Genomic DNA, 144179 nt, shown 5'->3' on the forward strand with positions numbered 1-144179 from the left:
TATGTTGGCATATGATAGGCTATATTTTAGATTTTCAAAGATTCTTCAATATTATCCAATGTTATTCATAAATTTATTTTGATTTAGAGATTATTTTGATCATGTGATTCCCCGCAGTGACAATAATCCCTAGTCCAAGTACCGGTAAACCTTATACGGCCGCAATTTGGCACTGAAAGACTGAAATTCAAGTCTGGTGGAAATACCAATCTTACATGATAAATTCTATTAAAAACATTCCTGTACTTTCCCGTTGTAATATCTCTACTAATTCTAACTTAGTAATGATTAATGAATATATGTAATTACACTTTAGAAACTGCAGTATAAGATGATTGTTGCTAAATCAGATAAAGAAAAGATGAATATATAAGTGAATAAATGTACCCTTTAAACCGTCATTCACCTTCGTTACATAAATGTGTCTCTGTTCTATAAACTAGTTTCAAAACATTTAAGAATAAAGCGTTTCGAACTCATGTTCGCACTACAGGTAGACACTACTATTGGTGCCTCATTATGAATTTTCAAGTAGTTGAAAATTACATTCATTAATTTTAAAGGTACATATCCATAACAAAATTAATCATTTTGGTATTTATCATTTTAATATAGTGACACTTAGCATTTGTCATTTAGCATTAAGTATGTTATACATGCATGCCATTTGATTTACAAAACATAAAGCATAAGGTTTTGGGCTTCTGATATTAACATTTTGTATTTAGCATTTTGGAAATTGGTATCAATTGCACCAGACTTTCATAGACACTTGAACCTTAGAACTATCATCCATACAGTTGAGCTATCTAATCCCATTATGGTACCGTTGAACTATGGAGAGAAGTCCAGCTATATACAAGTAAATAATTATTTTGTTTAATGACAGAACTGATTTCGTGAACGAAAAACGATTATTATACGTGCAATATGCGTTGATCGTATCTATACTATACTGACAGCTAAGTGCTACCAAAAAAGTTAGTATATCTGTATTTTGTCCAACAATTAATTGAATTCACATTTTTTTATATATATATTTATATTCCAAGTCGAGAGTAAGCGAGTTATTCCTTGACTTCGTTGACCATATGTATTGAAAAATGAAACGAATTAAGAATCTATACCGCATGTAGTCCGATACATTAATGTATCAATTAATGTTTAACTAATGTATCCAAAATTTATTTTAGTATTTTAATTGAATGCGTACTATAAATCATTTTTCAGCCAAAATCAGCTATAATTGTAATTAAGTCAAAAATATTTTCTGAATAAAACTATGCCCCTTTTTGTTACCAATTGAATACACGTGCTAATTAGTAAAACTTTTACTATGGTCATAGTTGAATGTAGGATATGTTTACCTGTAGCCTGCTGGCAGCAAGTGATTCTGCCTTTGTGAGCGCTGCAGACCAAGATCAGCCTGCAAGGTCTGCACTGTTCGCTATTCAGTCAGTAAATTTTTAACGAACACCCCTTTGAGTAAGAAGTGGTATTACCCAGACTGAATGATGGACCAATCATTTTATAAATTTAGCAGAGTAAAGGTTAAATGTTTGCTTATCACTAGTACGTCTAAACTATGACCATTCCAAGGCGGTATCCCTGTCTCAGGGTGGGACTGCATAATATCCAGATCCAGTTCCATGACTTGTAAAAACGCGGATGCAATACTTTTCACTACTGTACCGAATTCTTTGCAAGATGTTATATAAGAAACAGCCTTTTCCGTGTGTTCTGGATCAAATAAACCGCAAGTAGATAGCTGCTTTTTAATGGTCAAACGTATGCTTGCAGAACCAAAGTGAGAAAGCAAGTCGAATGATTAATAAAACAATATTTATTTATACATAATACAGCATAAAACAACAATATCTTAAACAACTTTATCTATATACATGTCTATAAAACAATATATCTTAATTAACAGTACTACGGAATGACCAAAAATGTAAATATAATTTAACAATTAAGTATTATTAACTTTAATAAAACTAACATAGTAAGAGCTTACTTTTATCCATCAGACATATAAAGTAATCAGATTTCATATAGAATTTATACTAAATCATGGAATCATTTTCTACTTTTTGCATCAGAGCCGCCTTGCGTTATCGACAAACATTATGCATGATAATTTTCAAAAACATTATATTAATGTTCAATTCTAACACGAATTGACTGTCAATTAAACAAAGTCGAAGGTCAAGCTCTGTATATTCTACGATAACCGACGGTTGACGCGCGGACCGGTAAGTGAGCATGTTGACGCCTTACTGCTCTGATAAATGAAGCAAATAACATAAGATTTGTCAAACTATATAAATGAGCATTAAGAATGACAGCAATCAGGACCTTCCTGTTGTTTGTCGTCTACTTTACCATGGTTCATCCTTTAAATGCTAACCTGTAAACAGTGATGAATAAGGCGAAAAAACACTCGAATGCCTTGATAATTTAGAGCATCGATACGGAACAATAAAGTTGAAGGATTTTTTTACCGATAAAGCGAGTATTTGTTTATAACAAATTTTATAAACTTTTTTTGTGTGTTTCACGCAGGTGTATCGATTGGTTTTTACTGACACAGGACAATGCAAAAAGGCTGAGGAGCACATGCTCATGATACAACAAGGCTTACATTCGGAAAATTGTGAGAACATTCAACATGCAATAATAAGGTTTCCTTCAAATCAATCAAAAATGCATAAAAGTATACGACAAAACATGGTGTGAATGATTTCAATATCTTTCCTCTTATTCACACCCAAAATTCAGAGCAGTAGTTAAGAACAGTTGCAACTAATAAATCTAAATAATGAATCAAACAATATACTTTTTTCGTTCATTGAAATTTCGTAACTATTAAAAATTGTAAACAGTTTGTGCGTAGCCTTAGACGCATGCTCTGCTATGCATTTTTGTGTGTTATGCCAACTTCCATATTTGAAAAAGGTATACCCCAAATATCTAAATGACGATACAATCTCTAATTGTGTATTATATAAAGAAAAGTGAGTGTGTCTAGTACTTTTTTTTACAAATCACAACCTTAGTCTTAAAGTATTGATCTTTAATCCCCATGTATTACAATATATTTCAACGTCACACAACATCGATTGTAAAGTTTCTTGTGAAGTTGCAAAGATCACTTGGTCGTCTGCATACAAGATGAAAAATAATGTTAAGTCTGTCCGCTTAGCTGAGTAGGTAGAGCGTCGGTCTACGGATCGTGGGGTCGCGAGTTCGATCCTCGAGTGGGGCGTATGTTCTCCGTGACCATTTGATAAACGACATTGTGTCTGAAATCATTAGTCCTCCACCTCTGATTCATATGGGGAAGTTGGCAGTTACTTGCGGAGAACAGGTTTGTACTGGTATAGAATCCAGGAACACTGGTTTGGTTAACTGCCCGCCGTTACATGACTGAAATATTGTTGAAAAACGGCGTTAAACCAAAAACAAACAAACAAATCGTATGAAAATATTCCATCTAAATCAGAGTTTATGTTATGAACGATATCAATCACGAACATCAAAGAGGAGATAGGGTCCCCCCGATTTACGCCAAAATTTTAAATAATGGGTTCCGATATTTGATCTTTGTATTTGATTCATGAACTCAGAGTATTACACATTTATTTTATGCTAACTAATGAAATACTGTTTCAAGTTTCAAGTTTATTCATTTAGTCATGGCATATTACATGAATGAGACTATAACAGTATAACATAACAAATAAAACATCAGTGTGGAATGCATAAAGTTGGTTGTTATAAAGTTCATAATTGGAATAAGTAAGTTTTACAATAGATACAAATACTTTATTTACCTTAATGACTAGAAAGGTAACATTTGACAGTAAGTAGAATATACATATGGATACTACTTACAATACTCTGAATGACTAGAGAAAAAGACTATATATAGTTGTACAAACAATTGACAGGGATTTAGTCATAATAAGCGTTAACAAGTCTAAAATTATGAGGATATGCCACAATATGTTTTACACGGAGAATGAGTTGTATAAAATAAGGTTTAACAAAGTGTAACATCTAGCTAGCTAAAACACGACATAATGGATTTACAAAACAGAGCAAGTTTAATAAGTGAAGGTTTGTCATTGCTATTCATAAGCTTCTCGAATTTGTAGGTATTTGGATTTTTAAATAATGCTGTTCCAAATATTTAGTTCTGACATTTACAAATAACTGACATTCCATAACGTAATGATATTCGTCACCGAGACAGTTATTCGAACAAAAACCACACAGTCGCTGTTCTCTTTCAATACCCAAGAACCTGCCTTTTTCAATAGGTAATCTATGATTTGTAGTACGAAACTAACAAAGTGATAAGGCTAAATTTGTAGGTAATATATCAAGATACTCTTCAAAGCAATGTTTCTGCTTAAAAATACGGTACACCAAGCATTTTGAAGAGTCATTAACAGTGCTATTCCAGGACTGCAAGAACTGATCATATAACCTTGTTTTTACTAGAGCCTTGAAATGAAATACATTGTGAACTTTTTGATTTATGAAATATTCAGACAATCCTAGTTCGTTCAAACAATTTCTAACATATACAATGCATAGAGAGCTAAAAGTACCTGTATTATGTAAAGTTAGCATTTTTCTATATAGGATTCCACAAATCTTGTCATTCTTTGCGTTCAATATCTTACTCCAGTAACATAATAATCTTGCTTTAATAAGCAAAGTTATGGGTTTAATACCCAGTTCACCATATAACATAACATTTGGTGTAGAAGATTTAAGTCTAAACAAAAATTTACAATACTTAAGTTGAAACTGTTCAATTATCTTAATATTTTCAAAACCCCATACTTCCGATGCATATAGTAATATTGGCGTTACTGTTGCATCAAACAAATGCAGTTGTAAAGAGAACGGCAAGTTCAGTTTACGAACCTTGGCAATCAGAGCAAACATTGCTTTTCTGGCCTGATCAACTAAAAGTTTTTTAGTTTTCAAAAAGTTACCATTATAACTGAATTTCACACCAAGATAAGAAAATTCATCTACAATATCAAGTTCACTATTATCGTAATAGAATTTATACTGATTCCTCTTGCTTTTTGACCTGCTGAACACAACAACTTTTGTCTTACCAGCATTAACTTGTAGACCCCACAATTTACAATATTGGTGCATAGCATACAAAGCATTCTGTAGTTCTAAGTGATTTTCAGCAAGTATAACAGTGTCATCTGCATATAACAGTAAGAACAATCTGAGGTAAACTTCCACTTCATCATCACTTAAACAATCAAAAGTAGTTTTGCACAGGGAGGACAGACCTTCAAAATTTACAGACATATATTGAGTAAGATCATTTAAAAATAGAGAAAAAAGGACAGGAGACAAATTTTCACCCTGTCGTACACCAGTGTGACTAGAGAAAAAATTTGACAGAGTGCTGTTAACTTTAACACAAGATTTAGCAAGCGAATATATATTATGTATGATTTTCAAACATTTACCATCTATATTACAGGACAACAACTTATGCCAGAGTGCTGTACGATTCACTGTATTCTATCAGCTAAATATTATTATATCTCATCACTCACACTGTGAAAATATGAAATCTATATTTTCACACTGTGAGAGATATAGCTCCGCCCCCTCATACATTGTGTAAGAATTTTATTTATATTTGCTTAAAACAGGATGAAAATTGTAGTCGCACTTTGTTCTTTATAGTATATTTCTCGATTCAAATTAATTTACTTATTGAGAATTTCATAAAGTTATGCAGCAAAAAATAAAATGAAATGGAACTTAATGTTATGTGCGTCTTTCTAACGTCACAATACGTCTGACGTCATGTCTGTTTACGCGCGTCTGTTTCCCGCGCTGAGATTTAAAAATGTTGCAAAATGCGCATCTCAACGTAATTAAGCATAAAATAAAAAGAAAATTTGTTTGTTTTTCGGGAATATGGAATATATCTCACCTCGAAGTGAGAAAATGTTCACGCGCTCGTGAAAATATTTGAAATTTTCTCACTTCTCAGTGAGATATATTCCGTATTCACTCAAAACGAACAAATATCCTCTATAGATTTTACTGCTTTGGCCATTTTAGAGCTTACTCTTTTTGTTTTTCATTTTTCATAATCGATGAAATCGGTATAGACTTTTTTCAATAATTTTAAGATTAGTGAATGAAGTACAAAAAACGCAATCAACAGAACTCTTTTCCTTTTTGAAAACCAGACTGATTATTTGATATTTTCTCATATTTTTTCTGTCCATTTTGCTAACCAATTTAAGGATCTGAGAGTATATTTTTGCAAATATAAGGTATTATACACCCATCTCCCAAACATTTGGGATACTCGGAGTTGTGAATAATCTGTCAAATAGAAATAGTAAATATGGTGATATCTAGTGATAGGGTGAGCTTTTGTGATCGCACTTCGTCCGTTGTCCGTCGTCCGTCCGTCCGTCCGTCGTCCGTCCGCAAATTCTTGTGAACACGATAGAGACAACATTTAGCAAACAATTTTAATCAAACTTGCACAAAACTTGTACTAATATAATATCTTGGTTCCTTTGGAAAACTGGCCAAATCCCATAATGAGTTCTAGAGTTATTGCCCTTAAAAGGCCAAAATTTGCTATTTTTGGCTTGTGAACATGATAGAGACCACATTTTGCTATCAACTTTAATCAAACTTGCACACAGCTTTTATTGGCATAATATCTCGGTTCCTTTCAAAAACTGACCCGATTCCGTCTTGGATTCCGGATTTATGGCTCCTTAAAGGGCCAAAATTTGCTATATTTGGCTTGTGAACACGATAGAGACAACATTTTGCAATCAACTTTAATCAAACTTGCACACAACTAGTATTGGCATAATATCTCAGTTCCTTTCGACAACTGGCCAGATCCTATCATGGGTTCCAGAGTTATGGCCCCTTAAAGAAGTGACATTTTATATTTGATTTTAACCACACTTACACACAACTTCAAGTCACAATAAGATCTCGGTTTCTTTTGAAAACCTGCGATCCGTCTTAGGTTCTTGAGTTACGGCCCCTGATTTACCCTGAAAGAGCCAATTTCGTAATTTTTACCTTGTGAACACGATAGAAGTGACATTTTATATTTGATTTTAACCACACTTACACACAACTTAAGTCACAATAAGATCTCGGTTTCTTTTGAAAACCGGCTAGATTCCATAATGGGTTTTAGAGTTACTGCCCCTCAGCCATATGGAGGATTCAGGTATGCTTTCATTAGATCCAAACTTGCACAGAACGATTATCTTGATGATCTCTAGGTCTGGATTGAAACAGGATCATGTCGGGTCAGAAACAAGGTCATCAGGTCAAATCAAAGGAAAAGCTTGTTAACAACCTAGAGGCCTCATTTATGACCCTATCTTCATGAAACTCGGCCAGAATGTTTATCTTGATGATATCTAGACCAGTTTTGAAACTGGGTCATATAAGGGCATCAGGTCAAATCAAAGGAAAAGCTTGTTAACACTCTGTAGTCCACATTTATGATCCTATCTTCATGAAACTCGGTCAGAATGTTTATTTTGATGAATACTGGGCCAATAGGTTTGAAACTGGGTCATATGGGTCTAAAACTAGGTCACCTAGTCAAAATCAAAGAAAACGCTTGTTAACACTCTTGTTCATTTGATGTGCATGAAACTTGGTCAGAATGTTTCTCTGCATGAAATATCGTATGAATTTTTATCTGGGTCATGTGGGGTCAAAACTATGTCAGCATGTCAAATCAAAGAATAAGATTGTTGATATCCTAAGGGGCACATTTTTGATTGTATCTTCATAAATTTTGGTCAATGTTTGTTATCATGAAGTCTTGGACGATTTCAATTATGGGTCAGGTGGAGTCAAAAACTAGGTCATTAGGTCAAATTATAGAAAAAGCTTGTATACACTTTTGGATGCCACTTTTTGACTTCTAATCTTCCCGAAACTTTGTCAGAATGTTTGTTTTCATGAAATTTTGGACAAGTTCGAATCTGGGTCATATGGGGTAAAAAACTAGGTAACTAGGTCAAATCAAAGCAAATGCTTGTTTACACTCCAGAGGCCACGTTGTTTTGGTCCAATCTTAATGAAAATTGGTCAGAATATTTGTCTCCATGAAATCACAAGGTAAAACATGTTTATACTGTTATGGTGTGTTACACAGGTGACCGACCTTGGACTATCTTGGCCCTCTTGCTATCGTTATTTTTTATTTTTATGGCATTTCTTTACTGTTTTCCAAAATTTACGAGGTTGACTTTTCGCAAAATTTTCTAATCATTTTCCTTCATTTTGGTTGAATCTAGCTTTTGCCTTTTTTCTTATTATATTATACTTAGTACGCATGCTTGTAAAATTAATTCAATGCCCTCATTATTGTTTTTCACGAATGTATTTCTTGTTTTCTTGAAATTATTTTTTGCTATGTAACAAAGATTCATCAAACCATTTCGACTTATCAGATAACTGAAAATTTGTACTCAAGACTTTTATTGACTTCCAAACATTTTTAATAAATTAAAATTTCATTATTCGTGAAATAAAAACTGGCCACTTTCTTTTGCTCTTGTAGTAAAAGATACTAGCATGAAATAAAAATGAAAAAAAAATAAACAAACAACAAAAAACAACAACAACACCAACAACAATAAAAGAGAACAAAAGAAACAATAAAAAACAATAAGGATCTGACTCTTCGTAGTCGTTACGAAGCAGACTATGAACGATCTAATAAGTACACAAAGTGGCAATTAAACGGCATTGTTTCTGGTTGCCAATTGCATTGTTATTATAACGACCGTAGAATTTGGAACTTTAATTCAATATTCGCCTTCTGATATTGATATTAAGTAATATAAGTTTCATGCTGATTGTTCCATATAAAATAGTAAGATACGCCTTGTTCACCATATTCACCATACTAGTATCCCTGATATAACAATACAGACAATTTCAACGTTTCAACGTAACCGTTATGAAAATGATCCAGGAAGGATGAAATGTATTAGTAATGTCAAAGCACGTAAATAATGGTTGCATGTCATGCATTTAACATAATATTACCATATAAACTATCGTGTAAAACATTCATAAGAATCTACAACCATTTACAGTACGTATTGTCATTTCGTTATTTGCTCTTCTTATGTTATTCCATTTTAAGCAATTATGACGAAAATTTTAAACAATCACATTTTTTTCAGTCTCATCATTGTAGATGTGTTCGCATACATAAAATTGCTCCATTTAAGAAGTAGGAAAATTATACCAAAGACGTTTTTCGTAATATATATATAAATCAAACTTGCGTGATAAATAATTATACAATTATTGACTCAAGTGACCCTTACACAATTCAGTGAAGAAATGCAAACAAAACGAGAGATGTCTAGAAAGAAAACTCTTGCGTTTTGAAGAATATGGTTTAAAAAGAGAAGAAAGTAGCACATTTGAATGGAAAAAGGTAGAACACTGGTTAACACAAGCTTTCAATTACAAAAGGAATGTTCATAGAACTTACGTAAATCCTCTTTGAAATGCTTTTGAGGTCAGAAAAATATATTCGGGTGATTTTTGAAACAGTTCAAGTTCAGTCAAATTAAATCAAAACATTCTCCATGTGCATATGCACATACAAAAAGGATGAGACAAATACAGAATATAAAGAAAACATATAACATATAGTCATGCAAATATGAATCACATTAGACATCTAGATTACTTAATTAATTTGAGAAATGTTAACACATAAACTGAAACTGTTATATTTATAGATTTTATCCGAGCATAACGTATATTAGCTAATTCTAAATAAGACCTTTTCAATCAGGACCGGATCGTTCTGTGTTAGCGGAATGTTTTAAGGATGTAGGAGCGTTTTTTCATACTTTGTGAGCTTGAAGTGCATTAGTTACCCACTGTTTAAGCATTTCTGAAATATGGTAAAGTTGAAAAAGAAAGATGGTTGTACTTTATAAAACATATAATATCCCACTTAATGTTATTAGGATTTCAGGTCTTTCAGGTTACTATGAATACAAGGTGATATCATTATTATATATGCATAAAAGTCACTAACAAATCTGTTTCATTTTTACATACTGACATAATAACCCCATCCACCTTATTTTCAATGGAAATAAAATGTATTTAAATCTACAAGAAAAATTCAGACGTTAAAATAATTTGCAGCTTTAAAGACACACAAATATATTTCAAAATGGAAGGTTTATTTAGAAAAAAATACTTTAAAAAATCTAATGAAGTTTGAGATTTATCGTTCTTTTTGTTTTAATTTATATTTTCTAGGTAATATAAAGTGCTATGTTGAAAATTTGTATTTCAATTGTAGCTTATCATTACATATATCAGTCAGAAAAATATCAGAACCAAACCTTATCTATTTTTAGTTGATACCGGTATTTGAAATTACCGACTCCTACCCCATTGTAAATCTTGCATCAATTTTATGCAATGCCAGTCAATAATAAGTGTGAAAATATTTTATATTGAATGGTACATAATAAGCCATATTTTAATAATTTGGCTTAAACATATTTATTCTCAACAATATACATGATTATATTTATATACAAACGTTACAAGTACAGTTGATGGAAATGATTAGAACTAAAGACAAGTCTTATAGAGTTCCTCTTATATTTTAACCATTGTAAATCTTGCATCAATTTTATGCAATGCCAGTCAATAATAAGTGTGAAAATATTTTATATTGAATGGTACATAATAAGCCATATTTTAATAATTTGGCTTAAACATATTTATTCTCAACAATATACATGATTATATTTATATACAAACGTTACAAGTACAGTTGATGGAAATGATTAGAACTAAAGACAAGTCTTATAGAGTTCCTCTTATATTTTAATCAGTTAACATTAATCTTTTGTAAAAAAAATTCTTAGAAAGAAATATTCGGATTTTTTTTTCAAAATAGCGGATATCCTGAAAAAATGCCCGTACATCCTCATATAACTTTTCAATCAGTACCCGATCTTTCTGTATTAGCGGAATGTTTTAAGTAACGTTTCTGTCAGTACCCGATCGTTCTGTTTAAAGGAATGTTTCAAGTAACTTTTCAATCAGTACCCGATCGTTCTGTGTTAGCGGAATGTTTTAAGTAACGTTTCTGTCAGTACCCGATCGTTCTGTTTAAAGGAATGTTTCAAGTAACTTTTCAATCAGTACCCGATCGTTCTGTGTTAGCGGAATGTTTTAAGTAACGTTTCAGTCAGTACCCGATCGTTCTGTTTAAAGGAATGTTTCAAGTAACTTTTCAATCAGTACCCGATCGTTCTGTGTTAGCGGAATGATTCATGTACATGTTTCTTACGCTTGAAAAGAACAAAGAATATACACGTTTGTTTACTATAAAAGAGAAGAATATAAAGCATCCTTGTAAAGCATTCAACGCATACACAAAAAATGAAAACCAGTAGAGATTTACAACATTATCAACAATAATAAGCGGCCATGTCATACCGACAATAGTGCAAAGCCTTAAACATACAAAAAAGTTGTTGCGATTTTGTGTACTTTGCACGGTGGGACTTGACCTAATTTTGTGAAAAGCAATCGAAAAGAAAATGATATTTGACACAAATATTAGGCAAGCAGGTGTCAAGAATGTACCAATGAAGATGTAGAAGCCAGAAATAAAGCAATAATGTCGACCGTATCCAATGTTCTCATACCGTGCAAGGTTGACAGAGACCGTAACCAACACCAAAATGAGAGGGAGACACACGATATACGATAAATATTTCAAGAACAAACTTCTTTGCTGCTGAATACTAGCTACACTTCTGGTAAAATTGTTTACGCAAAACAACTTAAACATGTGAAAAGAACAGACGTTCATAACACAAAATGAGGCAAGCCAGCAGAAATGGTTACACATTCCAACGGCAATGCAGAGTTTTGTTTCATTTGGAAGATTTATGCCAAACTGAAGAAAACACTGAGAACAAAAGAGGAAAATGCATAATGTCATAATATTTTTCCCTGGAATGGTGCGTAAAGATGGGAAAATACAATAAGTTATAAATGTCATGAAAAGACACGCAAGGGAAATAACTGAGCATGCAAAAGCAAAACTTCCTAGGGCTGAAAGTAGGTACGGTCCGTTGGGAATTATCTTATCTAAGGAAGAGTTTTTTATGAAGTCTTTTAAGCAAATAATCGCAAAGTTACCCTTTATCTTGTAATCGTTTACATTAAATGTAATATTATCCTCCTTAATATATAAATCTTCAGTTGTATCATTGATGATAGTTTGATTTAGATGAAACTTTATATGTGGACAAGTGAGATATTTGTCAACATTATACTGTGAGTAAATGGGATCCTGCTCGAACTGTATAAGAGATGGATAAATAAATTTGCAGAAATTGTCTGAAAGGACAACAGAAACGTTTACCGCATTGTGTGAGTACAAACGGAACGTTCGAGATTCTTCATTGATATCAGGAATGTCTGTTATAACAAAACTTTGATTTAGCGCTTTTAAAAGTGATGTATGTACTGCAGAAATAGACTTTGTGTAACTTATACCAATGGAGAAAAACACACTGATTATTGTTGTCCGGGTTATATTAACAAACATATCGTTTATTATGGAATGTGTCGTTTGTTTTCGTGGCAGACACGAGGAAGTCATGCATGTCCCGCTTTGTATAAAATGTACGGTTGTTTTTTCAAATGTATTTGTAATCATTTCGCCCATTCTCGTACAAATGTCCTTTAACTTAACAATAAGAGGTGTTTTGTAAATACACTTGTCCTGTTCAGTTTGGTACTTGAGAGAAAAAGATATGTTATAAAGTTGCCTTGGTGGGCTTTCTATAATCGGCTTACACGATTTGTTAACAAGCTGAAAACCTCCACTGCAGTACAATAACTGACATCTTGCCTGAAAAAAATAAAACTATTCTGAAACAGTTCAGAAACAAAAGCCAGCAGCTATTTTTTTTTTAACAATATTGTATTGAAATTAATTAAATTTCGGGAGCTTTAAAGACAGAAAGGTTAGTAAATAAAGATTATACTGTATTTTATCACGGCTCATTTTTTGTGAGTATAACAAAGAAGACAAGCATTGTATATTCTGTGATAAACAACGGTTGATGCACGGACTGGTAAGAGAACAGTATGACGGCAATTTTGATGTATAATGGCCGCATGACGTTCGCTTCGTAACTTACTGGCCGATCAGCTTAAGTGTTATCACAAGCTTAGCTTTGTAGAAAAAGTTTGTATGCGGCCTGATGTCGATTTAATCACAGGAGTCTGAAATTCTATCAATAAGACCATAGAAGTCTATCTTTACAAAAAATACCCCCTATATATATAAAATGTTTATTTTATATATATAGGGGGTATTTTTTGTAAAGATAGACTTCTATAGTCTTATTGATAGAATTTCAGACTCCTGTGATTTAATTTCGTGAAAATAGTTTAAACTTTTAGAAATTTTTCGTTCAAATGAAATTTTATAATATGGTGATTTGCTTGATTTTACCAGAAATATTTATCGACGCTCATCGGTTACAACATGTCACACGGTTGCTTAGGATCCCTTTACATGTATAATCAGCACGAAAATAGTATATCGGATCCTATTTCTGACACAAAATTATTGTCATTTAAACTAATTAATTAAACGTGAATCCTGAAACAAATTCTACCAGTTTAGACATCAGTATCCACAGCTCACTCATGCAAGGTTACGAATTTAGAGAAGAGCCTGTTTTACGCGCATAATGCTGAGTATATATATTAAGGGAGCAACTGGTACCATTTTTCACATCCTTGGTACGCGACCCGGTATCGAATCCGTGACCTTTCGCGCCGGATGCTGACACTCTACTATTTGACAAAATTAATTCACTGAAGCGGATTGAAATAATACAAAATGAATGTCAATGATCAAATTAAAATGAAAATAAACAATGCTTACTTGTAGTTTATCTTTAGGTTAGCAACGGTTCATTGTTCAGAAGCGGATCTTAACTCTGAGACGTATAACTAGTATCTCTTAATACACCACGTGATTGCCTTACTATTTGATAAATAAATTAAACGTGTTGCTCCATTAACAGTTAGTTTATAAGACTATCCTATGGAAGCGGAGGATACAACCGAGCAAAATAACGGCAAAATCGGTTTGACTGAGTCTGTTCATCATGTTCATAAGAAGTAATGAAATGCGTAACGTCCCTCACGCCCCATGACCCCGGTTTAAGGTAGAACGCGACACTTTGCGAACTTTCAAGTAGCGCCTTGAAATTTTGCATGTGTAAAATTGACCATATTTCAAACAAGATGCAGTTTATTTTATACCAATAGAGCCAACCAGTACACGAGACGTCAAAGTTGACCACCAAAACCCGTTTTTGAAACTGACGTTGCCGCGTATCCTTGGCAACTGTTACGGGTACTGCAACGACACCAGCCAACAAATTTTCTATAATTATACATCATTCGACGAGAATTAATTTTTCCTTTATGGTTATGTAAAAATCATTGTTTTACACCGACAAATATTTGAGAAAATGGAAAGAAAAACTAAAAATTGACGTTCAGTTTCGCAGCATTTTTCGGCTTTAAATCAGCATATTACAAAATCCCTGAATTAAATTTTTGATTTTTTCAATAACGGTGTTTAAAATGTATACCGAGTCCAACAGACAAATAAAACAGGGGTCACCGACTTATGTTTTTTTGGTACAGTGATTTTATTTCCCCACCCCATGCGTAAAATGACGTCGCCGCGAAATCCTGTCAACACTGTTACGGTACTGTGACGACACCTGCAAACAAAGTTTCATAAACTATCGAACTATGGTACAAAATTTACGCACGGGGGTGGGGGAAATAAAATCACATGCACCGAAAAAACTAAGTTGGTGATCCCCCAGTTTTATTTGTCATTTGGATTCGGTATACATTTTAAACACCGTTTATTGAAAACATTCAAAAATTTAATTCAGGGATTTTGTAATATGCTGATTTAAAGCCGAAAAATGTTGCGAAACTGAACGTCAATTTTTAGACAAAAACGGCGATTTTCTTTCCATTTTTCAAATATTTGTCGGTGTAAAACAATGATTTTTATATCACCATACAGGAAATACTAATTCTCGTCGAATAATGTATAGTTTAAGAAAATTTGTTTGCTGGTGTCGTTACAGTATCCGTAACAGTGTTGACAAGTATACGCTGCGACGTCATTTTACGCATGGGGGTGGGGGAAATAAAATCACATGTACCAAAAAAACTAAGTCGGTGATCCCCCTGTTTTATTTGTCTGTTGGACTCGGTATACATTTTAAACGCCGTTTATTGAAAAACATCAAAAATTTAATTCAGGGATTTTGTAATATGCTGATTTAAAGCCGAAAAATGCTGCGAAACTGAACGTCAATTTTTAGTCAAAAACGGCGATTTTCTTTCCATTTTCTCAAATATTTGTCGGTGTAAAAATTAATTCTCGTCGAATAATGTATAATTTAAGAAAATTTGTTGGCTGGTGCCGTTGCAGTACCCGTAACAGTTGCCAAGGATACGCGGCAACGTCAGTTTCAAAAACGGGTTTTGGTGGTCAACTTTGACGTCTCGTGTACAAAAACTGGTTGGCTCTATTGGTATAAAATAAACTGCATCTTGTTTGAAATATGGTCAACTTTACACATGCAAAATTTCAAGGCGCTACTTGAAAGTTCGCAAAGTGTCGCGTTACTGATTTCATGATCCCGAACAACCAACCAGAGCACGTTATATCACCGAGTTCACGCTAATAGTAACAAAACGGAAACAGAATCTTACAAGTCGTTTAATTGAAAAGGCTTTAAAACAATGAGTGATAATTTACTTATTACCCGGCTGCGGTCGTAGATTCCTCCGGGGCAATCGGTGATGATATTTTTATCAGACGCTCTCTCCAGATTTTCAAAGTCAGTCCGTGAAATGGAGAAAATATACTTGTATGGCTGTAGATCAACCTCTATATCATTGGGATTAACATGTACCTCAACCTGAAATTAAGATAGTAAACGATAAAATACCATTCCGGAAAAAAGAATGATTTTACCTTCCCTTTGATCAATATCATAAACACATATTATTAGGTACACATGTTACAAAGCGAGGAAAGACAAGTGAGAAGCTAACTAAATTTACTTCAGTTTACAAAATCAGATAAAAAAAATATTTACGTTAGTTTACAAAGTAAGGCATTTACTTTAGTTTACAAAGTAACATGTTTTGAAGACTCACCAATTCCCACGGCGGCAAATTGCACTCCGAACAGTACATATTTTTGTAGGGATACCATCTAGGACTAGGTTTGGTAGTGTTGCAAAGAATCTCTAGTCTCCAGTTATACACGTACCATTCTACTGAATTGTTTAACAAACATTCCGACGTCATGTTGTACTGACCAATTTCTATGGCGTCGGTCTCTGGATTACAAATAAAACAAGCGAAGTTTTTGTACACTTTTTTCTCGAGTCTGTATTCTGGAAGTGCTAAAATATTTACATTGTTGCTTTCGCAAACTTGTTCAATCAAGTTATGGGACGCATGTAATTTATCCGTCCTGTTACATGCAGCATAAACCTTTTTGACAGGCTTATACAAATCCTCAGCATCAATGGTTTTTTGTTCTACTTGCTTGAATTTAGACGGTGAAGTTTTTTTACGTACGTACTTTTCACCCCCACTGTAGCCTGCAATAGTTAGATTGTAGGTTTCACGGCACGATTTACCTTGGACAGGCACGAATGATATTTTACTACAATGTGATTTAATCATGTCAAGTAAATTGTTTATATTTGTGAAAAGTCCATATTCAATGCATGTATCGCAAAACACTTGAAATTGTAAAATAGCGTCATTTTTGTTGCTATTGCAAATGAAGCAATAAATATTTCTGTATGTATTTCCCGTGTCTGTAGTAACAGGAATGTTTGTAAAGAAGTCCGATGCTTTCTGGTACGAGGAACAGTTATGAGACAGCTCTTCCTCTGTATCGTTCCTTAAACAGACATCTGTTATTCTATATGTTTCGTTTGAACTTTCGTAAAACTCTACCATTCGATTTGTAACAACTTTGTATAGTACAGGAAACATTTTTGCCCCCAAACACGAATATGGTTGCTGATTGAGAAGGATATCCGGACAACAGTTTTCGGATTCAGCGCATTCAGCATTGCACGTGCATTCACCGCATACCGGATTGCCATAAATTGGTGTATCTTCATTTTTGCTCGAGTTGCAGACCGTTTCCATCCCGCATACACTACTGTATTCATTGACTAAATAAGAAATATATGATGAGTAAGCATCAACTTTCCCTGTTTGTAACGACGGAATATATAGCTTCAAATCTGCTGATAAACCTGGTAACAGTTCATTCACGAATCTTTTCATTTCTATAAATTTATTTTCTCCAGAATACATTATTGATATGTTTAATTCTGATCTTAAGGTGTCATCATTACTTTCTGAAATGTTCAGGAGCCTCCTGTTCTCTGTTGTATCTGTTTCTATACTTTGTTCTTTATTGCAGGCAGAATAACAGTAAATATTTTTAAAAGGTGCGAGACGATTAGATGTTGGAAATGTTTTACATGCATTATGTAAAATAGACAATTCATTGTTGTCTTCAGGTAACAAGCAATCCTCAGTCAATGCTACATTTTGCTCATTTGCGCGACTAGGGTTACATATATAACAGAACACATTTCTAAAACCCTTATAAGGATTACCAAAGTTCTCACAAGCCCAACTGATGTCCTCGTTATATGACACCCATAATCCTGTAATGTTGCATATGCTCACGAGATCATCGTGCAGATAGTCTTTTCTTGTGCACACGAGCGCTTCAACAGATTGTTCAACTCGAGTTAACTGAATCTTACAGTCGAAGATGTCCAGAGCCTTCTGCATCTGTGCAATAGATGTAAATGAAGACATGCTGCGTTCAAAGTCCTTGAAATTCAAGCATACAAGTTTAATTTCCCAAGGAATACAATTGATTTCTTCATTGCACAGCGCACAATGTTGATTCTTGTAGATTAATTTAGATTCTACGGAAGTACATGGGTCGGTCTCTGTCTTACACAGTTCACTTATTGTTTGGTTCCCATTATACATATCGCTGCATTTAGCAACCATGTAGTATAAAAGTTTTTCGTCCTTGGGATAAAGCATAGTGTTCACGCATGCGTTATACATGTAGCCGTGATATGACCCGGGACAGCATGTACCGTTTTTGACACACCTGTAATCGCATGTACAGCGACTGCAATCTAAAATACATAAAAATATCCAGTGTCCAATTCCCAAACCAATGTTTCACTAAAGTATTTCATCTTTAGGAATTTACTTCAAGGTAGAACATGTTCATCAGTTGTATTTAACTTTACTAAATACATACATTAACTGTGTATGTAGAACAACATTCAAAATTAAATATCATTTATCAAAATTAAAAAAGTGTATCTATGTATAAAAAGCTTACCATTTATTACTCTACAGACGCTCTCATATAATTACATATAAAAGAGAGAGAGAAAAACAAACAAAAGAAAAAGTAAACAGCATCATTTTATGTAAAATGGAAAGGGGAAAAAAGCTTATATGATAAGCACTGGACTCTAGCATAAACAAAGTATTTTTGAATTTTTGATTAAAACTTGTACCGGTATCGTAAAATCATCAAAAATGAAAACAATAAACTCAGTCGTCATGTCATGTTCTTTATACAAACCTAGCGACAACACACGTTTGTTCCAGTGTATTGACGTCCGCAGAAGCTCTTGGGATATGTTTGTGACATCGACCTATATTCCCGCGGGCTTCTGCAGACATTAACGCACAAAAAAAAACGTGCATTATCCCTAAGATATTTTTTGCACAGTCACATTTCCTGTCACATTTTCTCAGTCTTACATTTCTTTACCTCACCGAAGAAGCGATTATCATACATTTCGTTTTCTTTAGGTGCCTGAATATTTCTGCATATGATAACAAGATAACTATTGTGAAAAATATAGTATATTCCAATACACACTTGCGTTCAGTAAGTGATTGTTCACTGAAGGTAATCTAAAGTTTGATTTTAATATATAGGATAAGGGTTATTTTAGCGTATATATAAAGTTAATAAACATATTTTGCCTAAGAAATGACACGAATATTAGAACTATCGTATTTTATCAGTTAAATATTTTTGTATCTCATCACTCACACTGTGAAAATATGAGAGATATAGCTCCGCTCCCTCATACATTGTGTATGAATTTTAAATTATTTGCTTAAAATAGGATGAAAATTGTAGTCGCACTTTGTTCTTTATAGTATATTTCTTGATTCAAATTATTTTACTTAATGATAATTTCATAACGTTATGCAGCAAAAAATAAAATAAAATGGAACTTTATGTTGTGTGCGTCTTTCCAACGTCACAACACGTCTGACGTCATGTCTGTTTACGCGCGTATGTTTCCCGTGCTGAGATTAAAAATTGTTGAAAAAAGCACATCTCAACGTAATTGAGCATAAAATAAAAAGAATATTTGTTTGTTTTCCGTGAATATTGAACATATCTCACCTCGAAGTGAGAAAATTTCAAATATATTCCATATTCACTCAAAACAAATAATTATTCTCTATATATTTGTCAAAGATTTATATTGACAAATATATATTTAGCCGTACTTCATTAGAAATGCATGTTTTTAAAATACATATTTCTTCCTTTAACGTATCTTCAATTCTTGGTTGCACAAAATAATTATATTAGGAAGCTACACACTGATTCTGTTTTTTTTTTTTTGGTTAGATTTAACGTCGCACCGACACATGATAGGTCATATAGCGACTTTCCAGCTTTAATGGTGGAGGAAGACCCCACGTGCATTATTTCACCACGAGCGGGCACCTGGGTAGAACCACCGACCTTCAAGTGATTTGAAGTCAGCGGCCTTAACCACTCGGCCACGGAGGCCCCTATACACTGTTTCGAACTTGCCCACTATTTATAAAATGCAAATATAAAACTAGAAATTATATTGAAATCGAAAGAAATAGCCCGCTAACCAACAGGGATGTACTTTATGTAATTTGTATTTTTGTTTTCATTATTCGTTTTTGTGTAAAAACAAGCACATTTTTGTGATTTTTTGACAATGTTTTCCGAAAGTTTAATTACATAGTGTACTTGACAGCAAATGTAACTTGCTGATAGCTGAAGGTATCACGTAAACAAAAATATTTTGTAGAACAGAGGAAAAATAATATTTTTTTTTATTATACTACTTATGTGAACGAAAAGTATTCTCGAAAAATGTTTGACTTCTTATGAAAAAGTATTTAACTCTAAAATTATCTAAAACTGTCATGAAATTTAGCTGGTTATCGTATGCAAAAATGTGCAACCATATGAAAGGGAAATCTTGATATTCTGTCGAAATCAACTTCGAGTTTTCCCGAAAATGAAATGAATCTTTCGTAAAAGACTCTTGAAAACATTCACATGATTCATGTTTCCCAAAAGAAGATGTTTCATGAAAACAATTTGATATCTTATACGGTTCTGGGCAAGAACGTGAACTTGATAGCAATACTATTATATAAGTGCATGTAAAAATATGTCTCGAATTTTTTTTTTTTACTTTTTCGAAAAAGCACTTAATTTCTTTTAACGAAAATATTTCTAATTTTCATGAATAAATATCTAACGCATATAGATACAGTAGGCCTGCTGTTAGTATAGACAGTAATTGTTCATATTTTCAAATATAAAATTTGGGCTTTGTATACCTTTAAAATACCCCTTTACGTAACAGAATAGTATAGTTTGGTAGTACAAATTACTATAACATATATATTTATGTAATTATTATGTAGTTCTATGTGGTCCAGACTTTTCCTATAGAAATACAGACAGAGCGACGTATGTTGAATACACCATGTTGACACTTGTTTACATACCATCATTTAAATCTTTTTCCAAATTCAGTAAATATCTGTTGTCAAAATCGACGCCACATGAGTCACCAACAGGACAAATCAAAGAATACTCCATTATCAATTTCGTCATATTTATTTTTCTTCCAGCGCGACGCGTGATGAAGAAATCAGTAACAGACAGTTCCGGAAGCGTTCTGTGTGTAAAGTTACTATTTTCTTGCGTACTCTTGACTCGAGGAAGAGTTATATATACAAACAACACTGATGATAAAACTAAGACCACAACTGTTAGCTTCATTTTTAAATAGTGTATGTGCCACTGAGCTAAAACATTAGTCGTGTTGTTTACCAAGCCGATATAAAAATGTGTACACGATCATAATGAAGACTAATGTATGCTACAGCTTTTGGCAGAGATTTACAATACAAAAATGCATATGATTAATTTTGATTAAACATCCAGTTCACGTGTAAGTTGTTGTTGTTGTTTTTTTATACACACTCACGTTAGAAGTTCCATTTTTCCAAACTCTTTCACTTAACATTTTCTCTTAACTCTTAAAATTCTCCTCAATACTAAGTGTTCCATTAAAATAAAGACACGTTCTATAAACTTTGTTTGACCTTTGTTCGACCTTTGTTTAACTACTGTTACCCAGATTAGGCGCCTCAGTTGCTTTATTCCTGTGCATATCACGTCTTCGGAGATCTAAATGAAAGAAATTTCTTCAACTGCCAATTAATTATCCTTTATGTTAATGAACACTTCATGTAAAATTATTCTATTTCTAACGATATATTTGTCATCAAATTTCTTCTCTATCATGATGTGTTAGATGATTACAATTTTCTATTATAATGTTGATAACAATTCGGCCATTATATTAATTATTTTTCGTCATAGAAATTATAAAACAAATAGCATTAGCGGCTTTGTTCAGCGAAACGTTTTACGTTTTAGGCTATCCGAGATTATCATTTGATGAAATATTCAAAATCTGAGACAGCATTTGCATACTTTCCATAACTGCAATTGATCTTGTATACATAATTATTTCAGGTTGATGTATTTCTATTAGTTTTGTTCATTAGTATTATGTAAATATGTGCTGATCAGCACTGCTTTGATATCTCTTTGTCACAACTAGATGTCATCGATTATCTCTCCAGGCGGTAATACCAATGCTCAGAATGAGGACACCTCATTTTGACTGCCTTAAAGCGCAAGCTGCTCAGGGTGAAAGATGTTTAGTTTTTGCAGGGTTGGTATAGGGGAGTGGGGACAGACAGATGAACGAACACGCAGCTGTATGAACAGCATTTCTATATTCCTTTCTTCAAAGCGGCAAATAACAAATAACAAAATATATTCAAGAAAGACAAGTGTTACAGAAGATTACATCTAATCTGTATCAAACATTTATAAAACGGGGATTTTTTTTATATAAAAATACGTCAAGAATTATGAAATTCAGTTCATACTATTAAAATTAAAATGACACAGACAATTGTAAAGTATTCATTGACTTACGATCTGTAATAACTGAGAAACTAATTCGATGACAATCCCAAACAAAATTGTGTTGGAAAAATGACTAAGTAGGAAAAAGGTTATAATTTCATTTGATGATCATTTGATGATTAATTCCAGGCCAAACGTTATAGGAGAATTATATCGGACGACGATTCGTTTAATTCATCACTTCATGAATTACGTGACTTCTTTTTAGACAGAAAATATCCTAAATCTGTGATAGATGCAGCTTTTGAAAAAGCATCACATATGACACATAGTGACCTACTAATTAATTCCTCAACCAGAGACAAGAAAAATGTACTCCCATTCACAGTGGTATATAATCCGTCGTTACCAAATATTGGCCGTTCAATTAATAAATACTGGGATCTTTTAAAGTTATCAAATAACAAAGGTGTTAATTTTGTGCATAATACGTACAAACCTACTGTAGCGTAATATCGGCCTAAGAATTTGCAAGACTTTTTGATAAGCTCAGAGTTTACGACTAACAGTACGAGCATTTGCGCATCTGAAAGCTGTAAAAGAAACCGTTGTTCACATTGCCCGCGTATTAATACTATCATTTACGAGTCACGTTACAAAGGAGACATTCAGTTTACGTCACAACATGAACTGTCAAACTAAAAACGTGGTATACTGCAAAAAGTGCAACATGCAGTATGTTGGACAAACTATGCAACCTGTTTCCAAACGTATGAACAGCCACAAATTTGATATATGTAATTTCATTGACTCTGCATTCTCTTCCAATGTTGCTACACACTTTAATGCAAATAATCATTGTATGAATGACTTCTAATTTATGCCGATTGATATTGTGAAAAATAATATTGACCGCCTCTGTAAAAAAACTTTCTGGATCCATAAACTAAAAACAAAAAGTCCGAAAGGATTAAATTCAAAACTGCTATTTATAGTAGATTAAATTCATGAATAGTATGCATGTGCAGTTGTGCATTTACACATATACTCTGGGTACTATTCCGTTTTTCCCATCGCCGCTTTTTTTTATATATAATCTTACTATAGGAAATTTTTGGTATTTTCATATCCGGGATAGTACCTTGTAGATATAATTATATGTATTTGCATTTTGATATTTTGATTAACGTTTTCCCTCCATTTGACGTTACGTTATCAGTTTTACGTCACGTCCGTTGTTTATATTTGTATGTGTATTATCCTGATGAAGGCGTTAGCCGAAACGTTGATGGGATAAAAAAAACTGTACATAATACGTGTTGTTGTTGAAATACCTATCGCATTAAAATCACAACAAAAGTTATGGAACCTTTGTCGTTTGTATTATCGGGAAGAAGTGTGTAAAGTCTCATTCAATTGTGATATGTAGTATTCGCTGACAATCAGAAGCAGAATTAAAAAAAAAAAAGCGCAAAGTTCACAACGGGGCATATTTTTATCAAGATAATAGCAATTGCCATGAAATAACTAAGGAAGGCACATGACACTGTGCTGTTACTCAGTTCTGACGGGTATAACTGAGAATGAACTTGGTGAGAACAGTTAGAAAGGTGCCTATACACACGACACTCGGGCTATAACAGCAACTTTTGTGACATTCGCCCGGGCAAGCTAAAACGACTCAGAGCCATCCTATGTAAACGTTTAGTATGTAGAAGGAGTTGTTTAACCCTTACCCTATATGTCTATGATGAATTTGTCCATCTTTCAATTTGGACAGTACTATTGACTGTTAAAAGGAATGCACCAAACTGACTGAATGGCGAACAGCGCAGATCATGATCTACAATAGTCGCAAAGGCAGAATCAATGGTGTCCAGCATGATAAGGGTTAAATGTCAAGTAATTATTCAGTCAATTCTTTATGAGTGCATCAATAAGGTGAAAATTGTCCTTCATATGTGTTTGCTCATTTTCAATGTATATCAAGGTTTTGTACCTTCTGTGTTTGAATTTCTCACTTTTTGTGTTCTTTGCATGGGGTAAGCTAGTCGAAGGTCTTGGACGATGACATGAGCATAACATTTCATTAAAATGGTCACCGTTAGTATATAAAAAAGACCATATTTAGCTATGGTATCCAGAACTAGGGATAAGCTTGAAACCAATTTATTAACTAGAAATAAAACAGATCTTGCTAACAGATTTTATGTGAACTTGTTGCTGTTTCAACTCCCTTTTATAAAGGTTAAACATTTTCTGAAGATATGAAACAACTTTACCCCCATTTGTCAAACGTATGGGCAATCATAGCCCTAAGTCGCTAATCTGACCTTGAACAATTTGACCTTGAATACTTGTACAGAATAAACAATAGTATTTAGAGTAAACACATTAAACAAGTCAAGTGCGAACGCTTTAACAAATTTGAAAGAGGATCTTAAAAAGATGCTACGGACAAAGTTTAATGAAGATCCACGAAGCGGTTCAATTCTAGCTCTAGCGGTCCCAAAAAGGGGCAAAACAAATTATACATAAATCATTTAGAGGACTTTATAAGTTTAATGAGGACCTATCAAGTGAATCCAGAGAAGACGTTCTATCTATCTGTCTCTGTATACTGCCAACCCCTCTAGCGAGTGTTACAGGCATGACTAAATGCATGTTGGAAATATAAGTATAAAGAGTAAGAGAAATAAATGAACTTGGCAATCAATATTGCCTGATACAATAAGACTTGAATGAAAGTATTCCAATCAGTTATTATGAAAGAGATAAAACCATTGAACACCTACCTAAAACTGAATGATTTATCACAGTCTGCTTAAAAAAAAGGTAAAGTGTTTTTGTTTATCGTGGGTAGTCGACGAAAGACACACCAGGAATGGATGGAACAATTTATTTCCAGCTGAGCCCACGGCAGGCGTCATATTAACCTCCCCAACATCCAGTCTAAACCGATACTGCTGGAAACAGTACCAATTTAAGTAAATCACCCAGCGCTGAACACTAGTTGGGATATCAGAACTGGTCAAGGTCAGGCAGAGTTGCAATGTCACTAAGAAGCTGATTCCAAAGGTTGATATTATTAGGGAAAATGTTGTTTAACTCTTTTTTCTACTTTTAGCTCTAGCAGCCCTAAAAAGGTGGAAAGTGCGCCCATTTGAAAGAAGATGAAAGAAGACCTTATGATGATGCTACAGACCACATTTTATGAAGATCCATCAATCAGTTCATAAGAAGTTGTGTAAATGTATAAGTATTTTAACACTAGTGGCACTTACAAGGGGCCAAATGCCCCTTTTTGAAGAAATATTGTGAGAGGACATTATAACGATGCTTCAGACCATGTTTCCATCAATTTGTTCATGATAAGAAGTTGTGTGAAGCTATTTTTTTCTATTTTTTGTTCTAGTGGCCCCTAAAAGAAGAGACAAGTGCCCCTATTTAAACGAACTTTGGGAGAAAACCTTACAAGGGTGCTACATATCATTTTTACCAAAGATAACCCAGTTTCAAATCTGCTCCATATTTCATAAAGACAAGCATTCAGGTTTCAAGTCTAGCAGGTAGAAAATGTTAACCGTGTTTTTCACAAATCTGACATAGTGACCTTGTTTTTTATTCAAATGTACATAGTATCAGTATTATCTAAGATTTTACTGAAGCAAATATTTTTACCAAATTCAATAAGATTGGATCAAAATTATAACCTCTAAAGCATTAACAGTAAAATTATGGAAAAAGGATGATGACGAGTGGTTGCCAGACCATCTCCTTACACTACTGTAAAAGCACATACTTTTGCTAGGCCAAAATTTCGCGAATTTGAAATTCTGTGTATGTTCCCGAGGTTTAATATTCGCGAAATTGTAAAAATGGTATTCTACTTGAATTTTAATTATACTAATGGTGAATATTTACGCGAGATTAATTTTCGAGAGATGTAGGTCCATGCGAATATAGCGAAAATTAAACCCTCGCGAAAATTTCTGCTTTTACACTATAACCTTGCCCTGAACCTTCGGCCTAGATAAGCTAACAAGCATAACAAAATACTTTCGGCATAATATATGTTTCCAACGAAATCGGGATTAACTCCACAGAGTAGTTCTGGATACGATGCTGCTTAAAGAATGATCCTTGTAACTTTAAACGAGTCCTAATCCTTGACTACATGATGCTTCTAGCTCAGTTTGGATGAATTCCCCAAAATACGTCTGTAATACAAATCATCAACTGAGACATAAAGTAGAGATGTTCTGCCAAATATATCTTCTTATAGCTTAAACGATAAAACAGATATTTATTTATTAAATTATTTATCGGCAAATTGATCATAGATGTACTTTTTTTACTTATTATACTTTTTTGCATAAAATTTTAGATGGATGTAGAAACTTATAAAAGAAATTTAGGTGACGGTTCAGCAGTTTGTTTCAGAATAGTTTCGAACAGCTGGACAATACAACCTAAACTGAATTAAACACAATATAAATTTTGGCAATTTCTAGTGTCATGTGTGCTTTTAGATGCCTAGATCTATTACAATGTAAGTTCAACATTTCATTTGAGTCATCTTTGTGCACAATTACATACATTTGTTTAAAAAAATCAAACACATTTTATAATTGTCTTAAACACATACTATCTTACATTTTACAATTAACCTAAAATATCTATTTGCTTTTAAAAATTATTGTATTACAATAAAACTTCACTGTTTCACAATATTCGTAGTAAGACTATAAAACATTTGTGAAGAGGTGTCCACCACGATAATCTACTGTCAAACTTTATTTTCCAACTTAGGTTTATATCAAGTAAACAACATAAGCATCATTTTCATAGTTATACAGTGGGTAATGGCGGCATATCATATTAACAAATTGGAGTTCAATGGAGAACGACAAACATAATATATATATAGCAGTCTGATAAATGTATGTGATACTACAAAGCATATCAAATGATGATAATATATGTGTTCTAGCAATGTTCCAATAAATATATTAGCGTAAAAAGTTCTTAATAATTACATCGACAAATATACTTAATTTGTTCAGTACAGTTATATTTGTGCTAGAAAACAATTCTTCCAATTTGAAAAAGTTTGGATTAACATAAAAATAGCGTTTCAAATACTTTTTTCTTTCATTAACAAATTTTTGGCAAATAAAAAGATAGTGAAATTCATCTCCTACATCATTATTACAAAAAGTACATTTTCTTTCAGAAGATGGTATTCCCTGCCATCTTCCCGTTTCCACAGGTAATCTACGGTTTCTAGTAAAAAACGCATAATCGATAGACTACGTCTAGATGACAAAAGATTGATGTAAGCGCTTCTATGAAAATTAGTTTTAATAGCTTTGTAAATATTAGTGCTTGATGTAATTTGTATATCAGAATTCCATTTCTGTATAAAGTTGTCTCTAAATTTTTGACAAATTGACTCAATCAACCATTTGTCATTTAAAAAACTCTGACTATACCATACACCCGAAAATCCGGATGAACATAATAAATATTTAATATTGTCGATCCACTGGGACATTACAGTACCTGAAATATTCATTTCATATATCATTCTGTAAACGTTACAAGATAATTTTTCAGTATTTTCATTAGAACATTTAATAAGTTTTGTCCAAAACGACTTAACTCTTCTATAGATATCAATACGTACTGGAAAGATACCAAGTTCACCATATATCATATATGACGGTGTTGACTTCTTAAGTTTAAAAATATATTTGTAAAATTTCAACTGAACTTTTTCAATACAATCAACATTTCCAAAACCCCAAATTTCACAACCATACAGTAATACTGGTTTTACCATCTTATTAAAGAGATCTATTTGCAGTTCATATGACAATTTAAGGAGTTTAATTTTTTTCAAAAAAGAAAACAACGCTTTATTTCCCTGGTCCGCTATATATTTCTTTGTTGTAAGAAAGGATCCACCCTTGGTAAAATAAATGCCAAGGTACTTGTAATCCTTGACGATTTCTACCTGACTGTTTCCAATATAAAAATTCAAATTTCGTCTGGTTCTACCTTTACCAAAAATAAGTATTTTTGTTTTATCAACATTAATTTTCAATTTCCACTTGTCACAATATGATTTAAAAACATTTAAGGCATTTTGTAAATCGTTTTCAGATTCCGCAAATATCACAGTATCATCTGCATATAAAAGAATCAATAATTTCAAGTATATATGTAAATTTTCGCCATTTAAAGTTTTGCTAAATCCCTCAACATTTCTTTCACATAGAAAACTTTCTAAGTCATTTAAGAATATACTAAATAAAAATGGTGACAAATTTTCGCCTTGTCTCACACCGACATTACAATTGAAAAAGTTTGTACAGCCTTCACTGGTTACCACCTTCGACTTAATATTACTACATAAGTTATGTATGACATTAAAACATTTTCCATTTATCTTTTCCCGTTGCAGTTTATACCACAAGCCATTTCTCCAAACAGAGTCATATGCCTGTTTGAAATCTACAAAACAACAATACAATTTCTTTTTACTAGACTGTACAATATCTATCAAGCTCTTAAGTATAAATAAATTATCACAAGTTGAGTGAGATTTTCTAAAACCTGCCTGTGAAGATTTTATTAGTCGTACATTTTCAGCATATGAATTTAATCTATTATTCAAGGTACATGTGAATAGTTTTCCAAAACAACTCAAAAGTGATATAGGCCTATAATTTTCAGGTAAGCAAGGGTCACCTTTATTTTTATATATTGGCTTAACTATACCAATAGTCCAAGATTCTGGAATTACTCCAGTATCAAATACAAGATTAAACAATTTACAATATAATGGAAGCATAATATTAGAAGATGCTTTGATCAGTTCATTAACAATATTGTCAATACCTGGAGCTTTGCTATTTTTAAGAGATTTAATAGCTTTTAATATTTCAGCTTCAGTAATTGCCGAATTAATCTCTTCTGTTAAAATATCATTTTGTCCAGTAATAAACGGACCATCAGTTTCGTTTTCAGAGTCCTCTGTATTCAGATTACTATAAAACTCAAAAAAGTCATTTAGACAAGTTTGCACTTGTTTCTGCTACCTGACCTTTAGGATTTATAATTTTCCAATAAAGTTTCGGATTGCTAGATCTTAATGCCTTTAGATTTTCCATTCTTTCATGGGTATAACGATGTTTTGCGTAATGCATCGATTTTTTATATTTTTTATATTTTTTACTGACTGTTTTAAGAAGCTTTCTATAATATTCCGTTTTATACATATTATACGCTTTTCTAGTTTTGTGATAAATATTTCTAGCATTTCTACATGAAGCATCAAACCAAGGGTTAGTATTAATTACATTTTTCATTTTATTTGGCTTATTTTTCCTGACATTCAATGTTCCAAATGACTGTCTAGAACTGTTATCAAAGACTTTCCCTATTTCTGTAACAATATCATTTAAGTCATCTGTAGAAATAATGCTATTATATGACAAATTTTCTATTCGAATTTCTATTTCAGCAATTTTTAAGAAATCTAAATTTTCAATAAATAACTCAGATTTATCAAAGTCCCATAGTTTTGTAATAGGTTCCATACTTATATCATCAGCATTGTTATTTACATTTGTAACATGACTATCTACGTCATCTTTATATTTTAGTGATACTGCTACTGCGCAATGGACATCAGAAAATAAATCACAGAAATCAAAAACCTCCAATTCCTGAATATGCTTAAAGACATGAGAAGTTGATAAAAAATAATCAACAACGCTTGCATTTCTACATGTAGTTTTAGGATTGGTGTAGTCTGGCTCTACTCTGCCGTTTAAAATAAACAGATTACCTTTACAAAAATCTAACATTTGACACCCATAGCCATTTAATGAGGTATCAGCTGATTTTCTATTTAAAGGGATATGAAATAATTCAAAATTTTTAAAAATAACTGTCTCTTCAAAGTACAAGTCATCAAATTCCGCAAGATTAGATAAAAAACTGTCAACTGTTACGAAATCTTGTCTATCGCTACATCTAGAGTTGTAATCTCCAAACAACAATATATTTTCACCATTTAAACAATATCTAAACAGTTCATTTTGTAACTCAGTGTATGGATCTTCATTAGCATATCTTGATCCGTATGGCGGAATATATATAACTCCGCATTTGATGTCTGATTCACCAAAACATAGATGGGAAATTTTAAAGAACAATACCAGATTGCTAGATCTTACATGATCTACAACTACAAAAGGTGCATACTCATTTTTCACAAATAAGGCGATTCCGCCAGATTTATACCTTGACAGTTTCTTCCTATTGTGTAAAAACACAGAAAATCCGGGTACAGAAATATTGTCAGTATCGCCAATTTTTGTTTCTTGAAATCCAATAATGTCATACTTATTAATGAAATCTAAAAAATCTGGACAACATAATTTTGCATTTAAACCACAAACATTCAGGGATAATACCTTTAAACTATTTAGTAAAGTAGGTTTATTTTGATAACGTCTATTGTTTGGATAACAAAAGCCGTTCCCCGCTCCGTCCTAACTATTGACATCGCTGGCATAAGAATCCCGTGCGCTGTCTGACCTCTGATCAATTTCATTGTTAGTGGATAGCTGATTTATTGAATGAGCTGACTCATCGTCTGACGGAATAGAAACAGAGTCATTTTCTGGGCCGTTTTCTCGCTGCTTTTTAAATGTCAGTTCAGCATCAAGCGGCGACCGTGCGTTTCTTTTACCTGAATTTAAGTTATTTTTTCCATCTGGTGTTTCTTGTGCTAAAGTATTATCACTCAAGGGGCCAAAACTGTTTCTAATGGCCAGTTTTTCAACTCTAGCACTAAGAAAGGCTCAAATCAGTATTAGTTAAGCTATCGCTCAACCTTGTTTTCTAACGGATTTTTACTAATACTCGGCGGGTATTTTTGCAATGTATTAGCTAAGTCTTGGTCACACACTATGAAGCTGTAAATACAGTCATCGGACCGTTTCGCTGTACGTTTTCACAGATAAAACGTGTTACTTTGGTGATTTACTACTTCTCATAGAAAATACAAAGACACATTAAAACACAAAAGCACTAGCGCCCGTCTAATGAATGGGAAAAAAAATGCTGGGAAAAAAAGGTGAATTTATTTCAAGGTAAGACTACAAGCACTCCTATGTTTGCTCATTGTCTTATTGTTTTCATTATTCCTATATGTTCCACCTTTTATGTACTTGTAATTAGGAATGCATTTGTAAATTTAAATTAATAGTATAGGTACTCAAACTGCACTTGCAAATGCATGAATTTCAAAATCCACACGTCATAGAAAGGAGACTTATATATGTAGACGTGCTTATCCATATATATATATATATATGTTCAAATACATATTTTTGCGTTACATTATAATTAATTACATGCACTTATATATTTATGCTTGCTCGTATATTTTGAAACGTGTACAAACGTAGCGAATTTAGTAAAGTTAAAATTGAAGAGTGGAATCTGTTACATTTTTAGCTCGACTTTCCGAATAAAAAATAGAGCTTTTGCATTCGCCCCAACGTCAGCTCGGCGTCGCCGTTGGTTTAAGTTTTTTTATAAAGTAGAACATCTCTAATACTAGCTTTACTGAGACGAAATCTACCCAAAAGTCCAAATCGTCATACATAACGAAAGGGTTTGCTCAGTCCCGTATCATTCCCTCCCTCCTCAACATTTCTGCTTTAACTTTATGCTGGAAATTTAAATCCATGTCTAAATATTCCGCCTCCATCTTTTCTTAAACCACCTATGCCCCAGGTTTAAAATAACAATAGAAAGATAAGTCATTGCTGACACCGCTCAAAGTAGAAAAATCCAATCGATGGTTTAACTTTTGTCGAGCCCCGTTATTCACGTGCTGACTTAAGCGTTGTAAATATATCCGACACGGCTTAAGTCGGAGCTTAAGTCTTTACTTAATAGTTGAAAAACTGGCCATAAGTGCTAGACCCTCCTGGCGTCTATCACAACTGTCCATATTGTCATGTGTATACCTGTCCCTATCCACTGTTTTCCATTGTGACTGTCTGTCGTGTGCATTTGTTTGTTGTGTCTGTTGGTATTTATAACAATCTAAAAACCCCGTCTTATCTGCTGCTTATCAGCGATTATGTAATAGTCGCTAATTGATGGGCAATTTTGCACAACAGGGGTCCCCATTGGACCATGAAGATTTGTGGAGTAGGACTTAATTTTCCTTTATGGAATGTAGAATTATAATATAGTTATAAAAATGTCTTTTTCATAAAAAATATATCATGAAAAAGGTCATATACCGGTGAAAGTGATTATTGTATTTGATAAATATATACTTGTTTCTTTTTTTTTTAATTTGAATAATAAGTTTCGTAAAGTGTACCTTTTTCATCTTCTACTGAAATGCATGCACGGGTAAATAAATCAAATTATCACCACAGTTCATATGACCATCATACATTAATTTGTAATTTATACTTTTACGTTCACGCAGTGATCATTGAACGTAAAGAAGCCATGGTTGTATGTAATATTTTAGGCTCATATATATAACAAAATTTTCGCGAAATGTTTCAGTTATTGAACAGTTTATTGTAATATCGTCAAAAATTATATCGGCACACAGTTTGTAAAGCAATTACATAGAATTAATTCTAATTGCCTTTTTAATTTAATGCGGACTTTTTAAGACCAATTTTCCAATTAAAGATGTGACTTAAAGATTGCCAATTCAAAAAAGTTTTACCTTTAATCATAATATATAAATAAATAAATAAAACGCTCGAACAGATACGCAACACAACCGTTGTACCGTCAAGTAAATATTTGTGAAAAGTGTGCTCAAGATTGCGATTACTTCATTTTCAAATTAAAATGGAAGCAATTTGTTATTATTCAATTTTAAAATAAAAAATACCCAGACAATGTTCAGACAATGGAGAATACTTCATGAGGTTATAAAATAATGTCATTTTGATAGAAAATATTTTTATAGCTCTTTAAAACCTGACATAACCGATCTTTTCAAAATGTCTTTCAAAATTTCTACATAGAAATACATAGAAACCATAGGCATCAACTTCAAATAAAAATGGAAGCAATAAGTTTTTGTATCACATTGATAAAAAATATATTGAAATAAAGGGCAAAAAATGGAGATTACTTCACGAGGATATAAAATTTTGTTAAATAACGATAAAAATACGTTTTTAATGTTTGAAATATATTTTCCTATACAAATCTATAGTAAAACTGTTTATCGATAAACGTTATCGGGTCCGCGATCGGTGTATATTCAAGGGAGACTACTTTTGCCGAAACTACTGGTCAATGTATTGGAATGTTGGCCATGCCAAGTTCTAGAAAAATTATTCAAAAAAATGTTGACAGCCAGACATATTGGATGTCAAATAATCTAAATAGCTCACCCTGGTCCTTAAGATCCATGTGAGCTTATAGTTAAGAAAGTACTGTGACACTGTGGCAACATCAATTTTAAATAAGCAATTTATTTAGCATTCAAAATATTTAATACTAGAAGATGCTTTTGTAGAAAAGCGCATGTCTCTCGCTAAGAAGTCAATAGGGGACAGGAGTGAAAGTCCAAGAGACACCGATGGTTGGCTGCAATAGGGTTTATCTACTCAGCATGTCCAATCATCCTATGAAGTTTCAAAATTCTGGGCCTAGTGGTTCTCAGGTTATGGATTGAAAATGGTTTTCCATGTTCTGGCCTCTGTGACCTTGACCTTTGATCAAGTGATCCCAAAATCAATAGGGGTCATTCACTCTGTAAGTCCTATCGCCCTATGAAGTTTGAACGTTCTGGGACAAATGGTTCTCAAGTTATTGATCAGAAACTGTTTTCCAATTTCTGGCCCCTGTGACCTTGAACTTTAATCAAGTGACCAAAAAATCTGTAGGGGTCATCTACTCTACATTTCCGATCATCTTATGAAGTTTTAACATTCTGGGTCAAATGTCTCTCAAGTTATCGATCAGAAACTGTTTTCCATGTTCAGGCCCCCGTGACCTTGACCTTTAACAGAGTGACCCCAAAATCAATAGAGGTCATCTACTCTGCATGTCCAATCAAGCATTCTAGGTCAAGTGGTTCTCAAGTTGTTGATCGGAAATGGTTTTCAATGTTTTGGCCAAAAACAATAGGGGTCGTCTACTCCATAAGTCCTAGCTACCATCCCATGAAGTTTGAAGGTTCTAGGTCAAATGGTTCTCCAGTTATTGATCGGAAATGAAGTGTGACGGACGGGGACGGACAGGGCAAAAACAATATGTCTCCCCCAAAGGGGGGTGGGGGTGGGGAAGAGAGACATAAATATATGGCTTCGATCTTAAACATTATTGGTTAGTATAAGGTAGGAAAATAATCCATTTCATTTGATGACATATGGCGTATATTTTTATAGTCACCTTTGGAAAAAAAGACCTAAAAAAATCTTTGTTTCCGGTTACATGCTAAAAAACGTTAGGGTAGGTAGGAAATTATTTTTGTGTCAAAAAATAATTATACAAATAATGGGGTTATGCCTTTAGAGCATTAGTAAATTGATTTCTAACATCAATGACCATGTTTAAAGCATAAAAAGTGCAGTTTTGCAATTTTTTGTTAAAAAGTTGACAAAAATATTCTCCAAGGCCATAAAACATTTAGGGTTGGGCCAAAAATTTAGGGTAGGTCGGGATACCGGAAACAAACATTTTTTACGCCTAATGGGTAAAAACTTTAGAAAATAATCCTGAATATGAAAATAAGCCTCTTTGGCTATATCAACTGCCAAATCTCCTTTCCTCCAGAACCACATTATTGCCTCATTAATTCCAAAAATAGGAGTGATTTTCATCCAGCCAAATTCCAGATACAGCTCATCTACTATTGATACCCTTGAGGCAAAACACAATATATCTCAATGACTGTCTTTTTAACATTACTCGATCCTACCAGTATAAACATGTTAATGACTTTGTCAAACTTTTATCCTATATGTACATAGACAATGTTTATTGGTACCTTATAATTAGATCTAATATAAACCAATAAAGTCACAAACATCCTTTCATTGTTGGTACTGAACTGATAAATTTACCAAAGTTTTTTTCTTCTAACAAAAACTATCATCAAACAATTTCATAGAAGTATCTAACCAAGAGGGCCAAGATGACCCTATATAGCTTGCCTGTCTCAAATGGGTACATGATTTCTTGGCTGAGGACCTCTACACAATGTTATTTGCCAAATACTTAGCTCTAGACCGGGAGGATTTTGACAGGAACATTTATGTAGTTTTTTTATAGTATATATTAAGTCTATGTTTTAATATAGTTTTTATAATATATACATGTATATTATTCAGTCATTCAATGTTATATGTGATCGTTACTTTGTTTAAATTTCGATCATGGTTTTTTTCCGAGAAAATACTCTTGTAATGATAAAATTGCCGAGGTATTGTTTTCTTGGCACCGTGTATACCTAACTAGCCTAAAAGCCAACGCACGTGACTTCGGTACCGTATATACGGCAGTTATTTTGTGATGTTTCCTCATTATTTGACGTTTTTTTTTTTAAATACAATGCGTCAAAGTGATTTACTCGACTCATAGTCTCTGCCAAACATCCTCAATATTTTAGAGTACTTTGACAAGGACCCAATGTGTACGTTATGTGAACGCTGAGATCGAATTTCCCGTGTGTATGGTACCAAAAGGTCACGTGTGTTTGCCGTCCTAATCATGGTACCGATCAGTCTACGCGGATATTTCATTTCACTAGCGTTGTACTTCAGTAAGCAACTATGTTTTATAAAGTTATATGTTCTCTTCTGATGTAAATAAAATTTCATTTTGAAACGTTTTTTAAAGACCGATTAAAGACGAGAAGAACTCTTAGGCTATAAGACTTCTCTTTCGTTCTAATCCTTTCCATCAACTGTACATGTAATGTTTGTATTTAAATATAATTATGTATATTGTTGGGAATAAAATATGTTTAAACCATAGACCGATTTGATAAACTGGCCGGTCCGCCACTCCGGTTTTCTTTATCATTCGGGTTTGCCAGTCCATTTTTTTGTACAGTCGTGTTGCAAAGACGATTTTCTGTACTTGTTTCAACTGGACTGCCAAATGAATCATGTAATTTTTACAAATCAAGTAGTTATACAAATTATTTATATCGGTTTCCCGTGTGATGTCTCATTAAATGCAATGACCATTTGTTTCTTTTTACCCGTCTTCAAACATAGCCTTTTGAAATAAATTTTAACAATCCGTCGGCTAATAGTCTAAATTAAAGTGGGTCCCCGTCAGAAGCATTTGGATCCAGTCAGAAGCATTTGGAAATCAGACAAAAATGTTTAATACATTTGCAGTCGGCTGCCTGCAAACATTAAAGGATGTGCCGCGCGAGCACTGTTGTGTCAAGGCGACAATCAGACCGTTTGAAACAATTTCCTGCTTGGCAGTATATTGAGATTTCAGACCGAAATTTATACTTTTTCTCCATTTTTACCGGACCGATTTTTTTCGTCTTTTCACTTCACGAATCGGTCTGAAAAATCAACAAGAGGGCCAAGATGGCCCTAGGTCGCTCACCTAAGAAACACTCCATAACAGTGTAAAACATGTTTGACCTAGTGATTTCATGGAAACAAATATTCTGACCAATTTTCATTAAGATTGGACCAAAAAATTGGTCTCTTGTGATAAAACAAGCATTTTCTTAGACATGACCTAGGTTTTGACCCTAGATGACCCATGTTCAAACTCGACCTAGATTTTATCAAGGCAATCATTCTGACCAAAATTCATGAAGATCAACTGAAAAATACAGCCTCTATCACATACAGAAGTTTTTTCTTTGATTTGACCAAGTGACCTAGTTTTTGACCTCAGATGACCCATATTCAAATTCGACTAGATTTCATTAAGGCAATCAACCTGACCAAATTTCATAAAAATCAATTAAAAAAACAGTCTCTATCGCATACACAAGATTTTTCTTTAATTTGACCTAGTGACCTAGTTTTTGACCTTAGATAACCCATATTCAAATTGACCTAGATTTCATCAAGGCAATCATTCTGACCAAATTTCATGAAGATCATTGAAAATACATCCTCTATTGCATACACAATGTTTTTCTTCGATTTGACCTAGTGACCTAGTTTTTTACCCCAGATGACCCATTTTCGAACTCGGCCTAGATTTCATCAAGGTAATCATTCTGGCTAAATTTCATGAAGATCAGTTGAAAAATACAGCCTCTATTGCATACACAAGGTTTTTCTTTGATTTGACCTAGTGACTAGTTTTTGACCCAGATGACCCATTTTCGAACTTGGTCTAAATTTCATCAAGGTAATCATTCTGACCAAAATTCATGAAGATCAATTGAAAAATACCGCCTCTATCGCATACACAAGGTTTTTCTTTGATTTGACCTAGTGACCTAGTTTTTGACCCGAGATGATCCATTTTCGAACTCGGCCTAAATTTTATCAAGGCAATCATTCTGACCAAAATTCATGAAGATCAATTGAAAAATACAGCCTCTATCGCATACACAAAGTTTTTCTTTGATTTGACCTAGTGACCTAGTTTTTGACCCAAGATGACCCATTTTCGAATTCGGCCTAGATTTCATAAAGGTTATCATTCTGACCAATATTAATGAAGAAGAATTGAAAAATACAGCCTCTATCGCATACACAAGGTTTTTCTTTGATTTGACCTAGTGACCTAGTTTTTGACCCGAGATGACCCATTTTCGAACTCCGCTTAGATTTCATCAAGGTTATCATTCTGACCAATATTCATGAAGATTAATTGAAAAATACCGCCTCTATCGCATACACAAGGTTTTTCTTTGATTTGACCTAGTGACCTAGTTTTTGACCCGAGATGACCCATTTTCGAACTCGGCCTAGATTTCATCAAAGTTATCATTCTGACCAATATTCATGAAGATTAAATGAAAAATACAGCCTCTATCGCATACACAAGGTTTTTCTTTGATTTGACCTAGTGACCTAGTTTTTGACCCGAGATGACCCATTTTCGAACTCGGCCTAGATTTCATCAAGGTTATCATTCTGACCAATATTCATGAAGATTAATTGAAAAATACAGCCTCTATCGCATACACAAGCTAAATGTTGACAGACGACGGACGACAGACGACAGACGACAGACGACGGACGACAGACGCCGGACATCGAGCGATCAGAAAAACTCACCTGAGCATTGCTCAGGTGAGCTAAAAATCGGTCCAAAAACGAGAAACCAGCAAATTTCCGGAGCATGTGTAAGTCTATGACTCAAATGGGCAAGGCTAGTTTTGACCCCTGGGGCATAATTTGAGCAAACTTAGTCGAGAACCACTACACAATGCTACATGCCAAATATCTAAGTTTTAGGCCTTCAGATTTTAGACAAAAAGACTTTTTAAGCTTATCTTATAGACAGACTATGCAAAGCAAGTGATGCCCAGGATGAGGGCAGTCTTGACCTAAGGTGTTCCCATAATGCGTCCTCTTTCACGGGTATATAAAAATATCTTCAGTTCAGAGCTTGAACATGTAGAAGAAAAGGACTTTTGATTAGATATATTTATTTCTGGCAGCTTCTTGTAACATTTTATGTAAAGAAAAAACATTAAAAATGTCCGCTACAGTTGTAATGATCCAATCATTAAAAAAAACTTCGTTTATTCATGAATGCGAGTTTATACTGTAACAAATAATCTAAAAAATAAACAAGCAATAGAGCTTCGATATCAATGTTACTGAGTAAAAGTTTTCCCAGAATTATCTAACCTTTCTTTATTGATCTGGACTTTCTGACTGTTTGCTGTTTATTTAGACCAGGCTTTGACAACTCTTTGAGATCTACTCTCCTTATCAATCTCTTTACCCTCTTGATGTTCTAAGGCTGTTAGTTGTGATATTGTTCATATTTCGGCGAAATGAACCACTTTTTGTGCCTTTATACAGGTATAAACCACATTGGGCCTTCTTGCAAATCCATGAATTGCTTTAATGATGCCAGATTGCACATGCAATATCGCGGCAAGGGCCGTCCTTGATATTATTACACCCAATCTTGTTTACACTACAATAAACACTTTTTTCTTTCCATACAAAATGCATAGTGAATGCAAATATTTAAGAATAAAATGAATCATTCTGTTACTCCATATTTATGACAACCTTTTTAATAAGCAGCCAAACAACAAACCTCATAAATATCTGAGCATGATCCAAAAGAACTCAGAATTTTACATAAAATCAGAGGTTGCATAATTATGTCAGATTTCTTTACTTTTACTTGTGTTAAAAATCCATGAGATGGTTCCAATCAATAAGAAATGGAAATACATATTGTTACAATAAATCATAATTGTCAGAATAAAAATATCACACCAAATATGGTCAAGTATTGTTTTGACTGTTCTTTTTTCTCAATGACATCATTCTTATCACATTGACTTTTACAGCAGGCCACAGCAACATTACATTCTTCTTATACCATTCTCTGAAAATATATACAGTAGTCTTTACTTTATACATGTATAGATGTTTATATGTAATTTTCTCAATTCTCATTTGAAAGTGCAACATAAAAATGACCTAAGTCTTTTTTGAATGGGAGTGGCAATTGGTCTGAGCATTTTTAATAATAAGTACTGCTAAAGCTTTCACATCCTATCCTAGTTTTACAGAAGTCCATCTTCAGACAAATACTCGTAACATAGAACATACAGGTATATTGTAGTTATGTGTTATATAATTTATATATATATGTGTGACAGGATTGTGTTTACACATTCAATTCTTTGAGAAATAATCAAATTTCTGATATATTTTAACAAAGTTTTCAATCAATAATTTACTCTGTTATTTAAATTACTACAGAGAGTGCTGTTCATCTTTTAGTGATAAAGCAGTTTTCAGAAATCAAAAAAGATAGAATATGCAGACAAGGTGTTTTACATGAGGAACATGTTTTAACAGGCACCTACACTCATTCTGGGTTAGGTTACAGATGCAACAAGAGCTGCTGGAGGACAACATGCTCTACTGTTTGACTAACCTTGCCATATCAAACACTTACAATATCTGACCCCAGTTACCTTGACCTTTCCTGCACCTGACCCTATAGTAAAAGATGTATGCTGGGACCTCATGCACGGTTTGATAATAACAAGAGCAGAGGTAAAGAAGATATTTATAGTAAAATTAAGAACTGTGTTATCAAACTACATACTTTTTTCTAATATCCATTATTTAAAGACAAAATAATCATTTCAAACACGTAATTTGATTCTTACTTATTATATTTGATGTGTGTTTTATAGTTATCATCTAAAAATTTCTTGTAGAATTCAGACAGCTCCTCAGCAGACACAGACTTGCTGTCTTCATTAACTCCTAATTTCTGCTTTTCTGCTAACCTCTGCTGTGTAAACTCTTCCTTTTGCTGAAAACAGAAAAAACATTTAAAATGCTGATCTGGAAAAATAAAGACTTTTATCAATTATCACTTTCAACTGTACATAAGTTATGTAACAGCTGGCAGTTAACTTTTATCGTGCTGGACACGATTGATTCTGCCTTTGCGATCAGTGTAGATCATGATTAGCCTGCACATCCGTGCAGTCTGATCATGATCTGCACTGTTTGCCATTCAGTCAGTATCTTTTTTGTAAGCACCCCTTTTAACAGTTAATGGTACTGTCCAAATTGAAAGATGGTCAAGTTAATTATAGAAATTTAGTGGGGTAAGGGCTAACTTAACCAACCATCTTTGATTCTATCTTGGATTCTGTATTAACCTGTTTAATGTTAGTTACTGCCAACTTCTCAACATGAATCCGATTTAGAGTTCAAATCATTTCAGACATAATATCTTTAACCCTTAATTAGCCTGCTAAATTTCTAACATGGACTGGTTCATCATTCAATTTGGGCAATACCATTTATCAATCAAAGGGGTGTTCACTGAAAATTTACTGACTGAATAGCGAACAGTGCAGACCATGATCAGACTGCACGGATGTGCAGGCTGATCTTGGTCTGCACTGGTTGCAAAGGCAGAATCACTTGCCACCAGCAGGCTAAAGGTTAATCAAATTGCACTGAGAACATACTGCTCACCTGACTGCAATCCACAGATATGCTCTTTCCCAACTGAGCTAAGTTGGTGAGATGTGTAATACAAATAAACCTTGTAAGATAAATAAACCACCAAATATTTTTAAAGTATCATTAGAACATTAACTGTCAGTTCTGTCTTTAGCACCATTTTTTCAACAGTATTTCAGTTATGTAATGGTGGCCAGTGTTCCTGGATTCTGTACAAAGAATAACATGTTCTCCTTGAGCGCTTGCCACCTTCTCCGTATGAAGCAGCCGAAGAGGATAAACCAATACATTGTCCTCTATCAAATAGTCATGAAGCAAAGTAGAAAATCTGGACAACTAAACCAGATGCTCCCTTTGAAATGACTACATACAGCATAAAGAACTCACTGTGAAGAAATTTTTATTGTGTTCTGTCCAGAATTCATGATGCCATTCAAGGACAGACTGTCTCTTCTCTCGGTACTTCTTTTCAATATCTGTCTCTCCCTCTGGAATATAAAACTCCATCTGGCGTATGTTGGACACTTTATCAGGTGGACCTATCCAGTCATTCTCTCTAACCTCCGGAGGTGGTGCTGTTAATTCTGGAGATTTCTTTAAATAAAAAAAAGAACTTTGTATATACATTTGCAACAAATTCAAAACAAGCTGAAACTGCACCAACTTGTTAAGTTTTAGGTCACATGTTTTCCCAAATCAAAAGGACATTGATGGCAATTTATCAGTTATCTGCTGACTCAGTTTCAAAGCTGACCAAGTTTCCAAAATAACCAGTATTTCTACTAGCTAACATGTTGATCAAGTAGAAACAAAGTTCCTGAAGAATTGACTACATTAAAGTTTTCTAAGATTTTACCTAATCACCTATTGTTTGATCCAAAAATAACGCAATATCTGTTTTGATCTAGATATACACTCTGATATGTTTTTCACATAGATTAGGCAGAAAATGTGGCCTTAAATGGGAAAGTTAACAAGGTTTTTCTAAGATATGGCCCTGTGGCCTAGTTTTCAACCCCTTATTACTCAGTTTCAAACTTGATTCAGCATGAATAAATAGTAGATCTATTTCTTGAAAAATATCTGAATATCTGTGACTGCAGTGGCCTGGACATCTCGCTCTGTTGGGGAACTTTGGGTTTGAGGCTATATCTTGCCCTAGTGATAGTGTCTGTATATATAAACTGAGGGCTAATGGTAGAAGCTAAACTTAGGGTTGATGGTAGAGGCTCAAAAACCAAATTTTGAAAATACGATATCCAAGTTACTTTCCCCAGTTTTCTGTTTGCTAAAATATATATTCTTAAAATATTTTGCGTAATTGCATATGATGATGTGAATATAATAAAAAAATTCAGTCCATTTGTCAAGAATTTGCTATGTTAATTATATATTTAGCAGCAATTTATTTCAAATGCTGAGTTTGTAAAATAAATGCTACCTACTTCATGTCTATCATTCAAGACATACTGAAAATGAATTTAAAAAGGTGGTCAATCACATTTAAGCAACATTTTATGACATTTTTCATTTTTAGTATATTCTGTTAGATATTTATTTAATAAAACAACAAGATCCTAAATTACTTTAAGAGTTAGATCCCGGTTTAAAACATGTGTTTTGTATTTCAAATGTAAATTAACTCTTTGATTAAAGTATTTAAAAAATGGACAACTTTCTTATTTGTTTCAATATAGTTTTAGATTACAAATGTATTTGGTATTATTTGTTTTCAACTTTAGTCTTGACCACAAAGCAATTCAAACAGGTTGCGCAGCTTCCGAACTGACTTTTTCTAATCTATCGGTTGTCAAACAAATAGTAAAGAAGTTTAATAATAGGTAATAACTTGCATTTTCTAATGAATTTCGCTAAAATGTATGTTAATTTAAAATCTGCGATAATAGAACAATTTTTTAAATCTAATCTAAGCAAAGTATTTTGACCAATTTCGTTTTATTAAATCTAAATGATTCACAGAAAATATAAAAAATGTATTTACATATTTGAACCCGATGTATTCCGCTGAAAGTAAATGTGGTTGCAAAAATGTCGTGCATGAAAAAAAGTACAATTGACAGTTGGCGGAAAATGAGGATTGTTGACACGTACATGACGACATTCCGCTTATATTATCGATTTGCCTCCAGCATGATCAAAACAGTAAATATCGTTATTGTTTTTTAAAACAGAGATGTGTACATACAAGACATTTATTTATGAAATTTTATATCAATTATAGCCGGCACTAAGTATTCAGTCCAGTAAAGCCGTGGACCGTTTCGTCAGCCCAGTCGAAAGATTACCTGCATATCCATTTTTCAGGACAAAAAAACGAAATTTGACAGACAGGTTCTGCAAATAGAAGTACAATTTAAAGCGTCAAAAAGACCTATATGCAAAAACTATCTTAAAAACTACACCATAGTGCTGTATGAATATGAATTTAAAAGAATTCCAAAAAGCTTTATTTAATGCATTTTAAACTTACGTGACAATTTTTGACCTTTGCGATTGGCTATTGTAATCTGATATCTTCGCAACATACGTGGAAATGTTACGCGCATATAGCCAATCTGCGCATTTGGTAAATCGCGCAGCGCAAATAACCAATTTGTTATCTGCGCAACGATTTGTAAATCGGGCAACCTTATATATTTCTTATATGCGCAGGGTAACTGTCTTGCGCGTTTGGTAAATGAGTCTGCGCTTTTAACATATGGATGATATCTCCCAGTAAAATTGAATATCATTAGAGGGTTAGACTTGTAGGCCTACATAAAACAGTTTAATTTTAAAACTGACGGTGATCAGGCACGCGTAAAGGTGTGAATTGACTGTGCTTAATTTGTAAAGAACAAGAAAAACATTTTTTTAAAGTAAATGAGCGTATTTATGCGGTGCTCACGTCCCCGGTAGTTTATGGACTAAAAATTTCTGTTGACGACGGTATTAAGAGTCATTTGTCATAGGTGTTAAAAAACTTTAAAATGATACAAAATATCCAAAGTATATTTAATAACACAAAGTTTTTTCATTTTTTTTTTTTACTTTCAAACGCCGTAGCCTGTGCGGGATGTCGATCCCGAGCTAATATCAAATCCTGAAATGACACCGATATTTCAAATATATATTGATCATTTCTTACAGATCGTATTGATATTTTTTAATGTTTTGTAGTACAAAAGAGTAATTTTCGCCAGAACGTGAACGAAATTTTGTTGCTGCGCAAGATGTGTCCTGCGCTAATAGAAAATCTGGAAATTACTCTGATAATATGAATAACTGCCATAAACCATGCTAACTTTTACATTGTTTAACAATTACAGACTGATACTGCAAATCTAGGTTTTAAAAATGTGTCATAAATTTATTTCAATTCAGTAAATTCATGGGAGTCGGTCACCAGGTTTCAATATCTGCAGTATGATACACATCTTGCGCAGATAAAAAATGTAATATTTCGTTCTCGTTATGACAGAAATCACTCTTTGTCTAATCATTCTTTACAGTATTCATTTGAAAGTTACATAAATAGTATGTTTTATGAATGAAATATATTTGAAATACAGTGTAATTTCAAACTTTGCTATTAGCGCAGGACCGACCTCCCACGCAAGTTACAGGTGTAACATTATAGATCCATTTAGAAAATTTAGTTTAAGTTTGAGTAATCGTTAATCAAAGTAATAAGTATATTGATTTATAAAGATATTCAAGTTATCAGATGATAATTTCCAGATTTATGTATTAGCGCAGACACCACAGCTTCGCGATAAAAATGTAATATTTGTTCTCGTAATAAATCACTCTTTTTCTAATCAGTTTTTGTAAAGTATATGATTTGAAAAGTTACATAAATGTATGTTTTATGAATGAAATATATTTGAAATACAGTGTAATTTCAAACTTTGCTATTAGCGCAGGACCGACCTCCCACGCAAGTTACAGGTGTAATATTATAGATCCATTTAGATTGTAAAAAACTTTTAGTTATAGTCTGTAATCGTAAATCAAAGTAAAAGTTAATATGATTTATAAAAGATATTCAAGTTATCAGAGTAATTGCCAGATTTATTCATTAGCGCAGACACCATCTTGCGCGGATAAAAAATGTAATATTTCGTTCTCCTGATGACAAAAATCACTCTTTTTCTAATAATTTTTTACAGTATTCATTTAAAAGTTACATAAATAGTATGTTTTATGAATGAAATATATTTGAAATACAGTGTAATTTCAAACTTTGCTATTAGCGCAGGACCGACCTCCCACGCAAGTTACAGGTGTAACTTTATAGATCCATTTAGATTTGTAAACTAGAGAGGTCACAAGGTTTTTCTAATTTAATAACTAATGGCTATTTTTGACCGCAACATTGACCAGTTTCGAAACTGCCAGATTCATCAAGGGACACATTCAGATAAAATTTTCATAAGAGCTATGAAAAATATGCCTCTAAGAGGTCAAAAATTTTAATAATTTTAGACTACTGACATAGTTTTTTGACGCAGTTGACCAGTTCAAATTTCAACCTATGATATCATCAAGATGAACATTCAGACCAACTTTCATACAGATCCATGAAAAGGTATGGACCTAGAGAGGTCACAAGGTTTTTTATTTTTGACCTACTGACCTAGTTTTTGACGCACATGACCCAGTTTCAAACTGACCTAGATATCATCAAGATGAACATTCAGACAATTTTTCATGGAGATCCATTCACAAGTATGGCCTCTAGAGAGGTCAGAAGTTTTTCTATTTTAGACCTACTGACCTAGTTTTTGACCGCACTGACCCTGTTTCGAATTGAGCCTAGATATCATCAAGATGAACATTCAGACCAACTTTATAAAGATCCCATGAAAATGTATGGTCCTTAGAGAGGTCACAAGGTTTTTTATTATTTGACCTACTGACCTAGTTTTTGATGGCACGTCACCCACTTTTGAACTTGACCTAGATATCATCAAGATGAACATTCAGACCAATTTTATACAGATCCATAAAATATGGCCTCTAGAGAGGTCACAAGGTTTTTCTATTATTTGACCTACTGACCTAGTTTTTGCGCACGTGACCACTTTCAAACTTGCCTAGATATCATCAAGTGAACGTTCAGACCAACTTTCATGAAAAATCCCTTGAAAATATGGCCTTTTAGAGAGGTCACAAGGTTTTTCTATCTTTAGACCTACTGACCTAGTTTTTGATGGCACGTGACCCTGTTTCGAACTTGACCTAGATATCATCAAGGTGAACATTCTGACCAATTTTCATGAAGATCTTGTGAAATATATGGCCTCTAGAGAGGTCACATTTTTTTCTATTTTTAGACCTACTGACCTAGTTTTTGATGGCACGTGACCCAGTTTCGAACTTGACCTAGATATCATCAATATGAACATTCTTACCAACTTTCATAAAGATCCCATGAAAAATGTGACCTCTAGAGTGGTCACAAGCAAAAGTTTACGGACGGACGGACGCACGCACGGACGGACGACGGACACTGCGCGATCACAAAAGCTCACCTTGTCACTTTGTGACAGGTGAGCTAAAAAAACTACAGTTTTAGTCTGTAATCGTAAATCTAAGTAAAAGTTAATACGATTTATAAAAGATCTTCAAGTTATCAGAGTAATTTATGTTTTATGAATGAAATATATTTGAAATACAGTGTAATTTCAAACTTTGCTATTAGCGCAGGACCGACCTCCCACGCAAGTTACAGGTGTAATATTATAGATCCATTTAGAAAAATTATAGTTTAAGTTTGTAATCGTAAATCAAAGTAAAAGTTAATATGATTTATAAAAGATATTCAAGTTATCAGAGTAATTTCCAGATTTATTATTAGCGCAGACACACATCTTGCGCAGATAAAAAATGTAATATTTCGTTCTCGTTATGACAGAAATCACTCTTTTTCTAATCATTTTTTTACAGTATTCATTTGAAAGTTACATAAATAGTATGTTTTATGAATGAAATATATTTGAAATACAGTGTAATTTCAAACTTTGCTATTAGCGCAGGACCGACCTCCCACGCAAGTTACAGGTGTAACATTATAGATCCATTTAGATTTGTAAAAAAACTATAGTTATAGTCTGTAATCGTAAATCTAAGTAAAAGTTAATATGATTTATAAAAGATATTCAAGTTATCAGAGTAATTGCCAGATTTATCATTAGCGCAGACACGCATCTTGCGCGGATAAAAAATGTAATATTTCGTTCTCCTGATGACAAAAATCACTCTTTTTCTAATCATTCTTTTACAGTATTCATTTAAAAGTTACATAAATAGTATGTTTTATGAATGAAATATATTTGAAATACAGTGTAATTTCAAACTTTGCTATTAGCGCAGGACCGACCTCCCACGCAAGTTACAGGTGTAACATTATAGATCCATTAAGAATTGTAAAAAAAAACTATAGGTTTTAGTCTATAATTGAAATCAAAGTAAAACTTAATATGATTTATAAAAGATCTTCAAGTTATCAGAGTAATTGCCAGATTTATTATTAGCGCAGACACACATCTTGCGCGGATAAAAAATATAATATTTCGTTCTCGTTATGACAGAAATCACTCTTTTTCTAATCATTCTTTTACAGTATTCATTTAAAAGTTACATAAATAGTATGTTTTATGAATGAAATATATTTGAAATACAGTGTAATTTCAAACTTTGCTATTAGCGCAGGACCGGCCTCCCACGCAAGTTACAGGTGTAACATTATAGATCCATTTAGATTTGTAAAAAAACTATAGTTTTAGTCTGTAATCGTAAATCTAAGTAAAAGTTAATATGATTGATAAAAGATATTCAAATTATCAGAGTAATTTCCAGATTTTCATTTAGCGCAGGGCACCGAACACATATATTGTTCTTTTAATTCTGTGACTTTTTTATTTCATCTTTTATCTTAGACATGTTGAGAGATATGCTCCCGTTGGTAAAAAGAATATTATTGTGAAATTTCAAGATATTTCAATATAATAAAAACGATATTTTGCTAAGTGTGTGCTCGGGTGAAGTAGAAAATTATAAAAATAGCCTTAAACATACCAGAGGACGACGTGTGCAAGCTGGAGGAAATCACACCTTCACGCATGTTTGGGTTTTATTGCATCTAGTATAAGATCGAGGTATTGAAACCTGGTGACCGACTGCAGTGAATTAACTGATGTAGAAACAAATTTATGACATATAATTCAAGTACCAAGATATTCAGCATTTGACATCTATATTTATTAATAAATTGACCAACTGCATGATTTATCAAACACGAAATGCAAATTTCTGATATATAAAGTTACATTTGTTATTTGCGCTGCGCATTTGGTAAATCGCGCAGATTAAATTTATCCTGCGCAACGATTGGTAAATCGTTGCGCATATAACCAACGTACAAAAATTTGTTATATGCGCTGCGTGTTTGGTAAATAGAGCAGATTGGTTATTTGCGCTCAACAGAAACACTTTATCTTTTTGAAAATGAATCAAAAAAAAAAAAATTTGCAAAAATGCAGGTCCGTCCTTTTCGAAAGAGGCCGACGATATACAACACTCAACAGTTCAAATCTTGACCTTCAGTTTTTTCTCAATTTCTGAAAAATTTTGCCATGTGTAATCAGAATGCAGCTTCCAAATGATTTAATTTGACATACAATGTTCTTTTACCTGACTATGCGTTTGTTTTGAGTGTGGAACTGATACATATCTGACAAAAAGACATTTTTGCATAGCGAAACATTTTTCACTGCAAAATCTTTTCATGGGGGCTGCCATTTTTTAATCTGAATCTTGTTACACTCTGCGTAAATTCAAAGGTCATATTTAAAATGCAGGGAACCAGTTTATGAATCATTTGACTTTCCTCGGATTTCTTCATTGACTTCTCTTCGCAGTCATGGCTACTGGGACGCCAAATGCTGTCATATCATGTGTGAGTTTTACTTAGAGTTTTAGTACAGGTAGAAAAGTTACAGCTGTCTGACTCACACAGAAAATCGAGTAATTATATCAGTTTTAAGCGGACATATTATTTGAAAGTAATTTTGTACCTGTAGCTCAAAAAGAACATGCAACTCCAGGAGTATTTTACCAGGTCTAGGAAAGTGGTATATTTACAGATTATCTGTAAATTTACAGATAATCTATAATTTTACAGATTTTTCGATCTATAAATTTACAGATCAAATGTTTGAAAACTGCTAAAATCATACTTTGACTCAAAATCGCAGCTTGAAATTAATTGATTTACTTATCGTATGCATAAATAAAGGTCAATTGTAACATTAGGTCATTTCCTTTGACTTTGATTTTTTTGAAAATGCCAAAAATTCAAAGTCTGTAAAAGTGGCTGAAACTCACAAATGATGTTAATTTGTGCATACTGTAAATAAACCAATTAGTATCAAGCTGCGGTTTTGGGAATAAATGTAATTTCATGAATTTTCATACACACAATATGTAAATTTACAGATCGAAAAATCTGTAAATTTATAGATTATCTGTAAATTTACAGATAATCTGTAAATATACCACTTTCCTAGACCTGTTTACTGGATCACATTACCGTCAGATAGAATAATGATACAAAATTAAATCCATATTACTCCAAATGGCTAAATATGAAGGAGAATCCTTACATGAAATAGGGAATAGGTTTTTCGGCTGGAAAACTTGAAGTCTAAAATAATATTTTTTGTCCTTTCCACCGAAATGCTTATTTCTGTAGTGATTTTAGGCAGTGGCTACGATTACGGTACGGTAATCCTAGCCTTCGATTCTATGATTACGGAAGTTCCATATTCCTAGACATCCGGCAACCCTATGAGGATAGGCTGAGTTACAGAAGTATTTAAGAGGCATCAAATATATGTGAGGACATGCATAAATGATGTTGTAAACTTACTCATTTCACTTAAAATAGGATTGGTATTAGTGGTTATTTAACATATATCATATAAATATAATGGCATAATCTATAATTTAGGACCCTAATATTTTAGTGGTCAGAGGAATCTAAGTACCAAGCCCTTTAATTTAGTTTCTTACTTGACATTTGTCACACATCAACTAAATACAAATGTATGTTTGCATCAATTCAGGTCTGACATTTTATTTCTAACGTGATGACCATGCAAATGTTGACCAAATGTGATTATTTAGTCAGTATGGTTATGAAATCAAAAACGTATACGGGTGTTGATTGCGCCTGGTTCTATATGCGCGGAAATCTCAAGTGACAGGCAAAATCAAAAGGCTTATTATAAAATTTAAAGTATAGAATATTTTTTTAAACCCAATTTTGTCCCTCATATTTCTGTAATATTTCTGCTCACCGCCATTAATATAGCATGAAAAATCGCTGTTTTAAGTGAAATAAGTAGGTTTACAACATTATTTATGCATGTCCTAACATATATTTTGATGCCTTTTAAATACTTCCGTAATCCTAGCCTATCTTCATAGGGTTGCCTAGGAATATGGAACGTTCGTAATCCTAGACTCAGAGGCTAGGATTACAGTACCTTCAATTTAAGGCTTCTGGTGAATGAGGAGCCTTAAATTTGTTAGCTCAGTTGGTAGAGGACCTGATTCATATACAGTGGGTTGTAGGTCCGAGTCTTTCATTGGGTAGATGTTTTTCTCTGTAAATTTCTGTGACAAATACAACACTGGCTACAAGATAAATTGGAAAATGTGGGCTACAGTGGCCAGGTTATATGCTTATCCAAGTTTTTTTTTCTGCTGATTCACATTTATCTGTTGTGTAATTGTAAAAACGAAGGTCCTTCACTTCTTAAGTTTACATCTATGTATTTTTGCATGTAAATGAAATTCAGTCAAGTTTTCTTTGCAAAAGGTCTTCTTATAGATTTTATTAGCTATCACAACTGCAGTCTTTAAGTGCAGTGTGGCAGCTGTAAAAGTTTCTCCATACTTGGACTCATTGTTGTTATATAATTTTTCTGTTTCTTTGGGATCATGGAGTCCATTCAATGATTTTGGATAATACTAGAATTTAGGGGGACGCCCAGTGTGAGGGTTGTTGTACATTTCATTAACTCTCATAAACAAACTGAGTCTGCTATTATGTTTGCTTGCCAAGTTGGTTGCATTCTATGCTTCCAAAGGATCTTCATATCTATAGATTTTATTCTAGATAATATACATTCTGTTTTCATCGAACACTAAATATTATAGCAAAGTCTATATCTCATTGACTGCAGTTTCATTCTGTGTGTGACTGAAGTCATGTGTTTAAGAGAGAAATTAAAAAGAAATCTACCAAAATTTAGTAGAATTTAATTAAATTTCTTTCATAAAAGGCAAAGAGAAGACCAGAAGGGTTTGAGTAATTTAATATCGGCCAATATTATATCTTTAATGGTTTTTTTAATGCCATTTGACCCAGTATTTGAATTTATAAATGTTATGCTATTTTCTCTGTTATTTCAGCTGTAATGGATCTCCAGCATATACACAGCCAGAGGGTTGCGTTTACACCAGCTCATGTACAACTTGCATGTGATGGTGTATACCTGGCTTTACCTCTCACCAGGTCATCAATTGGAATCTGGAGTTTGCAGGATATAAGTTGCAAGGTATCTTTTGGAAAGTTGCTGTTTTATGCACATTTATGGTAATCATACAATGTTAAGCTAAATTCTTTCTATTTTATATCAGATATTTACTGCACATTTTTCGGGAATTAATACTTCTTAGAGTCCAGTTAAGGTTTAGGAGTATATCACCAAAACACAGAAATATTTTATAAACGAACAACATCGTTACCAATATTTTACCTGACCATTACATGTTCTGCCGTACTGTCCCGTACTGAAAATATTCTGAAAAAGTTATCCCCCTTTGAAAATGAATGCCATTTTCAAAGAAATAAAAATAAACAATCGCTGAAAACTGTGTTCCACCCCCTTACAGAAGAAAAAGGCCTGCTGCGTACTCTTGCTGTGTACATACAGCGTATATGATGCGTACATGATGTGTACTGAAATCAAGGGCTTTAAATAGTACGCAGGATATACACCGCACATACACCGATAGTACGTTTGTAGTACACTTTTGACATGCAAATGAGCTCTGCCGCGTACTACTTGCTGCGTACATGCTGTGGACTACATAGTACACAGGATGTACGCTGGAGGAATTTAGTATGCGGGAAATAGTATGCAGCATGTACGCGGCACATACACTTTTCACATGCAAATGAGCCTGCGGTGTACTACCCCTGCGGCGTACATGCTGTGTACTCCTGCGGCGTACATGCTGTGTACTCCTGCGGCGTACATTCTGTGTACTCCTGGCCCGAGTCCTGCGGCGTACATGCTGTGTACTCCTGCTGCATACATGCTGTGTACTCTTGTGGCGAAACTGCTGTGATAATGTAAATTCCTTACCCCACCAACTTTCTTATGCAAATGCTGATCATTTGGACAGAAAAAAAAACAGAAAAAAGATAAGTGACATGCATCAATAAGTATTTACCCTTACCAAAATAATGTAGACTGATGTTATCAAATAAATTAGTATGCTTTTCTTCATCCACTTTTCAATGAAATAAATCAATTTATGTAGCATGTAATTTGGTAAACATCTGAAGAAAATGGCGTAACTGCATCAAGGGGAAACAACTTTAATGCAACTAAATATAAGTGTTATAAATTTCGAAGTATCTGCGGTGTACATGCAGTGTACTATTTTCTTGTACAAGTCTCCTCCTGCGTACATGCAGTGTACTCCTTAAATTTTCAGAGTCTGTGCTGCGTACTTGAAGTGTACTAGTGACCTCCTGCGTACATGCTGTGTACTCGTCGAAATAGTACGCGGCATGTACGCGGCATGCGGTGTATGTAAAATGTACTCCTCTGGCGTACTACTGTGTTCGCGGCATATACACAGCAAATACGCAGCATGTACGCCACAGAGGCTTGCTTCTGTAAGGGGGCCTAGTTATGTGAAATTTCAACACTCGCACGCTATTACAAATGCATCAAAACAAACATGTGTAACAGTTCCTTGAAAATGGTGAGTTTTTAAAAGCGCTTGACTGTCTGGAAGTGGGGCCTGTTTAAACAGTTCTTTTTTCGGAATTCAATGCTTATATCAGTATACTTGTTTTGTAGAGTAATATAAGTAATATACACGCTATCATTACAAAAACAACACAACAAGTGTCAGTATACTGAAATAAACATTGAATTCCGAAAAAAAGACTTAATCCTAAATGGGACCCACTTCCGGGCAGTCAAACGCCTTCAAAAACTCACCATTTTCAAAGAACTGTTACACATGTTAGTTTTGATTCATTTGCAATCGCATGCGAGTGTTGAAATTTTACATAATTAAGTGGAACACAGTTTTCAGCAATTGTTTATTTTTATTTCTTTACAAATGGCATTCATTTTTAAAGGGGGACAACTTTTTCAGAATATTTTCAGTACGGGACAGTATGGCAGAACATGTAATGGTTAAGTAAAATATTGGTAACGATGTTATTCATTTATAAAATATTTCTGTGTTTTGGTGATATACTCCTAAACCTTAATAACATAATAAAACTTTTTATGCCTCAATATATAATTGCTTCATGGGTGCTTTCGTACTAAAATTGATTTAGTAAAGGTAGAAAATGTTGATAGTTGACACTAGTGCATTTAAGACTTAGTTCCATTGTTACACAGGTTGTCTCATGTAGGTCCATAAGATTCAATAACTTTATTTTGTTGACAGCCTCTTGATTTGGTTGGACACAGTAAAATACTGACAGCTCTTGCACTTGGTAATTTATCGGTACCCAAACAGCTGGTATCCGCTGCTGAAGATTATGTTATCATATGGAACATACAGCAAGCCAGGAAACAGTTTGAGAAAGGTATCACTTACATTGATATGAATAACCTTTCTGAAAATTATAGCTATTTTCCTGAACTCATCTTTTCATTTATTCTGTGTTCAGGATTAAATACATTTCACATCTCATTGTAATTTCAGCCTTTTGTAAAATGTGCTGCAGTGAAAGTAATCTATGCACACATCTGCGAACTCTGACCCAAATCTTTCTGTATACCTCCAACAGAACATACCTCCAACAGAACATAGCATTTTACTTCATCAGTCTCTTCTCAAAACTCTAACAAAACATAGCATGATTTTTCCCAATTTTTTTCACAGACCTGACAGAATGTAGCATGTTACTTCCCCAATCTCTCCACAGACCTGACAAAACGTAACATCTCTACACAGACCTCTGTCAAAACATAGCCTGTTACTTCCCTAGTCACTCCAGAGACATCCGAAAAATTGGAGGTTGTTACCTTACCACTCCCTCCATAGTCCTTCAACAGAATGTATCATGTTACTTTCCCAGTCCCTTCACAGTCCCTGCATAACACATGTTATTTGCATATTTTATGACCAGGTTGTTAATTACCTTAGTATATACATACTCAATATGAAGAATAATCATGCCTTCACATTACCTTTCAGGTGAGAAGATAAAGGGCAGAGTGATTGGTACCACACTAGGATATGTTCAGTATTGTGCGTTTAGTCCCAATGACACTCTGGTGGCTGTCTGTACTGGTTTTGATATTGTCATTCTGCAATCCACAGTAAGCACGGTCTTTGTACAGTCAGTGTTATACAAAATTGTCAGATAAAATTAATAGATTGTTATGCTTCTTTTTGAGATATCTGCCCATAGATAAAGAGAATCTGAATTTTGAAGCTGATTTTGTGACATTATTTGGAATTATCATATAACTCCTTACATAAATCGCTTGTCCGCGGAATAATTTCACTCCGGCATAGCCTGAGTGAATTATTCTTCCAACGTATAACCGATTTTGAGTGCATTAATTTAAGTAAAATACGATTTTTCTATAATATACATTATTTCAATTCTTACATGCCCTTTATCTAAAACAGTAGAAAAAATATAGCAGCGCTTTTTCTTGGTCACAACAAAAACATTGACTTCATCACACATTAAGTGACGTCATTTAAGCGTAAGCATGTTTTAACAGAAACAAGAATACATGTATTAGTATTAACTATAAAGAGTTTCTAATTATTTGTTGCATGTTACACATTTCTGTATCCAAGACCTATGATTTATTATAGATTATACAGATAAATACTGTTAAGCCATGACTTTGGTGTACATGTAACAAACATGTAAAACTACTTTAACATTATATAATATTTCTCATTTATAGAGAGAGAATAAAGTAGCTGTGTTGGAAGGTCACAATGGTACAGTTACAGCAGCAGAGTTTTGTCCACACTATTCCTCTACATTGGTCTCCATATCTGACGACAGGACTTTCAAAGTAAACATATCAAAATCAGTGTCTTGTAAATAATGAATGGAAGCTGCTAATTGCATTGATAATTAACAAGCAAGACTTGTGGTAAGGAATATATTATTAAACCTTATGGAGGTATTTCTGATATTACGTTCAGTTTTATATAGTTTGACTGTGATAAAATAATAAATAAGCACTGAGTAAGAATAAAGTAAATTATATTATTTTAGGTCTGGAACTTGGAGGATCTAACACTTGTATACCAGTCCCCAATTTTGACAGCATCTCCATTTCTGAGTGTGGCAATGAATATACATGAACCAAGGGTTGCTATAGGAGCAGCTGATGGAGTGGTGAGGTTTTTTGTTAATTTATTGTATGAGAAACAGGTTTTACTACAGCTGTAGAATGAAAATGAAGTACCTGTGTATGTGTGTGTGCGTGCGTGCGTGTACCATCGTGTCTAACTCTGTGGCCACACCCCTTCCACATACAATATTCCTACTATAGAGTAATATTTCCTAGGAAAAACTTTACTCCTAGAAAATCTTCTTGCCCACTGTCTAGAAATTCCTGCTTTAGTATTATCTTTTTGTCTGTAGAAACAGGCAATTGTGATTTTGAAGTAATATAATTATAGCACCCTTTAAAACTCTTTAAATAGATCTTGTTTTTAGATATTTTAAAAAGTACTGATAATTCTTGTAATTGATTTTTTATTGGAAAATAAATGAGGACTTATGTGCAAAAAAACTGTTACTGAGACATGCTAATACAAGGACAGACAGATTCACATATGGATGAATATAATGTTGCCTTTCACTTCTTTATATATAAAAAGATAAAATGGTGGCTTTTATCATATTTTACAGATTCGTGTATTTGACCTGACAGATGGTAATGGATTTAGATGCTTACATCAACTTGATGTTGGTAAGATAATTACCAAGGAAAAAGATGCTAAATTCATGGCACAGAATGAAGTTAAGAAAGGTAAAAGTCTTGTGGAATTATACAAAAGACAGCAGTAATCTAGCGATTCCTTGTAATATAACATTCAGGCAAATTTTGGGTGTATGTAGAATTTTGTTCTTGAATTGCTTCATGGCTAAATAACATGCTAGCAAGACAGTATAGAAAATGTGCTGTATATCATTTACATTTGTATCTGTAAATAACATTTCTGGCTTCTACAATGCTGTGAAGTAATCAGTATTTGTGGGGGCTACTTTTTGTGGACTTTGCGGTTGAGTCAATCCACAATTGAATTCCGATGAACCAGTAAAATTATTACACGATGAAATTTGACTTGACTTGGAACATATTGTGTTGGTTATTGGTAATATGACTCAATGTATTGGTTATTTGGTGTCAAAAACTAGGTCACAGGAACAAATCATGGAAAATGTTGTCTTTGTATATGCCACTATTTGGTCAGTATAGTTGTTTTCATGAAAACTTGGTCAGGTTTGATACTGCAGTCAAAAACTAGGTCACTAAGGCAAATCATAGAGAAGCCTTGTAGACACTTAACAGGCCACATTTTCTACCTGATTAACAACATTTCCATCTGGGGTGAAAACCAAGATACTAGGTCAAATAAAAGAAGCCACTATTACTCTGGAGTTCACATTTTGTACCTTATCAGCATGAAAATTGATCAAATTGTTTGTCTTATTCAAAATGTAAAATTTGAAACAGGGAAATCAAGGCTAAGTTTAAAACTGAATGTTTTTGAATTTTCTCTTGTCCATCTAGAACTTCTTTTTGCACAGATTGATATTTGAATGTTCTTCAATGTCATGTCACAGTATCCACTATGTCAAAGGTCAGAAGTAGTACATTTTTTTCAGATAAATTATAGCCATGTTTTGGTTTGAAGTATAAACTACAACAAACTATGGTAAAGAATAATGTTATAAGGGCTGAGTTGATTGACATTGATCACTTTGAAGAGTTTTTTTTGGCTAAGTTACTTCTTAGCATGTTGTACTTAAGTTTGGTCTTTTGATGTTCATATTGTTGCAAAAGACCATTGGTCATACATGCCATAATTTTTCAGAACGTTTCCGGGATTCTGGGTTAAAATTTCCAGGATTTTTACCTTTTGTCCGGGACATACATCGTGACATTGGTATTCGTCTGTTTCATGCAAAAATATCGTATTATTACATGTAGTTTTGCGAGATAAACATTGTTCACTCGCTTACAATGTTTTAATTTGCTGCAAATGTTGTCTAGCTTTCCAAGGGAGGTAAATACATGTACGGGTAATACACATCTATAGTTCGGCACGTGAATTTATTGCGTTCCCGAGGTGAACAGAATTAGGAGACTTACTATATATGAAGAATCAACCTGGTCATAGTGATTTAGATTCTAGCTAATTTGGTATCATTCTAAAGCTTAAACATTTATCTAATAATTAAATTGAATCTTAAAGGAATAAAATATATCTTGTAAATAAAATCGCCAATATAAAATATTTAAAGTCGGGTCAATTTCCATGGGTTGGTTGGCAAAGGCATTCAATATTTTAATTTAGAATATGTGTGACAATCGATCTTGATCTTAAATTATTACAACCTTTTAAAATAATTATCGTTTAATTGACCGTTTTCAATAATCTCTTCCATAAAGGCTACATGTAGCTTTACCGCCAACGTGCTAAAAACAAAGAGATTTACGACTGTTGTTCCTAATTTAAGTACCATAAAACAGTTATTGATTGCATAATCCTGTCAGTTCTTAATCAGGGTCATCATGATAACTGACTGTAACTTAATCAGTGTCATCAAAAGATCGTCGCGTGATCAAAGCAGACTTAATCAACACGTGTCCCGCTCGAGGGCATGAAACTGATTAGGAATAAACAATGTGACACCGGGGACTGTTTATTGTGTAAAATTCAACAACTTATAGACAAAAAAAACAAGTTTTTTGGGGGATTATTTTTATTTGTTCCTGTATTTTTATTTTTCCAGGACATTTCAAGACTGTCTGGGACACCGGGACGAGTATGTAATTTCCGGGACAATCCCGGACAGTCCGGGACGTATCACATGTATGCCATTGGTACTCAGATGAGTGGCTTGTTTCTTTCCTGTAACGTTAACTGGTTTTTGTTTTTTGTTTAGGACCAGTTACTATCAGCAGCAGGCCAACATGGAAGCAGGCAGACAGGAATAGCTCAGCAACAGAATTACCTGACAACACTGAGGACAGTGTTGAGACGGGATCCTCTGTCCTCTGTTTGTACTATACCTATGTACAACAAGATATCCTTGGAAGACAGGCATCAACAATATCACGGGATCTACCCTTCCTGTCAAACAAAACCAGCAGTATAAGGTAAAATGATATAGACTGTGAGGTTTAACCCTTACCCTGCTAAATTTCTATAATGAACTTGTCAATCTTTCAGTCTGGACAGAACCCTTAACTGTTAAAGGGGGTGCATACCAAAAAGATACTGACTGAATGGCAAACAGTGTAGATCATGATCAGACTGCATGGATGTGCTGGCTGATCATGATGTACACTGGTCGCTAAGGCAGGATCAATCGTGTCCAGCATGATAAGGATTAAAGAACTGACTTTGATTTATGTTATTTCATTTAAATATTTTTTAAAGCTGCTTGTTGTTGAAGTAGAGATTGAAAATTACAGAAAACCATTGGTTCTTTTAAATATGTTTTAACTGAAAAACGAAGTTCAAGACTTTAAAACAGTTTTTATTGTTGATTCCGCTTGCGATGGGCTCGACTTAGATGTCACTTTTGGCGGGTCGGTGTAATATGTGCATCCGTCCGCCTGTGCGTCTGTCTGATATTGTCCAGACCATAAACAAATCTTGTTTTTGTTTGGCATGAATGTTTACCTGAATGAGAAGGAGTGTCATGCGCAAACCCCATGTTTCTATCTCAAAGGTCAAGGTCACAGTTGGAGGTCAAAGGTCAAATTGAAGTTTGTCCGGAGCATTTCTTCTTCATGCATGGTGGGATTTTGATGTAACTTTGCATGAATGTTCACCATTATGAGACGGAGTGTCATGGGCAAGAACCAGGTCCCTAGGTCTAAGGTCAAGGTCACACTTGACAGCTGGCGGGCTCGACATCCTGCCCCTGGGCATAATTGTTTGTTCATTTGTTACAATACATGCCGCGAGGTGTGATGTTATTTTTGCAGTATGTTTTGCATTGTTTCAGTGATTTATTAACAACATCTCCCATGTTGATGGTGGGAACCACGGCAGGATTACTGAAGGTCAATGCTCGAACTTTAGATTTGTGCAGTTACATAGATTTCCAAGGTATAGTAATGTAAACCTATAGATGCAAAAATAATTTTGATTATTTATAAATTTGAATTTAAATTCACCATTAAATTTTGTTTGACTTTGAAATGTTAACGCATGTGTGGCAAAAATCTTGCTTACTTTGTATATTTCAATTAAGAATGAGTGCAGTTAGTAGCGAGGTACATGTATAAGTTGTCATTCCAATTGATTTCCTATGGAAAGAAATCTCACAATAGAGCTGTTTATTGAAGTTTTGAATACTGTTGTGATAACAGTTCACATGCTCATCCTGTACAGATCCCATGGATTGTGAGGACAGCCTGAACAAGGATACAAAGGTATTAAATGCTGCTGGGACAGTTATATTTGGTCAGGGAGCTGATGATAAGGTAATTTGTAAAACCTTTTGTTTAACATTTAGCCTGCTGGCTTAATTATGATGGATTTTGTTATCTTTTTTCCAGTATTTATATTGGCCAGGAACTGAACTGTAATCAGTCATGTGTCAATGTTTGAGATTGTGATGTTATGATGTAGTAATTAGTAACTTTTGTTGTTCTTTGACAAGAAAAGTAAATGTCAATTGATTTGAACAGCAAAATAAGTAAAAATAATGTAACAAAATCCACCATTCTTTATAAAGTATCATTATAAGAATTGTCTGATTGACTAATCTTGGTCCTATTCTTAACATCAGATCTATAGTTGTCTGTCATACTAGCCTTAACATAGAGGCATTTTGCCACAACATGTGTTAAAACTGACATAATTCATGTTTAAAGGAATGCTTTGAGTCATTTCTAAAGTTTATAGATTGTTTTCTTTTTATGCAGATGTGGTGTATAGTTGGAAGCCCATTTCAAAACATAGTTCATGTATTAAAATGGAGCCAGCCAATTAATAAATTAGTGAACCAGGCACCAGCGTCACAGAGTGCTGGGAACCAAACATCAGGGTTACAGAGTACAAATGATTTAACAGATATAGAAGGGAGAATGTCAGCCTTGGAACCTCCTTCAAGGGCTGGAAGTACACAGAAACACCTAGAAATAACAGTTCTATCAAAGTAAGTTTTGACAAACACACAATCAAGATGTGATGTACATGCAGAAAAAAACCTTTCCTCTCCTAAAGAATTATATGAAGTTAGACAATACCTAATTTATTAGAAAAAAAAAGGTTTTCAATACAGGCTGCAGTCAAGTCTTATTGTTTGCCAACATTATTTTTGGTGTCATTCAAGGGAGTTTACGCTTCCCTTGAGAGTGCTTGCCTGTATTGTTTGGATTGTAAGTAACGATAAACAATATCATGACTTCACTGTGTTCCACTATACACAGTTAGAAAGCAGTTTTTACATTGTTTGCTTATTTTTAGGCTGCAAAGTTATACCTATTGGATGATGCTTGTTCAAGACCATTTCAGCCGCACAATGAGAAAACCAACATAGTGCATTTGCGACCAGCATGGATCATGACCAGATTGCGCAGATGCATCCGCACAATCTGGTCATGATCCATGCTGTTCATTTTCAAGTCTATTGCAATTAGAGAAACCGTTAGCGAACAGCATGGATCCTGACCAGACTGTATGGATGCGCAGGATGGTCTGGTTCCATGCTGGTCGCAAATGCACTATGTTGGTTTTCTCATGGTGCGGCTAATATTATGGCTGTGAATGATCTAAAAATTGAACAAGATAATACTATATCTCTTGTCTGTCAAAGTTTCATTTATTATTTTATATTATGCTGAAACCAAATGCGTGAAATGATTTTGTTATAGATCAGCTTTATTGGATGATTCACCACTGAGGGCTGATATGACACCCAAACCTAAAGATACAAAAGACAAAACTCCTAGAGGTAGATAATATTTTTTTGGTTGAAATAAATTTTTGAAGAAGAAAAATATCTAAAATTTGTCTTCAGATCTTGACACATTTTAGAATAGAGACTAAACATTAAAGCCTGCCAGTGGCAAGTGTTTCCGCCTTTGTGACCAGTGCAGAGCAAGATCAGCCTGCACATTTGTGCAGACTGATCATAGTCTGCACTCTTTGCTGTTCAGTCAGTAAATTTTCAGTGAGCACCCCTTCGAATAATAAATGGTACTGCCCAAATTGGAAGATGGACAAGTCCATTTTAAAGATTTAGCAGGGTGATGATTAAATATTTTTAAAAATAGTACTACAAAGAAGAACAGTCTGAAGATTACTAAGTGATAGTAAAAATAGAATACATTTTATGACATATGTAAGGATAATACTTGCCATTCAGTTGTAAACATTTATAATTTCATAATCTTTTTTTTATACATACAAAATGTACCCTATTTAATTATCAGTAACTTGTAGAATACATCAGTAAGAGGAGCCTACTATTGTTAGATGTTTGTAGACTGCTGTAAACTGATATTACAAATAAGGCAATGGTATCAAAATTTAACCACTGTTCTATTTCAGATTTTGTGACCCCATCAAAGAAAGGTTCAATTCTGGACAAGCAGCCTCTTACATTTAAGACAAAAATCAAATCCTCAGGATATTCTACAGCTCCTAGGTACAGGTTTTTTGTATATAGTCCATACATAATGCTTTGATTAACCAAATTACAGAGGGATTCTCTATGTGATTACCTTTGCTAATTTATTAACCAGGTTTTCAACGAAAACCTGAGTTATTAGATTGGGGTAGATGTCGGTCGGGCGGGTGGGCTGCGGCAGCGTCAAACTGGTGTTTCCAGTCAATAACTTTTGTTTCAGTAAAGATATTTGAATAAAACTTGGTATGTATGTAGCTTATATCAAGACAAAGGCTGGGATTGATTTTGGGGTTTCTGGGGTCAAGGTCAAGGTCACTGTTACTTAAAATAGAAAAAGGGTTTCCGGTCAATAACTTAACTTAGGAATGAGCTATCATGATGAAACTTGTTGTATAGAAAACTTATATAAAGTTGTAGCTTGGGATTGATTTTGGGGTTTCTGGGATCAAGATCAAGGTCATTGTTACTAAAAATAGGGTTAGGTTAGGTTAGGGTTAGGGTTAGCATATCTTCTACATGCATGGAGGGATTTTGATGAAAGTTGGCACAATTGTTCACCATCATGAGACGGAGTGTCATGCGCAAGAACCAGGTCCCTAGGTCTAAGGTCAAGGTCACACTTAGAGGTCAAAGGATACAAGAATGAAAACTTTGTCAGGAGCATATCTTCTTCATGCATAGAGGGATTTTGATGTAACTTGGCACAATTATACACCATCATGAGACGAAGTGTCTTGCGCAGTTCCCTTCTTTAGAATTACTTCCCTTTGTTGTTACTATAAATAGCTTATATTGTAACTTTTTCATTACTAGACGTAGGGAAAAATCGAGACCACTTTACTGTAGTACAACATGTATGTTACATCCAATTTTGAGGTGTATTTTGACCAATCTCTACCTGGTAAGGATTTCTGTGTGGACTTACAATTTTTTTTTTTTTTTTTTTTTTTTTTTTAAGATTAACTTCCCTTAGTTGTTACTATAAATAACTTATATTGTAACTTTTTTATAATTGACCGTAGGGAAAAACCAAGACCACTTTTCTGTGGTACAACATAGTTGCTACTTTCTAATTTTAGGTGTATTTTAAGGTATCTCTACCTGGTAAGGAGTTTTTTTGCGGACTTAGAAAAACAAAAGAATTACAATGATTACTAAACAACCACAAAATTAAAATTACATCTGCAAATACAGGTGCTAGAGTAAAGAAATTTGCTGTGACGGGCGTATATTGTGACATTCTGGCACTCTTGTTTATTCTTATGAAAAGTGTTGAAAACTTGGTTTCGTGGCATTGCCGCGTTTCTTGTGATTTGATACTAGCTGATGAAAAAGGCTTCTGGTGGTTAAGGCTGATGACTTTGAATCACCCTTCACCGCTTTGAAACCTTGCTTTCCGTGTAGAATTCTTCATATGAGGAAGCCATTCATTTAGCTTACAGAAGGTCCCTGGTTCTATATAGGTGCTTCCCCATTCCAGAAACAATGCTGACAAGTCAATGATTCCTGTCTGTCTTACATATTTTTTAACAGTTTTCTGGTTATTTTATACTGACACATAACTGCATCAGCCATTTTTATTTGCTATTCGGATGAAGCAAGTTTCTTAAATATTAAGCTCTAGGTTTGTAGTTTATTATATATAATATTATTTTCCAAATCCTATAAGCTAGAATAAAGGTGTATTTACTTATTTTCATGTTATTGTCTTACAGGACAACTATGTTCAAGCCACAAACAAATATTTCTGCAAAACCTAAAACATTTGCTAAATCAAGTGCAAGACAAACAAGGTAAGAAATTTTATTCTATGAATCTTACTTTAAAATTGTACTTCAACTGTCTTTTAAACATGTTTGTTTTCAGTCAAGGTTATTAAATTGTCCTATCTTATATGCTGCAGAAGCATTTGGAATAAGGTAAAAAAATTACCAATACATTTCAAAGATACAAAGAATGGTCATTCTTTGCTGCTATAAGATTCTTTTGCTATATTGAAATGATAAGTGATTTAAGTTTCCAAGTTTGACAAGTTATGATTACACACAGGTCGGCACGAGAATACCCTGTACAAGGTAGTCCACCAATCAACCTCAGTACAAAGTTAGAAGTTGCTGAGAGACCCACAGCTGTCAATGCAATTACAGTGTCAGGTATGGCATACTCAGTTTTGTTGCTATTGATTCCTGTTTTGTAATTTTTTATAACATTACACATGTCAGCTTCTTATAATGAAATGGTGAAACAAATTAGTGTAAATTGTTATGCAATTTGTTCATATAATTCTATGTAGTGGATATGTTTGCAGGTTCAGTCTATGATATTTGTTCAAGTTTGTACCTTGATTTAAACTGCTCAAACATCAGTGGTTAAAGATAGTGACATCATAATACATCAGTGTTAAGCAGAAAAGCACAATGTAACAAATTAACCCTTACCCTGCTAAATTTCTATAACGAACTTGTCCATCTTTCAGTTTGGACAGTACCATTATCTGTTAAAAGGGGTGCAAACCAAAAAGTTACTGACTGAATGTCAAACAGTGCAGATCATGATCAGACTGCATAGATGTGCAGGCTGATCATGATCTGCACTGGTCGCAAAGGCAAAATCAATCGTGTTCAGCATAATAAGGGTTAATGTGTCAGAATCTCCACAATCTTAAGCTCACATGTAAAACAGGAATTAATAAAAGCTAAATTTATGTGGAATATTTTTCACTTCAACAGATGGAGGACAGAATTTAGCCTGTGCCCTTGCCAACAAGTCAGCCCTTGTGTTCAATGTACCCTTATCACAGAAAGGTTCATCTGCTTATACAGGTAAGGTTGGTTCATCAGGCTAGTGGAAAAATAATTTTTCATCATTTGTATACCATTGCAGTCTGTCTGCTGTGTTGATAAATTTCTTTCATCTGATAAAATATCAAAAATACATTCTGGAGGCTACTTAAATGGCTGTTGAAATTGCATTTAAATCAGGAAACTAAAGTATCTTGCTTGGTTAAACAGTGTCTGGAAAAAAAGTTGTGACATTTTTATAATTTTCAACTGTATATTTTTAATGGGTATCTGTCTGTAAAAGTTGCTTTAGCATTGTGTCATTTATGAGCCATGCCATGAGAAAACCAACATAGTGGGTTTGCGACCAGCATGGATCCAGACCAGCCTGCGCATCCGCGCAGTCTGGTCAGGATCAGTGCTGTTCGCTGACAGTTTGTCTAATTGCAATAAGCTTTGAAGGTGAACAGCATGGATCCTGACCATACTGCGTGGATGCGCAGGCTGGTCTGGATCCATGCTGGTCGCAAACCCACTATGTTGATTTTCTCATGGCACGGCTCATTTTATGAATCAAAGAGAAGTTTGGTTTTTACTGATTGTGTGTTCACAAAATAGTTCAAAGCTTGGTGTTTATACTATTTGACACCAGTATGAAAATCTTACTGTTAGACTTTACCTTGCTTGACACCTGTATGGTTTTATTATTATTAATTTAGGACATAACCACATAGTTACATGTGTAGACTGGAGTCATACTGGTTCTCGGCTTCTAACATCTTCTGATGACAAGACAGCACGTGTATGGGTCAAAGGTCAAGCAGATCCTGTCATGACTTTTGACAGGATGGTGAAAAATACAGCCATTATGGAAAGTCAAATAAACAATAAAGTAAGATTGAGTTTATATCGCCAAATGTGTTTTTTAGCATAAATCATAAAACTAAATATAGTTGTGGTATTCTGGTTCCTGTATGTTATGTTCACCCAAAGGGCATGGCATTCTAGAGTGCTTGATTACCTGTGTTTATTTACATACATCACATCATCATATAAGATACATACTTTTTACTAGATGTTTCCCATGGAAAGCATAGGTCTCTGTGCCAGTCAGTTTTGCTGTTTTAGAGATTTATAATCCTAACACTATTGAAACATTGAATCAATTCATTGAAAAAGTGTTATTGTGAGGGAAACCAAAACTTTGAATTTCATTGATATGAAATACTTGGTTTGTATTTGGAAAAAATTATGTCACACAGCTTAACATATGAACCTTCAGAAAGTAACAGTTGAATTTCAGACTTTCTAAAGGGATATTTTGTTTTAAACAGGGATTTTACCTATTGCCATGAATTTTCACTTTGCTGCTATTACTTTGAAGTAAACAAATGCCTAAAAAATTTTATCAGTTTTTGACAGTGACTTTTTGTGTATTTTTATACGCCCAAAGGGACGTATTATGTTATACCCCGGTGTCCGTCCGTTAGCAATTTCGTGTCCGCTCTGTAACTCTTGAACCCCTTGAAGGATTTTGAAGAAACTTGACACAAATGTTTACCGCATCAAGACGACGTGCAGAGCGCATGTTTCGGATGGCTTGCTTTAAGGTCAAGGTCACACTCGGGGGTCAAAGGCCATATGAGTTTGTTTCTTGTCTGCTCTGTAGCTCTTGAAGTGCTTGAAGGATTTCAAAGAAACTTGGCACAAATGTACACCACATTGAGACAATATGCAGAGCGTGTGTTTTGGATGGCTTGCTTCAAGGTCAAGGTCACTCTTAGGGGTCAAAGGTCATATGACTTTGTTTCGTGTGTATATTGCTCTGCATTGCAGTGTTCTTGTTTTTATTTTGCAGATCCCTTTTTTGTTCACTTACAATAATTTTTTTTAATTACTTCCCTTTTATGTAACTATAAATAGCTTATTTTGTAACTTTTTTATTATTGGCTATAGGGAAAAACCGAAACCACTTTTCTGTGGTACAACATGGATGGAACTTCCAATTTTTAGGTGTATTTTTACATATCTGTACCTGGTAAGGATTTTTTTGTGGACTTAAATATTTATTTTTTTTGAAATTCTTCCCTTTCTTGTTCCTGCCCTTTGGGCTTCAACAGTAAAGTTCTTTAAATTTTTCTCCCATCCTCTGATATAACCCTTCGGGCGTATATTGCCCCGCTTGGTGGAGCTCTTGTTCATTTAATGTAACTGATAAAAGAAGTTGTGTCATTGATAAGAAATAAAATGATTTCATTTTAGCTTGTTTTCATGGTAAAAAATTAATGCTTGTGTCTATTTATAAACAATTACAATCAGAGAGAGAAAAAGAAAAAAAAATCCTCTGCCAGAGTTCCAGCAGCTATGTAACAGAACAGCTCATCTTTAGTATAATGCCAAGCACTCTAGACTTTTTGATCAACATGAAAAATAAAGTCACTGGAAGCAACAATTGCTACTTTGTTGTTTTTTTAGCTTTTTTACTTTCGAGAGTTTTCAAAGTTTGGCAAAACATTTTACCATCAGGATTTCAGACCAAGTTTTTATTGTACCTACTTAATATACATGTGTGCTTATTATAAAAGTAGTTCTGTTGTACAGTTTGCATGTTTTTGCAGCATTTGCAGTTAAACTTTTGATGGCATTCACAAGACTATAATAGACAACACTATCACTATTATGTTAGTCATTTTATGGCTTTACTTGAGCAAAAGTTATAGGTTTACCTAAAATGTAAATAAAAATGTCTAAATCTTGAAATTTACAATTAAGTTGTATATGTTCAATGTTTGCTGATAATCTATAAACAAGCCCTTGTATTTAATTCCCTATTAAAAACCAGAAACCCATTATGCATAGATGGTTAGATGCTTTTAACTTAATATAAGTATTTTGATTTCCTATCATTGTGTCTTAATGCTTAAAAGACAAATATAAAATTCTGTCAAGGTCAGATGCAGTGAAGGAAGTATAATCTTAACAATAGTAGTAGCATGAATCAAATTGTTGGTTATCATTTAAATTTTATATGTCTATTGAAATGCCTTTTATTCATGACACAAAAGCTTTTTTGTACTGTTTTACAAACAGTGCAATGTGTAAAAGAGTTTTGCAATGCAATTATGTAAATGAACTATATAAGGACTAGTGCACAAGAGATATACATTAATATATGAAAATATATTTTTTATTTTCAGGATAACAAAGCATATAGTAAAGAAGTACATTTTGGACAGTTCTATTTCATGGACAAGTTTATTCTGTTGTGTGTGGGGAACCAGCTGCTCATGTATAAATATCATATAGATACCACCAAAAATGATATACAGAGGCAAGTATAATTAAATGGCACTGCTGAGAAAATGTTATTCCAAAAATAAAGCAAAATCTGTCAATTGAAATAATTCTTTACATACCGGTATTTATACACCTGTTTTGAAAGAAAGAAACATTTTATGGAATATTGTTCGTTGTCCATCAGTCTGACCATCAAAATTTCCCATTTTCTGAGTCAGAAAGTACAATTGCTATTTCTTGCATGCTGGACATGATTTTCCAATGATTTTTCCAAGGTTGCAAAAACCCGTCTTACACCCAAGATGACTCACATGCTGTAATTTATGAATGAATGTGTAAATTCCTATGCTACTATAATGAAATAGTTTTTAAAAGGAAAGAATTCATTTTTCTTTGTTTTCTTCTATTACTTGAAAAATACAGCATGCAAGAAAAGAATCTATCACTAGTTGAAGGTGTGGAGGGAATATCTGGCTCTTGGAGAACTGTTTTGTGGTAACTCAACAGAGCCTCTTTACTGCCTAAACAGTTACGTTTCAGCCAGATATTTCCATCTGCATCTCCAGTCAGTGAAAGATTCTTATAAGCTTTTAAACTTCACAGGATGTCTAAGCAACTCTTGAGAAGGATCCATATTGTTTCTGGGATTAATAGGTAAAAGGTCAAAGTCACAGGGAACTTGAGACTGATTTTTTCCCCGTACTCTCAGTGAAAAAATGTGTAAAGAAATATGATAGCCAGGGCTTTCAGACTTTACTCAGTGACTAAGTACCACTTGAAAAATATCCTTGTTAATTATGGAGACTGTGGCTCACAGGTCAAGGCCACAGGAATACCCTTCCACCCTCATCCAAGTTTTTTTTTAATTGGTTTTTACTTTCAGTTCAGTTTCTTGATATCTTTCTTTCCCTCATACACATCCTGTACCCACTCCCCACAGCCCCTCCCCCCACCCCTACACACACATAACATTCTACCCCAGCTCTCACTGTCCCAGTATTTTTTTTGACGTTCTGTTCAGTTTCCTGATATTGAATCTTAGTATCCTTCATCCACGGTACACTTCCACTCCCACATTTCATTCTTCAAGTCTAGATCTAGATAAAAGTTACACATCACTATACATGTCTACTGGGAAGAGTTTTGAGTTTTGGAACTCTTTATCTATTGAATTATTTCAATTTATGGGCAGATATGCACTTTTCATAGTTAAATCCCTGATAAGAATGTGCATATTGATACAATAGCGTATACAATAGCATAGACAAGGGGTGTTCGAAAAGTAGCCGGAAAAGTTTCATAGCTTATTTATTTATATGGTTGTTAGAATGAATATTCTAAAAGTGATATCACTATGGTAACGTTGGGCTGGGCAAACTACTCTTGACTGGAATATGGCATCTGAAAAGCCTGTCTGACACCTCTAAAATTTCGAAATATTTGCCTTTGCATGGTATACATTTCTCCCATCTATAAATCCACTTGTCAAAGGATGACCTGAAATGCACCTTTGGAATTTTACGGATTGTTTCCTGAACAATGGTGGGTAAGTCATCAACATCATCAAACCTACTGCTGCCCAGCTCTGATTTCAAGGTCTGAAAGAGCCAGAAATCGCACAGTGCTAGATCCGGGGAATATGCAGGATGCTTCACTGTGTCAGTTCCCAATTCTCTCAGTGTTGCTTTGGTGACCACAGAGGAATGGGACGGTGCATTGTCGTGATGTAATAGGAATTTGCCATCAAGTTCCTGTCTTTTTTTCTTCACCGCTTGTACCAGATCACGCTTGATAACCTCAATGCATAGAAACAGTACAGGTATATGCTTGCAAACGATTTTTGAATGTATATAACTCTGCATGTAATGATGCTGTACTTGGGGATACAGGAAGATATCCTATGCACATATATGCTTCAAAACGATGTATTAAATATTGGTTAAGATTACTTAATCTTCCTAAAGATAGATATACAAGATTGTGTTATGAAATGCTTATGTATTATGACAATATAGGGTATGAAAATTGGGTTACAGATGTTAAGCGTAATTTATACAGCAATGGGTTTGGATATGTATGGGAAACACAAAATGTTGCAAACCCAAGGTTATTTCTAATTCAGTACGTTCAAACTTTAAAAGACCAGTTCATACAAAACTGGCAGTCGAGGTGTAGAGACAATATTAAACTGCAATACTATTGTAACTATAAATACTGTTTTGGAGTTGAAAAATATATTATTGCAATAGATGTTGAGAAATTTAGAAATTGTATGGCACGATTCCGTAGCTCTTCGCATTGTTTAATGATAGAAAAAGGTAGACATTATAACATATCTAGAGAATACCGAGTATGTCTGTACTGTGAAACTGTACTGGAAGATGAATATCATTTCATGTTATCATGCCCTTTATATGCTGATATTCGTAAAAAATATCTACCTATGTATTATTGTCAATATCCAACCCTAGAAAAGTTTTATTCTTTGATGTCAGACGAAAATGTGAATTTAATTAGAAAAGTTGCCATGTATCTTTACTACTCTTTTAAAGAGAGGGACAAATATTTAGAAATGTTCAGTTAAATATGAATTCTGATATGTATTGTTAACAAAAATACGTCATCATGGTTTAACATTGACTATGCCGTCCAGCTGTTTATGTCATAACCTCATGCATTATGTTTATCTCATGTTGTATATATTGTATTTGGGCCGGAGGCCATATAATGCAAATAAATTGAATTGAATTGAATTGAATTACATGATAATGAAGAATATCTTAGTCTATCTTTAACCTCAAATTGTGATAAAATTATCCTACCAAATGCTTTTATCATGGCATCAAATATTTAGTACAGCAATAAAATACATTTTCATATATACATGTATCAACATTCAAGTTCTACAATTACCTTTGAATAATAATTTGCTGTGACCATCTGCCCTGATTATACCGCATGACACAGAAGTTGCCTCTTGAATCAAAGAAGATGATGAACATTAGTTTCCTTGTTGAGCGGTTCACTAAGGCCTTTACTAGTGATGGTGAATCTGGATGTTTCCACATGCATGAGTCTTTTTTATTTTCTGGGTCATATACCCTAATCCATGTTTCATCTGCATTGATTATTGAGTTTGTGAAATGGTAGCCATGGTTACGATCCCTTACAGAAGAAAAAGGCCTGCTGCGTACTCTTGCTGTGTACATACAGCGTATATGATGCGTACATGATGTGTACTGAAATCAAGGGCTTTAAATAGTACGCAGGATATACACCGCACATACACCGATAGTACGTTTGTAGTACACTTTTGACATGCAAATGAGCTCTGCCGCGTACTACTTGCTGCGTACATGCTGTGGACTACATAGTACACAGGATGTACGCTGGAGGAATTTAGTATGCGGGAAATAGTATGCAGCATGTACGCGGCACATACACTTTTCACATGCAAATGAGCCTGCGGTGTACTACCCCTGCGGCGTACATGCTGTGTACTCCTGCGGCGTACATGCTGTGTACTCCTGCGGCGTACATTCTGTGTACTCCTGGCCCGAGTCCTGCGGCGTACATGCTGTGTACTCCTGCTGCATACATGCTGTGTACTCTTGTGGCGAAACTGCTGTGATAATGTAAATTCCTTACCCCACCAACTTTCTTATGCAAATGCTGATCATTTGGACAGAAAAAAAACAGAAAAAAGATAAGTGACATGCATCAATAAGTATTTACCCCTACCAAAATAATGTAGACTGATGTTATCAAATAAATTAGTATGCTTTTCTTCATCCACTTTTCAATGAAATAAATCAATTTATGTAGCATGTAATTTGGTAAACATCTGAAGAAAATGGCGTAACTGCATCAAGGGGAAACAACTTTAATGCAACTAAATATAAGTGTTATAAATTTCGAAGTATCTGCGGTGTACATGCAGTGTACTATTTTCTTGTACAAGTCCCTCCTGCGTACATGCAGTGTACTCCTTAAATTTTCAGAGTCTGTGCTGCGTACTTGAAGTGTACTAGTGACCTCCTGCGTACATGCTGTGTACTCGTCGAAATAGTACGCGGCATGTACGCGGCATGCGGTGTATGTAAAATGTACTCCTCTGGCGTACTACTGTGTTCGCGGCATATACACAGCAAATACGCAGCATGTACGCCACAGAGGCTTGCTTCTGTAAGGGATACTGCCTAAAAAATGACTTGGCATCTTCTGCTCTCTGATTTTTCTGTTCAAGTGTTAGGATTCGAAGAATACCTTAGACATGCCAAGCTCCCTAGTACATGTAACTATTGAATGGACTGTCAACGTGCTGAGTCCAACTTTTAAATTGTAAGCCTTCTATCACTCCGCAACAACTCCCTAATTTCGTCTGCTTTTCCTGACGTTGTGCATGGGCGTCCAGATTTTGGCCGGTCGGCAACATCGTGTAAAGGATCGTTCTTGAAGATGTTGAACCACTCATATATGCTGGTTTCCTTCATTGAATTTTTGCCGTAAGTGTCCATGATCATGGAGAGCATCTCTGATTTTGTTTTTCCCATTAATACACACCCAAACTTTATGGAATATTGCTGTTCAAGTGCCATATTGACGGCTTCAGCAAGACAAATGTTCTCTACTTCCGTGGTTTACGGAAATGACGTCAGATTTCAGCCCATGGCGTTACGCAGGAATTGAGAAAAGGGTGTGAAAGATGCACGTATATTTTGCAGTTTTTGACGTCAAGAATATGTCTTTATGTACTCTTTAAAGACACATAAACACTTGACATGTTTTGCAATTTGCCGAATTTGCCCAACGTCACCCGACGTTGCTATAGTGACAGAGGATTTTGCATTAGTGCAATTTGTATCATGTTTTCTTTTGGATTATGTACAAAATATATCAAAGTATCACTTTTGAAAATTTTATTCTAATAACCGTATAAATAAATAAGTTATGAGACTTTTCCAGATACTTTCGAACACCCCTCAAATATTGTTTGGTATTTTCATTTCTGGTTTATTTTGCAAATTTTGATTGCCAGTGTCAGCATTTATGTGATTTTGTGATTGTTTTGAATTCATTGATTACACAGTCCCCAAGTATTGGTAAAAATGAAACTCAAGCATTATTCTGTCTACAGAGTGTAGATGTGATCAGACTGTATAATATATTATTCATTCATGTAATCTGCTGTGAGAATAAGAAATTCATTGTTATTGAGCCAAGTTAAATCTCCAGCATTAAGAAGTTTTTGTTTACAATTATTTGAATTTCTCCTATAAGGACAGTTTTGTATGGTGGAGTATTGATGCTGTAATATAACCTATTAAGGTTTGCCAAGAGATTCACATTAAATATTGGGAAAATAATCTGGGTTTTTATTGAATGTTTGCGATTTTTACCCCCAGTAAAATCTATGTCTTAGTACAACTAACAGCTCTAAGAGTGCGTATAATTGCCTCCAGTTAAGTATTTTTTACTTCAGACATTGGCTGGGTCTAGTTAAAATTCATGTTTGACATATCTAAGTAGGTGATGGGGACAGTTTTGTGTTAATTGTTTTTGGAAATCAGAATACTTTGGACATATTCACAATTTATATGAATATGGCTCTAATCTAGTTATCCACAAATTTAATAAACTGTTATAACTTTTAAAGTGAATGTTAACTAAATGTACACAAGAGTTTCAGAATATGCCCAGAATATTAGGATTGAACAATAACTTATCTTTTCCCTTTAACTACTGTTAAATATTGTTAATACAGGAATCTTAGCTAGCTCAGGTTCTTGTTGCAACTTATTCAAAAAGTAAATGTGTCTATAGTATTCTGATCATCCAGTGACTGGTAACACAGGATCTTATCATGTTAACCACTTAGGTACATGAAAATGTGAATTTTAACTGCATATTTATGTTTGAATGCAAAAAATGGCTGTTGGTAGTTTTGGGCACTCTTGGGGCTATTATTTGTGTTGAGATATTTATTTTACTGGAAAAACAATTGCAATCTTTAACAAGATAAATAGACAATTTTTATCAATATTTACATCTTCAATGCAAATCTTTTTGCAAACATTGACTGGTTATCTTATGGCAGAAATATGGTACCATAGGTTTTATTCATTAGATTTTTTTCTGTCTTAAGTTTTGAAAATGAAAATAAAAGTAAAAACTTGCTCAGTAAAATATAACTGTTAACTTGACGCTTACAAATAAATGCTTGGTAAAAGACAACCACTTCAACTATATTATACAATTTTAGGTATTTACCACAGAGTAAATATAAGCTGGTACAAGAATGGAGTATGGAATCTCAGCAAGTATCAGCCATGTCAGCCATTAACAGTTTCCTCTCTTGTATCCTTCTATTTACTACCTGTATTGAGGTCAGAAGTCTGAACCGAATGTATAACAAATAATTTCCATAATGAATTCTCAGAAGACTTGCATTGATTAATTATTCCCGGCTGATTACTGCAAGGGTGTTGTCAATGACTTCTAGAGAAATATAAAATAAAGGTATGTTATATAAGAAGGCTGTTGAGATCATGTGATCACTGTCATACCATAATTAAGTTTATGTATTACTCTATAATACCATTGAGGTTTTCTGTGATCATAGTAATTCTGGTACTGTTAATAAATGGTGTAAAAGACATATAAAATAAATACACAATCTTGTGTAACATTTGGTCATGAGTGGCACATATAAAAAGCTGCTATGGATAAAAGCATGTGGGAAAATAAGTGTAGTTTATTTTAAGATAAAATAGCCAGAAAGGCAGTATTTAATAACTAAACATATGATACAAGTAGATCTTGTCCCTGTGGAAGTAAGAATTTATTTACTACTGTTTGAAATGTATATAGATAGCAGGGATTAAAGGAAACAAACTTATACTTGAAAAAGAGATTTCCTTAACTGAGACATCAGATATTGTACTGTGTGCATGCAGCAACAAGAGTATAGAAGTGATTGATATGAATACTGGTCAGAGAGTGAGAAAAATGACTGAAGTTCATTCCAGACCAGTACATGCAATCTGCCAAAATGAGGTACATAAAAGTTTATACATAAATATGTAGTTCTAATGACTGCTTTTCTGGTTATTGTTGTGTAAATGTATTTTTTTCTATCGTTTCTCTCACAAAGAAATTGGTTACAGTCACATTTCATGTAAAAATAGCTATTGCATTCAGGACATGTGTTGAACTGTTTGCAGCTGCTTAATACATTAAAAACATTGCACATCTTTTGTATTTCCTTACTTGAATTTTGTTCTTTGAATATGGGAAATGCAGTTCTATTGAATTATTTTAAAATGCATTTAATTTAGAGATTATTCTTGCGTGAATTAATGAGTTTTTTTGCAGAATTGTTTTTACTGTAAATGACTATCATGGTAAAGAAAAGAAACAGTTTGAAAGCAGTTTATTGCTGTATACAAGTTTAAGCCAGTTATTAAAAAAATATCTGTGCAATTTTAATGTTTCTCAAGAGAAAATGATATCTTTCATTTTAGGGTTCACAGTTCGTTTCTCATCCATCAAATGCCTATGACCTGTTTGCCTCAGCTGCTGCTGGTGATTGTATCAAACTCTGGGATCTAAGAACTAACAGGTATACACAGAAATTTGTACTCACCTTCATAACACAGTACAAGTAATTTTCTTACTTGTGATTACAGGGCTCGACTTTAACTCTGTAGAGGACTTGCCTATAAGGCAACTTCAACTATATTTTTACTTACCCAAACCCAATTTTGGTTGCCCAAATGTAACATGATGTGATGAGGTATTGCAATATAATGTAGCAACAAAAACATAGTGTATGATTTTCTGAGAAGTATTTCTTGGGATCTTTTATATATTTCACTTTCCCGAAGGGCAACGGATTAGGATTTTTTGCCTGTTTGCATTCCACTTTTACCTGCAGAGGGCAATAGGGCAGTCCTTAAGGTCGAGCCCTGGATTATTGTATGATATCTTAAGAAGTAAATCCTGATTAAATATGTAAGTAAATTTGGAATTCAGCTAAAAGGTGTTAATTGGTCAACTGGTGAACTGTGAAACAATGAGCAAGGGAACATTTATGATACTTTTTTGCATAAATATACCATTACTGCATATAAGCATAAAGTACTGTTCATGAAGAAATATGCCATTACAGCATGAGAATATTCTGAAAGTCAGCCATGATTTCTAAAGGCAGTTATTAAAAAAAGTAACTTAAAACACAATTGATTATTTATTTTTCAGTTTTTTAATTTTGTTACCTTAATTCTCTGTGTTGTTTTTAATGTTATATAATGTCTTAAAAACTTATAATTTCTAGGGAAAACTGATTAATTTGCTATATTTTGTAGATGTGTTAGAAGATATGAGGGTCATCTGAACAGAGTACATCCGTGTGGTTTATCATTCAGTCCGTGTGGGAGATTTATTGCTACAGGATCAGAGGATAAATGTGTAAGTATATCTCAGTTTTAGGTTGACACCATATAATACATAGAGGATATTTATTTGTTTTAGTATATGATCAAAATAGCTTTCACTGAGGGAACAACAGATGCAATATTCTAAATCAAACAGGTTTTCTTTTGTCTTTTCCATGATTTTTACCTGCACAACATAACATACAATGTTTATGTTAGAAAAAACTCTTAAATTTATTGTTTTATAACATTTGTAGACTTTTTCTACATTGTTATATGAAGGGTCTACAATGGAATATATGTTCAGTTTGTCTTTATCGAGGTATATCTTTAAGGCTTAATAATGTAGTATATCAGATATACATATTTAGGTTTACATTTCCAAATAAATGTGTTAGGGACCTCCGTGACTCCAAATCACTTGCCCCTCACCAATCTGGGTTCGAGCCTCACTCAGGGCATTGAATTCTTCATGTGAGGAAGCCATCCAGTTGGATTACGGAAGATCGGTGGTTCTATCCAGGTGCCCACCTGTGATGATATAATGCACATAGTGGCACCTGTGGTCTTCCTTCAACATCAAAGTTGGAACATCACCATGTGACATATAATTGTTTCCGTGTGATTTTAAACCATAATCAAAATATAAATATGGTATGATGATGATAATAGAAGACTTGCTGTGCAATATTGTTAATAAACACTGCTGTCTGAGTTAAGTTTATGCATGTCAAGCAGTCAACCCCCATCTTTAATTAAATGTTATATTTACTTGCCTTAGAATATATCCTGTGAGCAATTTGTTACAAGTATAACATATCTGATTATTACAGACTCATTTAATAACTCCGTTAAGTTTCAATGGAACCTGAAAGGTCAATATTTTTCCATATTGACGCTCGAATTTCATATCGGGTGTGTGACTTAAATTGTGGCATCAGTTTCATGTATGTCATTGCGTTTAAAAGTTCTTTAACGATGATATTTTTAATTTTATTCAAGCTTAGTAACAAGTTTTTATCATTTATATAATAATTTTACGCGAGGAAATGTATGTAATAAAAAGATTATTGTACCCCCCGACAACAAAGTTGTAAGGGGGTGTATACTGGTTTCAGGTTGTCTGTCTGTCCGTCCGTCTGTCTGTCCGTAGACACAATCTTGTGCGCACCATCTCTCCTCATCCCCTTGACACAATTTAATAAAACTTCACACAAGTGATCAGTAACAACATTAGTTGTGCATGGGGCATGTTAGGTTCTTTCAGAAAAAAAAATGCAGAGTTATGGGACTTTGTTTTTTGTTACTCTACTATATACATAGACACAATCTTGTGCACACCATCTCTCCTCATCCCCTTGACACAATTTAATGAAACTTCACACAAGTGATCAGTAACAACAGTAGTTGTGCATGGGACATGTTAGGTTCTTTCAGAAAAAAAAATTGCAGAGTTACGGGACTTTGTTTTTTGTACTATACCATATACGTAGACACAATCTTGTGCACACCATCTCTCCTCATCCCCTTGACACAATGAAACTTCACACAAGTGATCAGTAACAACAGTAGTTGTGCATGGGCATGTTAGGTTCTTTCAACTACAAAAATTGCAGAGTTATGGGACTTTGTTTCTTGTTAACATACTATTTACATACTGTCTGCATATGCAATCTTGTGTGCGCCTAATCTTCCGAACCCTTGCACACAATTTAATGAAACTTCACACAAGTGATCAGTACTAACCCTAGTTGTGCATGGTGCATGTTACGTTCTTTTAGATAAATATTCTGCATAGTTATGGGACTTTGTTTTTTGTTACTATACTGTATACATACAGTCTATATACATACAGTCCACATAATTATGCAATCTTATGTGCGTCAAATTGCAATGTACTGTGTCAGTGCATGCGGGGGTACATTCGTCACCTTTAGTGATAGCTCTAGTTAGATTTGCATCAAGAAAAATGCACCTGTTCTTTCGCAAAATAATATGGCGCTTCTAAAGTTGCGCAATATTTCCCCTGCAGAACTCGTGCATATTTCTCGATACAAATCTAATAATCAATAAATGTAGGTTCAGTATAAGCTTTAGTAAAAGAGTTACCTATTTGCCATAAACAGTATTTACTGTGACTGTGATAATGTGTATTTAAATGAAGATGTGATAATTTCAGACTTACATATTTGACATGAGATCAGGGACTTACCTACACAAGTTACAAGGTCATACTGATGTGGTATCTGATGTCACCTTTCATCCTTCAAACCCACAGGTAAATCAGTTACTTACTGATGTTTTTAAAGGTAAATTTTCTCAGTACCTTCATATGTGTGATCAGCTGATAATGTTCAGTTACTTGACTGCTAATAGTTTGTTCCATGGTCCAACCTATAGTTCAAAACAGGTTTGCTTTGGACCTCGTGCAGATAGTTCCTTTTTACTAGTAATGTTAGCACATGCATTTTATTTTTGTCATGGTCAAAATATGTTTTACTTTTATTCTGCAACATGATAATATAAATAAAGAATCCTCAATTCTTTTCCATGAAATATGAATAGTTGTACATGTACCTAAATGGTTTATTACTTATAACTTTTTCCGCTACCATTATAAATAACCTCTAATGGTTCGTATTTGGAGAACTTGCACATTATATTTACAAGTAAACTTGTTACATGACTACGTTATATTAATCACGGGTCTATAGTTTGTGCTGTATGGCTAGTTTATATTCAGCACATGTTTACTGGGCTAATAAGTCAAACATTTAAATACAAAACTGTGAAAATGATTTCTGATTTCATGTAAGAAGACACTTACTGAATGACTTCTGGATCAGTAGTTGAAACTGTTGGCCTTTGGTCTTTTGGACCTTGAGCAAGAGTTCTGACTATTGATTGGCAAGCCATTCAATAAGTGCATAATATTTGAGCCGCACAATGAGGAAACCAACATAGTGCATTTGCGACCAGCATGGATCCAGACCAGCCTGCGCCTCCACGCAGTCTGGTCAGGATCCATGCTGTTCGCTTTCAAAGCCTATTGCAATTAGAGAAACCGTTAGTGAACAGCATGGATCCTGACCAGACTGCGCGGATGCGCAGCTGGTCTGGATCCATGCTGGTCGCAAATGCACTATGTTGGTTTTCTCATGGTGCGGCTCATTTGCATTGAATCATGGAGACAATTGCTAGTTTTACTGTGCCAAGTTACTGGCCTAATAACCCATGAAACCCTTTTTTATTGAAATATTTGATTGAACATAAGGAATGTTTCTTTCTCAGTTTCTTCAGAAAGGTAATGATTGCATTTGAGGTTGTCCATTTTCACAACTAGATGCAAAACTCCATTAAAATATTAGTTTTGCTGTCTTCATGAAAACTGATGTTTAATATTTTGTCTTTGCAGCTTTATACAGCAAGTTTAGATGGACATTTAAATATATACACAAACAGATGACAGACATATGTTTGGTTTGATTGTACACAGACACTCTCACAGAACAGTCTAGTCATTATATCATATGTTATTCATGCTGTCACATGAATGCAGACGATTTGCAAGTTCTGTGATGCTTGGTACTACATTGGTGCAAGTTACAGACAGAAATTAATGCTATGGAAATGTGGATGATGGCATCAGATAAATGTTTAGTAGTAGAGTCATGAAATAAGAGATAATTACCAGATAAATATTTATCTCTCTAAATGGAAGATACATTAAGGGAGTATGGGCAAGAATTATTTGTGCTTAAGGAGGAATAACATCTTGACTACATGCCAGAAGATTTTCGATTTTGCTCTGTTCCATGTAAGAGAACATTTACTGGATGATATATATGACCTGATTTAACTAAACTCTGCTGAAACAGATAGAGAAAGTGTATATATTGTACCATTTTATACTTTCAAAGTGGGTCTTATATAATGACACGATTGCTGGATTGCCATGTAGACTCCTGGAAGTGACGCCATGGTACTTGCCTCTAAATTGATATACAGTGTGTATGCAATTAATAAGTCATAAGTGTAACAATTTTATGTGTGGAAAAACCCAGTCAACTAGGTGGTACTTATATATATCTGCTGCCAGTTTAAGAAGGCTAAAAAATGACCAGTGAAACAGTATAAAGGAATTCATGTGAGAAATCTTTCAATAGATGAAAATCAGGCCCAGGTTTTAAAAAAATAACCTTGCATGTTGGCGATGGCAATACTGACTCTGTCCATATCAACATTTATTTTAAGATAGTTCTATGCAATTGTCTTTAATCACATTGACACTGCCATATCAGTATTATTCATGAGTATTTTAAATTCCAGTTCATTCCTGCTGTGTTCAGTCTTTATTATCACATGACTAACTTATCACATGACTATGATCACAGAGTATCTTGAGAATTTTTAATGAGAGTCACCTTCTGATTTCTATAAAAACTGTGAACAATTACTGTTTATGAATGGGTACTGGCAGTTAAGAAGGTTATTTTTTGTGACCAGGTAACTCACCTAATTGTTTTGTCAGCTTAAATCTTCTAAGTATGTACAACTATGATGCTAGCAAAAACAGATTTTCCAGTCAGTGGATTTTGCTGCTAAATTGGAAGATTATACACGTTATATTTCTTTTTTTTCTTGAAATCATAATAAACACAAATAAAAGTTACTGGTCATAATTCTTTGATCCCTGCTTATTAATAATGATACAGATCATTGAAAAAACGTCACAAAGCTGTATTAGGAACCTCTTTTTCTTTAACACAGTGTAAATATTTGAGCCGCGTCATGAGAGAACCAACATAGTGGCTTTGCGACCAGCATGGATCCAGACCAGCCTGCGCATCCGCGCAGTCTGGTCAGGATCCATGCTGTTCGCTAATTGGTTTCTCTAATTGCAATAGGCTTTGAAAGCGAACAGCATGGATCCTGACCAGACTGTGCGGATGCGCAGGCTGGTCTGGATCCGTGCTGGTCGCAAAGCCACTATGTTGGTTTTCTCATGGCGTGGCTCTTATAGTGACCGTGTCCTGTAAGGTGGTTTTCCAGTTGCATTTTTGAGACTGCAGTATGTGCATTGACTAGTCTTCGATGAAAATTGCTCATTTTACAACTCGTCTTTGAATTAAGTTTCATCACTTTCAATTTACATTTGTTTATGTGTTTATGTTACAGGTAATAGAAATCAAAATATATTGCCTTGGAAATTAATAGTTATTAAGGTTTTAGTTAAAATCAATTGATATGAAAACCGACACGTGTATGAAATCCTACATGAAATGAATGATATTAGATTAAACCTATTTCTGTTTTGAAGCCTTGGCAATATGTGATGATAGTTTGTTCACATATGGATGACATAGATTACATACAGTGCATGCGACAGTTGAACATTACACCTGTAAAAGTACCATTAGAAGTACACTGTCTTCGACGTGTTTGCTTCCTAAAATGTGACCAGAATAGCTTCATTTCATTGTTATTTTGCGGAGACATAAAGATTCATGAGCCATTAGTTTAGCAGTTTAGGAGAAAAACAGGAAACCCGTGCTAAGAAATGAATATAAAGGCAAGTGTACTTCTGTACACATTAGACTGTCTTTCAAAGGAAAAGGACGCGGGGAGTTGATTAATTTTTATTGTTCTCGCTTTGTATTGCAAGATTGAAATATAGGATATCCAGGCGGATGTGCTTTGGCTTTAGTGTCCCATTTATTACTGACTTTTCGCATGAAATGTATAGATTGTAAATACGATAATGAGTTCAGATATATTTTAAGGATTTCATTTGACAAACTACTCCAGATTGCATTTAAAATTTATAGTGGTCTTCGCAGTATGATAAGCAATGTTTTTAAAACCAATCTCGTAGTGTCAGTATTTAAGAAATTACTTGTATATTTTTAGAATTTTCTATTTGAGTTAGAAATACATTGGTGTGCTTTAATAAAGTGAGTGTAGGCCAAAAGCCGTCAAACAAGTAAGTATTTATACCGAAATTGAACTTACTTGATCCGCGATTCGTATGTTACAGTTCACATTTATGCACTTTGTTTTTAAGGCGTCGCATGATTAGCAGCACCAGCGTCCTTCCTGTCGAAAGAAAATTCAGACATCTCTCCTGGCGCCAACTTCTTCACTGGCCGAATGAATTACATCTCTTACCACGCCGAACAATCTGTACTAGGGCAATTGTGGAAAAAATGACATTGTCGTAATATTTCGCTGTAGAACTCGTCATTTAATATTATTCGAGAACAAGTTAAATGCTTAAGGTAAAGATACTTTACATGATGAATGTATCAATTATATGAGTAGGAAGATAAAAAATAAAGCTGCTCATAGCAGATGTCATTTACTTTCCCGATGTTGTTTAGTTTCCGAGAATTTCGCCCGTCCTACGACAGTGTAGCCAAAAGCCAAGACCCAATAAACGTAATCAGAATTACGAAATACTGTCTAAATTTCATTTTCGGACATTTTGCGAAACACTATTGTTGAGAATTCACGTGACAACTGTTTACTGTTTGCATATATTGCCACAAACGGTTAAACTTCATGAATAATTCACACAGACGGAAGTAATTAGAAACGATATTTGCATAAATTTCATGCATAATGTATAACATTAACAATTGCATGGATTACATCTTCCATATCGTGTGTATACAAGTCGTCATTGTAATGTCTGCAAATATTGACCTGGAGGTATGCTACTTATATTTCACACAAAAGAGAAAAAAGCTCGAGTACTGTATCACAGACATTGGCACATGTATTGTTTTATTTGTATCATGTATATTTGTTTGGATATCGAATGCTTTTATACATTCAAACACTAGGATTTAATTTAGCAAAATGATGCAAGAGATTAAATTGTTGTAGATAAGAAATACAGTTTATACAGTTTTAGGCCTATTTGGCAAATCAGCAAATCAATGCCTTTGGCCAGTTAACATAAATACAGCTTGAATATGGCCAAGACATACACACATACATAATATAGGCATATTTATATGCATTTTCAACATATCATAATGTAGAGACTATCATGATAGACATAATTCTAATTTGTCAATACATGTATAAAACAAACTTTAGAAGCAGTATGCGCTCAAGGGTATCACTTCTAAGCTTAAACTTAAAAAATTTTGCAGTGTTACACATAGATTTTTGTATGTAGAAAAGAGTATATTTACAAAGTTAACGTTGGCCAAGGTACATATTTCCAAAAAATTTTCTATGTACATCAGCACGAAGAGGACAACAAAGAAAGAAGAGATATTCTGATTCAATACAATTAGAATTACACATTTTACATATTCTTTCATTTCTAACGGTACCAGAAAAACTACCTAATTCAATTTCCAACTTTTAAACATTGGTAAATAATTAACATTATAATCAAAATTATTTTAAATATCACTATAATCAAGACTGTCTAATAAACGCTGGATATAGATTTTGCCCAACAACTATCATTATTACTATTACACTGTTCAATAAAAGTTCTGTACATAGGGGGATTGGATTCTGCATTATTTATAACCAATATTTTAATGCTGTTTGTTTACAAATGACTGATAACAGGAATCTTCCCAGTTCCCCATAAACTGCTAAATTAGGTGTCTGTTAACTCCAAGTATTGTTTTACAAAACTTTATGTATAACTTGTCAATTTTTGTAAACGCATATATGCCCCACACCTCCGAATAGTATGTAAGAACTGGTACAACCATTGTATCAAATAAAGAAAGTTTAATTTCACATCTATGTGTACACGACTAAATAATGATAACTATATTCCTTAAGGGCCTGTTCGGAGAGCACTTTTACCGCATTTTTCATTACTCCAGTATAAAAAAAATCAACTAAATATTCAACATGATCTACAACTTCGATTCTTACACCATTGATAAACCAGTTAAAATTGCGCAGGCTTTTTATGCCCCCGGCATCTACTGATGCGGGGGACATATAGTGATTGTCCTGTCCGTCCTTCCGTTCGTCCGTCCGTACGAGGTTAACCAAATGGGACCGTTTCGTCTAGCATCAATACCCCTTACTAGAATGACTTGATACTAATGCAGATGTAACCTTTGATCATTCCTCATCTTCAAACATCACCTGACCTCAGTTTGACCTTGAACTTGACATCGTTTTGGACTTGGGTTGCTTTGTATGGGCCATCTCTTGGTTAACCAAATGGGACCGTTTCCTCTAGCATCAATACCCCTTACTAGAATGACTTGATACTAATGCAGATGTAACCTGTGACCATTCCTCATCTTCAAACATCACCTGACCTCAGTTTGACCGTGACCTTGACCTCGTTTTGGACTTAGGTTGCTTTGTATCGACAAGGATGCCACCGGGGGCATCAAGCGTTTATTGAACGCAGCTTCTTGTTCTTTTCTCAAATACACATATTTTTTAACGTTAAATCTTAAGACCCCATTTTTCTGAAAAATTATAAATAATATCTAGCTGAGCGTGTAAGCTATTCAGATCAATAGTAAGCAATGCAATATCATCAGCAAATAACAACGTGCACATACTGGTTCAAATCATTCTTAGTTAACTGATTAAAGTCTAAAGTAGAGCTTATATCATTAATAAAAAGGACCGATGAGAGTGGTTCTCCTTGTTTTAATCCAAGAGTGACAAAAATTCCAGTCAATAAGGAAATCTGAAACATTATTATTAAAATAATACTTTTTATGTCTTTAAAGGGGGCTAATAGTTTCGATTTTATTTCAGCTGTAAACGGACAATTTAAGTCAGAATTTTATAATGTTCTCTGGAGTACTTCAGCCTCATCATCATCTGGTATAAAATGCCCAATGAGGCGTATTTGAAATATTGTTAAACTGTTCTACAAAATCATGCAGGGTTATTCGATCTGTACATTGTTTTTCACATTTTCGAAACTTACTAATATATTTCCAAAATTTTTGAGGACTTTTTTACTCATTACAGATATTTTACTTTTCTCACTAGAATAAAATCTAGAGAAAAATGGGCAAAATTGCATGATAATTGTATTCTCCTTTGCTTGTTCGTTCAAATAACGGCCATGAATGAGTTAAATTTTAATATTTTAAATAGGTATTATTTTTCTCTTTAAATTTTAGGCAACTCTTATGCAAAAGCATTTTTATATATATTTACTTGCATGCATTCTATATAACAAAAGTCAAGGACAATATTTCAACCGAAAAAAAGATGTATTCAGCGAACACAGCGTGTAACAGCACAATTTCTATAGGAACAAAACGGGAACCAGTAACTAAAGTGAAGAATTCAGATCGCATCATTTATTTATTTTTCTCTATGAACCAATCAAAAATGTCCTCAAAACATGCTTTGCCTTTGTGAATTTAACATTGCAGCCCTCTATATTAACAGGAGGAACTATATTGACCGTATCGTTTATTCATGTGAAATATCTTAATTTTACCCATTCGTGTCAATCGGATGAATCATGACATTTTAGTTAAAGTAAGGTATGTCAAATAGTGACTTTTCCCAGAGTGGATTATTGAATTATTTGATGACGGGCGGGCATCTAGGTTGAAGCACCGACTATTTGTATTCCTCATTTGATAACTGACTAGTGGATTTGAATCAAGTTCTGCCAGGCAGAACATTTTTAACCTTAATAGGCTTTATATCATTTTGATAACTGACTAGTGGATTTGAATCAAGTTCTGCCAGGCAGAACTTTTTTAACCTTAATAGGCTTTATATTAATTTGATAACTGACTAGTGGATTTGAATCAAGTTCCGCTGAAATTGAATCTAGTTCTGCCGGGCAATTTTTTTTGTAAAATTATCGTCTATTACCTGGCAAAATGTATCATAAAATGATAATCTTTTAGACTGTAGCACATAACGAATCGGAAAAAAGTTCTGCAAGGCAGCACTTTTAAAATCTTATTTCTATATTCATTATAGAGAGAACTTTTCAACATTTTTAGGTTTTACATTATCACAAACTACTGGCTTGTAGTGTATAATGTATTTTAAAAAGTTTTGTCAGGCAGACCTTTTTAAAACTCATTGACATACCCATTATATCCTTAATCTTATTTTAAAAGACTTTAGTTGAGTCAGATAAAGTTCTGCCGGGCAGAACTTTTTGAACCTTATTTATATTTCAGTTATAGGATTTTTATAATTTTGATAATAGACCTGAAAAAGTTCTGCCAGGCAGAACGTTTTACAACTCATTGATAGATCCATTATATCTCATTTTAAAACGCTCTAGTTGAGTCAGATAAAGTTCTGCCGGGCAGAACTTTTTACAACTCATTGATAGATCCATTATATCCTTAATCTTTCTTTAAAACACTCTAGCTGAGTAAGATAAAGTTCTGCTAGGCAGAACTTTTTGAACCTTATTCATATTTCAGTTATAGGCATTTTATGATTTTGATTATAGACCTGAAAAAGTTCTGCCGAGAGCAGAACTTTTTACAACTCATTGATAGATCCATTATATATTTTATTTTAAAACGCTCTAGTTGAGTAAGATTGAACCTTATTCATATTTCAGTTAAAGCCTTTTTATAATTTTGATAACAGACCCGTGCATAAAGAACCTGAAAAAGTTTAAAACTCATTGATATATCCATTGTATCCTTAATCTTATTTTAAAAGACTTGAGTTTATTTAGATAAAGTTCTGCCAGGCAGAACTTCATATTTCAGTTATAGACTTTTTTATAATCTTGAAATATCTTTTGCTTGTGTATAATGCATAATGAACATAAAAGTTCTGCCGAGCAGAACAAAATGTAAATAAAGTACATGTTTTTGAAAGAGTATTTTGTGTTTTGTCTTATTTTGTTCTGACCAGTTTAAAAAATAGCCTTCTTTTTATCCGTGTAAATTCCCCAAAATGGCTACTTTAAATGGGATTGATGGGACAATCCCTTTTTAAAATGGACTTGGTTATACAAAGAATTGTATGCCCCAAGCGAGGCACAAACGCACATCGTTAAGGGACAAGTGATTTGAAGTCAACGACTTTAACCACTTGGCCACGGAGATCCCCTTACTATGACATGACATACACTTTGCTTTCAGTTCTTTGAGTATGTATGCATTTGCAGTCATACACTGGTTATTAAATAATTTTACCAGTATTATTGATCGATGCAATTAACCTCTTCGGACATTTCAACATTGATTGATGCAACCTTTGCATAGTTATGTAACATTGATGTAATCTATGAGAAAAGTTCAGTAGTGATTGTAGTTACGTGTGAAAAAGATTCCAAATTGATTGTTGTAACATATGCAAAAATATTCAGCATTGTAATCTATGAAAAAAAGTGATTGCTGTTATACTGATGATGTAGTTTGTGTAAAAGTTTCAAGATCCTTCTCTACGGCAAAGAAGATCTGGCAGAATCCACAACCAACAGATAAAAATAATATTCTGCGCAAAAACTGCTGATCAGCACAGTTTTATTTACCTGCGGAACCGCTTGCCTCTATATGCGGTAAATCAGTCTACACAGGTCTGAGGAAACATCATAGTTTTCGAAACGCCAGACTTTGTTTTATTTTTAGAGACAACTATATGTATGTTAATTCAAGTGTACTCTTCTAGACTACTGAGATTATTGAAGTGAAGATAATAGTTATGTTTCAGCTTTGGTTGTGGTTCCAACTTCCAAGTGTTGTTGTAACATGTGAACATTGAAAACATTGCAACAATGATATTTCTTACTATACATTGAAACTATTACTGTTTTTTTTCCAGATGTATACAATTATACTTATTTTGTAATGTTTATACGTTCATATGCTGATGTTTTATATACATTATAATTACATATGATATAACTAGTTTACCTGAGGCCAAGAGTTGAATTATAGAAAAAAACGTCGTTAGCACTCTAGATGCCACACGTTTGCTTGATTTTCTTATTACTTTATTTGTATGATGTTTCCTGTGTAGACTGATTTACCGTAAAAACTTAAGCAAATTGACATACTTAAATCAATTAACAAACTGAAGTATTTTCGTGAAATTGGAGCCTGGGTAGAACCAGCCGGCAGGATGGCTTACTCACATGAAGAATTTTACGCCCAACCGACATGAGCAAGGAGCAAGTAATTTGGAGTAAGCGACCTTAACCACTCTGCCAAGAATGCCCGATGTCTCATTGTGGTAGAAAAATCTATAGTAAACCCTATGGTACCAAATGACCAGAAATTTAGCAATACTGAAATTTCAAAAAAAGCATTAAAACGAATGTTGGAGTCATTGTAAATATTTCAGCATCCATTTTGTTAACCTGTAAAAAGGTTTATCGTCAACTGTTGTAAGGTTTGCCTCAATATTGATTACAGTTTCCTATTTAAATACTCAAATACGATTATTGTTACCTTCAGAAAAGTACATCTATTCTATTGAAAGGTTATATCGTCGCCTGAAGTAACATAATTATAGAAATGATTAAACAGCGATATCAATAACCTATTCTGTTATTATTTAATATTGCGTACTTTATCTGTCTATGATGGCTATTTGATATAAACAATCTCTGCAGCATTTTCGATAAAGTTATTGTCCATATAAAGATAACATCAAAAATGCTAAATGGTTGGGATAAAACAGTTACTAGAGATTTTGTAATGTGTGGTTTGATCAATACAATTCTTTCCCCAATTACACCTTTCAGTGGGAAAATCAGAGAAATAAAAGTCTTATGGTTAATACTTATGGACTGCTAAGTTAAATTATTAGATCAAAGCACGGAAGCTTCTGAAAAAAAAACCCATACGATAATACGATAACAATTTTATAACAACTGTAAAGGTAGCACGTCATATACCAACTGCAACTGAAATATTACCATGTATTTTGAGACAAATGCATTTAATGCTAGTTATCCAAAAAGTGGTGAGAAATAGTTTATTGATTAGAAAATTAAAAAATAATTCTTTTAAAAAATTAACACAAGCGTGATTTGATTTCTCTGACTGTTACACATATCACTTGTATCCTCTATGATATGGTTTCTTTTTCTTTTTCCTACGTAACTCTGCCTGCCACATACTGTATCAGTCATTCAGTTGGTCTTATGCGTCACTAAGGTCGCTGATTTCATATCACTTTTCCCTCACCGGTGTGGTTTTAAGCCTCATTCGGGGCGTTGAATCCAGCTGGCTTAGGAGAGGTCCGTGCTTCTACACAGGTGTCCGCCCATGATAAATTAATGAACGGAGGGGCACCCGGGATCTTCCTCCACCATCAAAGCAGAAAATCATCATATGATCTATAATTGTGTCAGTGCGTCGTTAAATCCAACTAAAACAAAATATACATGCTAAGAAAAAGGTCTAGGCAGAAGACGTCCACATCTCCTTTGAGAATCACCGAGTCACTCTTTTTTTTTCATGGTGCAATATTTAGCTCATTAATGCATTGTGTGAGTAAAAAATGATTATGATGAATTTTAATTTACAAACTTAATTACAATGTTGTATAGTTTACCATTGAAAGCAAAGAACGCTTTTAACACACATTCACCAGTATGCGTTCGTAAATGTTAAATCAATTCTTTAATATTGTCACTAAATGAGTCCCGAACAAAGAGTGCCTAATGTATATGATTGAAAATATATGTCATAACTACTACGGAAGCAATAAATTTCTGTTTGTCCTTATCAATGACATGCACATGTCGTTTCTTATTTGTTTCTTCTTTATGACCTCCATAGTCGGGTCGTTAAGGTGAAAGACTTAGAGCCACTTCCTCCTTATCGATGTGGTCTTGAAACCTCTCTGCGGGTGCAGAATTCTTCATGAGAGGAAACCATCCAGCTTGTTTACGGAATGTCAGTGGTTTCTCAGGTTCCAGTATATGCCTGAAACAATACCCGCGGGAGGGGGCGGGGAAGCATTTGTGGTCTAACAATCTCCCGGCATATAAATAATGTGAGATTTAGAATAGTCTAATGCCAGTCAAATGCTGCGATACTATACTGGCAGTTTAAAGATCTTCAACGGTGTTTTTGCCACGGACGGTTCTAAGGCGGAACCCCACTGTGTCCCTCTTTGTTAGTTTTGTCCTTGTTGTATATGGATATCAAGCATATTAAACAAGCGGTAATTTATCTTCCATCGTGTACCGGTCACATTTTCTCAATATTTTTCTTACTGCTGAGAAACAACACATATTTTATGCTTTCATCAATGTTACAGAAAAAAAAATGCGTCAGTTTCCCTAATGAACATTCGGTCTAGAGGTCACAGCATATAAGGCGAAATTTAAACAAACAAAATCCGAACGCGAATTATTCACAGCTATACAGTTAAACTCGAAATTATGAATGAAATTCATCTTATAAGTGATTTTGAATTTGAAATCATACACTGGTACACATTTTTTATTATTCACTTAATTCACATTGCACAGTTATGTTGCATATACACATTCGTGTAGTTAAATAACGATTGACATACATTTTCACATTAGCCAATCAAAATAATATTGAAATCTAGACCGGAACTTCATTAGGGAAGTTCATCCAAGTTTTTTCCTGTATTACGTTGATGAAACCAAAACCTACGGGTGTTTCTCTGAGAAACAGAAATATTGAAGCAATGTGACCGTTGCACAATGGAAGATAAATTACTACTTGTTTAATATGCATAGAACCTATTTACCAAACAACACGTTTCTATATGTGAGAAATGCGCGATTTACATAAGTTAATAGTTTTTTCCCGTTCACGACCATGGTTCTTATAGAATACCTAGAGGTAGGGTATAATATGTACATTCTTGCATAAAAACTACTTTTTTCACTGGATCCGCCCATGTATTAACGGGAGAAAAATCGTGTGCAAACAAGGCAATTCACGTGCTGTTAATACATGATTTTTATTTTTGAAATGCTTTGCCAGGGCCCTATGTATGTATTTCTGCGCAGACTGATATTTGTCATCTGCATCTTGTTTCTTCCATAATAACCTCTTCTTGTAGCATTATAGACACAATGTAATCCATAGTATGTTTAGCTGTATCAGTTTCAAACCCCAAACGTACTACCCCCATCAATGTACGCTCTAGCTTCTCTTAGAGTTTACTCCCTTTACAAAGCGTCTGTTCAGTTATTGTAAATAACTGTGAATAAATAAATATCGCGTGTAACTTGTGCTATTGCCCGTTTTTAGGTATTATATTAATGACTTTTGTTAGTATCAGTCGATTTGTTTTTACCTGATTGTTCGCAGAATTCATATAATAAACCTCGAAAGCTAGTCACTAGCTTCGTACTCATCCGTACTCTGTTTGTTCGTACTCAAAGTAATTCGAATGTAAAGTTGTTATTCTTAAAATAAGTGTGTTCCTTTTTATCAAATTTTTAAGTTATATGCAAAATTATGTGTAATGTAACGTTTGTAATAACTAAAAATAAAAATAAGATGCTCAAAAACCTTCAAATCACGCTTTTAGTAGTGTTGTTGTTATGTGTGCCCCGGTTATGGATATTTAAAACATGTTTACCGTTTCCAAGAACAACAAGAATGGTAAATAAAAAATGTACCGGAATCGTCAAGTCATCACATATGAAAACAACGCATTTAGTCGTCGTGTAATGTTTTTTTATGCAAGAATAGCGACAATACACGTTTGTTTTGTGTATTAACGCCTGCAGAAGCCCTTGGGATATGTTTGTGACCTCGACCTTCGGTCTCGGTCACAAACAATCCCGCGGGCTTCTGCAGACGTTAATACACAAAAAAACGTGTATTATCCCTACAGTGGCATTTTCTTTCTGTTCTGGTGCCAGTGGTCCCGGCTGATAAATTTGAACAATAGATTATAAAGGGAAACTATTTTCAATTGTTAATTTCAAATATGTCTTTTAATGCGTGAATATTTTAGCAGATATGACAGTACACACCAATTCCTCATCTTCAATTTGATAAAGAAATGTTTATTCTAAATGAACATCTTCTATCTTCCAACTTTGTTTTAAAAGTATCACCGTCACTTACATTGAGCATATAGTGAAACTCATTAAACTTTTCAATTTCTTTTACTTTAGAAGCAAATAAAAAGTATTTTCCCAAATATGACAATTTATTAGCACATATGTAGGTATTCTTGACTTTACGAACAATACAATAATTTCTTGCATACCAGACGGGATTTCCGGTATTTTTACCGGTGCTGGAAAAATCCATCTTACACCCCGGGGTGTAAGATGACTCTCGTGCTGTAAATGACGTATTACGAACTACATATATGTAGAAGATTTATGTAGCAATTTATATTTTATTTAAAAAAAAACGGAATAAAAATTCAATACCTTGACAGTTCCTATTGGTTCCTGATAGTATATTTCTCGATTCAAATCACGTTATGTTATCAAAAATTCATAACGTTACGCTGCAATTGATAAAACAAAACCGGAACTAAACATTATTTGTTACTAAACATTGTTATTTGTTTTGAGACGTCATGACATCTTTCCTGTTTACGGACGTTGGTTTCCCGCGCTTTGTTTATATATATATATACTCTTTATTTCCACTTTTCAGTGATATACATTTCAAATACAACATAAATACAGATGAGAAGGGATATAACAATGTAGCAAACAAATGTACACAAACAATATGAATTGTAATAGGAGTATTAAGGTTAATCAAAATTATCTTGTTTATATATATATATGAAGAGAGAAAAAGGTGTAAAACTTATATCAAACATGGTCACGATTCATTACAGCATACATATGCATGGTGCAATAATTGCATTTGGCCATAAATTAAATTATCTTATAAATTAATCAATTTTGCAAGTAAAATGCATACATGAAACAACATATCGAATGGCAATTCTCAGAAAATGCTTATGAACGTTTTTACAAGTAATTGATATCAAACGTCTACCAATAAGCTTCTGAAATTTTGTGTCGTTGTCGTCGTTCAATAATTCATGCAATACATTATCGCCAAAACTAAAGTCTATATTGTAAAAGAATTCACTGAAGAAATACACTGCTATAAGAAATAATTGATTTTATTTTTATTATTATTTCTTGAAATCGGTATGCAAGAAAAAGATTCTGTCACTGGGTATAGGTGCAGATGGAAATATCCGGCTCTCGATTAACTGTTTAGGCGGTAACTCGGCAGGGAGCCTCGTTACCGCCTAAACAGTTACCCTCGAGGCCGGATATTCCCATCTGCACCTACAACCAATGAAAGAATCTTATAATATTTATAATTGTAATAAGGTAAAAGCTTCTGGCTTCCATTTAATGTCAAAGTTTATTAAGACACTAAAAACTGTTAGATTTCTTAAAGCTCTAATGTAACTTAAAAGATGTTAATTTACAGAACACTAAAGCAGACGACCAGTTAAGCAGCCGAGCTATTTGCTTGATACATATAAATTCCTTCAGGTATTTTTTACATACCGACAACCAAACAACTGTTAAAATATTGTCGAAAAATAACAAATAGACATTTAGACAAACTGAATTTGGAACTGTTGCATTCGGAAGCCTAGATTGACAGGAAATCGTTTTCTCGTGAACGACCTCATTTGAGAAGTTCACATAACGTTGATGAAAATGGATAAATTGGAAACGACTTTTATGATCTTTGTGATCATTGTTATATAATAACATAAAAGAACAATAAAGCATCGTAGAATGTTTAGGAAATGGCAGAATACGAATTTATTCCAAACAATCTAATTATGTTTCCATGGAATCTGAACTTGTTTCTGCAAAAACAGTCTGGATTAGAGGAATCCTTTCAAGGAATAAAGTACACAGATATATTATAGGTTTACTGCCAAAACCAATTCCTTTTCGCCTTTAATTCAAAGCGGCATAATATAAAGCAATTGTTGATAGAACTGATATTGCACTGAATACTGATAAATCAAGCTTAACTTAAAGGGTGTTAATTTACAGAGCTACATATAGCAACAATTGACAATTCAATCTAAATATGAATATGAGGTTCCTGCGACTGTATGCGAGTTTCTTTTAAATTTGCATGAGGTTATTTCAATTGCATATGCGTTCTTTTTAACTTTATATATGGTATATTGTATTGTATATGCGGTGCATCCATCTGTATATAAGGTTCTATTAGATCTAATTGTATATGTTGTAACTTTATATTTATATTTGATGCTTTCAACCTTATATAAGAAGCAATAACCTTATCATGAGATCGAAAAATTGCGAAAGTTCACGAATATTGCCGAAAAAGTCTGACTTAGGATATGATCCGAGTCCAATGCCAGACGTGTTCGGCGATGCTCGTTACTTTTCGTAATAAACTGAATCTCGTAATATATTGCTTTTCCATTATAATGAAGTTTGAACCGCAGCGATAGAACGACAAACGTCGACTTTCGGCGGGGCGGCGTTCGGCGGGGCGACATTCGGCGGGGGCGCCGAATAACGTAATGACGTTGGTCGTTCTATTGTGCCGTTTGTATCACTAGTGAAGCAAACACAGTGTATTTTTTCACCATCTATAGTCTGTAATATCCTTACACTACCTTCACAAGTTAATCAAGATGGTTCATCACAAAAATATCGTATACTCGCCTTAGTTTGATATGGAAAACCCATAATATCTAAGATTTTGCAAACATCTTTCCCGCAGTGTTTTGTGACAGCCAGCCTTTCAGTACTTTGATTCATATTACTTGAAGTACATCATTCTCCCTTAGAGTATACACAGCAATATAGTGTTGATGAAAATTCCAAACCATGCCAGCAGACAGGTGTACTCATTTTAAGACTCCAGCCTTTGTTTAAAAGTCACAAACATTACCTCAAATATCTACAATCAATAAACTAGCATAATGCTCTGTGAGGAGAAAATGAAATAAAGTCGTTGTTGTGCCTTGTCTAAAAGGACATTCAGTATTTAGTTGTTATCTAACATTTTCTAGTAAAGATCCGTTTTTCTTGTAAATGTTTCTTTTTCTAGAAACACAACTTCTATGTGTATAAATGTTTCTTTTGTCCACAGACACAAATTTTATGTGTATGACTTCTTACCAATTTGGTTAGGTGATAAAATGAATAAAATTATACCTTTACATCATTTGATATTTTTGGAAATTTTCTATGTTATAAACAACACTTTATTTTAAAGGTATGCCAAATTACAAAAATATATCTGTAGTGGGTTTGAAAATATTGGCAAAGAAGCAAATGACCTGTTAGCTGTTTTATTTAGTACATCTAGATTATGTTTAATCAAAGCATACTTAGATACCTTACAATACGGGATAGCTGACAGAGTAATTATGTTATGGCATCAATATTTGTCTCTTTTTATCAGAATCAACTACTGATACAGTTTCCTACTATGACATTATTACGTTATACGTAACAATCCCTTTTGACAGATGTGCACGCTATACACATAGCGAAGCAAACAGGTTAGTGATTTATCGTGTAACTGTTTACACGACCATGAAACAGCTGTTGACATTGCTATTATATTAACACGTTTAATATAATATGTCGCCGACATAATATAAGCCATTCTATAATATTCACTGTCTCTGATTAAAGAGTCTTCCTGTTTCTGGGTGATAGACGTATATGTAATACACTCCTAAAATAATGGCACCAACTGCTACACATAATCCATACAATATCACACTGATAATCCGAGCTCTTTTGCTTGTCCATTTGTTGTCTAGGTTCATTGAGTAGAAGCTATGCTGGTGTATACAGGCATCTGCGCGCGACAGGATATCATGTGACTTCATCCTAAAGTCATCCGCCATATCCCTTATGGTGTCCAAACTTATGGTCTTTTTGTCCGCGGTAAGTCGATGCGTCATTTTTATGCATATATTTTGAGCATTTGCTAGACGAAAACTATTCCCTTTATCGTGGTAAATCTGTCCGTATATTTAGCTGGTCCTGTTTAAATAAAGTATTTTTCTGATTCCATTCTCAGGAACCAAGCACGCTTTTTTGTCTGCTTGTCTCAGGAAAACTTTGTTTTTCTTTAATTCATTTATTTATTCCAACACATTTTTTTTCAAATGCTATAAAACAGGTAAATATTTATACAGTTAAAACGTTTCATATTCTAGTAACGATGAGTAAATCCAGGTAAAAACTAATACAACGATGTGGAATACAGCAATACCGATACATAGTTATACCTGCGTATCAAGTTGTTTGCTTTGGCTGGCAGTCTGATATCGATATGCTTTAGGTTTCCCTTTATCAGTTTATAATAAACGTAAATTTATTTTCTCATAAATATTTAGAATCATTACCCCGTCAATACAAGTTATTTTCTCCTAACAAATTAAGTACTCTCATCACCCAGTGTTTACACTTATATAATGTTTGCTAGAATTACAGATTAGCTAATTAGAAATTGTATACGTCCTTTACGACACAACTCATTCTGTGAAAGATGTTATACGCATTGTGGTTACCTATATGTTGACCATTGGTTTAACTGTTTAACTGAAGGAAGTAAAAATATATATTGTTCAAAGATAGGACGAACCATCGATTATAATCTGAATGAATTTCCTCTTTCTAACCCATACAACCTGACCAATGTATTGTAAAAATCTAATTCTTATTAAATATTGTTAGGAATGAAAAGAAATAAAGTTTCTGGCTTGCTAAAGGTGAAATACGCTTCTTCTGGTAAATCAGTAGCACTCCTTCTAGACCTCATGATGCGATAACCTGGTACAGATAATATTTATAATAACATTCCGTATAAACATCATTAGGATTGGTAAAGAAATGAAAATGCAAAAAGGCTATTGTGTTCACTCATAAAGCCGCCGGTCAAGTATATTTGTGCGATCTGCAGTGGATCTGGCCCATAGTCGATCTTTCATCAGATCTTTTAGGTATAAACAAACATAAGGTATCAATATATTTAAAACTGGTGAAGAATTGAAGTTGCTAGAGTGAAGGTATAGTAGTATGTGCCATCTGTGATAAATAAAGGGTATAAAAGTGTAGTCTATTATTTAAATTTAATTATCAAACCCTAATGAGATAGTACACGCTGTATAAATTTATCATGCAACTACAATGCAAAGTGCCTGATATCACTTGCCTGATATTTTATTTTGTTATCAGGTCGACCTGATATCAAAATTAAGCTTCTCCCATATTGACGGACTAGTTTTTACATCAGTTTCCTTCCAGATTGAATTTTATTACAGAGTCCAGTTTCGATGTTGCACAACTTTTTTTTTTAAATAGATTCTGTAATCTCAACAAATTTCCTTGAATATGGTTGTCTCTAATTTTATCACACAGACAATAGCACTGAATGACGTCATTGTGAAACGTTCATCATGACATCACAATGTTTACATGGATCGATTCTCGGAAAGGTTTACAATACACTTGACAATGTATGATATACTTATTCTTGATTTATGCCTTATTTAAGGCATGCACATTTTATCAAGTATTAGCAAAAGTATTTGTGTTAATTATTATTCTTGAATCAGTTAATTATAATTCTTGGATCAGTGTAAATTTAGTGATTTTAAAAACTATAAAGTCTGGAACTGGAAGGGAAATTTTCAGCGCTAGGGGACATGTAGTTGTTTGAGTCAAATGTTTCATGATAGATCTATGGAAATAAAGCATGTTCTGGTTTATTCAAGAGAATGATTTTTGATTTTTACGTAGGTAAGAGTTTATTTCATTGTTATTTTTTTACAAGAATATCAGAAAGTCAAAAACATTGTCGGAGTTGAATTCAATATGGCTGCCGTATTGTTCCGTTCAGAAGTTTCAGGGGAGGATGAATTTTCAGATCCGTAAAATATAAATTTAATTTTTTGCTTCAGAAGACATTTTTTTCACGAAATAAGAGATGAAGACATATGTATTTCTAGGCAGTTTGTATGAGTTTCATGATAAATAGAATAACAGGCTACTGTCTTTTGATATCAGTATTATCAGGTCTCGGATGATATGGGCGGAAGGGGTTCGGTTCCCTCACTCCTTCCAGCCCATATCAGCCTCGACCTGATAACATTGATATCAAAAGACAGTAGCCTGTTATTCTCTATATGACAGAACTTAGTTACATAATATAACGTTGCTACAGTGTTAAGTATAGGATAGACAACTCGTGTCGTTGTCTACGGGATATATACAACGAGCAAAGCGAGTTGTATATATCCCGTAGACAACGGCACGAGTTGTCTATCCGACTTAGACCACGTGACATAAAAACTGCAATTATTGAAAACTGTCCCACGCGTTCTATGGAAATTAGGATTAACGTGTTTTATAAGAGTGATATTATCTTTGTACCGTTAGCGCTTTTTGTCAGTAGGGCATGTAAAAGAATGCAGGTTACTTTGTATAAATTCAGTTTTACTCAAATACCGGATTTACTAAAATTTGACGTTCATTAACACTTTGAGTCATTTGCAATCGCAAATGCTAAACAGTTAAATATGGATTTCTCAAAAATACTCAAAATTGAACAATTAGTTTTTGTGAGGAGTTTGCATGTTGGCGAAACACGATGACAGGTACGTTGATTCAAGAAGATAGCCAAGTTCCGAAACTACAAAAAAGGCTGACAGCAAATAGGAGGTAAACATGTTGGATAAAAAAAAAATACTGTTGTTTGAAGTAATCTGGTATTTTAAGTATGGACTAGTGCTTACTGGTAATATACATAATCACATACAAATTATCACATTCTATTAGAAATCACTTTTCAACAATCGGTATAAAGTGACAAAATAATTATGGTTATATTCATTTTTGTTCTTATAAGAACAGGAACGAGTGTCGGTGTTTATTTATTTGTTTGTTTATTTATTTATCTATTTTGTTTATCAGGAAATAGTTAGTGCGTATATGCTCGTAGGACTACGAACACCTTTAACTATATCGTGCCTTTCTTGTAAGAATGATGTGGTTGTTCGACTTTCTAACAGGGCCCAATTGTTCGAAACTTTAACGGGCTGTTAGTTTAGTTTAGTTAAGTTTAGTTTATACTAACTTGTTTTAGCTCGCTTGTGATGAAAGCTTCAAGCTTATTGTAACCACTCTCTAGTCCGTTTCCTGGGAAAACCAGTACTGGTGCCATATGAGAAGTTATGATCGTGACACCAATGGTGCTCGAACCCACGACCCCTGCAGTAAGCTGTTAAACTAACCGCCTGTTAAATTTCTATCCAAGATACTAGTCTTGGTGGGTGGGAAACACTAGTATGATGTTTTAATTTTACTGTAAAGATGATTTAGTGTTTATGATACTTAACAAGAACATATGTTTTTCTAAGTTTTATAAACTGTCGAAATATACTAATAAAGTTAATCGACCGTTAGCTCAGTCGCCTTTTAAGTTTCGAACATCTGGATTCAGTTGTTTGCAAATGTAAGGATCGTGCTGACATGTCTATTTTATAATAACTGAACATAAAAAGTTACAACTGTTGGAAACGTTTCAGTGAATGTGTAAATTACGTATTTACCCAGTTGGTTCTACACTACAAATATGGAGTTTCTTGTAATTCAATTTGATTTTTATATGTATATTCCAGTCTTGTATTTCAGTCATGTGAACCCTTTTACTGATATCCAGTAATTTTTTATCTCATTGATAATTGGTGAGAATTAACTCCGGCGTTAGCCTGTATTGTTAGATGGTAAATTGACACGAAATTCACGCGTTTTTTTGCTCAAGTTTCCCCCGATATATATATACAACGCTACTGTTGTATATGAAATATAGACGGTACAAGTCTGCTTTGCAATTGGCTATTTACGGATTATCGTGGTCTAACATGGTAAAACATATATTGAGGGTATAGAATTAAGAATGTGATTCAGAATGAAACCTGAATGATGAAACATACGTATTCACCTTGTTTGTAAATGTCGTTTTGATAGGAAAAGAAATGAATGTGCTACAGTGTAAACAGTGACCGAAATCTTGAGGTTATACATATTTTGGCTATAGTGAACAAAATGAAGCTCTGGATTTAAACATGGTAACTTATAACATTTTAAAAAACGAAAGGTCGAAAGTGTTGTGCTTCCAGTTCGGTGTGGTTCATTGTCAAACACCCTGGTGGATTTATTTACAAATTAAATGCTATTTTTATGCGCTAGAGATTCTTGGATGATGTGCACGAAGTTCCAATGAACACATCTGCGGATGTCTCTAAATTTTTTTTTGTACTTTTAGCATGTGTAAATGTTGAGTTCTGCTCAGTCCGGGGCTAGAGGGCGTGGACGGTAGCATGCTTTTCCACTACTGTCCATGAACAGGCTCAATCAAACCGAGCCTGCAACATTTTCGTTTTTGTTGTGTTGAGCGACCTGTGGAGTTTCCACTTTTTCTATTTTATATCCGTATAAATGCACAAAAAATGCATTCTGTTTTTATATATATTTAAAATTTTTACAGTAGCTTGATACAAAAAAAAAAGTTTGCTTCCCATGAGTACCAGAAAATCAGAATATGTCAGGATGTCGATCTTTTATACATCTAAATAGAACTGCCAAAGAGATCCGACCACGTTCAATTGTAATTCGCCTCCAAATAAAAATACAGTTCCTGATTTTTTTTTAAATCTCGTGAATTCCAGTTAATGTCATATAATCTGTCGGTTCAGTTTTGATCTTTATAGTCAAAAATAATTTTAGCTACAATTTACTGTTCTTTTTAAAATTTTGGCATCAAATTTTGAAAGAATTTTTCAAATGACGCCATTTTGTCCATGTTGTTTTGTAAATGACGTCAGATTTCGCATGCAATTTCGCGGAATGGACTATCCTTTATATATAAGCATCTATATGTGTAATACAATCCTAGAATAATCGCGCAGAAAAACACACATATTCCAAACAGTACAACAATTAACACCCGGGCTCTATTACTCGACTGCAGGTATCAGTGCGTGACAATAAGTCATGTGACATAAACCCGTCTGTCATATCTGAATGGCGTCCATTCGAGAGGTATACCGACCCGACATGAAGCGTAAACGGGTTTTCCTTATATAGCATTAAAACTTGGGTAATGTAATAAAATATGTTACTTTATGTCAACAGTTAAAATAACGATTCCAGCATTGAGTATGTACATTGCTTATTTTCTAGACAAACACTCGGGCAGTACGTTATGCTTTTTCCATGACTGACAAGTTTCTTTTAAGATACATACATGATTACCACAAGAATTGTTCATTCTCAGAGCATTATAATTTCATTTGGACGAATGATTAAAATTTGCATGTTGCTTCAGATACTTTACAATTCCTGATGTTCTTAAACACATTCTGTCTTTTCATATGTTGATTGGAACTCTTAATGCATCAGTTGCCTGCCGAGAGGAAAAGAGTCTTTTTCCATCTCGCCTGTCAAAACCGTAATGTGTTCTGAGACATCGTAAATTACTAGATTTTGATGTTGGAGAAAATGCATAACAAAGGCCAATGTAAAGGGTTTTCATTTTATACAATGTTAAATACCATTAAAGAAAACTTGACTATCACCTCTATGTACTGACATTGTTGGCTTTGACATTTGTAAAATAGTATTAGCCATTAATCTAATAGATCCCTGAATGAAACACACACACATCCCGTCTTCTTTGATCAATGTGAAAATATTTCAAGATTGTACCAACAAACTGCCATAGAACACTGTAAGAATCATAGAAATAATTCTTTTTTTGAGTGCCACATATTGATAATTCCTGAACAGAAACATCACTTTATAATGTAAGAAGGCCCAGTCGGGTTATTTCTAGATGAAGGTAAAGAGAAAAGAGGTCAATGTCGGAATATAATGAAACTTGTGTAGTAAACGTAAAAGATCTACTTAAACAAATTGATTGTTTTGATGCCTCATTTCAAGAAACTGATAACATCGCTTTGACAGTTAAGAATTTTGTCTGAAATGTACACTTCTATAACCGAATGAATTGAATAAAGTTTTTATCTATGATAGACTTTTCTTTAGGATAATCATTGTCTTTTATTTGGGGAAAAAAGCATCGGCCCTACTTTGACCAGCGGACCAAATGAAATATTTTGGTATTCATAAAGATGCGTCTCCTTAGAAGGAGCAAGCACTTCATTCGTGGCGTGTTTGAAGTGCTGAACATGGGCCTACTTTACGATGCATGGCTCTATTGCTGTGTTTGTGGTGCTCTGTGCTTCCGGGAAATCTACCCTTATCTTTTATCCTGAAATGTTTTCTAATAGTATTTCAAAATGTGATTCAAGCGCGTAGTAGAGCATTTATAAGAACATAGCGTGATTTTATCATTTGTTCTAATGTAAACATATTGTTGAAAGAAGCATAAGCTTTTAACGTAATCCATTCTATTATAGAGAATGGTGTTTGAAAATATGTCAATCAACTTATGGTGAAATACCAGGTTTTCTAAATAAATTTCAAAAGTAGCAATGCTTTTCATAACAGCATTCTTTATATCTGTTGCATACGGGAAAAGATCTTTGTTTTGATCATTTTCCAGACAAATTTGTCTTCACAATTAAGAGAAACCTCAATATAGAAAAATAAAACAAGAAGTTCGATTTAGCTACATCAGTCTATAAGCAAGGACCCAGTTATGATAGTGATCTAACCCTCTGGTTTGTCCGGGAAATTGAGCGTTGATAATGTGATATGATAAGGCTTTATGGTTAAAAATAAATTGTCTCCTTCATTTGAGCCATGCCATGGGAAAACCAACATAGTGGCTTTGCGACCAGCATGGATCCAGACCAGCCTGCGCATCCGCGCAGTCTGGTCAGGATCCATGCTGTTCGCTAACAGTTTTTCAATTGCAATAGGCATTGACAGCGAACAGCATGGAGCCTGACCAGTCATGCTGGTCGCAAACCCACTATGTTGGTTTTCTCATGACACGGCTCATTTGTTTTCTAATATCAAATACAAACAGAATACATCTGAAGGTAACTGATGTGAATAAGTCTACGCAAGAGAAAGAACAAAATGTTGCGACAGTGAAACAAAATGTTATTGCGCGGATGTGTATCCTGTTCTTGCCATTTATTTACAGTAGTAAAATAGGATATAACTGAGACAACATCACCTCAAGGTTATGCATATTTCTGGCGACGATTTTGAACATTTGATTTCTAGCTAATCTAGTTAGCCAAGTTTTGACAAAGTAAACGTTATTGTTAGAAACCCAGTGGCGTTCTTCATAAGTACTCAAAACACCGCTGTTTACAACGATGCAAATACTTTAATTTACAGTTTTGGATGATTTTCTTTCTTCTCCAATGTAAAGTACCAATGTTTTAAGCTGATTTTCATGAACTTAGAGAAACACCCAAACTCTGTAAGTTGTTTGTCCGGACTGCTGTTGCGATCACAATTAAATACTCATCAAAAAAACTGCATTTGGTCTGTTATCAGTGACCTGGATATATTTTATGTTCTTGTTTGAAACATTAAAATACGATGACGCCATAGACGATACTATAATGATCCTCTTAACAAATCATGATAATACTTGAATTCTACAAAACCACCTGGTGATCAACTGATGTAAAACGCGGATGAACTGTGTCATGTACTCTTGTTATTTCTGCTAGAGTACTTCAATTTGGCAGGACATAATGCTATGACAGACGCTTAGATAAAAGCTGAGAATTTTGACTATGAAGTAAATGGTCTTTATAAACCATAACTAGATACTCTATCTCTGCTCTAGGAAATATTATGTCTTATTATCGTGTTAATGCGCAAAGACGTAAAAGACACAAAGTTTAAAACCTTTTAACCACTTATTCAAAGAAAAGATTTTAAGATTATTGAATGGAAACTTGACAATAGTATAATGCACTACAAAATTCTTCACTGGAATTTTCCACAGGGTGAAATGCACCCACCTGTTTCAAAGTAGGCTTGACAAATATATCCGTGTCCTTCAGCGGCAAAGCTTCTTCAGTCTGCGTATGAGTCTGCATGAAAGGAAACAAAAATGGAACAGAAGTTGATTTTAGAGGATTAAATATTTTGTCAAAACTGACTAAACTAATATCACCATTTAACGAATGACAACGATGTATCCTGCAGCTACGATAAGTATGACCATTACGTCACGTCGTTAATCAAACTTTATTCCAAAGGCATTTTAAAAGGTTAACACAGTTCAGCCGGTATCCCGACAATATCTCTGACCGTAGCGCGACAGTATTCAAGTTATAAGACACAGACGAACGTTTGCCGGATTTAATGATATACTGCCATAAAGGCTGAATTATTGCCTGTGAATGACATGCCGACATGTACCAGTACGTTATTATTAACTCGTGAAGAAAGTTAACTGTACCATATATCCAAACATATCTTACGTTAAAGTATAAGGCATGCAGTGCCACTACCGTCCATGAACAGAGCCTACAACATTTTCATTTTTGTCGTGTTAAGCGACCTGTGGAGTTTCCACTTTTTCTATTTTATGATATTTAAGGAAGAAAAGAATTGATAGATTATTGAAACTTATCTTTATCTTGTCGAAATCCATATGCCAGTTGTAAGGACTTGTGTCATTTCAAAGGATGGTCACAGACCCGTCGATTAACACAATGGATTCATAGGTAAGTGTTTACTTAAAAGGTGACTAGGAGACTGTTTCTTTGTTTTGTAAGTTTCAGTTAGTTATTGGTGGTAAAATGTAATTAACAACATATGGTAATTGTAATTAAACATGTTTTATGATCGCTGCCTGTGTTCGGTTCAAATTAAAATGCTAAACGATATTGACCAACTATTTGTTGTGGTGGACGTTTATCCTGACCAAAAGTGCATGCGGATTGGACCAAGTTGAGCGGCCAAAGTCTTATGCACTAGACAACTTCATCACAGCTAATTTACGAACAAGCATTGTTTTGTAAAATGTAAATATTAGCAGAAAGTACTGTGTTTAGCATTTCAGTATTTTGTTTGAATAACAAATTATTTGTAGTCGGTCTTAAAGAAAATAAAAATATGGTTAATCTACATTGCTTATTTGATTGGTCGTTTCAGTCTTATAGATAATCAAACAAACTGCGAACTACAGATGATGGTAAACAGATATCAGGAACGTTTTTGTTTAAAATAAAACAGAACCACAGCAGCTAGTAATTGTTTAGCCTAATACGATCCATAGAAACTGTTGTATAAGCATATAGCAAACAGCCTATGTATGGCAGTACGATAATATACACGTGACTCTTATGATTTTACTCCCTACGATTGTAACATAAGAGTTTCTACTTTTTTCCATTAAACACGAACTACTCCAGTGACAAACGGTAGTTGATCAACATTTCAAAATCGTTATCACATAATTATGACAAATATGTCCAGTGGCTTAAAAACGTATTGATCTCTGAAAATTCAGAAAAGTCGCACTTTCTAAATATATGACGTCTTTTGACGTCAACAAAAGGTTAAGATCATAGCAGTGTGTCAATTAACAAAATCTCTGCATTACTATGTTTGATAATTCTGTTCACAAATAGTTTGCCAGTTGTTTGATTAGTTGTTTATAAATAACACCTCATAAATTCCTTCATATCAATGTTTTCAAATCGGGGTGTGGATTGTTACCTCCTATTGACCTAATGCTAAAATAACAATTCAGCAGTAAGTGTGAAATTTTGCGTTCGAATACAAAGAATAAATGTGTTCCTATATTATAAGTTGTGTTAAAGCAGTAGAAAATAAACTGGTAGAGGTTGAGATTCAGGGATGGAATGATGCATTGAATAAAGTAGTGTCACAAAGGGGTAATGGAAATAACAAATTACGGACATACTGATTATTTAAAAGTGATTTTGGTACAGAAAATTATGTGAAATCTATTAATCCGTCTCATTTTAGAAGTGCCATGGCAAAGTTTCGATGTGGGGTAGCTCCGCTAAAACTGGAGACTGGTAGATATGAGAACCTAGATGCTAATGCAAGAACTTGTTTTCATTGTAAGAACTGGGTGGAAGATGAAAAACGTAATACTTTACTGTCCGTTATTAAGCAGTTAAGAGATAAGTTTAACAATGCTGCGAAAAATAGTTTTGCCACATTTGAACAAATGAATGACTCTGATAAGTTTATTTGGCTTTTCTGTAATAATGAAGTAGATAAACACACTGTTGGAACCTGCTTTTATATTTTTAAATGTAGGAAAAGTATTTTATTTTGTAAGTAGATATAATTTTTTTATCTGTAAATACCGTCCGTACCTTGCTCGTTTTAAAGAACCATAAAAACAATATTTATTAATTGATGTACAATATGTGACTATGTTTTAGTTTACTTTAGTCTAGTGTAACTATTCACCCCTTTTTATAAAGAATGATGTTTTGAGTCAGTGTTTTATATAAAGATTTGGAACATTGTTAATATGTATATATGTATTTTGTCTCTTATAGCTCTGTATAGAACGGCATATGTTCATTATTGGTTTAATATGTGAGTTAATATATACTGTACATGTGATAAGATATAAATTAAATAAATAATGATTTTTATATTATTATAATACAGTGTTCACACTAGCAGATCGGTTTTATTTTTATCAGGCGCTAATTGGCTATAATTGGTATTTGACATTTAAAAACCCATCAAAATACAATCTAGTTTGCTTCCACACGGGGCAAAGAAATGTGGTTTAAATATATACCTGCAATGTTACAAATATTTTGCATAAGCAAAAAAAGGTTACAAAGAAGGAGGCTGACAGAAACAAGAAGGAGTCATCAATGTTTAAACTTCTGTGTTCATCTAAGAATTTCTGTCCATCAATCTATAGTCCATTTTGAGCATCAGCAAGACTCCATATCGGAATTTAATGTTTTTGTTTCATCAACACTCCAATTACTTTTGCCAGCCATAGCATCAATTGTTTGAAACAAAAGAGAAACACATGGTATTCTTTCGCCAAAAGGTAAAATCTGGGAATTTAGGATTGTAAAACCAGTTATAACTCCCGTTTGCGTTCTCACTTGTAAAATAATGTAGTATTACTTTTTAATATAGTAAACCCGAGGTAGTTTTAATGCTATATTACAGAAACCACTTGACCTTTACATAATTCACATTTTACACCACATATAGTGTGGACGCAAACAAGTTTAAAAAAATAAACCCAAGTTAATATAGGATTAAAAACGTAGTCTGAACACGGTATAAGTGAAAAAATACAGGCTTAAGTTCAGATGAGAAAAAATAAATCACTCGTGATTATTTATTAAGCATCTGATTTTTTTTTCACCGATAAAAATGGAGGCATATTTAGCATTACGAATAATTATAGTGAAGCACATAATATTCTAAAATGCTACGAGTATATTAAAAGTAACATCAATTGCTACAACTGTTTTCTGTAAAACACATCTTAAATTATAGTTTAAAACAAGTGATTACCAGATATTGTCATTTTAAGCCTATTATTCTACAGGAAATTTAAGGCCGATACACTAAGAGTATCCTATTGATTAAGATAATGCTTGCGCAAATTTAAGTGAAAATGCAACAAATGATAGAGACATTGTATTATTCACGTAGTATATAATTGACAACCTCTGCTCTGGTTGCAAGCTAAACTAATTGAGTCTCTCCGCGACAAATCTAATCAGTTTTCCTAAATGTGTCAATGTGAATAAAATGTAGGAACCAAAGAAATGTTAGACAGTAGATATCGGTATAGATCTCCATTGACAACAAGACTCTTCCCTTTCCGTGATGAAAGTTTCGCTGGTATATGCATTTTCAGTAATTTGTCTAACTTACATTTGCCAGACATTTTGATACAATGTCATGTAGTAGAGTAAAATGGATTTTGTATTATCTTTATCATTAAATTTCTTTTCCCTAAATCTTGTTTTATGATGTATATCATAGCTGTAGTTAGAGAAAATTTAATGAATCTGTTTTACATCCCCGCCCCCACTCCACCACACATACCCAAGCACAAAGAGCGAGAGAGGGAAAAAACATAAAAACAGCAAATACAAACAAACAAACAGAAAATTGGACAACAGTAAATACTAGTCTCGTACGGCAACGTACAGTAATGCAACCCGGCTCAGTTTCCTGTTTTGCATTTATTAAAAGCACTATTTTGTATTTATTATTTTCAAGCTATAATTTCATTTGTTTACGCGATTTTATGTTTTATACACCAGAAAGATAATTGTTGCTAAATGACTTACCATGTGCACCCACGATTGACAAGTTACTATTTGGTAATGAACACATGAGTACGACTCCGAATATTTCTGTCTTCGCTTAAGTGCAGCGATACATCGTTGCCTTGAAGAGATTTTCAACGTGACCGGTGCACAGACGCACGAGGGTGACCACTGGCGCAACTGTTAACTTGCAGCACATTTGATATTAAGCAGTACTTCTCAGCCAATTTCTAAATCTACTTTTTTATCTAACTAAAAACTGAAAAACGAGTTTTAACTAGCAAGCAGTTAGACATAATATTATTGTTACACTCTATCCTTATAACATGTTTTTACTGTCAAAGAAATGAAGTAGTATAAGTTTTCAATGAAATCTTGTTTTCGGACCATTTACATTATTTTGATTGTAAACATTGTTGTATTTATATGATGTATGTACATCATAAATAAATAAATACTGTTTAAACTAAGTGAGAGATTTGCGAAACAACAATGGCATCACGTCATAAATGTTAGATCACTAGAATATCTGGCAGGTATTTGTTTTGGGCTTCGCCTGAAATCGAGCGTTGAAATGAAAGTGCCTATACATGTTTTGTGTTTTTAATAAAAAATAAGAAAAATGCTGTATACAACACTTAGAAATAATGTCACGAGGACAGCATTTGATAGGCGGAATGGAAAATGTAAAAGGGATCGGTAGGAGATTGCAAACAATGCCGGCATCAGAAGTCAATAACGTCCGGTCATGTCGTGCAAATATAAAAGGTTTTTTTTACATCATCGTATCACAGTTCACTGACTCGTCACACCAGTAACACACACTGGAGTGCTTTACAGCTATTCTACAAGATTTAGGCCGTCCCTGAATTAATGTGTTTTCACAACTTAATCTGCAAACTTATCCAGTTATTTTCTTTTCGGTATAAATCTATAAACATAGAATAATCACTAGCTTACACTGAAGAAACAAAATATGGTCTAAACTTACCTTAATACATCAGGTACTGTGCATACTACGACATTGATTTAATACTATATTTAGACATTAAACACATTGTCTTGGCCTTATATATGTCAATGTCAATTTGTAACTAGATAATTGTTATTTCTCAATTTCTCCATGCAAAGCATGTATAATTATCATCATGTAAATACAAAAGAATACAGTTATTTTGCGACGCGTCTTTAACTCCATACCGTCTTGATTAACCATAGACAGGGTAAGCTTTATAGTTTGTGTTGGATTTAACGTCTCATCTTTAAGCTTAGACTCAAGATGCCCTTCCATTTATAATTCTAATCACGGATGGGCTCCGACTTTCCGTAAGTCAACTAGTTGACTTCCTCACTTGAAGAATTATACGCACTATGTGAAGTGCCATACATCGACGAGTGGGCCCGGAGTTTGTCATAGAAACGATGAATTAGATATGTTTCATATTCTGAAGTTTGTTCTCACATATCATATTTCCGAATTTCGGCAAAATATGTTCAGAAATAAAAAAAATGAGCACTATTCCGGGTATTTATTTTTGAACACCCGTCCTAGTTTTTAACATGGTTATAACATTCCCAGTTAAAAGATAATGATTGTTCTGTTAACGAACCATATTTTTCTGCAGCTAAAATAAAATATCTCGGCGAGGGAACAAAAAATAATTGCAGTCCTATTTTGTCCCTATGGCGTTAGGACGTTCTCTCATCAATCCTCATTAATGTTATGAGATGAAGGAACAATGGTCATTCTTGACCACGAAAAAAATTGCTTGTTCTGTAGTCAAGTCTAGAGTGTTTTGCCAACTACAAATTATGTGTTGTGCTCTTCACATAAATTCGATGCTTCACTAATAACCAGGACAAGAGTGTATGTGCTCTCTTGGTGTTGTAAGGATAGCTAGATTTTCCTAATTTTCTGGACAATCCATTATGAAATGGGAGATGACTTGTAATGTACCACTAGGCTTTCTAAACACAATGGTGTGATTTGATACGTTGAGTTTATAATAGATCTATTACCCTACGTCATGATCAGATTTATTTTATAGATTGCAATATGTGTAAATATGCTACAAGTAGTTGAAATAAGATGTATATAATGTACTTGTCAAGTTTGCTTTTTAAATTGTTAAATTTTTAAGCGATATAAAAATCCATATGAATTAATACATAGCAAAAAGGATACGCTGGATATAAAATATAAGACAGGTAAAAGGTAAAAAATACTAAAAAGATATACGATTGTTACCTAAACACAGATCTGTATATAAATATATACGAGTAACATACTTAGCCTTCGACATTTTCGCTTTTGTTCCTGTGTTGAGCGACCTGTGGAGTTTCCACTTTTTCTATTTGACTCATTTATTTGAAAGATTTTATTTCGCAATATTTGAGGTCGTACAAGTCAAGGCTGTAGATGGTTTACTTAGTTATATTCACAGTATGGTAACTACAACGGTAGCCGTGTGTTTGGATTTGTCCAATATGGCCGCTCAAAGAAAAAGAAACAACGTACCGTCATGTAAGTTTATACATATATCTAATACGTCTTGCTACTTTTCATTACCAAACTCTGTTCAGTAACACTGGTAATGTCCAAAGAAGTAATCACCGGACTGACATGGCCACCAGAATCGTATTTAGCATAAATATATCTTAAATAAATTTATAAACTCATGGAAATTGTTCACTTTCGCGTCAATGTTCCAAAATTTCATTTTTATTATCTATAAAATCAAACTATTTGGACAAAATGGATGTAAATATACTATATGACAATCTCTAGTATAAGTATGCATAAATTGTGATGTGTACATAACACCTAAGCTTCAAAAGGACACGAAACGTATAGTGTCGTGAAAACATAAATGTAACGGTTTGAATAACACGTGTGCGCCGGTTTGTATGACTGAATCTCTTTGGATGCTTGCGGTTTGGACTAACACTTTTAACTGCTAATTTTAAAATAATGTTTGTTTCTAAGTAATGCTTTATATTTTACAATTGTACAAACCAAGCATGGCCATCAAGCATTTATTTTAGATTATTTTAAATGTATATGTTTATAACATAGGGGTGTATAATTTAAAGAAATACATCATATGTTGATCAATATGAATGCTAATGTTTCTAGTGTGTTTAATCAAACTGATGTTACGGCTAACAATTTTGAAACCAGACTTTTCATTCAAGAATTTTTGAAATGAGTATACACATATCCTTGCTAATGACCAGAAAAAATGTGTTAAAACTGAGCAAATGGTCAATGCATGTTGAAGATTGCCTCAATTCGCTACATATTGACGCACACCTTACAAGTAATATTTGCTTTAGCAATTGCCCAAATGAACATCCTCGTGGAAGGCATAGCTCCATGATCTGCCGGAAATACCTTAAGCGACATGTTTACTATAAAGTGTTTGCTATACAGGGCTAACACACAACTGGTACACATTATCACCTTTCAGTATGTACTAACAGGTTTATACCCCAGTGGTGGCTTTGCTATTGACAGTGCCAAGGAAACGCCCAGATGTTTGTTTGTTTGTTTCTTCTACGTTAAATACACGTTATAGTATATCTATATATTTTGAGTATAGTTAAATAATTTTCACATCTGTGCATACACTGCTGTAGGCTTTCGCGTTTTTCCCCTGTTGGATATGTTTCCCTTTTTATAATTTCTTTTCTCAAGCGTAGCAGTAAAATTTTCCAGTATAAAGCACCAGTGGGAGAGGAATGGCCATGAAAAGCAATGGTTAGCAGCATTCATCTCTGTAGGAAATTCAGACGCACAGGCCTGTTACTAAGTAAGATAGACCGCAAGTGCAAGAATACATACTATTGTTGATTCAGCATGATTGTTAGTTCAATAGTAGGGTCACATTAAAAGCTTTGTCTCCTGTCTCCCGAACTCACATTTCTAAACAGAGCTTCTAAAAGGAAATGATTCACTAGCTTGTTTAACAATATACTGACTTCTGTTTTAATTTCACGACTGTTTATATACATTTAGATGAACAAGAGCAAATATCAAGTTTAAAAGTGGGCAAAAAAGATCGACTATTCAAATGCCATGTCACTAAAGAAAGCTAACTGAATGAATCTATGCCATAAACACTTACAAAACGGCCAAGAATTTTGTTAAGAGTATGTTTTAGACATGAAACTTTCCCCTCTTCTGATGCTGAATAACACTAAGATACCTCCTTTCATACATGAACTTAACCATAGCTTGCTAAGACAAGTCAAAATAGCGAGATAATCTTTTTGAAAAAAAAACATGAGAATCTTTGAGTCTGTGCATTGCATGTCGGGTAATCAGAGTGAACAAGTGTTTGAAGTTTCATTTCATTCGTAAAAGTGGTATGAGAAGTACCTGCTTACATACCAAAGCAAAGCTCAATGAAGCGGCATATGTCTGCAATGAAGTTAAAGTCAGACTTGCTGATCCTTACTTTGCATGTTAGATCCTCACAGATAATTCATTCTAACTATTGATTATTGGGATGCCTGCGTACGTACAAAAATAGTACAAAATTTAATTTAGTGAATCGGGAAAAGAGTCATACTTTTGTAAAAACAAAGCAAATTTGAATTATAGAACAATTGTACTGCATGTCAGATTATCACATTGAACAACTAGTTTCAATAAGTTCCCACTATAACATCTTACAAATAATTAACAAAGACTATGCGAAAGTCGACGAACGGATGCGTGCAATAGTTCTTATTCGAGTAGTCGATGTAAATCATCTTATGGAATAATGAAAATAGCTAATGTGTATAGGGGTTGTTTTAAGTTAGTAGGTGAAAAGGCAAACAAACATTTTTGTTTAATTTGGGCCTATTTTCTAAGTATTTACTAATTCCCTCTTCTAAACAAGCAATTGACAAATGTGATAAACAAATGAACATTTATTGTAAACGAATTAAAATCAAATCACTCTCGAGACGATAGATGGAACCCAGGGTTTCAAAAACTAACGACTTGGATATCTAACCAGCCTGGTACTCAAACGTTCTTACGCTGCTTGTTAAAACTCGTTTTACCTACCTGTCAGGATATATAGTATTTCATTTTGAAAATATTCCATGAAATATATTCGTTATTAAACGTAACACAGTTTTCTCTAGGTGCAGTGTCAATTTCGACTCGTTTATACACATCTCTTATTTTTAGCTTTGATATTTAGTTTTATGACCTTCAGTTAATTTCTTTCCCTAGATTTTATGCAATAAATCCAAAGGGTACCTCTTATATCACAGAAATGAAAGAAGGAGATAGATGTGGTTGTATATGGTTTTATCAACTTTGATACCGATTTTTCGTGCAGGAATGTGAATTAAATTGCTATCCAAACCGGTGCATATACTAAATCCAAACCGTTAACTGCTTTTCAATTACTTGTATCCAAACCGTTACGCACTTGATACATATGACTGACTTAAGATGGTATCTGTTCGCAAAAATACTATACTTTCAGTTTAGAGACCGATGACAAGATATGTGAAAATGTTTCTTCTTTCTTCTTAACTGATTTTTCTGATGATACTATTGCAAGAGGTTTGATAACATCATTTAAAAGTTTCGTTTTCACGTCTTGATTCCCATAATATGCACGTTTTTATCACTTAGTGATTAAAACTGGATTAATCTGATCTTTTTATAGCGAATAACTTAAACCTTAGAATGAAAACTGAAAACGGAATAAATCTTTGTGTAAAAAAATATGTGTTTAATCGTAGAAAACATCAAAGCTTATATGATGCTTTTGACATTTTTGCTCGGGAGAGGCCATATTGGACAGATCCAAACACACGGCTACCGGTGTAGTTACCATACAGTGATATTAGGTGGTTGGTAAAGGTAGAGATCATTATCATTAAAAAATATTTGTATTCTTCCAGTGATTTATGTGGGATTTTAATTTATTCTAACATTGGAAGTACTATTTTAATATTAGAAGATTTTATATGCTATTAATAAGAAGAGCTATATCAAGTACACTAAGGGCAGAGAGACTACAATTTTGTTTGCGTACATTTTCAAGAGTAAAGATACGATAAAAAACTATCAAAAGTTACTGATGGAATCTGAATACAATTGTCTCTATTACTGAGAAAAGTATAATAATAGCAGTAATTAAAGAGCTGTTATGAAAAGATTTTCAACTGTACATGGAACAAAAGTACCTGTCATAAAGTGTTGTTTCCCTGATGCATATTTTCTCAAATGATTCAGTACGACTAATACCACCGCTTATATATTCTAAAGTCTCTTTAAATGAAGCACATTGTACTCTGAACAATTTACAGATTTGTTTTTGTTTTCGTTGGGTTTAACGTCGCACTGACACACATTATACGCCATATGACGACTTACTGGCTTTGATGGTGGAGGAAGACCCATGGTGCCCCCTCCGTGCATTATTTCATCATAGGCGGGCACCTGAGTAGAACCGCCGAGCTTCTATAAGCCAGGTTGATGGCTTCTGGCAAACAAAACAAAAATATTTTCAGCTATTAGAACTAAGTCATATTGCAATATCATACATGTTGGACAGGTACACATTGCACATCAAACAACAAAGATTCAAAGCCATTTAATCTTATGGAACATTGTACATCCCAACTGCATTTAAAAGAAGCTTACTATTTGAACCAATCTTATCCATACTGTAGCCCTGGGGATAAAATCATAGGCTTTTCTGAAGTCTATGAAAGCTGTAAAAGTAATCTGTTTTCTTAGTTTTCTAGTTTCTATGATACTTGACAAGCTATGTAGCTGAAAATGCATGTAATTTACAAAAACTTCTTGATATGCTGAATATTTGGTGTAATAGCAACAAAATGATTGTTAATATTGAAAAATCAAATAGTTTACATTTCAGAACAAAAAGTTGTCCTGTCACAAGTTATTGTTTACTCTAGGCACAATACCACTAAATATTGTTAGTAAATACCCCTATCTTGGAATTGTATTGAATGAGATTTTGGATTACAAAAATGTATTATGAGATAGCAAAAACTGTCTTACCATCGGCAGGTAGAGCTCTTGGACTTATTATTTCTAAATGTAAATGTTTTGGAGGTATCCATTTTATAACTTTCTCAAAGTTATTTGACTCTATTGTATGGCCAGTAATTAGTTATGGAATTTCCTGTTGGGAAGATCGTTCTCATTCATCTACTAATGCCGTTTATTATAGAGTAATGCGGTACTTTTTAGGCGTCGGAAAATATACTCTTAACGCAGCCGTCGCAGGTGAAATGGGATGGAAGCCATTAATAGTGAGGCAACGTGGCGCTATCAAGTCAGCAGTGTAATGAATCAATGCAAAATTAAAAGGTTATTTTTTTTGTTGGGAATATGAAGCTTCAGGTGAAAACTGTAAAACTAATATATTCCGAGTGAAAAACATGACTGATAGTGTCAATTTTGTTTATAACTGACATAATATTTTCTGAAAGTCATGGATCTCAAGTGCTGAATCAAAACTTTTGGTTATTAACATTGATAAACAGAGAATATCTGTAAATAATGAAAATTCACGCACAGGAAATGGAAGAAATAAACATAGAGCGTACAGGCTGTTTAAGACAAATTTTAATACTGAAAGTTTTGTGAAACTTGCAATGCCTCCTCCTTACAGAAGTGCAATGGCCAAATGTTGATGCGGCGTAACACCAGTTAAGTTAGAGATAGTGAGGTATGACAACACTAATGAGTATGAGAGAACTGTTTTAATTGTAATAATACAGCAAAAGATGAAAAACATGTTATCATGGTTATGTTACACTATCCATTATATGTACAATATAAGGAACATCGTTTCAACTCTGTGAACCAAGTCAATAATAGTTAAATCAACTGTCTGACAATAAAAAAATTGTTTTATATTCTCTAACGAAAATGTAGTAAAATGTACAGCTAAGACCTGGTAAAACATTTTAAAAGAAGACTTTTAATATACTGTAAATAATAGATACGTCTTATAGCTTGACTATTTGAAAATTTTCCATAGTACTGCTACTTCTTCATAAACTGGAAATCCACACACGGTCGCAGTAAATGAAGAGGATCGCTAAAATTTATGATATGCTATACAACTTTAGCTTAACGGTTATGAAAAAATACAACTGCTTTAGTTAAAACTTTACAAGGAAGCCAGTTAGTAATATTAATCTTTTAGTATATGTCAGGAGATTGTCAAATAGTCGAGTATGCTGTCATCAGACATCTTTTACCAAGTTTAAATTTCATTTAGTCTTCTTATAGTCAATGTAAATTGAAAATGCTGTGACCCTTTGAAATTAAAAACTTTGTAATTATTTTAGATAAAAATATAGGCATTAATAAGGAGCTTTTAATGTTCGGATATTACAACCGTAAACTTTTGTACCATCTTAATCATCAGATTTTGGAATGTGATGTGCATTTGCATGCACTTTTATAATTTTTGGTATGGGTTCTTCAGCTTCTTTTATTGCCGTTTAGCAGTTTTAATATGAAATAATTATTTCCGTAATGAAACAGTTTGTATAAATGTTTAAATCTGAAGTCAATGAGTTAATCTCAACCATCTCTTATAGTTTTGTCAAGAAAGGCAATTGAACTTTTATCTGTTTTATTATGATTTTTAATAATCTGTACATGTGATGAAATGTTAATAAAATATTCCACTTGACTTGCCTTGACTTGACTTGTAATTATATACATGAACTGTTAGTAAAATGTTCAGAGTAAAAATTACAACTTTTCATCTTTTAAAGGCCTCAGTATCGGTACAATTCGACGATTTTCATAAAAAAAATAAAGAACAACATGACGAAATAGTAAAAGATGTTCACTTAAGGTGATAATATATTGTCCACTAACTGTAAACAAAGCAACTATTATTTTGCCGATTTGCGTTCCGTCACATTCTCTTTGCTAGTTAACTTATTTTCAGTTCCTTTTGAACGTCTCCAGAATTGATTTATTCCCCATTTCCCATTCTCTGTCAAAGCTGTCTAATACAGGAATGGTCGTTTCGAATAAACAAAAACGAAGAACGACCGCCATTTGACCTTTCCATGTTGAATAATCCGGCATAGCAGTAGCGAGTAAGGAATATTGTTATTTATCAATGCACGTATAGCGATAAATATATTTAGGTGTGTTTACATGGCAAATTTACCAGAAATACGAAAAGAGGTAATCATGACCGCTGAATAAATAAAGAACATTTTGGCTGTCAGTGTTCACAGAGCAAGAGAAAATGCAGTTGTTGTTTTAAAAATCCACATATACACCCTGTCGCCACACATGCACCGGTGGGCCGATTGTCTAGTGGTAACACGCTTGACTGTCAATCCTGGAAATTTCTGAGATGCTCTTGAGTGTCTCCCACCTAACTTTGAAGCCTGTACTGGTTCTTCCCAGGAAAGACGGCTTCGCGTGTATCGGTGCTATACACCGGGCTCGTTAAAGAACCAGACTGTCTATTCGCAAAGAGATAGGTTAAGTTAGCCGGACAGGCCTGTATCTAAATCTGTTGTCTCTATTTGTTCTGGGGGCTTTATCTCACTCTGTCCCTCTGGTTTGATCGATCTAGATTGCTCTGTAGTCTGTACTAGTAGAGGATGAATTTCGCGCCCTGTGTGGCTGCGTTTGCTACATGTATTGAACATTTTTTTGAAAAGAGCGCTATATAAATAATCTGGTATAGTATAATATATATATTATATATATATATATATATATATATATATATATATATATATATATATATATAAAATATAATATATATATATACCCTATATATATATATATATATACCCGGTAAATTCTGGAAAAAAACGCATTAAAATATCCTTGTACCATTTATCACGACTTCCTTTAGTTAATTAATATATTGTTGTATTATACCCTTTGGCTAGAGTATAGAATTATTTCAAAAGGCTTGGTATATAATGCAAAATACATACTGTTGAATGAACGCAAAATTCTTGGTTTTGCTTTTCCTGTCATGTGGAAATTGAAGACCTTGAGTTTCTAGTTCTAGTCTTGTATCAACAGAGATTAAATGAAAAGTGTCTATCTATGGTAATGTGAAACTGATGTAAGAACTGACCAATTCAGACTGACAATTAATTGTTCTTCGCATTAATATGCCCCTGTTTAGCAGTTTGATAGTATTACATTGAGCACGTGTATATCAGAATTGGCATACAACTATTTCCTTGCTGTGAAAATGGAGGGTCATACCTTTCTTATCATATGAAAATGATAATGTTGTAAATAAATATATTATAAATTCTTTATAGTCTTTGTTTATAAAAAATGTTTAGGTAATTGACAAATAATTATGTTCATTTACCCGTGTGTACCCGACTTATTACACGCAATTAATCTGACAGTCAGGAATTCCGATTTTAAGGCATCTTCTTGCCCTCAATGACGCATTTGAGCAAACTGATTAGATTTTAGATAAGACAATTAGATTAGCTGACCAGCAGAGCATGTGAATGAATTCTATGCTAGGAGTGTCATGTTGTTACATTGTTATGTTATGACGCACCGTTCATAGCGTCACGTCTGCTTGGCGTGCTGTTTGGTATCATGTTATGACGTCCTTTACGCCACTTGTTATTCTCAAGGATAATGAAGTAAGGAGTCAGCAGAATATTTTTGAATTCTGATATTTTCTATAAGGAACAAAGAGCAGCTATGAAGAAATTTGATCAATTTTTACATAAAAATCAATGAACGAATTTAACGAATAAGTGTACTGCTCAAAGTAATACTGAGAAAAAATATTTTCAGAAGTCCTATTATGATATATCATCAATGCTCATTTTCTTGAGCAATATTACTCTCCCACGCATCGGGCGAATATTACATTTAATTATTTTATTTTGTTGGTTTTAACGTCGCACCGACACAATTATTGGTCATATGGCGACTTTCCAGCCTTGATGGTGGAGGAAGACCCCAAGGTGCCCCTCCGTGCATTATTTCATCACGAGCGGGCACCTGGGTAGAACCACTAACCTTCCGTAAGCCAGCTGGATGGCTTCCTCACATGACGAATTCAACGCCCCGAGTGAGGCTCGAACCCACATCGTTGAGGGGCACGGATGCCCCCTATCGAATATAACAGGAGCGTAGGGCAATATCAGAGCGCAAAATAAGTGTCAAAATCAAGTTCCTTCCTGTTAATAGACTGACGTAGTAAGAGCAACATTATAGCTTTGATTACTTTATAAAAGCCCACTTATACCGTTTTAAACACCATGTGCTTATCAAAGTTTGTAAAATATCATTAGACAGAACTGTTAGTGAAGGCAAAATAAAAGGAAAGGTAAAGTTTCTTGGCTAACATCGGCGGTCGACGAAAATCCACACCGGGAATGGATGGAACAACTTTTTCCAGCCGAGTCTATGGCACGTGTCATATTTACCTCCTAAACATCCGGTCTAGGCAGATACTGCTAGAACCTAGCTTGCTATATACCTGCTAACCACTACGCCACTAATTCCCTTCCATGTATGAACAGTCCATGTTTCAACAGACAACATTGATATCTTCATATTAAAACAAACAAATGTTAGAATCACACTGTACTCTCATAAACGCCGTAATGTTCACGTTTAGGAACAATAATCTTAGATATTCGATATTCTGTTTCCGACGACGGCAACCAAAAATCTATATATCCGAATAAAATAAATCCAAATATGAGCTTTAAGACCGACAGTCACGCTTCATTATTACCAACTGAATACTCTTCGTTATTATGAATATTTCACATTATGTCGGTATTGGATTAATAACAACAGTTTAGTCAAATATAACGGGTCGGGTGCTTTTTTATTTTGATGTTTATTGTTGTAGTTGTAAAATAATAAACATTTTCTTGACTTAAATGACAGTATTTTTGATCAAATTTTCAAATGCATAGATCATTAGATGGGACGTTTTTAAGACATTAAATGTATGTTTAAAGTACATCTTCTTCGTAGGAAACAACGTAACATATCAGCTAGAGGAATTTTGAATGTTTATAATTTGTAATATTATCGATTTAGAATAGCTGGTGTAAACACTTTCAACGACTTTCGGGAATGATTGCATAAGTGTGCAGAACGTTAGTAACAAGCCTATGTTTTGTTTTCCATTCTCTTTAACCAATGATGTCTTTTGCAGTTATCACATTTTCTGTATATAATGCCCCATGAGCATTTACGGAAAGAAAAAATTATCAGGAACTCTCTTTTAGACATTTTCCTCCGATAATTGTAGCAATAGACATATCTGCGTGAAATGACACGGTTAACCGTGTTAGTCGGTGCCAGTTGTGCTTAAATATGTAAATGCATTTTGTGAACCCTTAAAAGTAATATGAAATGAGACAATAGCGTTACACTTAAGGAAATAATTAAAGATGGCAGATAAAACAGTTGCGTACGATGTTACGCATTTTATTGGTCTGATCCTAATATGTATTTTAACTTTGTGCAGTACTAATTTGAGTGTGTCATTATGATGTCCATAACCATAAAAATTGCATTTCGTTTTGTTCAGCTTTCTTACAAAGTAGTTTCATTCAAAATAATGTGTGAAAAGATTCGTTGCAAGGTAAGAAAGCAACCAAATCACATAATACATGAAGCAGGCTCAGCCAGAGTCTCTTAATGATGTTATGAAAGATACAACACCCACGAAGTCCCCTTGTACTGGCTTAAACGGAAGTCTATAATAGTAATAATAAATGTACTCCATGGTCCCAAAGGACCAGAAGATATAACAACACTGAGTCAGAAATACTGACCCCTCTTCATTCTGAAATACATTTCAGTCGATTTTACAGAGAATAAAGAAATTCTTCAATTATACCCAACGTTTTTTCGGCGTCTTTAGTGCATAGCATTAAAACTCTGTTTGTATATTTTGAGATGCGTATTACAGCTGGCAGTATATCAAATGTGAAGAAACCAGCTAAAAGGAATATATCACACTCCCAATGGTCCTGCCTAACATATTCAGACCCGACAACTTGATGTACCAGTTCCAGATGTACCAGTTCCAGTAGTAGTATTCTTAATAATTTGATCAGTATATGAAAGAAATATCTGAGTCGTTTTGTATGTGTTTCGTTTAATATAAGCAGTATTCGAAATAAATGTAACGGTATACAAGACCCTTAACTCAAGATGTTTCGACCTTTTTTTGTCAGAAACCAAGGTTTCAGTCTGCTGATACGTTTTAGCCCTATTGTACTGTTGTACATCTTTATTTATGATTATAATTTGGTATATCATGTACAGTTCGTGAAAGAATTTTTCATACTATAGTTGCCGTACTCGCTGAATGGTGTGCAACGTATACTGTTAGTTAAAATGAAAATTATCAGAAACAAATGCTTTTCTTTTCTCTTTTCAGGGGTAATGTCTGAAGATAGATATATTTTGAGAAAGACATTTTGTTAAAAATAAGTACACACGCTTAGTATTTATACGTCCTACAATCGTACACTAACTATTTTTTTATTATGCAATAGACGTATGTCTGTATACAAAACTTACAGTGTAAACGGTACATTGTATTTCTACTTTGGAGGCTTCATTTCGGGAAGTTGCCCAATTTTCCTTTCTTGTGTAAAGTAACATTCTGTAATTTGACGTATGACACTCAATCGGCAGATTAATTCCACACATATCGAGGAATAATTAAGAGATAAAATGGTGATTAAGCCTTTACAGTCTCCTTCTAATCATACCATATATGGCCGTTTCATTCCGGAACAAATACAATTAATGACAGTGTCTTTATCATGGATTTCTATGGCGACAGTTTGTGTAACAGAAATATCCATGAACTGATGTACAGTTTTTTGTCGGAGAGAAAAAAGTAATAACTTCAACAATCAACAAATTAAAATATGGGCAGATGAGATGGAAGGGCCATTTTCATCATTTATCTTCCTTTTATATCAGCACAATTATGGCGGCTCATTTCTGTAACGGCACGTTGTTGTATTGGCACTTTCACCAGAACGAGGACACGATAGCACAAAAAGTCATTTTTTCGTGTCATCGTGTTTGATAAAAAGAAACAGCCCATTTTCGACTTCGTGATCATTGTCATAAATTTAAAGAAAAATAATCAGAAACTATTTTTAGATTGACTTTAATGTCAATCAAACTGTAATGTCATCTGGCATATTTTCATTTGAAACATCACTTACGTCCAATTTTGTATTATGTTTTCCCAGAAAAACACACTGTTTCTTGTTGTTGGCATCCTTCAGTCGATGTCGAATATGGTATTTAGGCCTTGGTCGATGTGAATGAGCAGCTTCTGGCATGACTGTAGAGGCCTTTACGAGATGCGCAGATCCTGTTACATCCCTGGCATACATGTGCTGATGCTCCGCGTTGCTGTTGTTTGAAGACGTCCCTTGACTGGCTGGCTTTGCATCTGGCCCTAATTTTCATCATTTGCGTCTCTGATGGTCCCTCTCAAGCCTTCACTCTCTTGGTCACCTTCTGTTTCCAGAGAGATCTATTGCCTTCTAATGACTCTCAGGACTCTGTGTCTACGCCTGACGCTTTTAGGTCTCTCTTGCAGACGTCCTTGAACCGAACGTTCTTTTTAATACACACAGAAATCATTCACCTGGTTCTTACTACATTTTAATAAACGTCATACATACGTACAAAAGGGAAACAATTAATTTAAAGGTGTAGTATTGTAATATGCATTCATCTTCAAACTGACATTCACCTCAGGGTATATCTGCTTAATGGATGCAAAGAAGTGAATTTTGTAAACAAGAATAATGTCAAATCTAATTGTGACAATTATTTTGTCTTCATATCTCTTTTGACATATATTTAACATGGAAACTACTGCATGGTACAAGGCTGATTTGATTCCAAGCAGAAAGTCTGATCTCGGTTAGCATATCAATTTCAATTTAACGTAATTTCATGCCTTTGAATAGGAAAACAGGATTGAAAAACAGCAGCGTTTATGTCCCAGACAGAATATTGTTCAGGAAGCAGCTGTATAATCTTTGATTAATGACAAAACTATGCATGGATTATAACTCGTATCCATCTTTTGTCTGTCAATGTTGTGTGTTCTGATAAGTCAGAGTCAAAAATTGTATGTCGTGATGGATTTGAAAGAGTAATTGGAGGGCTGTAAAGATTCGGTATTAGTTAATTCAATTCAGTGAAGTGGCCATTGTTGTTCAAGTTGATTTTCGGGGTTAAAGGCTGTACAGTAGTAAAAAAATTTGTTATATGTTCTATATAAGATTAACAATTTTCTGAGAGCTGTAACACATAGCCAGGCCCAAATTTAAAAAAGAATTACTAGCCTTATGTTCTACAAAAAAGTTAAGTATAGGTCCACGATGAAAAAAAAACAGGAACTGGCTTACATAAAACATGAAAATGCCACTTTAACTGGGAAAAAGTTGATGATTGTTTTCTTTCTGCCATTATCCGATAGCTCGGAAGTGCTGCTTGATAAGCTATTTAGTATTTACCTAAATGGCAACGCAAAATGTTTGCCCCAAAACGTAAATGACTTTAATAGCTGTTCATCAAAATTTCAGCAAACAGTTAAACATATGTTGACAGGAACGAAACTATACATCGTATCTCTAATTTCATTTTCACAACGGTACTCGTTTTTTCGTGAATGCCGTACAAAGAACGAATTCATGACCTGGGCCGACCCATGCCACGTGAATCAGACTACTTGATAGCGCATTATGGATAACTTATTTATGCAACAAACTGCCTGATTGGAAAAGAGTGTCTATTTTTTCACTCTGCTGATTGTGTAACGCTGGGAGAAATGTCAGTTACAGTTTTAAAGCTATGTTTCGCTCAGTATATTTAGGCAAGAATATTGATATATTTAAAAATGAAAAGTTTAATAAGCATAACAAAAACCTGTGTTCAAATACCAACATATACCAATTTACACAGTCTGCGTATGACATGAATAAGAGTGTGATCGATTAAAGTCTTCTAGGTAGATAAGTGGCTTCCAGACCACTGCTGTAATTATTCGTCGTAGAATAAACGAAACAAAATTGCACACCTACGAAACCGTTGTGAAAAATTAAAAGAGAGCCATTTAAATTGTTAAAGTATGGTGTTTAGTTTTGCTATTTGCAAAATGTTAGATAGACGATAGAATACTTCTTGTCTTACTACAATTCGCCATTTGTTTAAAGATATTTCTTGTTCTTGAATAAAGTCAAGTAAAATTGAAGACATAAAATCTGCAGACTTTGGTCTTAACAATTCCTTTTCCAACCGTACTGCTTATGTCGCGTCAAGAATAATTAAAGTTATAGGATTGCTTGTAGTCAGGTTTTAAGGCAGCAATATTTTCGAAAAAAGTTAAAATTTTAGTTCGTAATTCGCTGTCCGTCTTTTATTTCAGAAAGGAAAACGACTAGCAGCTTCATTACATATTTTTTGCAATTTATATCTGAGAAATTTAAAACGAAAAGCGCGTAAGCATTCTTTATAACGCAGATTTCCAATGTATGGTGTGATCTACTATTGGCAAAAGTGCATATGGTAACGTTGTTAACTAATTAGGCTTAATGCATACGTTACTATATATAGTAACAAAAATGAATGTGTTTTCAGTAGGTTATTGCTTTCACGCACTGATTATCACTTATCGGCCCGGGCCGAAAACTCATAATCATAATCCGCCCGGTGAACACGTGCGCGTGAAACCAGTAGCTACATAAAAGGTCATCATGGACGTCATAATGGTCTGTCACTGGTCTACACGGTAAACCGTGGTTTATCGCAGAATTACAATGCTTAATTGGCTTAAAATTAGTAATAAAACAGGACATGCACATAATTACTTTGGAGCCAGAGTTCCGAGTGTAAACAGTGTTCGAGTATGCGTTCTAAAACAGCATGATTCGCATTAATTTCGACGAAGTTGCGGGTTTCTTCTCAGTGAAAAAGTTATAACTGCTTTTCATAAACATAGATATGTAGATGTTGTTAATGAAATTTCAGTGGTTTTTTTTGTGTGTTTTTTTTTCATGACCTGGCTGAAGTCATGTGTTTTTTTTCACATTTTCAGAATGGCGGCGAACCATTAGATGAGTTTGATAGATACATTACGAATTTAGATCTAGGCTACTTAGCTCCTCACCGACAAGAAATTCTGTAAATCTATTTTGTCTAAATGTGCAAGAATAAACACAAATTTTGATACAAAAATACCCCAAACTATTTAGCCATTGATAGCTAGCGACAGGAGTTGTAGTTTACTCCCCTTGAGTAGTGCAACAAAACATATGTATTAAAGACATTAATACACGCTAGAGACTGGCCGGGAGGGGGGTGATAATTGGCCCAGAATTCATAATGGCCCGGGCCCGGCTCTGTCGTGTATTAACCTCTAAATAATGATAATACATTTGCATGTCGTCGTATAATATTATATAAACAAGTTTTTGATCAATCTGACACAGCACGAATATTCATTGACGAAAAAAAATGTGAACAAATTATTAGACAAAATCTAAAGTAAAGAGTAAAGAAAACAACAGTGTTCAATTCTCTCTATGAAATTCTCGAAGTTCTCTTTATAGGTTTTGCTTTTATGATTTGGTAGCATTTAGACGACATCAGAGACTAAATTTAATTACTGTTTCGGAAAGGTCATACCACAGCAGTTACAGTTGCTCAGAGACAATGCAGGGAAGAAACAAAACATTGTCTAAAAGTAAGACATTATTTCATCAAGAGCCTGTCTGATTTAAAGGGATATCCATATGTGTTAAATATTCGTACAATTACAGAACAACCCGTTACAGATATTGCAACCAATACATCGTTTTCAACACTGGTCCCAGTTCTTGAGAATATGTATCGTAAACTTGATATGAAGTCTCTTATAGTGTCCACCCGATGTGAAGCGTTCTTCTACATTAATGTAAACGGCTGCATTCCAAGCTCTATTAAAGTCTAATGTAGTTCAGACTTTATGTGGTGAAACTCTCCGGAACACTGTAATAACTTTTCTGTTCAGAGGTTGTCGCACTAAAGAGGTAATTTCACAAAGCGCTTCAGTGGCAAGAAACGAAATATCTGTATTTGTAGAGAAGATTATACAAAATGCAAATTAAATTCTTGGATATTTAGAAAGAAACTAACACAAATGTTAAGATAGGTTTAATACATTCATAATATTGCTTCAAATGAACAAATGCATGAAATATAATTCACTTCAGAAGTTTTCTGAATTATCTGATATTCGACCGAGTATAGCTTTCATATAACAAAGCAGTCATATTGTTCTTGAAAAATAATCTTTGTTCTTCCGGTAGTAAATTTGTAATATGGAATGGACAGAACGAAACAATCCGCAAGTTTCGATGCTAAAACATACATCATTGTTCTTCTTCTTGAATACGTTTTGAAGAATGAAAAATAAATTAACGCACGCTGTTCAAATGAATTCAACCTTGTGTATATGGCAGTGTTATGGATAACGACACAGAAACATAAAGAGCAGATAAGATGTGTAACTTAATAGCAAATTAGGGAATGATGTTCTATAAGTCAATAGAGTATCTTCCTATAAACACTTTAGGCACGTGCCTACACACTTTCCTCAAAAATGAAGAAACATGTCAAAACAATGCAATAAAATTGAAGGGTAAGGGTGTGGTGGTAAAGGTAGATAGTATGATAGTATAAAACTTTATCAGCAGATCAAAAGGATTCAAAGGCCTGGGAATAGCTGTACGTTTGTAGCTTTTTTTATGTAGGGGATACCCTTTCCGTGTCCAAACCGATAATCAGCAGAATCTCATCTCGGTGTTTAGGACCGCGTGACGCGATCTGAGATGACGCACAACTTTATATCACTATAAAAATAGGCTTCTTGGAATCCAAGATAACACTCGAATATACGAACAAGGACTGATAGCATTTTCGGGTATTACTGACTATACCATCTTATAGGCATCATGCGAAATTGTTTATTTCTATGAGGCGAATAAAGATTTTAATTATGGTAAACCACATGTTCTCATTACAGACTCTGTAACTGAGTTGTGTTTAATGTATTATTGCGGATTCAATCGTAACTGTTTACAAAATGTGTGTACATCCAATAAAGTGTATTAGGTTAAACATTGAATCTGACTTCATACGTGGACATAGGCCTAGGTGATCACCTGGTATTGTATAACTGGAAGTTTGTCTGCACATACCCAGAACGTAATTTATTCGCTTCATTTGAAGAAGAACTTAATGCGGCTCATTTCGAAAAACTGGCATTTAGAAGGAGCAGGAGTATTCTCCCGCGATACATCAGACTTTCCGATATGAAGCATATTTCTTACATGCATGTATAGGTTTCATTATCTTGAATTGTTTTAGTTATATTTGTAACAGATATTTCATGGACGCACTGATATAGGTCATATTTCAGAATCAGGGAAAAATGATAATGTTGTTAAAATATATTTAAAAATGCCAATAAAAAGAGGTTTAGTTTTCTGACAAATACAATTTCGTTCCACGCATATAACAGACTTATTACACGTAATGCGTCTGACAGCGAAAGTCTTTTATCAAGGGATACCTATACCGACATCTACTATCTAGGGTTTCTTCGGTTGCTACATCATATTAACAGAGATGCATGTAGGTAAATTGATTAGATTTGACGCGGAGATATTAAAGTGTCAATTAGTTTAGCTTGCAAGCAGAGGATATAGTAGTTCTGCCTCTGTTGTTTATTTTAACAAATATTGATATGGTGCATCTGTACAGAACCCGTGGCAAAAATATATTTTCCGTGACGATAAAGTCACGGTCGTCACGGGTTGTTTTTTAGCACCAGAGATTGTCATTCTATTATAAAACTGTCGTTAGGTAAACAGACTGATGAAGTTCAGCCATCTCTGAATCTTGTCGCACATATTACTGTTAAATCACCGTCAAATAATCTTTGTTCGGTATTATATTGATATTTCCTTTTATAAATTATTGAAAACGTTCTACTTTCACATCTTAGTTCTGTTTATAAAACGCAGACATGAAAATTTATTTATGGCCTAAAATAAATATTAAGTTAGATTATTCTAAACTATTTATTGTGATCAGAATCACAAAATTCGCTAATTTTATTTGATTAAACTTCTGTTATATAGACCGAAATGTCTGCAAAGTTTTGTGCTCAGTAGCAGAAACATTAGATAACTGTTGCTTATAGTATGTATTCAGTGTACTGGATGCCCTTGCGAAATTGAAGTGATACTTTAATGAGTTAAGTAGGTGGCGATATGTCTCCGTCTCAATCCATCTACTACAAGTCGAAAGATTTCCTGCGGCCAGAAGTTGTTATTGATGTTTGTGTGACAGCAGTCTAAAAAGTAATTTATGGGTGAAAATCGAGCTTGTTTTTTATCGTACCATTACGCTTTAATGTAGGAAATATTACTCCATTCTACGTGTTTTACAAGTAGATCTATGAAATATACATTTCCAAATAAGTATGAAATACACAGAATCGCAACAGGAGATAATCTATTTTGAATCTAATCTAAATTTATTTAATAGCTCTTTGGTATTTCTTAATTCTGAAAGTCATTGTTTTGAGCAAAATAACTATATTTCGCTTTTATGTACAACATAGCTTTTATCTCAACTGGTCACATTCCTTGACTATTGAAACACTTTGCTAGAGCTGTCACAAATGTGATTCATGCTTTCACCTGGACGTCGTTGACATATAGAGTAAAACAACACAGAACCATAATCCAGGAAATTAAAGAGCATTTAAAAATCTCTTATGCACAACTAAGTATCAATATTGATCATTGCTGAAAGTTTGAATAAATTATATGAAATAATGAATGAGGAATTCAGATCACAAGCATTTCTCTATATATCATATAGCTCGCCAGCTATATTGCGAAAACGGCGTTCCATAAATGCGATAAACCAATCACATATCGGTAAAAAATCACGTGATATCACCCATTCCCCATGTGCTACACTACTTGTTGCATTCCAATATACATGCGGCCTTCAGGTAATAAAATCTTATAAAAAAATGCGCAGTGACAAATACGTATTCGTATCCTGCGCTATTCTATCCACGTCAGGACCATCGCACAAGAGAAACAGGTACTTATCTAACTCCAGTACTTGCCTTTGTCTGATAACAAGTTATGTTTAACAAAGGATCCATATTGTGTTGATGCTATCAATGCACATTTTCTTTGACAATTTAAGTTCCTCGTAATAGCCTGACCGGGTATGATCGAAAATGTAATGTTTTATGCTGTAGTTTTACTTGAGTTATGTTGGCAATATTGAAAAGATATAATTAATTCCGCATACTTGTCCTTAAGGATGCACAGGCGTTTGTTTAAATAGATATAATTAATTCCGCATACTTGTCCTTAAGGATGCACAGGCGTTTGTTTTTAGCATATCCGCCATAAATTAAAACAAACAAAACTAAAAACATCAAAATTCATTATTTTTGAGACGTTTTTTTTTCTAAATAAATCTCTTAGATGCACGGTGATCCCAACTGTTTTTCTTTCCATTCTGAAGCATTTTTGTATGTCATTAAAGCTGAAAATATTTTTAAAATCTTATGTAATACTGAAATCTACTTTCATTCATAGTAACCAGTAAGACCTGAAATACCTTTAACATTAAGTGGGATATTATATGTTTTATAAAGTACGACCATTTTTTTCAAGTTTACAAAATTTCAGAAAAGCTGAAACAGTGGGTGAAAAAAATGCCTGATAAGATAAAACGAGTCCGGTGTCCTGTGCTTTTTTGTTCTCTTGTTTGTCTTAGAAAGTAATGTTCTTCAAGCTCTCAGAGTAAGAAAAATATAACGGTAGAAAAAAAAAAAACAACAACTAAAAAAACAATCCTACATCCTTAATTTTCTTTAAAACAATATGTTGTATGCTATAAACATAACCACAGTAGCTTTTGAAGTATTTATGTCTTTTACTTGTATTGCATGGTCAGCTTTTAACGAGAATTTTCAAGAATTCTCTCCCTTAATTTTTGACTGTGTTAAAGCAATTCCCTTCATATTGGATTGTCTCCCTTACATTAGCTAAAGTTGTGACCCAAGTCAATAATTCTTTGTCATGGACTTTGCATTGATCTAAAATTTTGCTTTGGGTTATACATGGAAATTAAGGTCGCATGTTACTCCATAGAAACTACAAAACATGTAGCCATTTTTTATAAATCATGTTGTTTATAGATTCATATAGAAACATTATTCTTGTAAAGATATAAAACATTCCTGTAAAAAAAGAAACTATTATGTTAGCTTGTGATATTGCGAAATTCGTGTTGTCATGTAACAGAAAATGAAAACATTGAATAATTTCTTTTCCTTTCTTTTCTTTTGAAACTTTGAATGTCGCTAAACATTGAAATCCGAGAATTATTTCATAAACGAGTTTTCCCACAAAAACTTGCATAATAGTTTTTCCTCGAGAAAAACGAAACTTGTGTGAAGATACATGTACATGTATTCCGATTTTGTTTGAATGTTCTTGTCCATATAACGGTACTTTTGTTTAACTTTCAAGCCTAAAAGTTTACGTGATAAAATAAAGTAATAAACTAAACAATACTGTATTTGACAGGCAATGGCAAAAAAAAAAAAAAATTTAAAAAAGGAAAAACGAGCAATTTAACAAACTTAGAAAATACACATGTTAGTAAAACACGCTCACACATGTTTTATTAACTGGCCTTGATCCTAGGTTTTCCACAGAAATCAAGGAAAGAAAGAATCTATTAATTATGAATCAAGTTTCTGATTTTCTTATCAGCATTGGTGTATGTGTATCATTGAGATCCGAACTCATCTTTTTTAAAATTAGCTCTAATTCACATTGTCTACTTATCTATAGTGTCTAAGTTACCGTCTTGTATAATCAATGATATACATATATCAAATATGCCATTCAGATATGGGTTTGAACATACTATACAATGCAATCATGAAATCAAATTTATCCGTGTAAACTAAAGTCTTCAGCTGTAAGGTGGCTATTTTGCATGCTTTCCACGAACAAACCGTGACAAAAATGTAGGTCGTACTAAAGAGATAATCCTACCGTGCAAACTCACGGAAAGCACGCTATTATATATTTTTTGTTTTGTTTTGTTTTCAAGCTTGGATTTCATTTCTAAAATAGAAATGATATTGCGCGTCTGTTAATTTCACCCTTTCTTTGCAAAGTGTGGAAACCATGCTGTGTCTTTTGTTGAAATAAATGTACACATTCTCTCCCCCACTCACCAGCTTTCAAGGAGCGCCTAACTTGCAAATTACACCATTTCATAAGAAAACTATTCCTTGGCGTAGTTTTTCTCCTGTCGTCGAATGTTTCAATATTCCAAAGATTTTAGCTTTCAGTCAGAAAACTGTAATTTTTGTTGATTCGTATTGTTCTCATAAACAGTTTGGTGAAAAATCAAAGCTCTGTTCTATTCTGTTCTGTTAATTTTTTTTCTATTTTTTGACTATGAGACAATTATGAACATTAATATTTCAAAAGACTATATTGAATCGTACGTCAATTGTTGGTATATGCAGTTCCGTAACTCGTTACATCTTTTAAGTTACATCAGAACTTTAAAAGAAATCCACAAGTTTTTATTTCTTGATACACTTTGAAGTTAAATGGAAGCAAGAAGCCTTTACCATATTACACTTTTAATTATACTATTGTATTGTTTATAAAGTCACGAATACCTACATATGTGATAATAAATTGTCATGCTTTGGAAAATATAATTTATTTGCCTCTAAAGTAAAAGAAGTTGAAAAATTTAGTGATTTGCACTATATGTTCAATATAAGTGATGGTGATACTTTTTAAACACAATTGGAAGCAAGGAGATGTTAAGTCAGAATAGATATTTTCACATCAAATTGAAGAGAAGAAATTGATGTATACTGTCATATCTGGTAAAATATTCACAAACCAAAACATATATTTGAAATTAATCATTGAAAATAAATTTCCTTTATAATCTATTGCTCAAGGTAATATCAGCAGGGAAACCAATATTGAATATCGGATAATTTTCAAGGGGGACAACCTACTACGATAAGCCAGTCAAATATAATAAAAGCTGGGGATGGTTTATTAACACCATGTACCGAACATTCCTAAAGCTATGATTGCTGGCGAGGAGTTCAAGACACTAATCATAAAAAAGAAAATAAATGAGCCGCCCCATGAGAAAACCAACATAGCGGGTTTGCGACCAGCATGGATTTAGACCAGCCTGCGCATCCGCGCAGTCTGGTCAGGATCCATGCTATTCGCTTTCAAAGTCTATTGCAATTAGAGAAACTGTTAGCGAACAGCATGGATCCTGACCAGACTGCGCGGATGCGCAGGCTGGTCTGGATCCATGCTGGTCGCAAACCCACTATGTTGGTTTTCTCATGGCACGGCTCAAATGATTATTTCATATTAAAAAATGAAAGACTAGCGCTCTATTCTATTAGATGCTTCAAAGATCACACTTTGAGAAAATAATAGAGTATGGTTTTGAAACTCTTTTTCCAGTACACACATTTAAAGCGTTACTTACATACTAAAAAGCAAACTGTATCGATATTCAATACTTTTATTAGGTCTTATTGCAAAATAGCTTATCGAAATTTTTCTGAAAAGACAAGAATGACGTCAAAGGAAAATCTGTATGTGAAAATAGCTTTATCCATATTCTATTTCAAATCAGACATAACTCCAACTGTCAAAGAAATATCATCTGTTTCACTACAAATATTAGCATAATAGTACAACATCTGGCTTGCTTACTTAAATCTGAAATAACCCGACTGTGCGTTCTTGACATACCGAAGAATATTATTCCGGTCAATAATCGAAAGCGGTCAGATTTTCTATATAAAAAACAAGAAGGGCATGTACACATTTTAATGAATAACAAAAAATACTAAAAATAATAATCCTTAGGTGCAAAAGAATTTATCCATGTTCAACATTTTATTCATCACACGCTATTTCAAAAATAAATTTTATCTTTAATTTTAATTGACTCACGCGACGATTTATAATGCCACAATTTCGTCATGTTTTCCTTCTATTTTCTTCATAAAATGTGTAAAAATCATACATATGCGTTCGTTTAAAGCATTTTTTGTATAAACCTTGATATAAAAGCTAAGGTACAAGCGATTTCTTATACTCAATGGAAATATCTTTTGAAATATGTATATTTTTATTTTTGTGAAATGAAAATTTGATGAACCCAATAAGTACTTTCGAAATAAATAATGTCATTTTTAAACGTATGATATTTGTTTTACACGATGTAAATTTGTTAGAAATATGACTTCTTTATGTAAAAATGAGCTATATAGCGAGAAACCTTATTAATTTCAAATTTCATACAATTTGCTTGTTAAAAAAAGCACATTCTTCGTAAATAAGAGATACAAAGGTTTTTTTGGTATGCCATTAAAAAGTATATTTTATTATTACAAAGTAGCATGTTTAGAATACTATGATTCAAGTAATTACATATTAAATGTTGTTTTGGTAAAAAATAACTTGTTTATTTCTTATGAAAAGTCCCTTCTTTTACATAGTTTGTGACTGAAGTGAAACTTCAGTCAATTAAGCTTGTTGTTCCTTCTCTTAAAAAGGAACACTTTGAATTGATAAGTCACACTTGACTGAGCAACTGACCTAGAAAGCTGTTGTAATTACAAGCTGGCCAATCAATCTCCGCGACCTTAGAAATAACCTCTGACGTTAAAATTATGGCGACTCTATGACTGAACCCGCTCCGCGGATTACATATAACTAATCCCGAAGATGGAAAAGTGGCTTTTTTAAACATCGAATGGTACTTTACATGCGGACTGACCGGGTCAATGTTTATAGCCAGTGGTTCGTAATTGCCGTATTTACTCTTAATTGCCGTATTTACTCAACTGAAAGTGGTAACGGATTTACTTTGTCAACTTACATTACGTTAGCGTAAATACTTTGGAAATAGCGGACTTGACATTTTTCGGTAGTAGAAAACAACGTAGTTCTTTTTCTAAATTCTAGTTTTTTTCTGTATTTGGTACAGAAATAAACGCACCCTTGGGTGCATGATGAAACGCCCCCGTGGGCGCTTAAACGTGGGGATACGGAATGTCAATAAGGTAGAATGGTCTTGTCGTTGTGTCCGATCCTGGGTTTCAACACACGGATGACCAGTATTTAAAACAGACAATGCATCCAAAATTTTACAAGGTGATCATTATATATTTATATAAATGTGCCCTAGAAGGAACTTTTGCTATGCATTAACTTGTTTATTATATTTGAAATTGAAATAACTCACCAAACATCCAGAAGCAATAAAGGTCGGCATCTCAATACAATCAGTAACGATCTACCGTATAGCTGTTGTCTCCCCTGAGATCGATTTTCTGTCATATCGGTCCTGAGGTCAATTCTTCCTCATGAATTATCTAACGTAACATTGTTTCTGTTCAGGTCAAATATGTGGCACGCAACTACAATGACAGCTTTATTCCTCACAAGCGAAAAGTATTTCCTACAGTCCAGACAATATTTTCGCAAGTAATCAAAGAAAACGGGCTGTGCTCCATTCATTCAGGAACGCATCAGATATGTAGCTTATATATATTTATACGGATTTCAAACGTGACAATTGTCTTGGTTAGAATAGATATTTGAATCTTGTTTTATAATTTCTATCATTGTATTTGCTACGAAACAACAGTTTGATTGTTGTCATGACTTTTCTCCGAGATCAAAAGCTAGCAATATACGATGTCTCAAAACACATTACGGTTTTGACATTTCACATGACAAGTGAGATGGAAAAGAAACTTAGAGATTTTCGATCATTTCTACTCTACAGACAACTGAAGCATAAGAGTTCCAGTCATCATACTAATAAATTTATATAAGCTAGACATTTGGTGCTGAAAGACATAGTTTTTTTTAAATACATATGTATATTGTGTGGAGAGCTATTTTCCTGTGTTGCAAATATTCGTTTAAATGCAATAAAGTATTCTCAAAAAGATCATTGTTTATTCTGATCATGTGTGTTTGATATTTATCCTTTTTTTTATTTGTAACAAAAACAACAACAACAAAAACTTGCGCGTCGTGTGGATATGCAAAATAATTTGTGCTCTGGCGCAGAATGTTTGGCATTTAGTATGGAGGATTCAGGATACACTATCACAATAACAGGATCATTTAATGTTCAAATATTGAAATAATTGGGATTGAATTATTATATAGAGTAATATATTTAACAGAATTCTGGAATTTGGTTTTGATGGTGTTTGGAGTAAAGACCGTTTATATTAAGATGGCTCAACGCTTCACATCGGGTCGATATACCTCTCGAATGGACGTCATTAGAGATATGGCAGACGACTTTATCTCAAAGTCACATAACTTGCTGTCACGTACTGATTCCCGGTCTCCTACTAACATTTATGTAATGAGACTGGGAAACAAATGGACGAGTAAAAGGGCCCGGGTTATAACTGTTGTAGTGTTTGGAATATGTGTGTTTTTCTGTGCTGTTATTCTAGGATTGTATTACACATACGGATATCACCCTAGAACAGATAGGCTTTTCAAGAAACGACACTAATTAAATTAGCATTGAAATCGCTTGTCATCTAAAACATGCATGATTTCCATTGTTCAGATATTTCAAAGGTCGACAATCTTTACTAAATAATAACAAGTTGTAGCTTGTTTAATTTCTATGTGAATAGTAATCTTTTGGAGAAAATCTTTAAACTAAAAGAGAATGTGAGTGTTTTCTGATTTTTTATTGTAAATATGGGATCATTGTTTAAAATTTAATTAAATAGTAAAGTGAAAAGGGTTTATTTCTGTCATTAGATATGTCACATGTGTTTACTTTATAAGACGAAATTCAAAATGGATAAATGTATATAGAGAATTTCGTAGAACTATTTACTTCGTCTTATATAAATACGTGGTTTGGTAATTTTATGGGATTTTTTTAAGATGATAATGTTTGCAAATTATATTCTACACAGTTATGGGCGTCCTAATTAGTCCATTAAGAAGTATTGAAATACACCTACATGTACTTCAATGCAGAGTCTGAGAGGCTGACACATTGGTTTCAATGTTCGAACAAAATTAATAGGCTGAGTTACAGTCCCGATTATGGATGTGAAAACATCTCAGACGGTGGAACTGTGTCCAAAGATCTTTTGAGTACCAAATCAGTTTTAATTAATAATCCATACACGAACGTTTGAAACTCTGAAATTAGGTGCATTTGAACAGATTCCGTGGCAAAATATATCTTGTGTGACGATGAAGTCACGGTCCTCACGGGTTTTAGCATATCTGCATATATTATTCGATTGTTATTTTTAGCACCAGAGATTGTCAACCAGTTGGAAGTTTAGCCATCCCTTTATCTTGTCGCGCATGTTACTGTTATTGAATAACCATCAAATAATTTAGTTCTGTATTAAATTGACATTTCTTTGGATAAACAATTGAAAACGTGTTTCTCTCACATCTTAGTTCTGTTTATAAAATGCAGAGATAAAATAATTTATGGCCTAAAATAACTATTTATTGTGATCAGAATCACAAATTTCGCCAATTTTATTTGATTAGACTTCTGGTACAGAACGAAATGTCTGCAAAGTTTTGTGCTCAGTAGCAGAATTACTGGGGCACTGCTGCTTTTGGTCTGTATTCAGTGTATTGGATGCCCTTGCGAAATTGAAGTAATACTATAATCAGTTAAGTACGTGGCGATATGCCTCCGTCTCAGTCCATCCTGGTAGTGAAGCCTGGTTAATTTGTGAAACAATTGATTAAGGTCACAATTATCTTGATTTTCAAAATGTATTTCTTCTGATTGAATAACCTTTATTAACTCGTGTTCTTTGAAAGCAGATCTGAAATAGAAGTAACTGTGTAGCTTTTGGTAAAACATTGATTATTAACCACTTAAAACTGGAAATTAATGAGTCAGAACTGGCTTTCTTTGATTAATTTGAAAATAATGACGCTTTCTATCAATTACCTGCTCCAGGGATTGTCAGATTAGCAAGAGCTGTCTAATGACAGCGCATTTGACTATTTGAAACCCTTCCACAATTTACTAGCTTACATACAAACGTTTCAAAAAGCGGTATAATTTGTCTAACATGTAAGCCAGAGTTAAGACGCTTGCCAAGTGAGTTCATCCCAAGATGCCAAAGATGTGTGGAGAATCTGAAAACATTTGATCAATTAATTCCTGAGAAACCAGCTTACATGCAAAACCTTTTGATAAAAATGAAAGCTAGAGTTATGTAACTTGAAATATTAGGCACCTCATCATGCTTAAGTCATTCGTGAAGTTTGAAAGCATTTGGTCTAGTAGTTTTTGAGAAACCTGTTTTTATACAACACTTTAATTTAAAATTCTAAGTTAAAAGGGACGTAATTTTAACAAAATAAAGTTATGTTACTTGTCCCGTGAGGTCAGTCATCTTAAGAATTCAAAGATATTGTGAAGTTTAAAAGCACGTGGCTTAGTAGTTTCTGCGAAACCTGCTTACATGCAAAACTTTAACCTGAAATCTATGTTAAAAATGGAATAATGTTGACAAACTAAAAGCAAGAGTTATGTGGTTTGTCTTAGGATGTCATCTCATAAGTCCGAGGACATGTGTGAAGTTTGAAAGCATTTGGCCTCGTATTTTCTGAGAAACCTGCTAACAAACAAATCCTAACCTGAAATACTTAGTTTAAAAGGGACTTCGTAGCTACAGTAATACAACTTGACATGTGTGAAGTTTGAATTCATGCAGCCTAGCAGTTGTTGAGATACACGAGTATAAGGTTATATGTCTTGTTTTTTTTTTATAGAGCCGCCCGACACAATAGTATCAGTAGATCATGTATCTCTGTATCAGTAGAGTAGATCATGCATCTCTGTAATCAGCATATCATGCATCTCTGTATCAGCATATCATGCATCTCTGTATCAGCATATCATGCATCTCTGTATCAGCATATCATGTATCTCTGTAATCAGTATATCATGTATCTCTGTATCAGCATATCATGTATCTCTGTATCAGAATATCATGTATCTCTGTATCAGCATATCATGCATCTCTGTATCAGCATATCATGCATCTCTGTATCAGCATATCATGTATCTCTGTATCAGTACATCATGCATCTCTGTATCAGTATATCATGTACCTCTGTAACAGTAAAGGCATAAGTCTGTGTATCAGTAGTTCAACTGATTCTGTTCGGACGACTCTCATTGCGTACACATTAAACATTTGTACAATTCTGAATAAAGCGGGGTGGGATAGTCAGTGAATATCCCCTTAGCTAATCTTGTAATTGTGCCAAGATAGATACCAGGCCGAAGGTTCAAATCCCATACGAGGCGCATATACCTCTCGAATGGACGCCATTAGAGATATGGCAAACGACTTTATTTCAAAGTCACATGACTTGCTGTCAAGTGCTGATTCCCGGTCTCCTAACATTTATGTAATGAGACTGGGAAACAAATGGACGAGTAAAAGGGCCCGGGTTATAAGTGTTGTAGTGTTTGGAATATGTGTGTTTTTCTGTGCTGTTATTCTAGGATTGAATTACACATACGGGTATCACACTAGAACAGATAGGCTCTTCAAGAAACGACACTGATGACTTATGAGTTCTTAGCAATTAAATTAGCATTGAAATCGCCTGTTACTTAAAACATGCATTAGTTACATTGTTCTGATATTTCAAATGTCAACAATTATTACTAAATAATAATAATTTGTAGCGTGTTTAATTTCTATGTGAACAGTATATAATCTTTCGGAGAAACTGAAAAAGAATGTGAGTGTTTTCTGAATTTATTGTAAATATATGATCATTGTTTAAATTTTAAATAAATTTTAAAGTGAAATGGTTATCTTCTCTTATAAAGATGTCACATGTGTTTACTTTATAAGACGAAATTCAAGATAGAAAAATGTTTAGAGAGAATTTCGAAGAACTCTTTACTTCGTCTTGTATAAATACGTGTTGTGGTAATTTTATGTTTTTAAGATGATAATGTTCGCAAATTATATGCTACACAGTTATGGGACGTTAAGGCGTCCAAATCAGTCAATTACAGAAAAAGTATTGAAATACACCTACATGTGAAACAATTAAGGTCACAAGTATTTTAATTTTCAAAATGTAATACTTTTGATGGAGTAACCTTTTATAGTTTGCCTTCTTTGGAAGCAAATCTGAAATAAAAGTAACTGTAAAGCTTTCGGTAAAACGTGTATCATTAACATGTTATATATGTTTATCATGTGTGAAGTTTGAAAGCATTTGGCCTTGTAGTATCTGAGAAACCTGCTTACATACAAAACTTTTTCCTGAAATTCTAAGTTAAAAAGGAACATAATAGCTAGAGTAATATAACATTTTCCGGGAGATTTTCTTATGATGATGCCGAATACATTTGTAAAGTTTGAAAGCATGTAGCCTAGCAGTTGTTTAGATATATAAGGTGACACAAGTCTTTGATTTTTTTTGTATCGAGTTGCCCGACACAATTAAGGTCAAACGGCGATTTTTCAAGCTTTATTGATTGTGGAGGAAGACCAAAGTTGTATCATAAGGCCTTGTGTATCTGTATCAGTGAGGTCATATGACCCTATATCGGTCAAGTCTTGTGTTTCTGTATAAAATGTTCATGTATCTCTGTATCAGTAGGTTCATGCATCTGTGTATAGGCACTTCAAATCTCTCTGAGGCAATAAGGTCATATATCTATATTTCAGGTAGGTCATCTCTTTCCGTATCGGTATAGCCATATGTCTCTGTATCAGTTAGGCCATGACTCGCTGTTTCAGTAAGTTCACGTATCTCTTTATCAGTAGATCATATATCTCTTTATCAGTATATCATGTATCTCTGTACCAGTAGATCATGTATCTCTTTATCAGTAGATTATGTATCTCTTTATCAGTATTTCATGTATCTCTGTATCAGTAGACCATGTATCTCTGTATCAGTATATCATGTACCTCTATTTCAATCTATCATGTATCTCTGTATCAGTATATAATGTATCTATGTATCAGTAGACCATGTATCTCTGTATCAGTATATCATGTACCTCTATTTCAGTATATCATGTATCTCTGTATCAGTATATTATGTACCTCTATTTCAGTATATCATGTATCTCTGTATCAGTATATCATGTATCTGTGTATCAATAGATCATGTATCTCTGTATCGGTAGATCATGTATCTCTGTATCGGTAAAGGCATTAGTCTGTGTATCAGTAGTTCAATTGTTTTGTTCGTTTGACTCTCAATGCGTACATATTAAACATATGTACAAGTCTGAATAACACGGGGTGAGATAGTCAGTAAATATCCCCTTAGCTAAGCTTGTAATTCTGCCAAGATAGTTACCAGGCCGAAAGTTCAAATCCCATACGAGGCGCATACTTTAATTTCATCTTAAAGGGATATTTTAATTACCGATCTATTTAGATTAATCCTACCACTATGCATTTATCAGGCCGATATCTGCCTGCCGTGTAAATTTTGGGTTTATTCAGTCAATACAGGTTTATACCGTCAATACAACTGACGGACTACTTTTTCAAGTATATGTGCTATAGGCAGTGTCAACTGGGCCAAGAGGTCGAAGCTCAAACATTTCATAATTTTATGAGGACAGCCACGGTAAAAAAATAAAAAAATTGGTTAACTCTATCCTAGTAAACCTTAATACGGAATGGTACGGTGACGGTTTTTAAAGTCTGTGTGAATCGACCTTGACTTTGTGTATTTTGGCGTTCACTCATTTTTAGTTAGAAACTTACACAAATAACCAGATTTAAGCAGTCGTTTATTGTAGTTATTGGATCTAAACCATTCATGGTGGAAGGACTTTCATTTACCTCACATTGTCTTGTATGGAAATGGAGTAAAATTAAGGTATAGACTACGGATAGGTATTTCAATGACCTTGACCTTTAATATAAACAAATATGGCGGCCGTCGATTGAAAGTAGAAAGTGCAACTCGCTTGAAAATTCGTAAATACACTCGTGATTTTTTTTTATGGAAAAGACATGTTTATAGGAACAAAATCGGCGGTGAAACTTTGCTTTTATTTAGTAACATAGAATGTTGGAAATGATTTTCAATTTCCATAAATACAGCAGCAAACAAAAAGAAATTCCTACAGATGATGGATAACCTCACAACTATTTTATTATTGCAGAAACTAAATCATTATCAACTCGCATTTACAAGCGATCTGCCTCCAAAACTTCGAATCGTAAATTGCTCACTGCGCATGCGCAGCGGAAGTTATAAAATTGTAAGGGAGAAGCAATTATTCACTTCTTGTATTTTTATGGTCTATCATCACTAAAGGGAAAGTAACTAAAACATTACTAATTATGCATTCTGGAACTTATCCCTTTGTTGGAAGTAGTGGTATCCCTTTTGTTTACATTTTTTCTTGCATCAAGAGAGAAAAAGTAGAAGAAACAATTTTATGGAGCAGAATCTTTTCTGCAATAAATTCAATTAATTTCTTAACATTTTTAGAAAGGTATTGCCTTAAGAAATGAAGTAGCATTTTGAAAAATAGGAAATGTATTTTTTGTAAAATGTCATTGAAATAGCTACTACGGACATTTGAATTAATCTCAACGTGGTTTTCGGCTGTATTTTATCCGAGTCAAAACCACTCTGCTTGTTTTGTACACGAATGCCGTGTTAGCACCGATGATTTATAATACACAAAACTTCAGAAGGCAAAGCATGCGGTAATGAATAATGTTTTATTGTAAGGAATCATGTGTAACTGGATCAATCAGTCAATAGCGTAGGAATTTACAAGTGAGTGAAAATCTGGATTATTTTTGTATAGAAAAACATTTTATAAGGAAATATATGTTATACACAGATTTTATTGGCAGCAGGATAAATAGCATATTAGGTTACTGTTTTTCTTAACTTAAGTTTATCCATCGAGTTGGAGAAAGGTTTATCCCTCTCGACAAGCCTCGGGGTGGATAAACCTTTCTCTAACTCGGTGGATAAACTTAAGTTAAGAAAAACAGTAATCTTATATTCTCTATTTATCCAACGTGCAGAAAACGAGTATTTTTGAATAAATAGATTAAGGTAACCTACCTCCTTAATTTATTCGAAATTCGCAACGCCAGTTTTGTACCAAAAATGTCATGTTTACTTATTGCATTTAAACATTACCAAAACTACCCATAAGATCCTCAAAATGTCTCGGAAAAATCACATATACAGGAGATAGTTGTTAGGATTCTCATCTTCATTTACACAGCAACGTCTCCATGAAAAACAACCGCTTCGATTTTACTACAAATTTCTTTAAAACAATGTACAGTG

General features: G+C 33.8%; 4 protein-coding genes across 5 annotated transcripts; 1 reads left to right on the forward strand and 3 right to left on the reverse strand.

Moving 5' to 3' along the window:
* Positions 1 to 10724: 10724 nt before the first annotated feature.
* LOC128546667 (adhesion G protein-coupled receptor L1-like) lies at positions 10725 to 16378 on the reverse strand. Its single transcript, XM_053517759.1, has 2 exons — positions 15954 to 16378; positions 10725 to 12985 (listed from the first exon to the last, which is right to left on the reverse strand). Exon 2 carries the CDS (start codon positions 12797 to 12799, stop codon positions 11351 to 11353), a length of 1449 nt encoding a protein of 482 aa, XP_053373734.1. The 5' UTR covers positions 12800 to 12985; positions 15954 to 16378; the 3' UTR covers positions 10725 to 11350.
* LOC123564218 (uncharacterized) lies at positions 12939 to 19581 on the reverse strand. Its single transcript, XM_053524383.1, has 3 exons — positions 16351 to 19581; positions 15947 to 16109; positions 12939 to 12985 (listed from the first exon to the last, which is right to left on the reverse strand). Exons 1-3 carry the CDS (start codon positions 18310 to 18312, stop codon positions 12939 to 12941), a joined length of 2172 nt encoding a protein of 723 aa, XP_053380358.1. The 5' UTR covers positions 18313 to 19581.
* A 20179-nt stretch (positions 19582 to 39760) lies between these two features.
* On the reverse strand, positions 39761 to 49562 carry LOC123529680 (COA8 family protein CBG23705, mitochondrial-like). The gene is made up of 4 exons (XM_045310125.2): positions 49411 to 49562; positions 42100 to 42306; positions 40899 to 41047; positions 39761 to 40102 (listed from the first exon to the last, which is right to left on the reverse strand). Exons 1-4 carry the CDS (start codon positions 49516 to 49518, stop codon positions 40000 to 40002), a joined length of 567 nt encoding a protein of 188 aa, XP_045166060.2. The 5' UTR covers positions 49519 to 49562; the 3' UTR covers positions 39761 to 39999.
* Positions 49563 to 49578: 16 nt separating this feature from the next.
* Positions 49579 to 82092, forward strand: LOC123529669 (WD repeat-containing protein 27-like). 2 transcript variants are annotated; one of them, XM_053517715.1, is made up of 24 exons: positions 49579 to 49675; positions 52198 to 52343; positions 54490 to 54631; positions 55246 to 55370; positions 55977 to 56090; positions 56297 to 56419; positions 56939 to 57059; positions 59204 to 59417; positions 60275 to 60378; positions 60664 to 60755; positions 61200 to 61432; positions 62151 to 62230; positions 62830 to 62926; positions 64624 to 64701; positions 64958 to 65061; positions 65638 to 65730; positions 66408 to 66580; positions 68886 to 69019; positions 75248 to 75342; positions 75920 to 76041; positions 76509 to 76606; positions 77352 to 77454; positions 79600 to 79698; positions 80836 to 82092. In XM_053517715.1, exons 1-24 carry the CDS (start codon positions 49672 to 49674, stop codon positions 80884 to 80886), a joined length of 2745 nt encoding a protein of 914 aa, XP_053373690.1. In that variant the 5' UTR covers positions 49579 to 49671; the 3' UTR covers positions 80887 to 82092. The 2 variants fall into 2 exon arrangements, with proteins under 2 accessions (XP_053373690.1, XP_053373699.1); XM_053517724.1 differs by having other exon boundaries at positions 49661 to 49743.
* The last annotated feature ends 62087 nt before the right edge of the window (positions 82093 to 144179 follow it).

The sequence above is a fragment of the Mercenaria mercenaria genome, chromosome 1 (genome assembly GCF_021730395.1).
Source record: "Mercenaria mercenaria strain notata chromosome 1, MADL_Memer_1, whole genome shotgun sequence".
In the NCBI taxonomy this organism is placed as follows: domain Eukaryota; kingdom Metazoa; phylum Mollusca; class Bivalvia; order Venerida; family Veneridae; genus Mercenaria; species Mercenaria mercenaria.

Excerpts from the sequence above, each read along its gene's own strand:
- LOC123564218 (XM_053524383.1), bottom strand. The coding sequence starts at position 18,312 with ATGTATAACGCATGCGTGAACACTATGCTTTATCCCAAGGACGAAAAA. Across the intron at positions 16,110-16,350 it reads ATTTGCCGCCGTGGGAATTG|GTTGAGGTACATGTTAATCC; the intron begins GTGAGTCTTCAA and ends TCTTAATTTCAG. Across the intron at positions 12,986-15,946 it reads CGACCGCAGCCGGGTAATAA|GCAAGATGTCAGTTATTGTA; the intron begins GTAAATTATCAC and ends TATTTTTTTCAG.
- LOC128546667 (XM_053517759.1), bottom strand. The coding sequence starts at position 12,799 with ATGGGCGAAATGATTACAAATACATTTGAAAAAACAACCGTACATTTT.
- LOC123529680 (XM_045310125.2), bottom strand. The coding sequence starts at position 49,518 with ATGGCAGCCCCCATGAAAAGATTTTGCAGTGAAAAATGTTTCGCTATG. Across the intron at positions 42,307-49,410 it reads CAAAACAAACGCATAGTCAG|AAATCTCCAGAATTAACAGC; the intron begins GTAAAAGAACAT and ends TTTTATTTAAAG. Across the intron at positions 40,103-40,898 it reads ACACACATCAAATATAATAA|AGAATGGTATAAGAAGAATG; the intron begins GTAAGAATCAAA and ends ATATATTTTCAG.
- LOC123529669 (XM_053517715.1), top strand. Across the intron at positions 52,344-54,489 it reads TGCAGGATATAAGTTGCAAG|CCTCTTGATTTGGTTGGACA; the intron begins GTATCTTTTGGA and ends TTTTGTTGACAG. Across the intron at positions 66,581-68,885 it reads AAAGTCAAATAAACAATAAA|GATAACAAAGCATATAGTAA; the intron begins GTAAGATTGAGT and ends TTTTATTTTCAG.